The following is a 144,179-nucleotide window of genomic DNA, read 5'->3' on the forward strand; positions in this document are numbered from 1 at the left end:
GTGTTTCTGTCATGTGTAGGGCGGCCTTTTTATGCTTAAAAGTAATTATAATATTTTAAAACTCAGCTAGTTGTATTAGCTTTAACTTCACGAATACCTAGTGGTCCTTATTTAGAAGACATTTGAGAGAATTTTCTAATGAAAAGTGCTAAAAATAATCACAAAACTATTAACAAGATTTTAATTTTTAATTCTAGAGCTACCATAGATGAATAATTTGACTCTGTTAACCTTCATTGCCAAGATAATAAAGGCAGCACTGAGCTGAGGGAAATGCTCTCCACTTTTACCATCCATCTCTCTTTACTCTGAGTTCCAGCCAAGCCAATCTTGATGCTCCTCGAATGTCACACTGTCCTTTCCCTTTCTGCCCATTCTTTTCATCTACCTAAACCCAACTGACTTTTTTAAGTAGAATTTAAACTCCACCTTCTCTGTGAAACCAATACTTTTAATAATCCTCTCCTTTTAAACCATTCTAGCGTTAATTACCTGGCCTCACTATTCTGTTATTTTTTCTGTTCCTCCAGTAAGATTGCTGCCCCAGGGTGGAAATGGCGTTGCTTATGGGTCTGGTGAAGTGCTGTCCTCAGAGCAGGTAGAGAGAGGCCTGGCCGTGATCAGCTCAGAAGTTCTGGCTTTATTTCTCCCATCTTAAAAACAGAACTCCTCTCTACCTCTTGCCTTTCCAAAACTTCTGCCTTATTTATCTTCTTCTAGAGACCTGAACTGCGCCTGTCCAGATCAGCCAGCACCTCCACATTGCTGAACCCAACGACCAGTTCTCGGTCTTCACCTGCCTGACCTATGAGCAGCATTGACACGTTGATGTTCTGCCTCCCTTTTCAACCACCCTCCGCTCTCCTTCCAGACATCACCGTTCCCAGTTTTCTCCCTACCTCAGTAGCCATTTCTTCAACATCTCATTTCCTGGGTCTTTTTCTTGCGCACCCGCAACCTCTCACCTGCAATTCCCCAAAGCTCAGCCTCAGACCGTATCTGTACTCACGCCTCAGGTGATACCACATGGCTTGATGCGCATGTCGACCAAATGTGTACCTTCAGTCTGAACCCCTTCCCTTGAAATTCACGCTCAGGTAACCACCTGCCTACTTCACATCTCCACTTGAATATCTAACAGGCAGCTCACATTGAACACGTCGAAACCAAAACTAAGCTTTCTCCCTACTGGCCAGAACCAAGCACACCCACAATCTCTGCTAGGTTTTGGCAATTCTATTCCTGCAAGTTACTCAGATTTTAAAAATGTGACTCTTATTTTTCTTATACTCAACATCTTACTTACATTTTAGTAGATCTTGTCAGCTTCATCATCAAAATAAATCTGTAATTCAATAATTCAACCACTTCGCATCAGCTCCAGTGTGATCACCCTGTTCCAAAACACTACCTGCTCTTTCCTGGAGTGTTGCTTTTTCTCCATAGTTCTGACATACCTTTTACTTAGCTATTTTTTATTCTTGTTTTTCACCTGCCCTCCATTAGAATGTAATCTTTCTAAGGACAGGGACTTTTCTGTTTTATTTAGTATGGTATCCCCAGCTTCTAAAACAATGCCTCTCAGTTATTTGCTGGGAATGAATGAACGAGTGAATGCTGCAGAAAACGGTGTCAAAGGCCGACTATATTTGAGGCAGCCTGGCAGCCCTGCAAATGACGAGGCATTTGGGAAAATACTTTTTCTTTTCCTTAGCCATTTGGACAATAGGCTAAAGACATACTTTATTTGGTGTTTAGGATGTTGATTTGCATAAAGTTACCAAAAGATTTAACCTACTTATGTAGCCAGGTAAATAACGGCTCTTGAGCAGAGTGAGGGTCTTTCCTCCTGGATGGCCACTACCCGCAGAGCTGAGCCCCAGCCATGCCAGGTAGAGCCTAAGTCTTTCACTCACTGTGGGTCCTATCATCACTTATTGTTCTTTGCAAGAAAGCGTCATTGCATTTACACTATTACTTCTCTTATTGCAGAGAATTCTTTCTTTGACTCATATCACCATCAAAAGTAGGAAAATGAAAATATAAACCAAGAAAACCATGTATATTAAAAGAAAGAGCCCTAGTTGGTTTGGCTCAGGGGTTAGAGTGTTGGCCCTCAGATGGAAGGGTCTCGGGTTCAATTCCAGTCAAGGGCACAGGCTCCTGTTTCAGGCTTGATCCCCGGCCTGATAGGGGCGCATGTGGGAGGCAGCCAATCAATGTGTCTCTCACATCGATGTTTCTCTCCCTCCCTCCCACTCTCTCTGAAAAGCAATGGGAAAAATATCCTTGGGTGAGGATTTAAAAATCTAAATAAATAAAGATTGTGCTTTTAGTGGAAGTCAAAAATACACATCTGTGTTCAACAGGCAAAGTGTGACTAAGTCAAGAAATACTACTTTAAAATAACATTGTGGAATAAACACACAATATTTGCCAGTAAGTACATAGAAATGTATATGTGAGTGCCAGTATATGTAAAATCATATTAATGAATTAAATGAAAGCCTAAAATTTCAACAGGACTTGAATTTAAATGAAATTTTTAAAATCATAATGCTGTGAAAGTCATATATTAAGTGAAAAAAATGCATAAAAACATTTAACAGATGGTAAGTTTTAAAAGCATATCCATTGAATGTAGTAGCAGCAATTACATGCCAAAAAGAAATATGCTTTTGAAAAATAGAAGGCTAACTCAGAAAACATGGAGATATGGCTGAGAACTTATGGAAAAAGTTTATGAAAAGTAACACTTGTGGGAGCCCAGATATCAACAATAACACCCAGTTATTTAAATGTATTTGTGCTTTTAGAATTCTAATGTAACCATGTGACTCAGAAATGCCTATGTCAGGTTCATTATTGATTGGATTGATTGATTGGATTGAGAAAGTCTTAAAGTTTGATATAAGCTAATATTAATAAAGTTAATAACTAGTAGGTATAACAGAAAGTGCTATTGTGATGATCCCCAGACTTACAAAATGAAACTAAAATTAAGTGATTTTTCACAAGAACAAGGAACTTAAGTCTACTCATCTCATTTCCTGGGAATGACTTTATGCTAAAATCTTAAAAATAGAACATTCTGCATATAGTCGTTGATACAAACTGAATGTGTTTACGGCCAGGTCAGTGTTTTGCTTGATTTAGGTGTGCCGCCTGGAAACCTGCTGTGTGATAGGAGCTGAAGTGGCATTGCACCTAGAGATTTTTTGGAACTATTGAGAGAAACTGAATTCTTTCATCACCCAAGGGAAAATGACCTTGTTGGCCTAATTGCAAAGGCTGAAATCAAGACAGCCGATTTTGACTAGAAATTCACCCCATCTTACCAGTTTGAATATTTATGGGCCAACACATTGAAAATGACTGCCTAAATATACCACTTAATGTGTTCTTCATCCTTAGGATAATTGCCATTTGGGGAAATTTATTTGGCAAAGTGTATTCTGGTTCATTTTCTCGTGTGAAAAAATGGCTTCCAGAGAAGAAAGTGATGTCAACTACGTTCCCAAAATTGTGGGGTCGAAAACTGAATTCTAGAAAAGGTTTCCTGGTTTTAAATCTTACCAAGAAATTCACGCTGTTTGTTTTACTTTTTCATATTAATAGTGATAATAAAAATGAGGAGACTCAAGTGGCAGTTACATAACTAACACAGATAATAGTACCAGAGCCTGAATGACAAAATTAGAATACCTGAGTTCTACACAGACATTAGGAGTAGTTGCCTTAAAATAGAAAAGCTATTACTGAGGTATTCTATCCATGTTCAAAGGTAACAATTATGAAGAATTTGGGGGACTCTGAAACAATAAAATCAAATACCTTTGTCTTTAAAGGATTCAAAGACAAATGTACTGAACATCACAATGAAAAATCTGACATTTTACATCTTAGAAAAAAAAAAATGGTATCAAGATTCTTATTGTAAATTTAAGATAAACCAAGAAAAATTGTCATAACTAAATTTATTTTTCCTTGATTTTTTCATTTTCAAATATAATTATCTCCAATAGTATAAATGTTTATATTGTATTAAAGGCTTATGACATCGTACAATAAAAACAAAGTTTGATTCTATATCTAGAACTTTAAAAAAAAAAATTTAGCCCGCCTGGCCAGCAGGGCTCAATGGTTGAGCATCAACCCACAAACCAGGTTGGATTCCCGATCAGGGCACAAGCCCGGGTTGGGGGCCCGATCCCCAGTAGGGGCCGTGTAGGAGGCAGCTGATCAATGACTCTCTCATCTTTGATGTTTCTATCTTTCTCTCTCTCCCTTCCTCTCTCTGAAATTAATAAAAACATATTTTTTTTAAAAATAGCCCTTTTGTTCTACTTTCTATCTAATCACAGTAAGTACTTGATTTTTGACTATGGCTTTTTTCATAAGTAGGCCAGTCTGTTTTTTTGTTTTGTTTGACAATTTATAGGGTCACAGTCCTGCTGATAAAAGAAATAGAGTCTTCTCTGTGACACTAGATGGGTTGAGTGGCAAGATGTTTCTCTCCTGGGTAATTCAGGAGTAAAATAGTGATAGCTTCACTGGTTTTGAGAGCAGGCTAGAGCTAAGAACCCATCTTTCCCTTTCCTTGCCTCCTTCCATGTCATTCCCACATCAAGACACTCATTTGGGAGAGAGAAAGTGGTGGAAAAACATTTTGTTGAAATCTGAGGGGCCCGGTGCTTGGTGCACTTTCTCAGAGACTACAAAATTTAAAATGGAAACTATAAGGAAGTAATACATGGGCAAGACTATCCAAGAAACAATTTAAATAGAGTAATGGGACGAGCTGGACTTGTGCAATTAGATATGTAGAGACATTACTAAGTTACAGTTTTATCAGTGTGGTATAATAGATGCAAGAATATATAGATTAATGGATGGAATAGGAAACAGAAACATTTTAATTCAGAAGATATTAAAATACGGTAATAATTTGATTTCACAATACTAGGGAAAGGTAGAAATATTCTTTTGTCCTGAGACATTTGCTTAACAGTGGGGGGAGCAGTAAATTCCTGTTCTTACTCTACATACCAAAAGACATTTAACATGATTAATGGGTTTAAAGTTGTAAAATACAAAGTAGAAAATATATGTGACTGTCTCAAAATGAGGAAAGACTCATTAGGGATAAAACAAAAGGTAAAACCAGAATTGCTACATTCCATTGCATAAAAATTTAAAACCAATATGCCAAAAGATATAAATCGAAAATATACAAGCTGGAAAATTATAGAGCATGAGTATTTGACAAAAATTTAATATTCTGAGTATATATAGAGCTCTTAAGAGTTTAGAAAAACCAAGATATTTTCCAAATTTCAGTTAGTATCCAATTAATTCTATACAGAAAGTCACTTCATTCAGGTACCTTGACGTTCATTACCCAAATAATTGAACTTGGAAGAACATCAGGAAATCACTGTACTCAGAGCTGAGCTTTCTAAGGATGCTTTTCAGGAGCTGGGGGAGGAGATTTTTTACTGGCCCCTATGTTTAGTTATGCCTGCCTTCCACAGCTTCCAGACTAATATTAATTAAGAGGCTCGGTTACACTGAGCAGAAATTTGGAACTTAAATGGCCCATCTGTCTGTGTAAGAGTGCATATGCAATTTTTTTTATGGCTCGAGAGCATCTTGGCCAAGTTCTAGAGCCTTCCCTCAGAAACGACTGATTATGGGACTCTCCAGCTTCCCCCCAAGATCTCACTCCTACACTAGTTCCATGTCCTATTAAGACCATTTCCCCCCACAGCCCTGGAGTCCTGGCCGCCCCGTGTGGTCCTGCAGCGCCGAGCTCCCAGCTACCCCCGTCTGTCAGCTGGGGGGTTGGCTGCCTATTTATAAAGGAGCCCTAAGGATCCGCTGCTTGCTTGTCATCGTTTCCTCAGATCCTTTAAAATGCACCCCGGGGTTACGCCAGGCTAGCAAAGCACCCGGCAAAGCTCGCCTGTGCATTTACCTGCCTGACGCCCTAGGCTCCCGGCCCGAGCCGCGGGTCAGCGCCGAGGGCGCTCATAAAAGCCCTTTCATGAGGCTCACCGACGTGTCAGCTCTGAGAGTGCCGATTCCGCTGCACAATGGCCTCTTTCTGGGCCGCTCAAGGACAGCTCCCTGCTGGGCTTTTACGGGCACGCTGGGCTTCGCCCGGACAGCTCTCTCCTGTCTCCCGGACGCTGGGCTGATAAAGAGCCGGAGCTGCCACGGCACAGGGAGGGGCACTTGGGTCACTGCTCGCATCAGCCCCTCCTCGGGCCCCTTTCCCTCTCCCCCGCTTCCGACGACCTTACCCGGCCGCATCCCACCGGCCCTGCGGGGTCACACCGTTTGGAAGGAGGCACAGTGGTGGCCTGACTGTCCTCAGCCACAGCGTCCCCGGGGCGGCAGACGCTCCCGGTTCCCACAGCTCTTCCTAAAGACAAGGCTGCGGGTCCTCCCCCTCCTGTGCCCAGCGAGCTGTCGCCTCTCTTCCCAGCCAGCGCTCCTCCCTACCCTCGTTTTTAAGGTTACCGGTCTGGTGGTAGCTGTTTCCTTCCCTAGTGGCCAACTTTTCCACCTTGGAGCTTACGGCCCTGAGGGCCACCTGCCAGGCCACAGACTCGGGATGCGGCTACACATTTGCCCTCGGGACAGGGCAGTGGCCCCTTCGGCGGCTACTTGCTTCTTACTGCAGCATCATCACGCTATTGCCCTGAGGGCACGTGGCCTGGACAGGGGGCTTCCTCTCGGGCCAGGAACCAGATGCAGCCCCCACTCGAATGTAGCCTCGGTGCCCCGTTGTCCCTGGAGGGTGCTGGGGGGCTCAGGGCAATGCCTGTTGCCTGTGGCTGTAGCTTTCCTAGCCCTTCAGAAACAACCTGATACGATGGTGCCTGGAAGGAGAGGAAGGGCTGCCCCATGCCCCCCCCAGCCCTACACACAAGCCTCGGGGGAAGCAGCAGTGCTGCCTTTAGGAGACTAGCCCTGACCCAGCCCGTGACCCACGGCAGCGAGCAGTGGCCTTGGCGGGAGGAGAGCGGCCAGAAGGAACGTGGAACCTGGAGGGGGTCCGCATAGACCACTCAAGATAGATTCTACTACTTCCCTCCTTCCCCCCTTTTCCGTGAACCCTAAAAGAAGGCAATGTTAAAGAGGCCTCCTCAGTGCAAAGGCCAGAAAGGCCTCTCTGAGGAGAGAATAATGGGTGGGGCAAAAGTAGGTTTACAGTTGTTCGAAGGAAAAAATAATACAATAATTAATAATAATACAGGAATAAACTCTGTTTCACATATTCACAACTGTAAACCTACTTTTGCCCAACACTATATATATATTTTTTAAATCTACAAAGCAAAAGCACCGTAAGCAAAGCAAAAGACAGACTAAGAAAGCTGTTTGTATATCTCATATCACAGACAAGGGGCTAATCTCCCAAACACGTAAAGAATTCCTCTAAGTTGATAAGAAAAGAGCAAACAATAGATAAATGGGCAAGCAGTGTAAGCAAACCGCTCGCAGAAATGAAAATATTAATTCCTTTGAAGTACACGGCAAGAAGCAGGCTCATAACATGTCGGGGTTGTGGGGCTGCAGGACACAAGCACTGGTGCGCTGCTGGTTGGAAGCAGACACTGCTAGAGTTCCTGAGGAGCGCGATCTTGCTATAAATATCAAAATTAAAAATGCATTGCCCGGCCGGGCGTGGCTCAGCGGTTGAGCATCGACCTAGGATCCAGGAGATCGCGGTTCGATTCCCAGCCAGGGCACATGCCCGGGTTTTGGGCTTGACCCTCAGTCGGGGGCGTGCAGGAGGCAGCCGATCAATGACTCTCTCATCGCTGATGTTTCTCTCTCTCTCTCCCTCTCCCTTCCTCTCTCTGAAATCAATAAAAACATATATCTTTTTAAAAAGTGTGTATATCCTATGTGCGTATACTCAGTAGTCTCACATCTGGGAATTTACAGATATACTCATATTGGTAGAAAATGACATATAAATAATGCTATTCATTGTAGTAGTATTTGTAATAGTAACTGGTTGTTACTAATTAATAAGGGAATGGTGGATGTCCTTATTAATAAGGAATTGATGGATCAATACAGAAACCAAGAAAAGAATGGTGCATTGATGATGTGGACCTCATGCCACATAACACTATGAAATGGTAACAAAGAATGGGAAAACTACACACTGCTAGGGGAAGTTCTCCAAGGAATATTGTTAAGTTGAAAAAAAAATGTACAGCCCTGGCTGGTGTGGTTCAGTGGTTGGAGCACTGGCCTGTGCACCGAAGGGTCACCGGTTCGATTCCTGGTCAAGGGCACGTACCCGGGTGTGGGTTCACTCCCTGTCCACGGCGAGGGCACATGCAAGAGGCAAGCAGTTGATGTGTCTCTTACATCGATGTTTCTTTCTCTCTCCGCCCCCCTTCCACACTCTCTCTGAAAAGCAATGGAAAAAAAATATCCTCGGGTGAAGATTAATAAAAATAAAATAACAATTTTTAAAAATGTACAGAAACCTGGATAGCATGGTGTATTTTATGTTGAGAGGGGAAATAAGAACATATATTCTTATTTCCTTATACTGTATAAAGGAACTTTGTAAGACTACATTAAAAAGCTAGTAACAGTGGCTACCTGTCGTGGGGAAGAAGTGATCATGAAAATTAAGCTGATGAAGGACCGTGGAAGAAAATAAAACTTTTCACTACCTTCCTTTAATATTTTTTTGGTTTTTGAGTCATCTAAATCTATTCCCTGCTCAAAACTCAATACATAAAAAGAAATAATGAAGGAAGATGACCTTGAGAGAGAAAGCTACAGGACAGGGGCTGGCGCCAGTGTACATTCCTATTTCTGCTATCGCCACATATCTCCCCTGGTATTTTAAAGATGACCAGAATGTTGAGAGAGAGGCTTACCAGCCCTCTGGTGTCTTCTTTCTATCTCCCCTTATAACTCCAATGGCATTTTCAAGGCTAGTACCTCGCCAAAAATGAAGCGTACACATGCTTCATGCGGGAAGTGATGGGCAATTTTAATTTTTGTTCCAATAACGTGCCTGCTCCTTTTGCATGCCCCCTCTCTGATAGTATTAGAATTAGAACTCTGAGGGATGAAATAAAGATAACCACTGGAATGGTGGAAAAAGGGAATAAAGGTTTAAATCTGTGAGAAAAGGGAAAAATAAATCACCACACTAAATAGTCATAAACAAAATAATATCAAAGAGGATGGAAGTGGTAACCGTAAATATTACAGTTGGCAGACTCAACCTGAAAGTGTAAAAGCACTCTGGTGATGTGTGTGAGTTCAGCTATTCTCTGGATGACTGAGTATGCAAATCGAAACATTAACTGACAGGGGACCTACAGGCAGGGGAAACATTTTCTTGGCACGTTGGAAACCAGAGGCCCCGCCGCGCCGCCTGCCACACCACGAGGAGCCGTGGGGTAGAAAAGACCTGGCCAAGGCGCTGCGCAGGAAAAGACTTGGAATTTGCTCTTAATCACAGACAGATGGGCCATTGATGGCCCAGATTTCTACTCCATGTAGCACAGACTCAATCATTTTATTCTACAAAATGTTTAAGGAAGGTGTAACCAAACACCCACCCTGGCACGTTAAAAAAAATGAAAGGAAAAAAGAGAAAATAAGGTTGCTATGGAACGGCCAGCTTTGAGCAGTGTTGCTCCCTAATGCACCCTCCAAGTTAAACTATTTATGTATATAGCCCAAGGTAAGGGCATGAAGTTATGTGCTATATGGAATCATAAACTATAAACCAGCCGTAAGTTGGAGAAAATCTTGTGTGTGTTTTATAAATTAAATAAAATTATGAGTTTTTATATAAGAATATTAAGAGTAGGTTTATTGGTTTTTAAGATTTTTTTTTCAATTTGCCTTATAATTTATGGCATTTCTCTTGACCAAGAGAAATACCTTTTTTAAAATAAATGAGTATTATAATTGTATGCATTTTGCTTTCTCTTTTCAACATATGTCTAAGCAAGCTATTATTTCTGTATCAGCAATTAGATAAAAACCAGATTGTGTTTTTTCTTACTTTCCTTCCTTACAATTCTGTTTATTATATTATCAATTCTCATAAAACTTTATCCTCAGTTTTTTCTTCTGGTCTTTTGATGTAGCACATGAATTTAAGTGGGAATTTCTGGGTTTCTTTGTCATAATTGAGTACAAATACTTTTCTTGTTAGCCTTTGTGGTGGCTAGGGAAGTGTGCTGCTCAGATGTCCCTTCAAAAACCCCACTGTGAGAACCAGCACATAGGAGGGGGTGCATTTGGAAAGGGGTGATGGTCCTGGTCAGCAGTGGGAGGTGGAGCTGCTTCTACTCATGCAGATGAGAAGGTGTGTGTGGACTGAGCGGTGCGCTTGGCCCTGCTCGGCACTCCCTTGCCCTGTGGTACCTGTGAACACACGAGCACCAACCCCAGCTGAAGAAGAGTGTGATGACCAAGGGCTCACACCCCCCTGGAGGGAGAATCTGGGTCCCAACTCCAGGCGAGGCTGCATAGCTAAGGGCAAAGGGGACGCAGAATTCACAGCGGAGGAGGGAGATCTGAGCATCAGTTGTGGCCCAACGTAATGGAACTAACTGCAGAGCTAGGCACCAGAGTTTGTCCCATGAACCTCTCTTTTTAAAACTTACAGAGAAAGTGGCCCATGGAAATCACGGAGGACAAATTCCCTGAAAATGTGTTGAAGTGGGTTTGTACACGACAGCAGGGGTGAACTGTGATGGCTGTGGAGAAGCCCTGTTCGCATGACCCCTCAAGAGATCCTGACATACCCAGCTGGTGTGGCTCAGTGGTTGAGCACCGACCCATGAACCAGGAGGTCATGGTTCGATTCCCAGTCGGGGCACATGCCTGGGTTTGGGGCTCCCTCCCCAGGAGGGGGCGTGCAGGAGGCAGCCAATCGATGATTCTCTCCCTCTTCTTCTTTTCTCTGAAATCAGTAAAAACATATTTAAAAAAGAGAGCGAGGGAGAACCCTACGTAAAGACGTTAAAGCAGACCCGCTGCAGGTCTGCACCTTTACAGGGACCTCCCTGCTCAGGCCGAGGCGTCAGTCTCCTGGGCTGCTCCCAGCCAACAAAGAGCATAGTGGGGGCCACCCACCAGCTTTCCCCCCGAGGCAGGACTCCTCGGGGTGGGCGATCTTTGCTCTGGGCTCCCCAACAGCCGGGCGGCCCTTCTGTTCCATGTGCTCTGACGCTCCTCTGACCCGCATTCCCAGCCCTTCCTCTCTCCTTTCCCAGGGGCCACGGGCGCATCGCGGGGGGAGGGAAAGAGAGTCATCAAAATGGCTAAGAAATTTGGAGCTGAGCTTGACCATTTTTATGTAGAAGATTCTAATCAGTCAAAATAGAAGACACGTGACAACTTGCATTTGCAAAATTAGAAAAAGGCTTATCATCCTTACTATACAAAGAGCACTTACAGGTGACCAAGAAAAACACAAGCTTTTAAGTTGCATATAAAGGAAATAAATTGGCATTTTTTTGAAGAGAGAAATTGAAAACTGGAAATAACGAATTATGGCTTAATCTCCTATTGGCTCAACCATCAAAAAATTACTTTCCCTCAAAGAACCCTTTAGCTATGCATGCGAGTGTCCCAGAGCTTAAATTCATGGTGTGGCAAAATCAGAGTGTGCAAAACATAGAGTTTATTCTTGTATTATTTGTTAATTATTGTATTATTTTCCATATGAACAACTGTAAACCTACTTTTGCTCAGCGCTGTACTTCCCCTCCCCAAACATATATACCTATGATAAAGTTTAATTTATAGATCAGGCACAATAAGATATTAACAACAATAATAGAATAGTTATAACAATATACTGTAATAAAGGTTATATGAATGTGGTCTCTCTCCCAAAATACCTTACTGTACTGAACTCACCTTTTCACAAAGGAAACACTGCACAGCTTCTCTTTGGCATGTCCAAATTGCCAGCATCACTACTCTTGGTCAATTTGGGGCCATTATTAAGTAAAATAAAGACTACTTGACACAAGCACTGTGATACCTCTACAGTCAATCTAATAACCCGGATGGCTAACAGGTTAGTAGTGTAGACAGTGTGGATAGATGAAGGGATGATTCACATCCCGGTGGGAGGAAGCAGGATGGCGCAATATTTCATTATGATTCTCAGAATGCTGTGCATTTAAAAAACTTATGAATTCTTTATTTCTGAAATTGTCCATTTAATATTTTCAGACCATGATCGACCGTGGGTAACTGAAACCCTGGAGAGTGAAACTGCGGATAGGAGGAACTACCATGTTGTAAACAACTATGTAGGGGCTACATGGCAAGGAACAACCTCTAGGAGCTCACATTGTCCTCAACCTGTAGTCACCAAGACAGCAAGTGCTTCAGCACCACAAACACAAGGAATTGGATTCTTCCAACAATCAGTGAGCTTGGAAGAGCATCCTGAGTCTCAAATGAAATCACGGCCCAGACAAACGCCTTGACTTTAGCCTGGTGAAACCCTGAGCAGAGGACTCACCAGATCTACACCTAGATTCCTGGAATCTGTAAGATAATTCATTTGTATTATTCTAAGCCCCTAACCGTGTGATAATTTCTGTATAGCAATTGAAAACAAATCAATGACTGCTACATGTCCCCAAAGCTTCCGTCTTCTTTAAAAAAATAATTTATTATATTTTTCAAGTCCCTGTCCCACCATTCTGTGTTGGCTCGTGGGAGCGGGGAAGGTTACTCACAGTTTTAGTACATGTCTCCATATCAAGAAGAGCCACATCCAAGGAGAAGCATCTGAACCTGATGTAGATAATAAAATCCTGTACTTCATAGGTTGTTGCCATCTCTGGATGAGAATTTGGAGTCCTGAAAGGGATTTAGTGTATTTTGTACGTGGAAGGTCCATAAATAATCAGGGCCAGTGTGCGGACTATGGTAGATTGATTTGAGCAATGGCCTCAGTTAATAGCCACCCCGTATTCACAGTCGACCCTGTAGTTTTATATTCTCCTGCCACCGGATTCAGGGCTCAGCCAGTTTACTTACTTTGACCAATGGGATATTAGCAAATGCGTCACAAAGAGTGGCTTGAGAGAAGATGCTCATTTTCTGCTAATCCTTTGTATGACTGAGTTACACTTGCCCATGTTTCTGCCATGCTATGAGACCATGTCGATGCCAACCTAATTAAATGAGATAAATTAGGAAGAGAGCAAGTTTTCCCACCATCTCCGCTGAAGCCACCCTAGATAAGCCAGTTGTTAGCCAATTCCAGGACATACGAGGAAATCCACCTTAGACTTGAAAGTTCCTATCAAACCTAGCCTAAATAGTTGATTCACAGTGGCCTAAAATAATGCTTATTATGTGGGGGGTGATTTATTATACAGCAGAATTATAGCAGTAAATGACACATTAAAAAATAATATACATAGCATAACCTAGTTGAAGGATACATCTCCCACCCCATTTTTTTATTTTTAGGCACTTGGCTTTTCTCACAAAATAGAGTTTTGCAGGCTTGTGAGCCACTCTGATGCAGAGTTGGTGGACATAATAGATCTGAGCTCTTTTAAGAAAGACCTGAAGTGTCTAATCCATGATTACCATCTATCAAGATGTGGCATTACTGTATATTGCTATGTATCGCTAGGAATTCCATGGACAGTCAATAAAGAATTCTTATGTCTAAATGACTGGCTTCTTGGCTTGGCCTAGGAGCATAGACTCATAAATTCAGATCCCCGAACACAAAGAAGAAGCGATTTAAATGATTCATTTCAATTTTTCAATACTGTTCTCACATGAGGAATAGCCACAGATAAATTAGACCATTACTCCTACTATTTACTTTTGAAATGTGTTTGTTCGGCTTTAGGTTTGTCTAAGATAGCCCCTTGTTACACATTCACCTAAAACGAGACCCCTGGACTTCATTATCTTTGAACACTCTGCACTGATATAGATATTGCCAACCATTTGTATACATTCCTAGTTAACATTTTACTGAGACTATCTGTTGTAGCCAATTACATTTGTTTCAGAGACTTACCACAAACTTATATACACAAACATTTGGCAGATGGCATTGACATTTCTGAGATGGCACGTCTACCTTGCTCTTTACCCTAGTGAAAACTGGCCTTTGTAACTAGGGAAAAAATTTCAAAACTAAACTCTCAATTTTATCCTTGATAACCATTCTTCACTCTCAAAGTCAGTCAATGGATCAAAAATATACCCAGGAACTAAGGCCATAACTCTGGAAGTCAACTCGATTCTTCCTTTCTCCACATTTCTAATCTACCGACGAATCCTATCAATTCTATGTAGAAAATATTTATCCAAGGCAAACACTTCTATCCGTTTCTTATTTCCCATTCTGCTCCTGAACACTTACTCTTCTTCCCTCTGCACTCACGTTTTGCCCTTTTAGACTTTCTTCATATTTTAGAGTGCTATTTTTAAGAACTTTTATTTTGAGATAATTTTCTTTTGAGCTAATTTCAGAGTTGTAAAAAGTTCCTGTTTTTTCCTACGTCATTGCTAAAATATGTTGATAAAGTAGGATCTCAGAGAGGTATTTGTACACCTGTGTTCCCTGCCCCATTATTTACAATAGCCCCCACGCACATCAACAGATGAATGGGTAAAGAAAATGGGATATAGATATACAAAGGGCTATTATGCCACCTAAAAGAGGAAGGAAATTCTGCCTCACGCTTCAACATAGATGAAGCCCAAGCACATTATGCCAAATGAAATAAACTGGACAAATACTTCATTATCTCACTTATATATGGAATCTTAAAAAGTTGAACTTATAAAAGTACGATGATGCTTGCTGAGAGGAACATTGTAGGGAGATACTTTAGGACCATGTAAATATCCTATTATACTACGGAGATGGAAGATGTGTATATACGTATATACATCTATATATTTTCTAGCTTTGTCCATTGGGAAGACTTAGAAGCAATGACACCTTAGAAGTCTAGTGCCAAGACCTTGGTTTCCATGCAATTATGTATTTATCATTCTTGTTTTAAACAGTTATTTCTACAGTGCTTACAAAATTTTGATTTTATAGTTCCATCATATCTTTTACATTACTTGGCATCCTACTATAAGAAAGTACTCATTCATTCATTCATTCATTCATATCAGTATAGATTCAGGAACTCTTAAAATACATTATTTATAATACAGTGCTATATCTATTTTGTTAACCAAATTGTCTCATATTGGCCAGCGTGAGCCCCTTCTAGCCAGCTCCAGTCCTGAAATCAGCCATTTCCTCGTGAAGCCCTGGATCCTAGAAACCAAGGTTTGGCTGCTAGGTGATGCTTCTAGGCTCTCTCAGTGGACAGAGCTAGGAAATACACAGTTGTGTGTATGCACACATGCACACATCTTCCATCTTCTGTTTATTAGAACTAATGGTTCACACTGATAACTCCTGACAAGCATGGCTTCCATTAGCCGCAAAATCTTTTACTTATTTGCACAATCCTAAAAGACAAACTACTTTTCAGAATTGTGAACCCATACCACAGTCAAAAAACAAACTTACTGGAGTACAATATTTATTTATGGTTCTTTTCGTTTTTACCTTCAAGAATCAAAACACTATATTCCAATTACATAAGTGAGTTCTACCCACACCCCTTGGGTATGACTAAGTTATTCATTTTGCGTACAGCTGGATTCGTTTTTTGAATTCTTTTTAATTTTTCATTACAGTTGACATTCAACATATATTAGTTTCAGGCATACAACATAGTAGTTAGACATTTACATAACTTATAAAGTATGGATTAATTTGTTTCATGTGGGGTACTCCCATTAACTGGGATATTTATTTATTATTATTTATTTATTTATTTTTCATTCATCTGTTTTGAGTACGTAAAACATTAATATGTTTCTAAAACTTAGAATCATACCAAAAATACTCAGAGAAGAATCAGTCCTCTGCTCCCATCCCTCTCTCCAACTGTTACCCAGCACCTCTCGCAACTGGGAAGATCATAATTTGCCTCTAATTATTTTCACCGAGTGCCCCAGGTTTTTCCTACTGAGTGAGCTCTGAGTCGGGTAAATCAAAACAGCAGTGCAAGTGGCCATCCTGGGGACCACCAGGCAGGTAACATAACAATGACAACTGTCTTGGAAAGAGGTTTTGAAGGAACCCCAGCCTGGTTCTGTCCCTTTCGCTGGCTGGCAGAAGGCTGGTTTTTATCATGATTTTGGCTGGTTTGGAAGCTACCTTGGAGCTGGAGAGGGGAGGGTGAGACTCGGGCAGTTTAAATGCCAGGCAGCTTGCTGTTGTCACAAGAGGCAACGGTTTTATGGGAGTCAACTCTCCCCAGATGCTGTAAGCCTTTGGTTAACTACCAGAGTTTGGAAAATGTTCATTTTGACCGTTTTGCCAGTTTTCTCCTTTATGGAGAGCATTTTCAGTCTTTACTCAGCCATTTTCGCTGACCCAAAATGATTTTTAAAAGTATAAAAATAAAAGTAGGCCCTGGTGGGGTAGCTCAGTGGCTTAGAGCATTGCCCTGATATGCCAAGGCTGCGGGTTCGACTGCTGGTCAGGGCACATACAAGAATCAACCAACGATGCATAAATAAGTGGGCAGCAAATCTCTTCCTCTCTCTCTCCTTTCCCTTCTCTCTAAAATCAGTAAGTACAACTTAAAAAAAGAAAACTGCAAAAATTAGTAAAAAATAAACATAAGTGGGATCATGTTACTTTTCTACTTCAAACATTTAATTTCCAATGCTTTTAGAAAAAAATCCAAACTCTTTGATAGAAGCCTATAAGACTAAAAGGACCCTGTTTACATCTCCAGAATCATCTTTTTTCTTTTAAAAAAATTTCTTATAAGCTATTAGCTTTTTGTGTGTGTTTTCAATACATTTTAATTTTTCTTAATTGTTACTTTTACTGAGATATAATTTACATTGTGGAAGCTTAAGGTGTACGCTGTGTTCGTTTGAAACATTCGTGCTCGAATTATCTTTTATCTCACTTCCCTCTCACTCAAAATGCTCCAACTACGCAGAGACCCTTCACATTGTTGAGTCAAGTCTCAGAAAACGTAACTCAATTGCCTACAGCACAAAAAGAACTGGTTTCTGACCCTTCTGTTGCTTCCCCTCTTTTGTGCTCTGTTGGCCTTGATTCAAGAACATCAGGAAAGAGCACATTCCTCTCTCTCAGCAGCCTAGTCAAATTGACTTATATCTCGCAGGCTCCAGGGGTCAGAGGCCTGAACCGTGTGAGGGATTCAGTGCTCTGGTTCGCCAGGCCTCGTATCTTGTGATGGGTATGCAGCCAATTCAAGTGGAAGCACCTGGATTGAAAGTACGACAGGGAATGGTTGCCCAGAGAAAATATGGAAGGTTGCCAGGAGAAAGGTAAAGATGCTGAGCAGAGACTACAACCACGGTGTCCCTTTCCATTGCTTTGGGTCCAGGCTCTTGCTCTTTCATCTGAGAAGACTGCTAAGCATGACTGGCTCGTGATCAGTCTCCCAATTTTATCTTCATTTTCTTTTAAAATAGACCTATTTTGATCATTGAGTAAGTAACCGCTTTCCCCACTCTGTATCCCAACACTTCTTTAACCTTCCCAGCCTTTAGTAACTGGCATGAGATCGATTTCCTCAGCAAATATTTATTTAGCACCAACTAGTGCCAGATAGTGCACTAGACCTTGTTTATTCTTTCATAACACATTATGTTTTATTTCCCAAGCAAAATTCAAGGCCTAGAACATAAGTCCTAAATAATATTCAATGAATAAATGAATGAAATGACCTTGATACATAATTCAATAAGATATTTTGATATGTTTGGGGGGAGGGGAAGAAACAGGGATCTATTATTCTGTTAGACAAGTTTATCTAAATCTTTCCTCATTGTTTGACCACTTAATTTGCTTTAGGCACACACATGGACTCCAAATTTAGGTGATAAAAAGAAGCTTATCATATAAAGTCATATAAAAATTAAACATAGTATTTATAAAATTAGCAACATAAGTCCACAATACATTACTGGATACTCTGGAGACCAGGTATATTTTAGTATTCATTGTGTTCAGATTTTATAAATGTAATTAATGTAAGTTATGTTCCTTATATTATATAACATATTCAGTAGGGTAAGGCAGTACTCTGTAATAAAATGTTAACATTTCCATAGCAAGACATTACACCAAGAGGAATGAAGAAAGACAAAATAAGCATCCTCATTTTTGTTTAGGTCAGGTTCTACCATTAAATGGATTTGTTATGAACTTATAAAAAAAACAATTAAGGTCTTTGGGTTTGGGAACTGCAGATAAGGGATTGTGAACTTGCAATCACCTATTTTTTTCTACAATTCAATGCAATATTATTCCAAAATTAGCTTACCTACCTCGATGATTATATCTAGGCAGCTTCTTTGTTGTTGTTGCTTTTATTTCCACTGAATTAAAAGTTCTAACACAATTCAGGTCATTGGGGATGACAGAACTACTTATTCACAAAATTATGTTTTTCATTGTTATATACAGGGTGGGCAAAAGTAGGTTTACACCTGTGAGTATGCAAAACAGAGTTTAATCTTGTATTATTTTTTATTAATCATTGTGTTATTTTCTATACGAATAGCCGTTAACCTACTTTTGGCCCACCCTGTACAGCTGTTAGCCCATAAGCGCTTATCACACGTTTTGTGCGGTCCACATGCTCATGTTTACCACACAATCTCCTGAGTGCACAGAAAGACGACATTTCATGGTATCCATAGCAGTATGTTTGGGGAACATGACTTTAGCAGCTGATGGAGTATGGAGGGAAGTGATAGAAGACATTTTGAAGCCCAGCTCTCACAAACGATCAACATGGCCCTTCAGTTCTCACTTTGTTTGCCATAGAAATCTTGGCTATCCTGCGTTCCAGATGCATAGCAAACAAGATAGAAGCAGCCCGACCTAATTGCACTGGGCTGTGACGTGAGTGACCAGCACACTTTTACTGTGTTAAGCCACTGTGAATTCAAGGGTGTATTTGTCACAGCCACGTGGTGCAAAAATAATTTTATCCACAACGAAAAAACAATCCTCACGGTATGAGGTTTTAGTGATAGAGCGAAAAACTCATCAAGAGATCCTTCTTTCTATAGTAATCTCATGTATGTCACAAGTTGACTTCATCCCACTGCAAAGTGAAATGTCAACTAAGAAGTAGTAGTAACACAGTAATTGCCTTTCAACACTGTATGTCAATGATACTATGGACAAATCCATCCGTGTCCCTTCATCAAGACATTTTGCTAGTAGCTGATTCAACGTTCCTTCCGAGTTCCTCACCTCAAGTTTCCAGAGCACCTCCCAACTTCTCCAGAGCACTGGGATCTTGCTCAGCCTGCTCATAACCAAAGTCCAAAAGTGCAGAGGAGTCAATGCCCCCTGGAGCAACTCAGTGGATGAAAGCCTAATTCTCCTGTTACTTGAGAGGGGAAATTGTGCATTCTACACAATCAGAGGATCTCTAGTAGGACTGAGTTCTGCTTCCTAGACTAAGAGCCAGATGAATGACATACGTTTTGTTGGCTTTCCTTCAGAACCCCCTAACCTCCTCACTCTGCTTCCACACTGGGGCTTCCTGGGGTCACCTCCCAAATGAACAATCTGTTTTGTTGTTTTTTGGGGGGCCAAACTATTTCAATACTTTTGTTGTATTGTGCCTTTTATAAATTTATCTATAAAAGAATCAATTTCATTCCCAACTGGTTTATTAGAAAAGACCTGCATATTGTTTGACAATGGTACAAAACAGACAGCAGACTAGTTCCTAGGGTGGCACCAATGAACAGACTTCTGATCCAATAAAGTCCACTTTTGAGATTGGCATTTTTCTTTCACAGCTACATTCCCAACGTTCATAGCAACCTTTGGCATATCTAAGTACACAATAAATATTTTGAATTAGATAATGGAATTCTGTTCAGCCATAAAGAAGGAAATTCTGCCATTTGCAACAACATGGATGGACTGTGAGGGCATTATGCTAAGTGAAATAAGTTAGACAGAGAAAGACAAATACCTTATGATCTTACTTATACGTGGAATCTAAAAACATCAAACTCTTAGAAAGAGAGATCAGATTTGTGGTTGTCAGAGGCAGGGGTAGGAGGTGGAGGAAATGGGTGAAGGTGGTCGAGAGGTACAAATTTCTAGTTATAAGATTAATCAGTTCTGGGATGTTAAATACAACATGGTGACTATAGTTAATAATACTGTATTGTATATTTGAATGTTGCTAAGAGAGTACATCTTAAATGTTCTCACCACAGGAAAAAAAACTTGGTAACTATGTGAGGTGATGGATGTTATCTAAACTTGTTGTAATCATTCCACAATATGTAAATATATTAAGTCATTATGTTGTACATGTTAAACTAACACAATGTTATATGCAAATTATATTTCAATAAAAGTGGGGGAAATTTTTTTCAAAAAGATTGGCACTTTTCTGCTTTGGCTTCTTCTCTGCAAAATCCTCCCACAGAACCATGTATTCTAGTCTCTCCTGTCTCAGTGGACTGCACCATTTGACCCTCCCTCCCAAAATCAGAATTAGCTCCTTTCTTCTCCTTAACACCATTTCAAAGCATGAGTGTACCAACTGTTTTTCTTTATCTCCATTGCTCTTGAATCTGCCCATTGTTCCATCTCTTCCACCACTATTCTAATCAGAGTTACTATTTCTCCAATTGTGTCTACAATAGCCTCCTAACTGGCCTATCCACACCCACTCTGCCCACCTACTCTATCTCTTTACTATATTAGAACTGGATTGATTTTATTAAAATGCCAACTATGACGCCACCATCCTTCATTCTTAAAAGCTTCAGACTTGTTCTGCCTTTACAATCACGCATGGTTTGGTCCTACCCACCTCTTGGGTCACTGGCTCCACACTTCCCCAATATTCCTCCCCTATACCCCACACTCTGGCTGCACAGGGCTTTCTAACAAAACCCATATTCACTAGGATTTCTTCTCTCAAAAGCACTTATGTTCTCTTTGCCTCAAGCGTCCTTCCTTACTCCACGTTATCTTATGAATTTCTACTCGACCTTTTGATATCGGCACAAACTTCCTCAGGAAATCTCAGGCCTCGCTGACTAGGTCAAATCCCACGGTGACCGGGTTTTATAGCACCAATTATGTTGCCTCACAGCATTCCTTGCAATTGCAATTTGACATGTATTTGTAAGAACCCTTGATTAAACGTCTTGATGTAAACGCCTTGAGGGCAGAGCTTGTGCTTTGTTTGGCTTGTCATGGTATCCTCAGAACATGACCTGACTCCTACTAACATACTGGACGTGCGGTACATAAGCAGCTAGTAGGGTATTCCATGGGAAATTTCAAAATGCAAATTTGTGAAGCAGCTCCATCTTAAAATACTTAAAACTTGCCTGAAAGTTTTTATTCATCCACTCGGTTGGATACAGTGAAGACACAGAAATAGCTCAAATCTTGGACCACCGATCCAGAGGTTATAGACCCCTACTTGCTGTATTTGTACTTGGAAGCTTTGACCTTGGAATTGTTTTTTACTTAATTACCCACTTAGTATTCTCTTAGCCTCAAATTTAGCCTTACATTTTAATCTAATGCTCTTTTCTATCATCAGTGTGGACTTAAAAATGTGAACATCCCCAAAGAGAAGTCATAACATATCGAGTGACTATACCTTAGAGGAAGGAAAAATTACAAACTTTTCAGGGATATCTGGAACCTAGATCTGAGTTTTCTTGAATTCCTGAAAGTGCAGAAAACCACTGCAGTTGGTTTTTTAGGGCAACGCCTTATGGTGGCCAAACTGAAAAAAAATATTCTAATTTAAGTTCACCATTGGGACCCCCTAACTCTCCATGTACTCATTTGCACACTATGAGGATGTTTAGTTGGGATAGAAATCCACAGCATGTGGCAGAATCCTCACATTCTTTTGACCCATAAAGGGCCATTAAGGCTGTTAACAACCAATGAGAAACTATCTGGACTCTTTCTATCAAAATATAAAGTCAGAGGCAAGATTGCTTTTTCAGAGGAAAGTGCAGAGATTAAAGCACTTATCAAAGATTTGTGAGATGCTGGCCAATGATTCCTCTTATCCCAATTCCTCCAAAGAGTCAGTGCAAAAACTGATGCTCACTCCAAGTGCATTTTCTAATCCCCACCGTGGCCTCTCTCCTGGAATAGATGAACCAAATTCCTGATCCCTGATCTGCAGTTCCTGATTTATGGATCATGTATTACTTTGCTCCTGCTCACTTGGACTACCAGGAACAGTTTGCTATCACCTGGCAGGAGCAACAGTACATGAATTCTCTGCCACTGCGCCACCATCTAGTTGTCTGGAGTCATGACGACCTTGGATTCCTCCTAGGACACGAACCTGACCCAATGTATTTACAACCTTAAGATGATCAGTCCCAAAGAACTGCCAGTAGCACTGCCCTCATTGCCTTGGAAAGGAGTAAGAATAGGAGGTACATTTTTAAGAAATCAAATAACCTACATTCTCTGTGAAGTCCCAGGAAGAAGTGGAGTGTGGGCAGGGTTTCCAAGGTCAAGGACATGATGGAGCATTCTCCCTAAGTGGAGGACAAGTAGTTGCATGCAATGCTAATAGGGAATCTTTTGGGATTTTGGAATCAGATTTAGATAGCATCTGTGTGTCCTCTGGCCAATTAACAAATGACACAGAAACCTCCCCAGAGCAGGGTAAGGAAAGGTCTCCTGGCTGGCCCAGTCTGCTTGCTGCAGCCCTGCTAGACGGCCTGCTGGCCCTCTGACCTAACATGCATGAAGCAGACTGACATAGTATGGAGGAAACTCTGCTAAGCCTGGCATGCAGTGTTATCACAGGGGAGCCCAGGGTTTTGGATCTAATTCATGTCACCATCAGCAGGTAACTATTCTCTTTTTTGAGTAATAGCTCCTCTGATTATAGAGTCAAGTAACTATGCAGCCTGGGCTGCCCTTCACGAACTGGATGTCCCCAGATGCACAATCCATAAAACCACGGTTACCGTATAAAACACTCCAAGAAGTGGTATAGAAGACAACAGACTTTATGGGCCACAAGGAGAGGAGTATTATTTCAGTGGGTCGCTCACTTAGAACGCAGAGCATGGACACTTCATTCGCTTATAGGAAACGCTTAACAATATCTTGCTGAATGAAGAATGAACATACGCACCTGTTCCTTAGCAACAAAAGCTTCCTACTCCATAGGAGGCAATCGACTACTGCTCGAAGTAAATTTCACCAGGCGTTAGGCTTCATTAATAATATTTATTTTAAAGATCACTTTTTATTGTAACAAATATAAAGTCATCGATGTTTTACAAAGTGTCAAAAATGCTTTAAGTACAAAAGAAATACATTGGTAAAACGAAAGTTACATTGTATTATTTGGTACATACTTAATATGTTGCCATGCATACCATATGGCAGAAAAGCTCATGCATTATTGGAAGAGAAGAGATAAGCTGTAACGGCTATATTGTCTGATCACAAATTCATTGCCTCGGTCAGTTTTCTTTCTTCAGGGATACCATTTACCTGCAATGTGTAAAACGAATAAGGGCATGCGTTAGGGCATGGGCATTGTAGATTTTGAGCAAAACATATTATGGCAAGGAGTGATTTTCTATCCTCTTACCATAATTTAAAGTAATTTCTCTGCATTTGGTATAAAATTTTTTAAAGAGGAAAAATTCTACCTTAGTCCCTTCCGTCTCGAGCCAGAGCTCTAATGTTCTGTGTCTGTCAAAAGGCAGGGCCTGCAAATGCCTCCCGCAGCGACAAGCAGAACGCGCCGACTGCGGGGTGTATCGCTGAACCTCGGCATCGTGGCTTTTTAGAAACCACCAGGCGGGTTGGAAGAGATGAGAAAATGGGAAAAAAGGGAAGGGGCATCCATCCTAACGGCCTGGGCCTGGTCCAAAAGCGAGTGTTACTTATTGTCAGCTTTTAACTGCTCTATTACCCCAGCCAGTGCTGAAGTCTAGGATTACAACACCGCAGCCAGTTCATTTCTTAAACTTCTGACAGTCATTTAAAAGAAAACAACTAACTCAGTAAAACAAACTTCAAAATATACTCTCCCCTGACAAATTCCATATAGGCAGCTCCAAATAAATCAGTTGGCACCCAAGTGACAGGCTGTGCTTAAATTACCTTCACAAAGAGAACTGTACACTGTTATTTGCCACTGTCACCCCAAAAGTCAAGAGAAGAAAACCGTGACACTTAGCATACTGCTCCGAGGGACTCGGGAAAAGCGAATTATTATTTCCTGATAATCATGCAAAAATCTCGTTCCCTCTCTGTGGTCCTGCGCTCGCGAGGGTGGAGAAACAGAGAGGGTGTTGTGCCCGTGACAATACACATTGGTTCCGTGTGGACAGAACAGAGCGACTTAGAAACTGAGTAACAAACTTTACTTTTTCATTTAAACGAACAGAATGGGAAGAAAGAATGGAACCTTCCCATTTAGCTCTTCTCTCCAGGAGACTTGACTCTATTTGATTTTACATTTATCAGAGGCAGAAACACAACAGTCTATCACAATTATTTTTAAAAATGCTAGAGTAGTCTCTCCCCTCTTAGCATTTAAATACTTTGGAGACTCACCCAAAACAAGATGAAGAAAGAAAACAACCATGGGAAAGTAGAGCACTTTAGTCAATAATATGCTCCAAATTACAGAAAAATAGAAGAAAACAAGAGGGTAAGAGGCTATGGTATTATTAACCTAAAAGGACCAAAGCTTTCCTGATTCAAGCAAAATGCCTGCTCCCCAAAACCTGTTTTAGAAAAATAATTAAAAAAAAATAGGTTGAACAACCTAAAATCCCCCTAGGGAAATTCTCTGGCTCTTATCACATTGACTTAGGTGTAAATTGTTCTTGTATTTGGAAATGCTGCCTATTACTAAAATGAAGCATGCTAACAGAGCTACTTGCTAAAAATCTATAGTGCTATCAAGGAAATTCCCTAATATCATCTACTTAGGTTTCCTTATTTCCCCCAGTGGGAGACTACGTAAAATCTGAACCTTTTTCAAATATTCAAAAAATATTTCTGTTTTGCAAGAAATTGTCTCACTTCTATTCATTCCTTGCCTGAAATAATTAAAAATCAGAGGAAAGACATCTCTGGAGAGATGGAAGTCTATCAGGTTAAAGAAGTTTTAGCATTTCCATTGTAGAACTAGTCTTTAAATTTTTTTCCTCTTTAAAAAACTAAAAGCCATGTAATTAGAAGTAGTGGGAATTCATTTATTTCTTTGCTCTTTAGATAACATATTTATAACAAAGTTTGTCCCTTCATCAATCTCCTGAATGTTTACATCGATATATTGAACAGTCTTGTTGAAACATGTTAGCACTTAATTAAAACAAGTAATCAAAATTGTGGGGGGAAATCCTGATAAATGTTATCTCGTAATTAAAATCTGATGAACAACTTCATTATACTTGCCTCAAATCTTTGAAAAGTTGTCAAACGAAAATCTCCTTAAATTCCCGAAAGCAGTAACAGAGAAGATAATTTTTGAATGAAAATATCCAATACATTTCTATATGTGCCTGATGTTTTTAAGAGACGTACTTAGTAGCTCCCCTACCACAATACCACTATTCAGGCTCGGAATTCCACATCCAACTTACAACATTTTTCAAACTTCTCTTGCTTTTCCAAAAGAGCTAAAAAGGCATTACTGGTTGCCTGGCAATTAGAACTAGGAACCAACCACTAATTAGAAGACAATCATGAATAAGTTATCTACTCGGTACCGAGATGAATGAAATAATTGGCTGTGGAAAATTTTTAGGGACACTTGAAAGAAATACACCGAAAGAAAGCAAGTCTTAGGGAAACAGAATAGTCCAGGGAGGATTGTCCACCATCTTGTCGTCATTGGCCATGTGATGAGGCTTTTAAAAGTGGCATTAGGACGGGCCAACCATTTCTCATTTATCCCCCTGAAGCCTCAGTGATTAGCCACAATGGTTTCCTTTTGTAAGAGTCAGTTTCAAGCTGCTCACTTACTGAGACAAATCCTGGGTGCATCTAAGCTCAGGATCTTTCATACCACGGGGAAGAATAGGGAGCTTGGCTGAAGGAAGGGATTTCATTCCGTCTCCCTTAATTAGACGGGACCTCCATGGACGCTTTTGCTCTAAGATCATTTACCCTGTGTTTATCGCGCTGATGCCAACCTAACCAATAATCCAAGCTATTATTCTGAAGTTCTAACTCTGATTAAGGAACGACACAATTGTTTTGCCTTACTTGCTAAAGCTAAAGCTTCAGAAATTATAGAGTGCTATAATTAGCTTTTAATCTATTAACTTCACTCATAAACATCCATGTATTAGTACATCAGTTTATTTAGTACTCACCTGTAGTCTGCTGCTGGGGAATCTGAGTCTGATGTGGCAAGTTCCTAGAAACGATTAATGTTTTTTAGTAAAACGGTTTGCATACACACATGTAAACAAAGGACAGGCATATTCGAATGAAAGCCTTTAGAGCCAGAAAGGGCCCCAGAAATCATCTAATCCAGCAGACACCCCCACACACACCCATGAGCTTCTAGATGAGGAAACTGAGGTCCAAGGAAGACGAATAAGAACAGTATTGCTAACACTCATGGACTTGCTACTACATGCAATATCCTACCTCACAACAAACCCCAGGAGGCAGGTATTATTTCCCCCAGGTTATGGATGAAAAAACAGGCTTAGAGACTACACAGCTAGGAAGGGGCAGACAAAGATGTGAACACAGGGGCTCCAGGGCTTGTGTCTGTAACCTGTACACTTGCAGATCCAGGTCTAGAACCCATTTACACACTCACACACCCTCACAGGACAACATATATAACCATCTTCATTCACTGTGCTAAACCTATGCTCCTCTCGCCCCAGCCTAGGGAACGACACCTGCCATCCTCCCCGCTGCACTAGTCAGAACACAGAAGTCATCGCTGACCCTTCCCTCTCCTTCAGTCCTCACATCCAGGCACCTGAGAACTCCTGACGATTCTCCTCAGTTTTATTTGAATCTGTCTCCTTTCCCAGCTCCATTGCTAACTTGGCTGAAGCTATCATCACTTCTCGCTGGATCTTTGCAATGGATCGGAACTGTTTCTCTCACTCCCACTCTTGCTTCCTTATAATCCACTGTGCACACTGTCACATGATCTTCCAAGACACAAATCTAATTATGTCATTCAAATATCACACGTTTCATTGTTTTCTTACACCTACCTACAAACTAACTTTCCAGATTTTCAGTGTGCCCTAGAAGGCCATCAATATATCTGGACCCGAGCAGCCGGTGTGGCTCAGTGGTTGAGCATCCTATGATCCAGGAGATCTCGGTTCCATTCCCCATCAGGGCCGCCCAGCAGGAGGCAGCCAATCAATGACTCTCTCATCATTGATGTTTCTCTCTCTCTCCCTCTCCCTTCCTCTCTCTGAAATCAATAAAGACATATTTTAAAAATATATATCTGGACCCTACATGGGGGCCTCCCTGACTGCCTGAAACAGAACCACCACCACCATGGCCCACTACCATTTCTTGCACCCAACCAGCTCCCATCTGTCCTTGTAAATTCAAAATTTGTTACAGTGAACACATAATTACTCTTAGAATTTAAAAATACCCCCAGGAATGCTAACTACATTTTAACTTATTATTTTTAATTAAAAAGATAACCTCTCAAGCATTACCTCTTTTATGCCTCCGCACTCTCTAGGCACCACCCCAGTTTACCATTTAGCACGCTTTACATGCCGACTGTCATTGGGTTTCCCTCACCTTTAACTGCCCCAAAGTGCCTCAACGGTAAGAGCCATCCTGTTTTGTTTAGTATCCCCAGCAATAAGCATGAAATAAATACGGTTTGAATGAATACATGCAAAAAGTGAAGATGCTTACAGAGGTTCACATAACACACGTGTTTATTAACATTCACATACACCCATTTAGTTTCAAATCTGGGGGGTATTAAAATTAGTGTACAAAAAAGTACAATTCAGATTTGAGGTAGAATAAATGCTAGGCGTTAGCCCCTTGCTACAGAGTAGGGTTTGATCCAAGCCAGGGATTTTCAAAGTTTTTTTGTTTCTCTTCAGCAATGGAATTCCTTTTAATTGAAATCCTAAGCAGAACTCCTGACGTACAAAAGAGATAACCGTGAGGTTGCCCCAGTTGAAACCCGGGAGCGAGGAATCCCTCCTGCTTTGTTTCCTATGCCCCACATGCTGGCCCCTAGGGCATTTCTAAGAAACCTCAAGAAGCAAAGTTTGAAAGCCACTGATCTAAAAGCATCTCAGCCAGACAAATATGTTCCAATACAGCAATCTAAAGTGGAAAACAGTACATGCTGGTTAAATGCTGTTTAAACTCTTAGTCTACAGGAATGTTAATGACTGAGTGATTTTATTTTATTTTTTAAATTTCAGTTCCATTTTAATATACTGTTAAGGAAATAACAAAATCAATTCTAATTCGAATCGAGGAAGTTGCTTAAGGATTCATCTCAATAATTACCTTCCTTTTGCTATTACCTATCAGCCCTACTTATCCTTGTGTGGTCTCAGGGAGGTTGGTTTATGTATTTTTTTTGGTTTATTTATTCTTTCCATTTCATACAAGGTGTTTATGGTGGTTTCGGTGATGAAAGTAAAAAGATTAATTTATAAACCACAAGAGGAAATAAGTTCTAGATTTAAAGTTGGGGAAAACAAACATCTTTACTACAAAAGTAAAAATACAATTTCATGGGCGTTTGGAAAGGGGAGAGGAGCTTTGTTTTAGCTTCCTGGGTAAAACTAATTTGGGCCTTTTCCACATTAGGAACTAATGCAGCACATAAACACATACACCCTTCCTCATTTCCTGTCCTCTCCAGCTCTACCTAGCCTATTAATGGGTCAAATCAATATAGTTACACACAATAAAAATACCAAAGAGGAAAAAGAAAGCCCTTCAGAAGCTGTAGATCAAGGATACCAAAATTCAAAATCAACATTTAAATGAAGTCATTGGAGAAGGGGCTGCCATTGGTCAGCCCAACTTACCCTTCTGTGGAACACAACTTGAAAACCACGGATCAAAATCCACCTACATCCCGCCACTCCTCTCTAGCCTCCGCATTCTCCTCTTGGGCTGCACTGCTAAGCTTCCTACGTAGCAAGGGACTTGGCTAGGTTTGAAGAGAAACGGTTGGCTGAGAAAGGGCCATACATACACAAACCAGCAAGGAATCTGAAGATGTATGAGAAAGCAACTATCACGCTGGTTTGCGGGTTTGAAAGTATCGGCAGTATGAGCCCCAACTGGTTAAGCTGGACAATGCACATGAGCTCCTCGAGACTTCAACTGAATCTTCGATGCGTTATAGGAGAGCGCTTCTGTGTGCGAGAATGTGCTCAACGAAAATGTGGAGATTCCACTTCCCCAGAGTCTCCAGGGTGTACACACAGAGCCCTGTTTTCGCAGTTTCCCAAACTTGCGACCACATGTGAACCGGTGAGGGTTAAGAGTGTTAATGTATCTCTGATGGGCACATGTGAAATGTATATTCCATTCGAGAGCTGGAGAGAGATACCCCATAAGAGCACTGCTTCAGGCATCCTGGGGAAAATGCCTATGACAAACTGCTATAGTTAAGGAGCAGACAACTCAGTAAGAAAACAGAGCCATTTCCATCGCTGGTGGAAAAGCAGGCTGCTAAAGGCAATTATACAGGAGAGAGGGGGTTGACTTCAAAGAGAATTCCTATAATCCTTCAAAGAAAGGACCTTTATAAAGGCATAAAACTATTTTAGAATAATTAAGTTATTAATGGACTAACTGAAAGATTATTATGTATAAACGGCATTACATAGAAAAAAAGACTTAAGAAAACTTGTGGTTCTCTAAATTATCAGCGTTAATTATTTTCTAATTTCACTACCATTAATTACATGCATTTAAATAGAAAATTATGTAAATCAGCTAGTGCACAAACTTCATTCTTTAAGAAAGTAAAGGTAATACCTTGCAAATTAATAAATAAATGATTTGGGGAAAGTACACAATTATTTATTATTTGTACAACCATTTTAAGGTAATTTGACATTCTTAGATATCCTGCAGAGTAATTCTATGAGTAAGGTTGATTATTATCAACCCATTATAATATTTCTATTTGCTTGAAGACTCAAAAGCAAAGAAAGGTTAAGTGATTTGTGTAAAAGCCACATAATCTGTGCCAGAGTTGAAAATAAATGACAGTTTAGTTATGTGGAATACAAAACACTTCTCTTTTGAATTAGCATGGAGTCATTTAACAGTAAGATGTAGTAATGTATTTTTGAAATTTCCCAGTTATTTCAGCAAAATTGACATTGTTCAAACTTTGCTGATTTGGACCCTGTAACTTTTACTAAGGGACAAGGCCATTCTGTGGATTAAATGGGGAAGACACAAAGAAACTGGAATCACTATAATTGTTAACTTCAAAACCTAATTGTAACTAAAATCAATGCATAGAGAAAGAAGACACTCATTTACTTCTTTTCATTTCTCCCCTACTTGTATAAAGCCAAAAGCAAGCCTGTCACAGCTTTAAAGTGATGCCGTACAAACCTATAGAAGCAAAATCCATGAAAGAGATACTGCATTTACTGCTTTCAGAGTATACTCATTAAATTAAAAAAAAAAGTTAATGGCTCCAAAATATCCTTGGCTGGTTAACATTTCTTGAAATCATTACCTTGGTCCCCTGAAACATTCTCTTCAACTGATACTTTTATTGAAACCTAATTTCTTACTTATAGAATTTTATCATAAAGTTTGTTTTATTATTACCAAAGGAAAGACAAATGTAACAAATACTTCAGAAAAATGCTCAAATGATTAGGTACAAAATATCTTTAAGTAGAAGACTTAATTCTACTTTTATACTTGTTAATTTGCAAAAGATTAAGCCCAACCTACCTCTTGTTATGAGAGAGGCCCCATTACCCTGGATTAGGCACTGTGTTTTGTATAATGAATAAGAAAAAAAATTGTATAGCCAATTAAGATCTTCTAAAGCCAAGCCAGGAGTGGCTCAGCGGTTGAGCGTCAACCTAGGACCCAGGGGATCGGGGTTCGATTCCCAGTCAGGGCACATACCCGGGTTGAGGGCTCGATCCCCAGTCCGGGGCGTGCAGGAAGCAGCCGATCAATGACTCTCATCATTGATGTTTCTATCTCTCTCTCTCCCCCTCTCCCTTCCTCTCTGAAATCAATAAAGATATATTTTTTTAAAAAATCATCCCAGAACATGTCTGGGAATTTCCCCCTACTCTGCATTGCATTCAATCCTGTATGCAGATGCCTCCCACTCAGGAAAAACTGACAGACACTGATGTTGGTTTAAGAAAACAATAATGAGGCAGATGTACCCCCTAAAAGACCACGTAAAACATTACAAGTTTAAGAATGAGTTATTTTTCAGAAAATTGATTATCTGGCATCCTCCAGTCAATGCCTGCCATAAAACTGCAAAAATGAGTTCAATTTCCCAGTGGTTTTTGGCTTGTCAAGGTCTAGCATCCTTCTGCCCCATCCAGGCACTGTTTTTCTAATCCGCAGGCCCCTCTCACCTCTCCACTCGGGCAGCTTAGGAAGGTGTGAAAAGTCCAGAGGCTGACAAGCCCAAACCCACAAACAGCCCAATGCTCTAGATAACGTGCGGGGCTGCCCACTTTCACACTTTTCTTTTGCACACGGCCCTCAGGGAGAATTAGGAGAAACTTATTCCTCTTAAAACTCCACGTGGTAGAAGAGAGTGAACAACAACCTTCCCCACCTCCACCCTCAACAGAAATACCAGGAATACTAATCTGGCTTTCTGAATCCCCAAACCCGGGTCCTTTAACTGTTTAAATCAGGGATTCTCAACCCCTTTTCCTGCTCCAGCATAACACATGTCCACCAGAGTCCAAATCCCCAGAAGGAGGGTCCTGCACTAATCAGTAAGAGCTCCACATATGAGTGTGACCTTCAACTTGGTTTGAGATAACCACGCTAGACCATCTCTCTTCAGTCCTTTTAAGACTTGGAATTTGATTTTTTAAAATTTAAATAATCACAAAGCTTTATCTTTGAGGTATGTCAGTCAAATCTGTAATGTATATATATATATTAATATATCCTTATTGATTTCAGAGAGAGGAAAGGAGAGGGGGAGAGAGAGATAGAAACATCAATGATGTGAGAGTCACTGGTCGGCTGCCTCCTGCACTCCCCCAACTGGGGATGGAGCCCGCAACCCAGGCATGTGCCCTGACTGGGAATCGAACCCTGATCGCCTGGATCCTAGGTCAAAGCTCAACTGTTGAGCCATGCCCGGCCGGGCTGTAATATATTTTTGATGTTAAATCTTTGGTCAAAAACATAACCCTTAATTACAGAATGATTTTTTGGGGAGACAAATAAAAATTTACTTTTTAAAGAATTATTTCATGATGTGACTTTCCAGCAATGAATTATAATAAGGGGACTGTCTATAGAGGGAAAAATTATTTTTACTCTTAATGGTAATATTTATTCACCAAACTACAAAGAAGAAACCCTAGTTATACTAGGGGTGGGGGGCATTCTACAGAATATGTGGCTAGTGCTCCTCAAGACTGTCAAGGTCAATGGAACAAGGAAGGCGTAAGACACCTTCCAGACCAGACCAGAGAAGACTAAGAGACATGCCAATTATTGTGTCCTAGGCAGAATCCTGGAACAGAAAAAGGACTTTAGAGGGAAAACTAATGAAACCTGGAAAAACAAAAGCACTGGTGCTGGTTTCTTGGTTGTAACAAATATAATAAAATACTGTAAGAGGGGTATCTGGAAATCTCTGTATTATCTTTTCAACTTTTCTGTACCTTGAAAATCATTCCAAAATAATGTTATTAAATAATAACTACATTAGCAAAGATCAAATTACATTTCCCTTACATTTCTACTCTGTGATATTTGAACAGGCTGTCTGCATTGCCTCTGTACTCTGAGAAGGAGAGGACCTCTGCACAAATGAAATCTTTCCTTTCTGAGCATGTGTTGCATTTCCAGTTTCTTCCCACTGTCTGGTCACCTTGCCTGTAACCTGGAGCAGAGAACCTTCTGACCTTCTGAGGTCAATGACCACACACCTATCCCTGACTTGACCAAGACAGGTAAATGATCTCATCTCACTTTTAACCCAACTTAGCTTTGTCTCTTATCCGAGTCAGCTGCAAATAATGAAACATCTGTTACTGTCTAATTTATGGTGCAAGTCAGGAGTCTTATGAAGCATTCTACCAAAAAACAAAACCTCAAAACAATAAAACATAGCTGTGAAATTGATAACTGTGACAGCCTCTCATTACACAACTGTCACGAGTTCTCTATACCTCATGGATTAACTTGTTAAAAAGACCCAAATAAGTTCCTGTGCAGCTTTGAATGTTCTCGAGTCTTGCCTAGAAGCTGCATCCTTATGCTTGGATATTTCTGGTATTGAGTCTGAAGAATAAATGCAAAACCCAGTATCTAGCTGAATTATTTATGAGTGACAAAGTCAGTACAGTTAGTAAGAACAGGTGAAGATGAAATGCATGCCCTTTTAGGAAGGGTTAATTACTATACGCCAGGCAGCATTATCCAAGCATATACTCGATTATCAAGTACTGCAAGTCCTCATCAAATATCTCATTTTAATGTTAAGAATTCAGTTCGATTCAGATGACCAAAATATTTATATATGTGTACTTGGTACCGAAACAGAACTTTAAAGACAAGGCAATGCTTTCAAGGTAAGGAGTAAAAGCTGAATTTGAGTAAAGGACAGCTGTGACAAACCTGATACAATAAATTTCCTATTATCTGGCATGGTTGGAAAATGAGGTTAATCACATATTCTAGCTTATAGGGAGTTACCATAGAGACCGTGCACATTTTATCCATTTACAAGAATATAAGAAAGATAATATACACTCAACACTGAAACTACACCAAATGTAATTTAATTTCCCTCTGATGAGTCAGACACACTTGATGATCTCGCAGTGCCTCAGAATAATCATTGTGAACATCATCAATTATCTATGTACCCTGTTTATATAGAAGTACTAGTTAATGGAGTTTTTCCATTAGCAGAAATCTGAATAACATAAATGTTTTCTGGGTTTAAAAATACATACATGGTCAAATTGTTGCAAGTTCAATAAAATGACCTACTGCATTTACAAAGAAAGATGTGATCAACATAATGACAATTTTGCTGTGGAAAGACCAGGAAGATACATTTGGTGGTAAACTAGATAGATATTTTTATTTTGCTTGTATATAAGTAGCAACATTGCAAAATCCTAACCACAAGAAATCAAAATAATTTTTAAGGACCTATTCTTATACTTAATATATATAATATATATGGTTAGAAAGGATATCTAAAAAAATAGTTCAACCTTTTCCTCTCCCTTAAACTTCACCAGCAATAGTGTTTTACTGATTTACAAACATATTCAAGTTCCTCTACTCATGACGAATGGTTCTCTATTCTAAAATTTGACAATATTGTCGACAGAAGCATTTCCCAAACTGTTTTCTTTAAAGGGTTACATCTTCTGACCTTTCCCCATGGACTCACAAAACATATCAACACACTAAAGGCTCTGAGAACTCTTCTGATTTAAAAAACTAAAAAACAAACCTGTTTCTCAAGTGTATTTGATCATTTCATTTTTGAGCACATATATCAACATTTCACTAGTACTCTTGGGTAAAGAATATAAGACATGGTAGCCTTAAAGAATTCTTTAACTCTTTTCATTCTGAAAGTGAGTGATTAGGCTGTTCATAATTTTCATCTAAAATGGGCAGGAGAGATTGCTCAATTGTGAACTATTACAATCTTATTGAAATTTTCTCATTAGTACCTAATCCTAGTAAAATGGGTTTTATGATGACTCACTAACCATCAGAGAACATAAAAATCCATCCCCTCCATTCAGTATGACTCAACTTTGTCACACTCTAATATTTACATTCCTGATAGAATATTAATGTTACCAAAACTCCAAATTTTAAATTACACAATTTTCCCTACTGTTAATAGGACTTGAATCAGTTGCTCACACACACATGCACATACATACGTTGGCCTATTCAACACTAGGTAAATTATGTTAGAAGAATTCAGGAAAATACTCACAGTACATTTAGATTTCCAGAGTATTTTGGACTCTGACTGAGTCTGTTTATACTACTCATAGTAATTAGTATTTAATTTTCAAATCATCATATGCATTTTACATGGTTACAAAATAAGCACCCCAAAGGGAAAATGTATGCACCCAGTACGGTTGCATACATTTACTAATCTTTAATTAGTAAGAGGTTATTTTTATATCATACCCCAAGGTTCATGTGTATGTGTGTGTGGGGGGGGGGGAGGGGGGTTCTGAATATCTATCGTATTTCCAGAACTGAAAAAGAGCAGGGTCTCAAAATCAAACTTGCAACTTCCTTGGGGAAATTGATTTTTAAAATATGCTTAAAAAAAGAAAAAAGAGCCATGTTCTTAAAAATAAATGACAGCTTTACCTATAATTCATTTACATCAAAATTGATCTAGGCATATCACGTGGCGTTCTAAAGAGCACCTGAGTAGTTTCCTCAACCCCTCTCTCCCATATCTGTCTTTCCAGGCTTTCTGAGCATAATCCTCACACAACAGAGAAGGTTTGCACTAATAAACTGTGTTTTTAGCCAAAATTGAAACTACTCATTTTGATACACAAGCAGAGCACACAAAAAAATTTAGATTAAATCAGTCTGTGGTAATAACATTAAAATTATAGGTTAACAGGAGCAAATAATTCTAATAATAGCACTAAAAATAATCGATTTGTCATGCTTTAGAATATGCTTCTCTTTTCACAATTAACTCATCTCTGAGCAAACATGTTAGTTTATCAGCTGTGTCAACTTCTTTAATATTTAAAGTAAATGTCATCTTGTTTGGATTATTGAAGGGGGAAAAAAAAGCATTTCCTGAAAATAATTCTATTAATTTGGGTCAGCACAGTGGGGTTGGGATCTACACCATCAATGTCCTTTCGGTATTTTCTCTTCATTATAAACAAACAAACATACATATAAACAAAAGCTCCAACACCAAAAAGCTCTGATCTTTATAGACATTAGCTAGACATATTCATGCACGTTAATAATCACTGTTCCAAGTGGATACTTACTGCTGCGTTTGCATCAATGGCATGTTAGTGCTCTCATAATTGTCTGCGTGCAGAGGAGGAATGATTTCCCCTGTTACAGGGTGAAACACAGGAAGCGTTGACAGGGGCCATGCTATCTCTCTATTCTTGGACATGTCACGAAGTTCTTTGGTAGATTTCTGAATAGCACTATGATGCACCAGCTGGATGCTAGGTCAAAAAGAAATAAAATAACATATATTTAAAACCACATTATTATCCCAGTGGGTCATCGATTTGGAAAAAAATTTGAAGTACTATTTTTTTTTTAAATAGGAGGATAATTATTTCACTTTGGGCATTCTACAAGTTATCTCAGAAAAAGATACATTTCAACAAAACTGAAAATTATAAACTAATTTTTAATTAAGTGTGTCTTTCATTAAACTAAGCTACAAAGCATTGTGTTAATATTACAGCCCTAAGTAACAAACTAGCATTCTATTTAATTTCTATGATTAAGATTAAACTACCAGAGCTTTTATGTTGTTGCTTCTGATGGGGCTTATATAAATACTCACAGAAGTTTCATTTTATGGTAGCTTATTACTGTAGATTCAGGAAAACGTGTATGAAAGGCCTTTTCATCTGTTCTCTGGTTTACAGAAATGCAGATTGGGAAATCACATGATATAAATGGCAAGTTAATATTCTGAATCTGAAATATTTTAGGTTTAGTTTTTATCTGTATAATCTTAGTTTTCAAACCCTTTTTTAATTTTTATTTTCTATCCCTCCTAAATATCTCTATTTAGAAAGCAGCGTTCACATTCATGAAATCAACTATGAAAGATGACGAATGAAACAGAAGCGTGACACACACATGAGAAGCCTGATGAGCAACTGAGAAGTGAGAAAAAATGACAAAGAAAATAACAGGAAAGAGGACACTTACTCTGGTGTTTGCATGTTTCTCTTTTCCCTAGAAACAAAACAAAATTTATGAATTAAATAATAGCATTGATATTTAGAACATTAAGACTATATGCTCATGGGCTCTTGCATGACGTGGAAACGCTGACACTGTTACTGTTAAAGGCCACTAGGCAGCATTTGCCACCAGGTTTATGACATGACTTGGATGAGTACACATATGAAGATGGGATACTGATGAGAAACATACAGAAAAATGAAAGAAAAAAAAAATCAAGCTCTAAGAATCAAGCTCTTGGAAATAAATTCTACAACATGATGAAATCAGGCTACATGTGAAAATGGAAAAGTCTGTTACTTGCTGCTTTATTAATTTTTTACCCTTGGCTTTGTTACCCTGACTTCCAAATAATCTCAGGAGATAATTTTAATTGACACAGAAGTCCTGAAAGTACCAACTATTCATGAACTGGATAGTCTTTACTCAAATTATAGCCTTATTTTCATTAGTTTACTTCTAAGTTTATAGATATGGGTCTGTATATTTAAACACTTAGACTGTCATCCTGTCTGACAGCAGAACAATTTCAAGAAGAATTCGGACCATCGCTCCTGATCAAACTAAGACCATTTATTTATTTAAAGGGCAATTACCATGTCTATAGATTCCGAAGCCTCCGCTTACACATGGTGGCTTGAACGGCCAAAATACCCAGCCTCAGTTATTGTCGGGACTGTTTCTGCCAGCGTGAATTTACATCTAGCCTTAAGAATTTTTGAATAAAGCAATTATATCCCCTAATTTGATTTATTAGACTCCAAACGATTTTAACTCACTTTTAAAGGAATAAAGTACTATAGTTTGACTTGAACATAATTTCAATTCATTTATAAAGTGTTTTATGAATTAAATGAAACTTGGCTTTTAAATGGAATCTTATATGTTGTTATCTTAGTAGGCTCTCTAATTTTTCATTAGTGTTTTAAAGTACTCACACGCCTTCCCGTCGGCAGCACATGATATAAGCAAGTATTAGAAAAAGGACCAATGCGACTGCCGAGGGCACAGCCAGGGTAATTAGGAAATCCGTGTAATAGTCTCTGCTTTTCAAGGAATCAGAAGGGGGTTTGTATTCCCCACCATCAGGTAAAATCCCCTCTCCGCGAATCACTTCCTGATAGGTGGACACTTGCTTTGTTTTATCAACCTGATGCAAGAGAAGACAATTACACATTAAATTAATAGTTGCAAATGTTACGAGATTTTAAGATCTAGACATATCAAAACATTCTTTGACAGATTTCTAAGAAGCAATCTTTTCCAACTAGTCTATCACCGTGAACTTGAAATGTTTGAGGGGAGCTAGGAAGGAGTAATGAATAAAGGCAATAAGTAGAAGGCTTTACGTTGGCCTCCTTTCTATGTCATTCTCACTGTACACACACACACATGTATATACACATGATAAACATGTGTATGTCGCCTTGCTTTCCCGGTCTCCTTTCTCCAAAGCAGAAGTCCTTCGCACTACTATTTAAATCTCTTATTTCCCAATGACAAACTTCCAGTGCACATGTTAACAAACCATAAATTTGCTGATAACCAGGTATGTGGGTATGGTTTCCAAGGTTAGCAAAAGAAAAGAAAAAAAAAAAGGTAATTTCTTAATGATTACAACCTTGATCTTTCTGGCATCCAGTTGACAGAAAGAGTTTTTTGGAAATGTAGGCTAAGGAACATGAATCCACCCAATGCTCTCGTTTTCCTAAATTCTGTTCCAGAATAAAAAACGCACTTTGGCACTGTATTAATTGAACTGATTTCATTAGTTGAACTGCTTTCACTGAGTTGCATTCAGTTATGCTAAGCGTTTCTTTAAAACTCTACTACAAAACAGCCATGTGAAATGTGTTGCTACACTGGCTCACCTCCCACACACACAAAAACTTGGGAAGAATTATTTGCAGCATTTTTCAGTATCCTCTCCCAAAAAATTCCAGTTGAGGAATTTGTTAACAATACAGTGCTAGTAAAAACTTTATTTGCTGCCAAGGAATTCATGCTTTGTCTCCTTTCAGAATGAGAATTAAATAACTGATAAATTTCCTTTTTTAATCCTAGACAGTAGCGACTTGCTGTCAAACTTGACCTTAGGCTTCCTTGTTTTTTGGTAAAATTTAGGCTGATTTTCCATCTCTTTTAGATTTCATTTACTGTGCTTAGTCACTGCTTCTTTCACTTAAACCTCCTGAAATCTCTTGTGGGAAGACGTAACACAACCTTTGTATTTATAAGGTCTTACCAAAAAGATTTAAATCTTCAAAGTATGTCATTTTTAAACCTTTAGAAGTTAGATAATATTCCTAAGCATAAACATTTTACAGCACAAGCACACGGTGTTGTCAGGGCCTGCTGTCTACTGATTTGGTTAGAGGCATCTATTTAAATTATGAATGCAGCCACTCATCGACTCTCATACCCTTGTATGATTAGCACCATGACTGAAATACTGGGCTTTGTAAATTCACCATTTATCTATAGCACACAGACCACACCATCTTAATAACTTTACTTGATTTAAGAAGACAAAGAGAGCATCACTTTCCTAAGACACAAGCAACATAAAAAGAAGAGGTCAGGGCCAAGGGCCACAGGTGCTAAGTGCTATAACGTAAGATGTTCTCCCCCCGGATCCAGGAAAGTTGCCTGCAGTTGGTTCTCTAAGACGTGCAGTGACAGTTGTGTTTATGTGTCAATAACTTTGTTCAAATGTCAACTTTAAACTTAGATCTAATTCAGTCACCACCAATCACCAAGAGTTGACAGAAGTTAAATCTAAAGGTCACTAAAGAAGTAAAACAACTTTTCCTATCTCCCAGAAAAAAAAAACCTATATAAATTTTATATAAAATATTCTATATATGTATCTTACATATATATGAAACCTTACCCACCTTTTCCTAAGTCTCTTAGCGTGCTAATCTAAGAAGTTGTTTAGAAAGAAATATTTGATATTTATGGGGCTGTAGATAAGTTTCTAACTTTCCTCACTTGCAATTTTTCTTTATTCCTTGAACTTTCTCTACAATATGAGTTTCTAGGACACTGAATTATATAGCACGATACTGCTTTATTTTCAGATCTATTATTGTACTCTGGTCTCCCCTTCCAGAATGGGGTAGTGGTAGCATATTTGAGACTTTCTATGCATGTCACACTGACTCCACAATTTATCCTGATTTAGCAGCCACCTGGATGTCCAGGGTGAGCACTTGGACCACCTGCCAAGCTAATCCAGCCCAGCAACTAATCCAGGGTAGACTGAGAACAAAAGTGGGGATACTCTTTCCTAAATGGATACACCGTCAATGAGCCTGCCAAACACGTACACTCAAGAGAAGTCAATTTCGGTTAACAAAGTAAACCCAGGTTTTGTTCCTAAGAGCAATTCAGGTTTCAGTCAAATGTTATCTCCTGCCACTTCACTTCTAATTACATTTGCAGAAACAAAACATAATTAAAACTCACCAGTGAAATTTTGCACCAGTCAATGTAAAATTGAGTACGGAATTTTTTATCACATGTGATTACAGGCTCCATTTCTTGACTGCATCTCAACTGATTCTGTGGATTTTCGACTTCTCGTAAACAAGAAGAAAACGGGACATCTGCACCAACCATGACATACACGCTGCAAAAAATTCAAAACTCTCAAGTTACCTTTTAAGAAAATCGAAAACACTGAAAAACAATCGACCCTGAAAGCAGGATTTACCCCTTTGAATTGAGGGATTATCTAGAATCATCCCCAAGGTAGGGACCTGGGTTTTAAATGGAGTGATTCGTGTAGGGGCTTCCTTTCATCTTTTCCTTCATTTGGCCAATATTTACCAAGAGCCTTGGTGCACCAGACACTCTCTCAAGTCTATGTTAACTTCTAAAAACGTTTTCCATCCTACTTATTTTCATTCAAAATAATTGTGCGTCCCATTTTGATTTCTATATTTGGTAGATTACTTACACTTAAAAATTATTCTTAAAAGTAAATTGTTTAGAAAATAATAGGATCGCTAAAATAATAAATAATTATTAGTAATAAATCTTCCCTTGAATCATTTTAATAAGATTGTGAAATTACACCCCTGGAGGTAATGGAGCTTTAGGAAGTATTAGCTATTTACCCAAGAGTTCTGTCAGCCTTTCTACTTCACGGACCCCTACTGCTAGATCTCTCATTATAAGGTCTCAAAGAGTTTTATCTAAGAAGTTCATATAAGGAAAATACTATTATTTGTTAAACACAAATTAGGTAAATGAAATTTATTTTCTTGGCGTGTATCTTAGCAATTAGGGGAAATAATTTCACTTAATTGACCGACAGGTGATTCACAAATAAAAAAGAAGATGACATTAGCATTTAAACAATCTTAGAGCAGCTTGAGAAGATAGAAAGATCATATAGATCTTTCAAAAGAAAAAACTAGGAAATTACTCTAAATTAAATATTTATTTTCCTAATGACAATGCTATAGGTACTTATGAAGTGAAATAAACCAATTAAAATTCAGCTGACTTTCTTGCAGAAACTGACAAACTGATCCTAAAATTCATATGGAAATTCAACGGACCCAAAATAGCCACACACAAAAGAAGAATCTTGAAATAAAAAAGTTGGAAGACTCACGATTACCAATTTCAAAGCTTACTACAAAGCAACATTAATCAAGACTATGTGGGACTAGCATAAGGATAGACATGTAGGATCAATGTAGTATTAAAAATCCAGAAATAAACTCTAACATTCAGTAAGCTGAATTGTGTCACAGGTGCCAAGACAATTCATTGGGGGAAAGAAAAGTCTTTACAAAATATGGTGCTGGGACAACCAGATTTCCACATGTGTAAAAAAAAATGACGTTGGACCCCTACCTCACACCATATAAAAATGAACTCATAATAGATCAAAGACTTAAATGCAAGAGCTAAAATCATTAAACTCTGAAAAAAAACAGGCATAAATTTTCCTGATCTTGGATTAGGCAATGGTTTCTCAGATATGACACCAAAGTTCTAGCAATAACTTAAAAAATAGATAAATTGGACATCAAAATTCAAAACTTTTGCTTCAAAGGACACTTCAAGAAAGTGAAAATGAAACCCATGAAATGGGAAAAAATAGTTGCAAATCATAGATCTAACAAGGTGACTTGTATTTCCAATACATAAAGGATTCTTACAACTCAATAACAGAAGACAAATAATCCAATTTAAAATGGCAAAGAATATGAATAGACATTTCTCCAAAGAAGATATTCAAATGTCCAATAAGAGCATGGAAAGATGCTTGACCTCATTAGCCATCAGCAAAAGAGAAAACAAAACACAATGAAATACCACTTCCATCCATTATAATAAAAAAAGACATAATAGGAAGTGCTGGTGAAGATGTGAAGAAATCGGAACTCTCCTAGTCTGCTGGTGGGAATGTAAAATAGTGCAACTGGTTTGGAAAACGGTCTGGCAATTCCTCTCTCCTTTCCTCTCTCTGAAATCAATAAACACGTACTTAAAATAAAAAGCAATACAAAACATTACATAAAACCTGGGATACAAAAACAGAATTAATATTACTGAGGTAACTATTTTCATTTTCCAATGTACTCTGCAGAATTATTCAAATGCATATTGCAATGGTCTCTAAAATATAACTTTGTATCCCTTTTCACTTAATGCATCATAAACATTTTCCATATTGTACAGTCTTTGTAATTATAGTCGTAAGGCAATAAACTTTTTAAGTGCACATGACTTATTCAGCAATTATTTCAGAGTTGGACATGTAAGCTGTTTCCAATTTTTTGATGTTATAAATAATATTGCAAAGACTATCTCTGTGCATCTTCTTTAATGTTACTATCTTAGAAGAGATGCCTAGAAGTGGAAACATTTTTATGACAGTTGACACATACTGCCAAATTACTTTCATCTGTACTTGGATGATCCATAAGCTTCACAAACTTAATATGTTCCAAACTGAGCTCATCATTACCCCACCCCACCTCCACCTGTTCCTCCTCCTAGCTCCTTCTCTCGGTGACTGGCATGGCCAGATGCTCCAGCACCATCATCTTTGAGTCCTGTCCTTCTTCTCACATATTCAATCCATCATCAGTCTCTGACATTCACCCTGAAAGAACTCTCATACACACCTGTCCACTTTGTCCCATCCCACTGCTACAACCCTACTTCTAGTCACCATCACTTTCCATAGGGAGCGAAGCAACAGTCCCTTAATAGTTCTCCTTGATCCCAGTCTTTTTCACTGTCCTCAGGGAGCCTACTTGCAGAATAAATAAATGAATGAAAAGCATCATACCAGTTTAAAAACACAAGCGATTATGTATTTGAAAGTTGCTAGGAGAGTAAATCTTTAAAATTCTTATCACAAGAAACAAAATGTGTAGCTATGCATGGGGATGGATATTAACTAAACTTATTGTGGTGACCATTTTGCAATTTTTACATATACATAAAATCATTATGTTGTACACTTTAAACTTATACAACATATGTTAATTACATCTCAATCAAGCTGGGAAAATAAGTTAATAAATAAAATGCATATAGATTACAAATGTTATGCTCAAGAAAAGTAGATACTGGAATTGCCTTGTAGGTTAAAAAAAAAAAAAGTGTATATATTGTTTCTTTTGTAGAACTAGTAAGTTTCAACATGTTGGCTTTTTTAAAAATAATTTTGCATGAGGAGAGGTATAACAACTCTGTTATACATGCTAAAATTACAGTTTCATAAGCTCTTATTTTCCTTTCAGCTGGCTTTTTGATATGCAGAAATTAAAATTTTTTTATGAGGATAATCTTTACCTTTATGACTTCAGCCATTTATTTCCAAACTTTCAAATGTGTGTAAACATATGACACAAGAGCACGTTATCAGGTAGCAGGCTCTCAGTCAACGTTAGCAAAACACAGTGTCCAGAATCTTAGGAATTGGTAAACACTAGATAGGACATGTTCCTTATGAAGGTTTTTATCTTCCAATTTGAGCAACACAATTTCCCCTGAGGTAAAATACATTTACTGAGGCCTTTATACATACACTGTGAAGAACTGAGAAACAGGTAAAAAATTTAAGTCAAAACTGCCTTTTTGCCTGGCCGGGCATGACTCAGCATTTGAACACTGACCTAGAATCCAGGTTCCATTCCCGGTCAGGGCACATGCCCGAGTTGCAGGCTTGATCCCCAGTCGGGGGCCTGCTGGAGGCAGCCGATCAATGACTCTCCCATCACTGATGTTTCTATCTCTCTCTCCCCCTTTCCCTTCCTCTCTCTGAAATCAAAGATTTTTTTTTTTAATATATCTTTATTGATTTCAGAGAGAGGAAGGGAGAGGGAGAGAGAGAGAGAGAGAAACATCAATGATGAGAGAACTATTGACCGGCTGCAGCCCGCAACCTGGGCATGTGCCCTGACCAGGAATCAAACCCTGATCGCCCGGATCCTAGGTCGACGCTCAACCGCTGAGCCACGCCTGGCTGGGCAAAGATATATTTTTTTAAAAACCAACCTGCCTTTTTCAGCAATAGCCAGATAAATGGGTCCAATGACTGTATTTTTTTACCTGACTATCCAAGTACTGGATCTAATACAGAACAAAAACAAAATAAAGGACACTTCTAGAGTCTCGTCCTACTGCTCTCTCACTCCTCTCCATTGGAGGAGTGGATTCTCAGGAGGGAGGAGGCACTCGGGCTCCGACCTTTCTGGTTTTCTGGGGGTCTCCTGCTTGCAGAAAGGAGACATTTGGGTTTGCTCTCTTCTTTCATTTGGAAGGCTTGGAGGGCCCACCTGCTAAAATGAAAACTTTGACATAAGCCATTTTCTGCAAAGGTCCCAAACGCCTCAGGAGAAAAACTCCAAACACTTTTACTTGGTGCACAAGGCCTCACGTGGTCTGGGCTCTGCCTCCTACCTTGGTAACTACCGCTTCTGGATCCCTGTCCATTTCCACACGAAGTGGGTTTCCAAACCCACCACGCTTTCGCCTACCTAAGGGCTTCTGCCCAAGCTGTTCCCTCAGCCTAGAATCCCCCTTACTCATTTTTTGAGCAGGCTAATTTATACTCATATTTTAAACTCAGGTCAGGCTTCATTCAATTCACCACCTCTATGAACCCTTTGCAGGCACCCACCTGCTGTGGGGGACGAGCCCTCCTCTCTGTGAACACCTCAACTGTAGAATGTACCACACTGTTTTTCTAATCTTCTGATTACTTGCCTGGCCCCTAACAGACTGTGAACACAGATTGTATATTTTAAATCACTGTACCCCGAGTCTAATATACCATCCTCCACAAAAAAACAATAAATGCTAAACTATGAATGAAAACCATGAATGTATGCATAGAACTTAGATTAGATATTAGGCATCTAGTTGCATTGATTTCATTTACTTAATTTTAGGCTTATAGAAATGGATTTATGCAGGTCTTCTATTTTTATTTTATTAAACACTTTTTTCAAAAATTCCTATCTCCTGTCACCATCATTCCACAGACAAAAGGATATCGAAGGCACGTTATATAAGAATAATGCGCCCAAAATATCGAAGGTACATTATTTAAGATAAGAGACAATCCTGTAAATTGCGGAACATGGGAACAATTCAGCAGAGCACTCGGGCTTGGCCCAGGACCATGACCTTGCATCAGAGTGGCATCTGGCAGCCGCTGACTTACATTATCTTCCTCAAGTGCAACTTCTCGCTGAGGCCTTGGCAGGCCAAAAAGCAGACAATTAATTAAGGGGAGTACTTTGTGAGACTGTCCAGAGAATAAACCAGGATTCTCTCTGGTTGATTGGGGCTAGATCCACAGGCTTTGGTAACCAGAGGAGATAGTGGTAGGTCTGACAATCTCTTATGAAAAATGAGTCTACTCTTTAATCCTCACACCCCATCACTCCCTTCGTGGCCACCATTTACACCACGTCGCTGTCCCCGGGTTGGCAGCCGTGCCATGCCCAGAATGAAACATGACCCTGCTCCTCTCTCCACCAGCTCCATCCAGGCTAAGGGCATCAGCCGAGGCCCTAGCCTCTGGCTCAGCATCAGGAGCAAAAGCGGCACCGAGAGCACACACTCAGAGAGCACAGTCGCCCTGGGGCTGCGGGTTCGGCGAGGGAAAGGGAATCTTTCCAGGAGGCTCAGCCTTCCTTTGCAGGAGCTTACTCACTTTGACATAAATCTTTATAATTGTTTTCTGTTAGATTTAGGGGAAGTTTGAAAGCTGTCAGTGAGTTCTACAGAGATGAAAAATACACGTCAAGGAGGAAGAGGGGCTGGGATGCTGCTGAGTGGGTTCTTGATGACTGACATTTAATGGTGCCTTGGGCTGTGGAAGGGCTGTAGGTTTGCTCCATGGGTCTACTTCAACAGCTTCTCTCACTCATTTGCTGTTTATTTGACTACATAAAGCAAATATGGAAACATGTGCAGTTAGTGGATTATGGATGCCATGAAAAAATAGGAAAACATTTCATGGAGTTGTTTTTTTTTAAGGATCAGAGACTGAGGCTATACTAAGTGTAAAGTAGAACACAAGTTTTAGGTACTTAATACTTCTGAAGTGTATATTTTTATTTCTTTTATTTTTTTAAATATGTCTTTTAGCCCTCCACCATGGATAGAGCCTGCAACCCTGGCATGCACCCTGACTGGGAATCGAACCAGCAACCTTCTGGTGCATGGGACTCAACCAACTGAGCCAGGGCTGTATATTTTTTAATAAATATATTTTAAATAAAAATATTTTAAATATTTTTAAATGAGTATATTTTAGAAAAGGGATGCATTTTTTTTTTTCTATGTCTGGCCCTATCTCTTGATCCTTTCACTATTTTATTTTTCAAAGGAATTTGTAGTCCATGCTATTTTCAAAAGAAAGTACAGAGGCAAAAATTTATTACATGAATTAATAATTATGATACACACTATTAAAAAGAACAGAAAGCACAAGAGATGAGTTAAGTGTTGGATTTATTTCTAAATTTAAGGCAATAGGGGTAAAAAAAAAATGTTGTTACCCTGACATTATATAACAACTAAAGGAAATATGCAAAAGCATTCCCAGAGACAAGTTTTTCTTCAGAATTCTACTCCAGGAGGATATTATTTCATTAGTGCTTATATAGGGATATTGCAGTCATAGAGTTGGCTTTGGGTATAATTTATAGAAATGCTATTTTGAAAGACTTTTGAATACTTTGGAAAGGTTATGGCTTAACATTAAATTAAAACTCATGGAAAGCATTTCAAGTTGGGAAGGGATCTGAGACAACAGGGTCCAAATAAATGCCACGGGACTGGTTCTCTCAAATGTCTGATAGCACATGCTGCCTCCTAGCAGGTGTTGGGGGTCAGGCAGCTAATGACTGAATTCTCTAACAAGTACTTGAAGGACAAAAATTCCGTTCTTAATTTAGAGTCACATGCTCAGGCCCAGCCCTAGACTCAAAGATTCAGGATCTCTAGGGGGAATCAGAGGTTGGAACGTATCTGTATTTTTATCAAAGCACCTACTGGCAATTCTCAGGCTAGACATAGCTGGGAAGCACTGTTTTAGGTCCGAGTTTGGTTTAGAGAGTTATTTAGTTCAATTTAGTGTAGTTGTTTCTGAAAGTGCCTGTATGGGTGGGGTCTGCACTACTGATGAGAGAAAGGTTGAACCTAGAAGAAAGCACCACTATGGAAAACTCTCCCAATGCCTGGTTTTTATGCTGCTCCCTCCAACATCTTTGCTCACCGTTTGAACAATTATCACAGAACACACTACTTTCACAAATGTTGAAAGAGTCCCCATTTGGAGAAGGTTTTCAGGGGAGATACCTCTGTTCTTCTCTTTCCATGGTTCTCCCTTAAAAATTTGAACTCTAGAAGTATGTTTTCATATAAAAGCCACCCAACCGACAGGAGATAAAGCAACTATTTTACTCAAAGCACTTCTAAGTGTGCTTGGCTGACTTCAGAACACATTGCTGTCACATACAAGGTACAGTTTCATTCTGAAATCTGTTAGGTTGGCCTTTATAGCTCCCTGCTTATCCCTTACCCCACTTCTGCTCACTCCTTCATACTTCAGCGACGTCCATTAGTGATATTTTCTCTTATTTCCAACAAAGTTCTCCTTTGCAGCTGCCCTTCAATTTAACTCTTACCAATCTAGGCATTCTAGGTAATTCCAGATATTGCCTGTGTGAAAATGTTACCAGGAATATGGACAAAGGAGGCTTTGGAAAGGGGTATGCTACGCAAAACGTAACTCATTCCGAATCTCACGTTTATAGGATTGGGTAAAAAAGGGGGAGACAGATCTACCCCAACCTACAGATTAGTAATTAAAGATCAAAGTTTGGTTGACACAGACATTCGAGCTTTTCAATCAGAGTGTTCCTTAACTTCTACAAGGGTATGAGTCATACTCTGTATTACTAAGGCTTGAGAACAGACAAGTCTCTTTCAAATGCATTGTTTCACTTAATCACTGTAACAAACTTGAGGGAGAGTGAAGTCCCCACTGGAGCAAATGTGGAAGTTGAGGCACAGGAGGGCGGCATTTTGCCCAATGTCATCCAGCACGTGAGTGACAAGGCCAGGCTTTAGGAATGGGTTTCAAATCCACTTCAGCCATCAGTCACCGACACATGGTGGAAAGAATGTTAAAGGCAAAGAAATAGTTTCCTAGAATAAAGTTACAGCAGTCTGCTTGTCCTTCTGCAGCTGATAACTTCGGCATCAATTTCCTTTGAAATTCCGGGCCCTAAATAATCAGCTTCTCTATGGAAGGTACAAAAGACTTAGCGCTGTAATTTATGATTGCTGATCCTGATCTACAATTAGATTTCACAGGACCTGGAACATCAGATAGGAAGAACCATCAACGTAACCCCTTTGTCCATATACAAAATTGCTAGCATTTTCGTATCTTTACAATACACATTTCTTATTAAAAAGAAAAAATGCAATAGGCCATCTCCCATCTATAATAAGTTTGATAAGATCACCATATTTAAAAATTCATATTTCAGGCAACAAGATAAAGGTCTGCTTACCCTTCCTTCATGTCATTAATAGGGAGCGGGACCCTGCCACCCCTGTCCAGGGCTGACGTGATGTTTATGGCATTCAGACGCTCGGGCTGCCACACGTTTTTCACTGCCCCAAGAAAGTCTCCGAGAACCTCGCTGGCCAGCATTTCTTCTACATTCATATTTTTAACGAAGAATTCTGCTTGATATGGTAACGGGAAGTCTAAATTTGGTGAAAAAGGTTATGCATATCTTTAATGAAGTGGTCTTTTGAAAAAGAAACAAAAGAACAATTCTAGATTTGTTGATTTCTGTCACAGTCCTGGCTTTGGAAAATGACAGTAATACTTGACTTTAAAGACTTTCTGTATAACGGGACGTATCTAAAAACATAACATACATTTGACACAGAATTTGATCTATAATACAATGAAATCCAAGGGCACAGCAGGGCAGTTAATAATTATAAGATATGGTTTTTAAAAATGCCAAGTCAGCCTCCAATTTGCTGGCCTCCTCCCCCTGCCTCACCCAGGATGAATGAGCACTTCTGGAACTTTACATGGGTAGGAATAATATTTTGTGTTTATAGTGTTTTAAAAATTAATTGATCTTTTTCAAATACATTGTCTCATTTAATCATTACAACCCTAAGTAGTGCTATTCCCATTTGAACAGAAGAAGAAGTTGAGGCACAGAGCAATATTCTTTCCAAATAGAGAGAACATTATAAAATATCAGTACCTGCCTGTGGGTTATTGGTATATGGCCTGAAATGTCATATTTTTAATTAGCAGTATAGTCATGTGTTGCTTAACGACAGGGATACGTTCTGAGAAATGCGTTGTTAAGCAATTTTGTGCAAACACCCCCGAGTGCACTCACACGAACCTGGATGGTACAGCCTGCTACACACACCCAGGCTATGGGGTATAGCCTGTTGCTCCTAGGCTACAAGCCTGTACAGCATGTCACTGTACGAGGTGCTGCAGGCAATTATAACACAGTGGTAAGCATCTGTGTATCTAAAATAGAAAAGGTACAGTAAAAATATGATATACTGTCTAACCACTACGCTATACACTTGAAACTAATACAAAATAATACTGAATGTAAACTGAAGTTGAAAAATTAAATTAAAAAATATGGTATAAAAGATAAAAAATTGTTAACACCTGTATAGGGCACTTACCATGAATGGAACCTGCAGGACTGGAAGCTGCTCTGGGTGAGTCACTGAGTGAGGGGTGAGTGCATGTGAAGGCCTAGGACATTATTGTCCACTACTGTAGACTTTCTAAACACTGTACACTTAGGCTACACTCAATTTATTGTAAAAAAAAAAAGAGCTTAGCATTGTGCTACACTCTTATGATGGCTACATCACTAGGTGATAAGAATTTTTTAGCTCCATTATAATCTTACGGGACCATGTCCTATATGCAGTCCAAATTGTGTTTATACAGTACATAACTGTATTACTGGTCTTTCTGGAACATGCTAAAACATTACTTTTCACTAAAATAAATGATATTTTCAATAAGAATTCTGAAATTATAATATCACTATTTTGATCACTCCATAATTAAATATTCTAGAAAAATTCTATTTTAAATTTCTAATGAAATTCCCTATCTCATATAGTTAGAGATTTAGCTTCCCTCCTCCCCAGTGTCTCATCAATATTTCCCTCCAAAGATTTCAAAATTAGCCCTGGCCAGTCTGGCTCAGTGGCTAGAGCATCGGCCTGCAGACTGAAGGGTCCCAGGTTCGATTTCCGCTTAAGGGCACGTGCCTCGCTGCAGGCTCGATCTCCGGCCCCAGCTGGGAGGCAACCAATTAATGTGTCTCTCTCACATCAGTGTTTCTTTCTCTTTCTCTCCCTCCCCCCCTTCCCCTCTCTGAAAAGCAATGGAAAAAATATCCTCAGATGAGGATTTAAAAGAAAAAAAAGTAAAAATAAATAAATAATAAAAGATTTCAAAATTAACATTTTAAACCAACCAAATGTCCAATTCACACTCTCAGTATAAGAAACTCTAAGTAAATATAATTTATTTCAGTTTCTCAAATGTTAATTATAAACCACCATTTCCCATATTCTAATTGTTCTGTTAAGAAAAAAAATAGCTTTCCTTTTTCTTAATAATATTTCTATAATAATAAAGGCTGCTTTTTGGAAAAAAACAAAAAAACAATATGAGGCAAGCCAAGGTAATGGACTGAGGTGAACTGTCGCATTTATTACTCACAACCAGAGGGTGATAGGTACCTGTATGTTTTCCATACTTTCAGAAGGGGAAGCCGACCTTTACCATCGTTTGAATTTACATGATTTTTACCTAAGCTAAAGGACACTGTATACAAAGTGCTCAGTGGAGCTCCCAGCACAGAGGAAGAACTTACAAAATATTAAACTTTAGCAATTACTATAATAATATGAACAGGTTGGTTATCTAAATTCTTCCCTTAAAAGGAAAATGTTTCCAGACTACACACAGATTTCAAGTCCCCAGGAGTAATTATACTATGTAAATACCCTCTGACTTATTTCATTAAAACTCATGTATCTATATAGTACTCTTAATAATAAAATAAAAAATAAAAACTACACAATAAATAACTGACCTCATTTCTTAGGAAGCCTCTTTAACATGAAAGGACATGTGATGCCAGTGGTGACATCAGGATAGATATTCTGGCTTCGCAGTTTTCAAGAGTTTTCTGGAATGTGGTGTCTCTTCCTAAAGACCGAGTTTTTCAAGACCCCAATCACAGAAGGTTCTTCACTCACCTCCTACACTGTCACTTACTCTGCTTATGGTTTTGTTAGATTTGTTTGATGTACAGACCATCTGCAATCTTCTAAAACATGACATATTTACTCTCTTTTATGTAGACAGGTTTCCTGTTTTATATAGATACATTTCTATTTCATGCAGATAAACAGTAGCTTAATCACACTGCATTTATCCCCATACTGAGAAATAGTCGTGCAGAAATATGCCACGAAGAATGGTTTCTTGGCAATAAATAATATTTATAAATAATGCCCAATATAGTTTTTGAGTATGCTAGAAGTCTATCCTCTATTAATTTCATTCAGTGTTTTTACATCCACTTTTCTAAAGAAGTGTGCAAAACTTGTTTCTTATTATCAATGCTACTTTTTAGAGAACTGTTATTTGGCTCTCCTAATCCATGTGACCCCCATTTGTGGTTCTTGTATGAGACCGGCCGCCACCACGCCCCCCAGAGACTCCGGGCTGCGCAGCTGCTCGCTGTCTACCCGGCCAAGCGTGGCTGCCAGGACTCCCAGAGATGAGTCACCCAAGCTTTCTAACTTTGGGGAAATCCCATGCCTACTATATTTGGACATCACAGAGGCCAAGGGAGCAGTAGGCCAACAGATTGGTGGCAGGCCTCCTCTGAGGTACTAAACCTAATTTAGAGATCACTCTGTGTACGCTCCTTGAGCTCCAGGCTGTGTGAGTCTACAGGACTAACTTCCCATCAGGCTTCCTGAAGCAGGAGACAGCTGACCAAGGAGTCAGACTGAGCGTGGCTATCCTGATACTGAACTCTTATTTCTTTTCCTAACTTTATCTGGGAGAAATGTAATGTGTGTAGGTCACGCTCAAAGATGTACATCCTAGAGCCCATATAGATTGTATCCATACCAGCAAGGAGAAATGCATGTCATTTGGTTCCCTGGTTTTCACAGTTTTGGGCCCCTGGACCCTCTGTAAAAGGCAGTAGAGCAGCTTTGCCAAAAGTAAAAACGGAGGCTCCCAAAGCCCATCTACTCTTTCTCCCTCATCAACACATCTTCAAAACCCCTATTTTTAGATAAATAGTCCCTAAAGCCAACCTTCAATTCTACAGTTGTCTAGCAGTCTTCCACTAGTATCTGCTTGAACACAGGTCCTCACACATCAACAACACCTATGAGGATGCCTGTGGACTCTGTATCTATACTCTAATGTAACTATATAACTGTACTGTTGAAGTCCTTAGGAGAAAGGAAACTTTGCAATTATTCTGCTCATTAAGGGCTTTCCAATTCTACAGGGACTGATTAGATTGGATGCAAGCATCCAAATACACTTGGAGCCAAGTACAAGTCTTGCTGATCCAAACGTCAATACCTACCAAAGCCCTGGGGAAGTGAAAATGTGGACAGAAAATCTTCTGTCCAAGCCTACAGAACTGGCATTTGGACTTGCTTTTTATATATGAAGGTTATTTTAAATTTTAAACTAGCAGATTTGTTATCTGCAACTGATATTGCTAAAACCCCTGGGAAAAACTCATGTAAAGGGGCTTAAAGTCTTCAAGCAACCTCCTCAATTATGGATTGCCTTATCAATTCTACAGAAATTGTTTCTTTTGTATAGTGTAAAGGCAATTTTTAACCTAGCCTTTGCTGAATTATCATAAAATCCAAATCCAAATCAGTAGGTCCTGATAAAGTATTTTGTGTTTGCCCATTTGTTCTTAATTGTACTGGTAAACAGAAGAATTCCCCTACTCAGGACACACACAGTTTTCCTGTTTTCAGGAGGAGAAACGCTAGTCCATTCTTTTCCTGCTACCCTCGTAAGTGATATCTGGTGTAGAGAGGAGTATCCCATGACACGTACATTTTATCTACAAAGTTTTTAGTGGTATATATTTTTCCCAATCAAATGCCCAAATGGGGTCAGAATATCTGAGAGTATAATTCTTAGAATGTTCCCTGTGTCCTTCCAAATCCTTGGGAATCACTTATAATTTGAGCATATTAACTCTAAATTGCTGATGGACTCCGGCTATTAATGATGCATAATTAGCTATTAGGAAGGAGACTGGGACCCACATTACAGTTTACTCCTGTCCATCAATAACTCTTTATCGTCACAAAGAACTGGACTATAACCTATGATAAGTTTTCAAGTAAAGTAATGAAACTAGCTAATACTTACTGATTGTGTACTCTGTGCTCAGCCTCATGTGAAGCACATTTCAAGCCTAATTCATGGAATCTGTATCCCAGACTTAGAAGAGCAATTCTATCCTTAGTTTTATTTTATAGATGATGAAAGCATAGGCCCTGGTGAAATAAACTGGCACCATACCACATCATGCTATTTCATAAGAAGTTAAATATTACTTAGTTTTCTTTTCTACATTTTACTATTTCATTAGTTATATTAGGTATCTGGTACTTTAAAATCCTTAACTGTATTTTTACATAGATATAAAGCATACTGAAATACTTCTTGTAAATAAGGAAACAATCAGCAACATATTTTTTCATACCTACCTTCCGCTGACATTATATTAATTATCAAATTATGCCTTGCAGTCTCAAAGGTACGCCTATTGTAGGCAGTTATCTATCGGAAAACAAAAGTCATATTAAAGAAGCGAAATGTTATTTGGAAAATAAAATTCATTAAGGACAAAAATGAAAACAAATTGTCCTTCTTTCCATTTTCATTATTTGTTTACATACTTACAAAATATTCCTTCTCTGGGCAGTAAAAACTCAGAGCTTTTAGCAATATTATGGGGAAATAAATAATTAGTCAGGTCTATTTAACATGCTGAAACAAGTTAAAATCAGAAAGACCCTTTCCCGGAGGACCGTTAAGTGCTCATTGCAATGCAGATGCACCATTAGTAAATGGATTCACCGTTAGGCGTTACTTACTAGTGCCATTCTAAAATTTCAGAAACACCAAAACCATTTATTTTTGTACTTTTAAATGGAACTTAAGGATTACACTGGAAAGTACACTTTAAAACAAGCACATTCTGTGTTGTTTGTGCACCGACCGGTCAAAAAAAATGTCATGAATAACCCTTGGGAAATCATCTCTTATTTATGATGGAAGTAAAGCAGTAAGGGTCATGGTCTGTAAAGCTTATGGCACATGCTCAAAACACCAGATCAATCCCTTTGTACAGTCAAATATTAGTAAACATTTGCAGAGCCAATGAACTCACATCAAAGTCAACTCAGAAACAGCCACTGCAAACAACAAACAAAGCGAAGGCCAAAAACAGGATAATACTTCAGAACTCAAGGAATAATTAACTTTATAACAGATATGAAATCATTCAGACAGATCTGCAGTACCTCAAAAAAACCCAAAAACAAATAGATTGTGCAAAGTATTAGCATCCCAGCACCAGCCTTCTGGCAGTGATAGCAGCTGTGGTTGACACTGAGAAAAAAGAGTAGAACAAACTGACTTAAACTGAAAAAATATCTTGCTCATTTAAAAGTGAATATCAAAGATTTTCATAGCATCACATATGAGCTTTAAGTGAAATAAATTACACAGAAATATTTGCAAAAATAGTAAAAATCAAAATTTGGGAGTAATTCCAAACCTTTAACAAATATTTAAAAGCACATATTCTGAAAAGCATACTGTTACATGAAGTTAAAAATCTCTCCACAATCTGGGAGATTTCTGTTGGGTTTAATGACTTCCGGCTGTATTTATTGGACACATGATTAATTAGATTAACACTGAAGCAAAGACGAGGCATTCAAATAAACTAGGAACTCTTGTTTACAAAGAAGCAAATGACAGAATGTAATAAAGATTTCATTTGGGAATCTTCATGATTTTAAAAGCTCACCCTGAAAAGAACTTAATCATATTCTCAATGAGGAAAAATTACCAATCTTCTACTATTTGTTATAATATCTCAAAGCTAAAGCTCAGAAAGAAATATTAGATATTTTCAAATGAATGGCAATATTTTTATGGCTGGCCTTCCTATAACTATCACAAATGGCATTACTGTAAATTTCACAAATTCTAATATGTGTGTTTTTTTAAAATCACGGCTACTACAGGGAGTGAAGAATATTTCATGAATCAGGTGGAATCATTTTATTACCTGAGTTTATATTTAATGTTTAATTTTAACAGCTATAACAGAATGCAGTCCTTGTATCACTTCTAATGAGATATTTAAATACTATAATAGTCTCAATCAAATTTTACTTATTATGATAATGTGAAACCCTTCGTAGGGGAGAGGTATATACATGTGTACGTGCTTTTTTGATCCTCTATTTCTAGAAGAGTGGCTGGTCTATTTTAGATGTTTAATACATATCTACAGAACAAATTAAGCAGATTTATATGACTAAATATTGGTTTAAAATATGCAAAACTCTTTTGACTATATTATTTTTAAAAATATTATAAATATGTTACTATGTATGGATACAGAAATGAGTTATTTACTACTTGTTCATAGAAGATATGCTAAATTTTCATCATTACATTTTTAGTATATTATTTGATATTCATAACACTGTATCTTAGTTATAAGGTATAAGAACATAATAACCCCTGTGGATCCTCATTCAACACATATATTTCTCTATCCTAGTCTCTTGCCTGTCTCCAACCAGAAACAGCCATTTTGAATTTTGTATTTATTATCCCCTTCATTTTAAACTTTTAAAAAAATATATCTTTATTGATTTCATTTTTTAAAAAATATATCTTTATTGATTTCAGAGAGAGGAAAGGAGAGGGAGAGAGAGAGACAGAAACATCAATGATGAGAGAGTCATTGATCGAGCCCGCAACCCAGGCGTGTGCCCTGACGGGGAATCGAACTGCGATCCCCTGGATCCTAGGTTGATGCTCAGTCGCTGAGCCACGCCCGGCTGGGCCATCCCCTTCATTTTAGATACAGTTTGATTATAAATGCATGTATGCTTAAAATATATTGTTTAATTTGCTTGTTTTTTTTAGCTTTATAAAAATGGTAAACTGTATGTAGTCTTCTGGTACTGGTGTTTTTTATGCAACATTAATATGCTTAAAACCTTTTCCCATGACTGAGGAAGATTAAGTTCATTGCTGCTGTAAACATTCACTGTGTGTCTGACTACTCTACAATTTAGTTATCTGTTCTCTTGCTGATGAACTTCTGAGTCACCAATGCTTGCTGGGGTTTCTGTGTTTTTCTTTACAAACATTGCTCAATGAGCATGATTGTACATGCCTCCGCGTGGACACTGGCAAGTGTTTCTTCAGGTATGTACCCAGAAGTGGGACTACTAGATCACAGGGTACAAGTGCTACTTAGCTATGTGAGACATTCAGTACTGTCTTCCACATCCACTCACAATGAATTTTACTGAGGGAAAATTCTCATTGTGATCTTAATTTGAATATTCCTCATTACTTGAGAATAAGCTTCTTAATTGGTATTTATGTCTCCTCTTTAGTGAAATGTCTATTCATGTGTTTTTCTTATTGGATTGTAGGAATGCTTTTTTATATTTTAGATACTCACCATTAGCTATATATATGTATGTATATACATGTATGTATATATATGTGTGTATACATGTAAATCTTCCTGTTTATGGGTTGTCTTTTTATCATGGCTCCTTTGGGGAACAGAAATTTACAAGTTTAATGTAGTAAAAATTTATCAATCTTTTCTCTTAATAAAAATACTTAGGTATTATTTAAGAAATCCTTCCCTAACCCAAACTCAGAAAGTTCTACATTTTCATGTAATAGCTTAAAATTTTGCTTTTCACATTTAAATCCTCAATCTAGATCTGACTTTTCTATTTCCTGTGAAGTAAGAATCTAATTTAATGTTTGCCACATGGCTAACCAATTCAATAAATAGACATCTTTTCCCCCAATGATCTATGGCACCATCTCTTCAGATATATACCATTGCCCCTTATGAGACAGATGTGATTGTTAATACCTTCAATATGTTGATGGGCTGTCTCTTCTGCCTAAGATAGCCTTCTTTCTATTTTGTGAAGTGAATTCCTATTTACCCTCTTACAGCTCTGCATCAAACAGCACCTTCTTATTATAACAGTTACGTCAGTGTTGGCTAAGTATGTATTTCCATTTCAGTGCTTCAACTCCTCGACTCACCTGTTATTCATCTTTCAATCACCAGCACCTATCATAATGCTTTGTACATGGTAGAGGCTCATAAAATGTCTGCATAATGACTATATTTCAATGAACATGAAATTTGAAATTAAAATATGGAGCAAATAAATTTTCATTTATTTTCTTAAATAGAATTCATACTATAGTAATCTATTTCTTTTAAATGTCTTAATTTTTAAATGTCTCAATTTTTCCACTAATTTGTACTGCTCTTTTTTTAGATAAAAGCTGAAACTGAAAACTGTGAAATGATATACACCAATGGAACAGAATTAAAAGCCCCAACACCACATGCACATGGGCAAATAATTTTTGACAAAGGAGCCAAAAACATACAATAGAGAAAAGAAAGCCTCTTCAATAAATGGTGCTGGGGGGGGGGGGGGGGGAAGCCGCATGCAGAAGAATGAAACTAGACTACAGTTTGTCCCCATGTACAAAAATTAATTTGAAATGGATCAAAGACCTATAAGATATGAAACAGTAAATTACATAGAAGAAAAAACATAGGTACTAAACTTATGGACCTTGGTCTTAGAGAAGATTTTATGAATTTTACCCCAAAGACAAGGGAAGTAAAAGCAAAAATAAATGAATAAATTAATAGGACTACATCAAACTAAAAAGCTTCTGCACAGCAAAAGAAACCACCAACAAAACAAAAAGGCAACCAACTGAATGGGGGAAGATAGTTGCAAACAAGAGCTCTGAAAGGGGGTTAATATCCAAAATACATAAAGAACTCATACAACTCAACACCAAACACACACTCCAATTAAAAAATGGGCAGAGGACCTGAACAGATACTTCTCTCAAGAAGACATACAAATGGACAACAGATACATGAAAAGATGTTCAATCTTACTAGCAATTAGGGAAACGAAAATCAAAACTACAATGAGATACCACCTTACACCTGTCAGAATGGGTATTAGCAACAAGACAGGCAATAACGAGTGTTGGAGAGGTTGTGGGGAAAAAGCAACCCTCATTCATTGCCGGTGGGAATGTAAACTGGTACAGCCACTGTGGAAAACAGCATGGCAGTTCCTCAAAAAATTAAGAATAGAGTTACCATATGACCCAGAAATCACTCCCTCTGGGTATCTACCCAAAAAAATTGAAAACATTTATTTGCAAAGATATATACACCCCTGTGTTCATTGCAGCACTATTCACGGTGGCCCAGACAGGGAGACAACGAATGTGTCCTGCAATAGAGCAGTGGAGAAAGAAGATACGGTTCACATACACAATAAAATATACTGAGCCATAAGAAAAGGCGAGATACTGCCATTTGCAACACCATGGATGGCCCCTGAAAATATTATGCTAAGCAAAATAAGTCCGTCAGGAAAAGCGGAGAACCATATGATTTCACTCATATGTGGGATATAAAACTGAAACTCACAGACACAGACAACAGTGTGGTGGTTGCCAGAGGGAAGGGGGTGGGGGGTGGTACACGGTGACGGAAGATGATTGGACTTTGGGTGGTGAGCACACAATGCGATATACAGATCATGTATCATCGAAATGTACACTTGAAACCTATCTAATCTTATTAACCAATATTACCCCAATAAATTTAATTTGAAAAAACTGTATAAATGAATAGAAAGGAATGGTACATTTCCAAACGTTATCTAATGTGTTTCCATGTATAAAATACTGAAAACCATTGCCATGTAATTTTAATTTCAACATTTGAAACTCGTATTACAAAAAAATATAATTTTGGTCATTCTAAGAAATTACCTCAATGATTGTTGGTTTCCCCACATTTTCGGCTGTTGGAGATCCATATAGGACTCCATCGCTATACGGTGTCCTTTGGATATATCGAAGCCATCCAGGTCGGTCTGGATAACCCATTAAGTTTGTGTTAAATGTTATGGGATCATTACTAATCTCGCCTAGATAAGAAACACAGAGTTAAAATACAAGTCAGTTATTTTCACACATGTTGCTTTGGTAGTTTCAATCAAAATATTTCTGTCTAAATTTTTTTCTTACATTTGTAGCAAACTAAATACACATACACACAAAACCAAATCCATCTGGAAATTCAGATTAGGGCCCCACGAAAAGAAAAAATCCTTTTGGTTGTTTAGTTTGTTTAGAAATCTAATGTAACAAAGAAAGTAGATTCATACAACTTCAGGGGAAATTTTCTTTTCTTTTTCTTTTTTCTTATTTTGGTCACCAAGGAACAGGAAAATTCTACCAGTGAGACAGCTGTCTTTCAGAAAAATGTCCCAATCGTGTTGATGAGTTCATTCTCTTGAGAAGCCTTCCTTTCATGAAACTCTGGATACTATCAAACTAATCTTAGGGAATATCCCAAAATTATACAAGTATCATTAAAATGAAAATAATGTAATTTTAAAACAATGGAGGATGCATTGAGAAAGGTGTTACAAATCCAAAAGAACTGTAATAATGATATTTATTAATGATAATAATAATAGCATCATTTATTAGCACGTGCCTGGCCCTGTTACTGTGCCTGGACTCTACAGGCACTATTTCATCTGATTTTGAAACATACCTATAAAAGTAGTACTATCATTAACCCTAATCTTACTGATGACATATGCAAATTTCCATGTTAAGTAACTTCTTTATGGTCACGTTAAGTGCTAACACTAGAATTTAATCTTGGCTGAATTCAGAAACCATGCTCTTAAGTACATGTTTTCTTCTCAAGCATTACAGTTGCAGCTCAGAAGGTTTAGCTAAATAGTTTTACAAACATAGAATGCCACATTAAAAAAACATTTCTTGCCCGGCCGGGAGTGGCTCAGCGGTTGAGCATTGACCTAGGAGGCAGCCGATCAATGACTCTCTTGTCACTGATGTTTCTCTCTCTCTCTCCCTCTCCTTTCCTCTCTCTGAAATCAATAAAGATATACTTAAGAAAGACACACACAATAAAAGCATTTCTTTACATAATTGATAAAAGACTACCCTTTATTCTAGAATGCTGTTGAGAACATGGTTAACTGTATTTTATGAGTGTTTTCAAGTACGCTTTTCATCATATAATCTACAAAAGTAATATTTATATTAATTCTGATATAATTTTCAGAAAATTCATTTTTGTTACTTAAGAATTATCATAATTTAATATATTTTCTCTTGCTAGCCTTTCTATCTCTTCATTAATTTCATACCATTTGTGACAATTTGACATAACATAATGTAAACCAATAGTGAATTAAATAAGACTTTGCAATTGGTATTACTTTAAGGGAAGCATTAATCTTCATTATATTATTATGAAGTTACAGAAAATGATTTCATATTATAAAAGCTTTCTTGAGAACTCTTTCATACCATATTTCATCCTATTCTACAACATATATATACTTTCCAAACAATCAATGTGCTACGTAAGATTCTAAGTTTTAATATGAAAAATCATAAATGTGCATCTGTAATTATTTCTATGCAAATATAGGTAGATCATTCGTCAGAAGCACAAAACTCAAGATTGGGAAACCAAACGTATGCTTTCTTCAAAATTCAAAAATGAATGATTTCCTTCTGTAAATAGATTTCTAACCTTATGATGGGAAATATCCTACAACCACTAATTTATCACATACCCACACCATTTCAAATAATGTTAAAAATATTTTATCATGTATCATCTAGATTATCCACACTAAACAAAAAGAAAAATTTAGTAAATTAACCACATTTTTTCCCCTACTGAGGACATACCAGGTTTGGGGTAAGGTGGAAATTCTCCCTTAAAAGACTCTCTTTCCAAAACATGAACAAAGAGGACACCAGCAGAGGGGTACACATCGCGATCCGAGTGCACCTTGGAGAAGATGGTGTACACTGAAAATGAAGAGGAAAGATAGGAGACCAAAACAATGAGATCTGCTTTGGACAATCTGCTTGCACTGTAAAGAAGGGTTCCACTATGGAGACATTTCTGGGAAAACTGAAGCAACATGCAAGGTATTGTTAAGAAGTTTGTTTTAAAAGGAAGTGATTTTAGGACAAAACATCAAACAACTCTTTCAACGTGACACGTTTAGAGACTTTTTAAATACTCTAACAAAATTAGGCACATTTTAATATTTTAAATTGTTATTAAATAATTAAGACATTCATAGCATCTTTTTGGTAATTTCTTTTTATTGAAATTACTACCAATGAAATACATTATAAGAACTGACCAACTATATAATTGCTACAGTTTCCCCTTTTTTTCAAAGCAAAGTATAAAGAGTGATTTTTAAATGGTTAGAATCTATGTTCTATTAACTGTTTGCTAGACAACGCACATCAGAGTATATAATACCATCGATTTATGTAAGGTAACTTTCATATATAAAAATGCATCAACACTTTTTCTGAGTGTTATTTCTCATATCTCCTAGAAGCGATTTATTCCATTTTACCTGATCTTGACATTTAGTAATCCACACAATACAATCCTACATCCTAAATAATAATTACATAATAAAATCCAGTGCCAATAATTGCTTTAAGTGAAACAGGGCAGATTTCATGATCTAGTGGTTACTTAAGATATGTGATGGGAGTACATTAAAATGGCCAAATTGGTTTGATTGGTTTTCCGCCTATTGTTTTTCCTCTGATATCAGCATCTCCACCAACACATTACTGCCATTACCCTTGCCACCTCTACAATCTCTCTTGGTTTTCTATCTTCCTGTCTCACTAGTGACTGCAATTTTTAAACAGATAAACCCTATCAGGCCAGTTCTCCCTCTTAATCACTGGTGGGCTTGTAAATGTAGTAATTAACCTTAAGAACCCCAACGCTGCTCACTTGAGGCTCACAACTAAACTAAAAGCCCTGGAGAGCGAGATCAATGACAGTAAATTTTTCAGCATAGAAATAGGAACTCCCACAAAAATGTTTCTTTATCTGTGAAAACATGTCCCTGCAGTTCTGTGGATGGCTGCCAAAAACATAAACTAAACTAAACTATTTGGCTTGTAGCTTCACGTATCCATAGCTTTACTACCAAACACACAACTTCAAAGGCCGTGTAACAGAGGAAGGGAGCTGCAAGCTAGGTTCAGACCAGGTATGCAGGGAGACACGTTCTTTCCTGACTTGGTTCGTGCAGGTATTCCTAAGAGGCCTTCCCACGGCCTCTAGAGGACCCAGCTTCTACCCAGGAACAATTTTACTCACCGGTGGAAATGGTCCCATTCCAAAAAAACCGGGTGTAGGAATCATAGGAATACTGTGAGGGTAAGAATTTGAGATTTTTCAGCAGTTGGACTCCACAACACCTCCTGGGGTACAAGGTGCTGTGGAGAATGCAGAGATGATGGAGACCCAGGCCCTGCCCCCCAGCAGTTCATCACGCGGTTTGGGAGACCAGCGCCCACCTAACTCGGTATGATTCCAGTGGAATAAGCTGCTCTGTCAATGCCTGGGAAGATGAGCAGCAACAGAGGCTAGAAAGATCTGGAAAAGATTTATGTAAGACGTAGGATTCAATATGGCTTTTAAGGTACTAGCACGATCGTGAAACTCAGAGATGGGGAACCGGGCACTGCAGAGGCGAGTGCACGTACAGGATACAATTGTGTGATACCGTCCGTGGGGCTCCTTCAAGGAAGGGGAGTAAGCCAGTGACACTAGATCTTGGGGTGTATTTAAGGAAGGGGGAGAAACACAAAGAAGAGAGTCAAGTTATGGAAAGCTGTGAACTCCTGCTGAGCAGTTATTTCACTCTATGTAAAAAGGAGTTTACAGGAATATTTTGAATAATCTAAAGGAATCTCTTCGGAGCTTATCTAATTTAGTCTTTCTAGAGATGTAAAAACACCTTGAAGTTCAGCACTGAATCTTATTTACCTTATTTTCTCAGCACCTAGAAGGTATCTGGCATATTTGAATAACTTTACCAACGCCTAGTGAATGGATGAACACATTCTAACACAAACCACTGCAGAGGTAAACACAGGTCTCATGTTTATGGACTAAATATATATAATATCCCATTTAAATTTAAATTTTGTCACACATTCTCCTATGTGTGTAGCAGTTTATAGGTTACCTTCTTCCATTTACATTATTAATTACTAACAGTTTCCCTTAGTTTTGGCTGCCATAGGTGGTAAAAACTAGCTTATGGGCAAAAAGAGAGGCCATTCTTATCAAATAATATTGAAATGATTCTATTTTCTGTATAGCCCTTGGCAGGTCCTGCAGTGGAACCGTGAAAGGGTAGCTGCTCCTGTGTAACACCTCACTTCGAGGACATCTACCTGGGTTCCTGCCGCCCTGAAGAGCATTCCTGCGATCTACAAGCCAAGCCGCACTCCAGCGCGGCCCTCCTGGGTCTCACAGTGCCACGCGCATTTCTTTATTCATGTGTACTCCATCGCCTGTCTGCAATCTGCTGCACTGCTTGCCGGTCAGTTACCTTGGCAACTCCACAGTAGAGCCTGCTTCGCTTTAAGTATATAGTATGCCATTTACTCTGAGAAAAACATGATACAGATGTGTGACACATCCATCATTCAGAAATGGAAAATGACTAAGCCACTGTGTTTTGTTTGTGAAAGTAATACTTCCTTTCGGTGGCATCAGTTTAAATGATGAGCACCCTCACAACATTTTAGAGAAGCACGCTTTCCCTTACCCTTTCTGGTTTGTTAACTTGCAAAGCAATAGCTCTTCAACAAAGGCTATCTGGGCAGTAGTTACACCTCACTTCCTTTTGAAAACAACAAGTGACACAGAGAATTGGAAGTTATAAGCTCTTATTCTAAACACGAGCTATATAAATAACACTGATAAGGTCTGCACCAACACCCACTTAGGCTGTTGTTAACAGTCAACATGTTGCACTGTCATATGTCTAGGCACTTACAAACAATAAGCTTGAAGCATATTGTTTTCCTTAACAGCTAGTCTTGGAAATCAAATTTAAATACTCTAAGAATCCACAGTGCTAAAATCTAATAATCTCTGAAATATACATTATACAGTGCCATGCTAATCGAGCTGAGGTCACAGGGTCTGGACTCTTTGTGTATCACATGGCTTTGCAAGGGTCTCCAGCTGCAAATCCATTACCCCTGCAAACACATGCCACTGAACACAAATGAAACTGGAAACCACTGTGTGGCTAAATCTGTGCAAATCTATCACCATTAATGGGAGAAACAATTAAACCAAAAGTCCAACTAACAGGGGGTCAAAAACATCATCTTCAAGCAGCAAGAGTAGCTAGATTTGCCAAGATTAGAAACTGAACACAAGTAGTTATAAATATCAGATTTTTTAAAAGAAAAAATTCATATTTGAGTTGAGAATAGCAAAAGGGTATTGGGGCATGGCTGGGGTAATTATTTCACCTTCCCTAAATGTAGCTTTAATGTCCTTGTTACCATGCAAGCAAGATCTTTTCACAAAACTGTTTTCGCCATATTCGACATAAAGTGTAGAAACTGCGGACTGTATCAACAATATATATTATGTTGCAGCAGAGAGCCAAGAACCAAGTAACTGACAATGATGGCAACAGCAATAAAGTGGGACCTCATCCTAGCTAAAGAGCATCCTGTCTTCTTTTATTAGTCCATTTGACATTTTCTCCCTAAGGGAGCAACATCGTAACGAAAATATGAGTGTGCTTATTTAAATTACTTAAAAACAAAAGAAAATTTGGATGTATTTAGTAATCATTTTGAAAGGATTATGGTAGTTCATTGCTAAGGAATCTATAGCACATAACTTCATAATTATTATAATGATTATTTTTAATGTCACACAGGCATGTGCAAAATCCCTTCTCTACAAAAAGTCCAGAGAACACTTACCTTTTTTCTGTATCACCAAGAACAAGTACATGGCTATAGAGAGAAACTAGCTGCTGAGTCCCAGTTAAATTTAAATCTTAAAGCTGTCTTGCCTCTGAAATCTTTAAGAAAGTCATAAAGATTCACGTTGGGGGGACCTTTATTAGGTACCTATTATGTGTCTCTCTCATTGATACTTTAGCAAAACAAATTAATCACTTCAAAGGGTCCACTTATATCATCAATTACTAATCTGTATGGTTTAAGAGAATATTATAAAATCTTAATTGCCAGGAACCCCAGGAAAGAAACATGTGAGAGGGCCGAGTTTTCTAACGCACTCCGCGGTGGATCCTTTTTCCTGATGGGTGAAGGCCGTCGTTTGGCACCTCAATTACTGCCCTCTGTTCCATTATACAGTGACACCCTTATGGACTCTTTGGTTGCTTTGTCATTTACTGATCACACTAGCGCTGGAGGGTCCCCGGCAGCTAATGCTTTTTACGGCTGCGTGTTTTATAGATTTTCTGTTTTCTCATCTGAGGACAAGTTGTCAGCTGTCATTTCCCATTGCATCAGTATGTGTCCTATATCAGCTTCTTTAGCCTTCTCATTTGCCGCTATTCATCTGCTGCAGGTTCAGAAACCAGGCTTCCAGATGAGGTGGGAACAGCTCTGAACCGCCGCAGCGCGCTCTGCTCAGCGTGAGAAGCGGGAGCCTGTTTGCAGCATCTACTGTGGCCCCCTGAGGCCCTTGGGGGGCATATACCCTGGTTCTTAGCTGACGCAGGATGCTTCTCAACAGATGATCTTACTACAGTTGGGATGTAGGCATTACTTGTGGAGATGGCAGCGTAAGCTCCACGTATTAAATGCATTCAGAAGGAAGTATGCCCTAGGAAGTCTCAATTCAATCCATCTGTTGCGTAAACATGAACTGTCAAATCAAAATGAATGAATTTAATGTGCTGTGTAAAATAACTTCTTACATATTTGATGTGTGGGGAATATAATGCATCATTTAAACAAAGAGATCTATTGATCAAGTGATCTATTACCTTTAGCAATAGCTAAATCAGCCTAAGAATATTATAACACACTATAATTAATAAGTAATGTATTAATAAACTAAAGTCTGTTTTTAAAAGCATTTCAATTTTGTTAATTTCTCTCTCATGTTCCAAGAGGTTTAAGATGTAAGTTAATCATTGGGAAGCAGGACAAGGGTGGTTTATGAGAGCAAATTATTTAAATAACATAGTGGATATGTCCCAAATGTTTACAGTATTGTCTTAATAGTAAGGATTACCTGGGGGGGGGGGAGGACGGAATTCGGAGAAGAATAATGAAGAAGATTATTAAATATGTTTAAAATACAAAGATAATGCTGAATAGCCACTTACCTGGTACAGCTTTTAAAATAAACTTTTGCCTAAGCAAACAGACATCTCAATTTCTCAAAATCCTATTTACAGAAGAGACACCAACCCCAGGCAAAAGTTAAGAATTGGAATATTTTTTAAAAAGAAAGTTATACCCAAAATACAATTGTTAAACTTACTTAACTATACAATCATCCCTGATACTTAAAAATTGTAAGTGCTGACGAGAAATATAAGGCTTGTCTTATATTTTATAGTTTTAACAGTGAAAAGCTCTGTATGTGTCTCAGAGCCCCTGTATACACAGCACTCCAAGAAGCTGCTACTAATTCATCGGAATTGATTATAAGAGATGAATCCATTTGCTATCTCTGCATCAGGACAACTCATTTCAGGGTTTACAGAGGCTGACATGTTTACGGTTTCCTTCCTAATTTATTTTTTAATGTGTTATTTCTGTAGTCAAATTGAAATTTAATTACTACATCAAATAATTACTGTAGAAAAGTATTTTGAGACACATCAATATCCAGCCAGGTACACAACCTGTTTTGCTTTTTTCCCTAAGATTTACCTTGTGTTTTATCAATCCAGCTTTTAAAATTGTGGCTTTGAAACAAAAGCTTTTCCCAGCAGTCAGCTCTTTACCTTGGACTTTACTCAACATCAAAGTGCTGCAGGCCACTCATTGGGGGGGGGGGGGGGGGGGGGGCTGTCAGCTATTGTTTTCTTTTTTGTTGTTGACACTATTACAGATGCCCCTCATTTTTCCCCCTTTACCGACCTCCACACAGCCCCTGACCTTAGTCACAGATAGCCCATGCCTCAGCTGTAAGAATTCATCACAGGGAAGGCATTGAACTGCCTTTAAAATTTTCATTCTTCTAAGAGATATGGTCAGTTTCCTTTACATGAGGCAGAAGAGAAACCACTACTTGGGTCTTTTTCTACAAAAAACAGAGGGTTTCTTGATACCCCCCCCACGCCCATCCCCGACTGAAACCACTTACCGAAACCATTTTTCCAAACTGGAGTTAAATATCTTGATTTTTCATGTAATAATAGCATGTCTGTTTTGCTGTTTTGTTTTTTCTTAAATGTCAGTTGGAAAGTGGTTGCAAATCACTATGAATGGGTGATCAATAAACTTAGTCTCATAGAACGATGCAGTTGAAAAGGGCTTTAGATGTCATCCTGCCTGGCCATGCTTAAATATCTTTCCCTACCAAGAGACAGATCATAGCATTACTTCCTACTGGGGTTTGGCCACAGCAGTCTACTTAACTCAGAATTCCTGACAGATACCACCAATTGGAATTGCCATGCACTTGCTCTCCTGGAGAGTTCAGTCTTTCATTTTATAGATAACAAAATTAAAAGCAGCAAGACGGACAGATTCAAGGCTAGTGGACTAGTAAGAAGAAGAGCCAGGACTTGAATCCAGGTAATCAAGCCTTTTGTTTGAAAACATAAGGTAATACATTTGGTGGCTGTATTATTACAACCCATTACAGTAAGCTAATTATGTTGCATAACACCTTAACTTTTTAAATTATCTCTTTTGTTTTTCTGACGGGTCAGAATTTGACCAGATAATCCAAGTTCATTCTATTATTTCATGAAGTTATCATAATTACACTGAACCACTGAAAAAAGTGAGCTGACAATAACAATTTCAAGAAACAAACCTAAGTTTCTTTTGTTTAAAGAAAAAAATACACGTGGTGTTTAGAAGGAGACATTTCAGCCCTCATAACCAGAGTCTAGGAAAAGAAACTCACATCTCAGGTAGATAGTCTTTTGAAGTCCTGGAAAGTGGTGATCCTTCCTCCTGGCCTTGCCACCTTTCCGAGGCAAAGAAGAATACATCTTAAGCCCTAAGAGCACTTCCTGCTCCTCTCCAACAAAAGAGGGGGGGAAAGTCATCTAGAGAGATATTTCTGTCTGCAAGCCATGCAGTCCCTTGACTGTCAGTAAGCTAAGGAGGAGCCTCATTTAAGATGGCAATAGAGAATTCTACCAAACTATGTGAAGCACATATTACTTCATTCCATGAATGTCCAATTACAGGTTAGCATTTAAGGTGAAAATAATTAGGAAATCAGCACATGATCATTTTGATTTTCTCTGTTTCTTAGGAAGAAAAGCAATGAAAAGTTTATCAGTAAATGTAAGGCTAATCCATTCTGGAACATGAGTTGTCCTACGTAAAAAAGGAGAGTCTGCCCAGCTGAGTGTGGCTCAGCATCGACCTAGGATCCAGGAGATCGGGGTTCGATTCCCGGTCAGGGCACATGCCCGGGTTGCAGGCTCAATCCCCAGTGGGAGGTGTGCAGGAGGGAGTCGATCAATGACTCTCTCATCATTGATGTTTCTATCTCTCTCTCTCCCTCTCCCTTCCTCTCTCTGAAATCATTAAAAGATATATTTTTTAAAAAAAAAAGTTTAAAAAAAAAAGAATCAGAAAGGAGAATTTGAAGATGTTTATCTAAGTGAAGCATACAAATGAGTAATGCAAAGGCTTATTCCTTTTTATTTAAATTTTTCCAAGGGTAAACTGTAAGTTCCTCTACCCCCATCCCAGGAAAACGAAAGGGGACCCATATTTAGAGTATTCTTTCTGATTTTTGTATCTACTTCATGTGTATCAAAGTAGAATGACGCCAAAAGTGTTGGTCTGAGACATTTAAATTCCTCAAAATCCTATTTACTGATAAGGCACCACCCCGATGCTAAAATGAAGAATTGGAACGTTATTTAAAAAGAAAGTTACACAACAAATATGATTGCTAAACTTATTTTCCTATTTACATGCTCTTATAATCTTTTGTGTTCTCTTAAAGTTGTCAAAAACAGATGACTGGGACCCATGGTCAAGAACATATCGCAGAACATCTGATAGATCTGAGAGAGCATTTAAAATGCCCTTGCTGTATAGTACAGGAAACAATTCTGTTGACACAGTTCATGAACCTTATTATTCTCTGTATAAGATATCTGATAATACAAAACCATGATGATATAATTTAAAATGAACAAGGAGACCAGATAGGAAGCAGCAGCTAAAGAGTGAGTTCGAGAGAAACTGAGGAAATAACAGAATGTGGTAACCTGAACTGGTTACCTCCATAGGTTCAAGGTGTGTTGACCATTTCTATTTTGAAAAGCACAGTTCTTGCTCAGGTCCCAAGGAGAAAATCAGTTTGAGGTCCAATGGCAGCATGAAGTTTGAAACAGGAAGAGGCAAGTACCTCTGTACGTAAAGGTCTTGGAATAGTGCATTTTGCTAAGAAGAGCACCAAAGCAGATAACTTGACTGGGTTCAACAGCTGCTTAGAGAGTACCTTTCTGGAAAATCAAACAGGAAATGGAGCGACATGGTCAAAGACGACAGAAGTTCTAGGGATCAATGTACAAAAAGAAGAAGTTGAAGAAAAAAAAATCATAACTGCAATTTAGGATAAAATGGTATCCAGTCCAGAGGAAGAGTCTTTGGGGATCTTGAGTGGGCAAGGGAATCAGGGCAGGTCCCAAGTCCCTGGGAGATGGCAGAGCAGAAGCTCCTTGCAGATGGCAACATTGAGGGCTATCTGATGACCAGGACTAGAAAGTTCAGAAAACAAGAAGAGTGAATGTGCCAAAGAAGCTGAAGACCCTCAGTTTGATTAAGGAATCAGCCAGATAAGGAGAGTCAGGGATGATTTCCTTAAAGAAACGAGGGAGAATTCATGAGAATATCTAAGGAAGGTCTAGCGAACAGACTATGATGTGATGGGTTTAGGTCCTGGGACAAGTGTGACTGTATTTTAAAACAAATTTGTGACCTTTTCATGGGAAGTTACTATTATAAAACTGTATTATCGATATTAGAAATGGAAATTACTTAAAAATGCAAAGGTGTTTGTGGGTTTGTTTCAAAGAAGCAGGGTAGGAGACGTTGGAAACTTTTGTCTTACTATGAAAAAATCTGGGGATAGAAGATTCCAGTGGAGGAATAATTTGGTACTAGCTGGAAAAAAGTTAGTGACCCCAACTTGAGGGATGTATGAAAAAATAAGCCAGGAATCACTCCTCCAAGGTACCCAGGTTTTATTTGGCAGTAAGGCCATTTTAGCTCATAAAATTACTTTTCTTTTCAAAATATTTTTAAATTGTTGTTTTTATAGACACTTTGGTTGCCCCAAAGTTATGACAACCAGGCTGCCATTCTACTAATTTTCATGACCATATGTAGTCAAAATTGTGTGTGTGCGTCCGTGCGTGTGTGTGTGTGTGGTGAGGAGTGCTGTGTAAGAGGGATCATAAAGACAAATAATCAAAAAATACAATATTAACTGAAAACTCAAATAATGATGGATATTTTGAAAACAACTAATATTTTGGTTATTTAGTAAGTCTTTTTTCTCCCTGATGAAATACAATATTTCAAGGTATACTGCTAATGGACACATTTATACATATAAAAGAAAAAATCAGAAGGAACAATAAATCATTCAAGAGTCAGGTCATCGTTCCAATACAAAACAAATGCCATCTAATTATTTAACAGCAAAACATATCAATGAGGTTTTGCACAAAAACCATTTGAAAAATCATCCACAATTAGACAAAACATTTTATGACCATTTTCCTAAGGTTATATAAGTACTGCTTTAAAATGATTTATGTTAAATGTACTTCTTAATGTTTTTCAATATTATAAGTAAATGGTTATAATAACCACACTGGGACAATTTTTATAAGTGGCAAGTCAGTGACTGGATAAGGGGCAACAATAGGTTAAAAACATAAGAATTATTTTTAGTTAAAAAAAAAAAGGCATAACTATAGCAAAGGAAAAACACTTGGAAAATAATGGATTAAGAACATAGGGAATCAGAAGTTTTAGAAGATTAGGAAAACAAATTTTAATTTTTTTCAGATTGACTTAAAAAAAAAATCCACATATGACTGTAAAAGGAAAAGGAACACTGGAAGCAGACACTTAATTGATCCTCAAAGGGGTTTAGATTTACAGCCTAAACTCACCATGATTCTTCCCAGCAGCCATTTTTCTGCTGATAATAAAGCTGTTGGCCTGTTTGGTCTTCCAGTTAACTGTTCCATTTATGCCATCAGCACAGCTTAATAAAAAAGCTTTTCAGAATAAAACAAATGCACAAAAAATGACATTAATGTTAAATTAAAATGACTCTCATAGATCACCTACTATTTATTGGGATCAGATTCTTTCCAGCCCAGCTATCTGTTTAATTCCATTCAATAAATATTTGTTGCATGTCGATACAAGAAATATATGGTGACAACAGGTAAATAAGACACAGTTCCTGCCCCCCAAGGAGCTTACAATCTACAGGGATTTATAATTCATGTACAGAAACATATGCGTAATATATAATATAGTATATATATAATAACTGCACATAAATACACAATGGTAGAAAGCATAGGGCTACGAAAACACTGAGGGGGAAGCAATTATCTTTGGCCAGGAATGTTGCGATAAGTTTAAGTGTCTTCTAAATTCACAGTTGAGTTTTGGAAACATTACTCTGGCAGCAATGAAAAGAACTGGGGTCAGGGGATACTAAATAGGGGGCTATCGCTGGAGTGCCGAGCAGCAGTCAGCCCATAAAGCAGGGCCAGTTACAAGGCATCATGGAGATAATACTGACAATACTTTTCAAACTGCTGGATGTGGGCTAAAAGGAGGATAGGATCAAAGATGACTGAATTTTTGATCGAGAATGAAAGAACAGTAACCTATTAGTAAGAAAAAAGAAGTTGGTTTGAGGATAAAGATAATAAATTTAATTTGAAATACGTTAAATTTGGGGTACCGGTTAGATATCCAGGGGAAACCTTCCACGAGGAAGATGGAAATAGAGCTCCAGTTCACAGGAGAATCTAATGGGGATTCAGATGCAGCTTTGAGGCTCATCCCCAGAGAGATGATTGTTGAAGCCAAAGCCCCAGTGCAGCTCCTTAAAGAGATCGTGCGTTAGGCCCAGGTAACACGCGTTAGGCCCTCGTGTACAAAGTGATCTGGAGAAGATACACATTCATGCCCTTGACCTACCTGTCTATCCCATCATACAAACTACCAATCTTACCGCTGACTTTCCCATTTTTCATCCTTACCTTTCAGACTTGATATTTGGGCACCATTTCCTACCTACAACATTGGGTCTCCCTTCCCCTGGCATCTCAAGCATGTTCCCTCTGGGTTCAGTCCAAGAATCCCTCAGGGCATACCCCATAGTTTGGTCCTAGCTCCTGGACTGAAATACAGCAAGAACAGATGCACAAAAGTGGGAGGTACAGGAAAGGTAGAAGAACATGTTAATAAATGCATTTACACAGCAAAAGCAGAGAATGATTCAGCAAAGAAATAAGAGACAGGCGGCCACAGAGGTTGGACAGCTGAGCTTGAAGTGTCACGTATGTCAAAGGAAGAGATGTCAAGAAGGAAAGTGTGATCAGCATCCTCAAATACTGCAAAAAGGTCAGAGGATGAGAGCTTAGAAAAGACTACATGGAAAATAAGAAGTTACTAGTGACTCCTTTAAAGTGGAGTTCCAATACAGTGGTAAGTGTAAGAAGCCAAACTGCAAAAGGTCAAGATGTAGAGGCAGCAAATACAGTTAATCTCTCAAGAACATTGGCCGGAATAGAGAAGCAAAGAGAGAAAATGCCATGGTTCACTGAAGTGCAGCATGTGGAGAGAAGCGCTGGTTATTTCAGTGTGGGCACACAGATTTTGTCCATAAGGTAGGGAAACGACATAGAGACCGAAGAGACAGAAAGAGACGGAGCATAAAGAAAAGGAGCATAACTGATGAGACACAATCCAAGAAACACTGGAATGGGCGGGACCAAGCATACACAAGCACAGAAAATACTTCAGGAATCAGAGAGAAAGGATGAGTAGAGACAGAAACATTTGCTGGGGTATAGGAATCCTAATGTTGAAAGGGCTCCTTGTCTTAGTAAATCAGAGATGAAATGTGCATTTCTTTTTCAAACTGAATTTTAAGTAAAATTCTGAACTTATACTAAATTATGAGAAATACCAAGTTACCTTCCAAAATGAAAAAGAAAATGCAATTCATAACCCAAGTTATTAATCATAAGCAAGCAAAACCTCAGGTGATCATTTCAGTGATAGCTGGGAGTAGAAATCAAAGGCCCTAGCACCCCAAGCAAATAAACGACTTGGTTGGTATTCAATTTTTAAAATATGTAAACCTAAATGTACTAATTTTACATCTACTAAAAGGTCAATCTTATGGCTGATTTGGCTAATAAATGGTTGACTCACTTAATGACTGAAATTACGTCCTTTTAAATCTACATAAAAATACAGTAATCATTTCCTAAATAATTTAAGCTACAATAGTGTCAGAAATGTTCATAGACTCTTGTGGAAAAAATATCCTACTCCCAGGGTTATGCTGGTTATATAAGAATCACCTGGGCAGCTCTCTAAAAATGCATATTCACACGTACCCCCCAAAAAACATAATAAAAACATTTGAAAACACATATTCATGGCTTTACCATGGAAAGTCTAAGTAGTTGGGTTACACAATTTCATCAGGTGAATCTCACAAATAAATCTGAACTCTAGAAGACAGAGAGAAGAGCTGTAGATCCCAAGGGTTATATAGGATATTCAGCGGAGTCACATCATCTCCCCCAAATGCAGGGCTGACCTTAGAACTGAGAATCTCACCCACTCCTACCTCCAACTGGCCCACAGAGGCAGCCAGTTTGCAAGAACATGTAAGTCACTGCTGGACAGTGGGAAGTCCCAACCTAGGAAGGCAGGAAGCAGCTGGCCAGATTCTTCCCTACAACCTTCCAAAGAGCAATGACAAGCAACAGTTAGATATAAATCTATCACATCACCTGGTCCTGAGCAAGGTGCTTTCATGTATATTGTCTAGTTTAATCCTTGCATTACCAACCGAATGTATTAACATGACTGAAGATTACAGAGGCTTGATCTCAAACGAGCATGGAGTAAATCCTGCAGGCAAGCAGGATTCTTTAGAATTCTCCACTTTTCCATGGATTGGAGAGTTACCATAAAGAAACAATAGTTTGAGTGTCCAGACAGCACTCCTTTTGTTCCTTCCTTTATTCTCTAGCCCAGTGCTTCTCAGACTATGCTGTGCATAAAAATTACTGTTCAGAGCCACACACACAAAATTGCACATATTGTACTTTAAGGGCAATTTAAAGAAATTACTAGAATAACTCCATAAGATGTTTTGTTTTACACTCTGGCTTTTAGAACCTGACTAACCCAGCATAAGACTTAACACTACTCTGCATCCCTGTCTTGCCAGGTGAACCAACGTATTGCTTCATACTTTCCAGGTCCTATATAAGGGCAGTCTAGTTGACTTTTACAGGATTCAAAATACAAATCTGATTGGAGCCTCAACTGTTATAAAATAGAGGCAGGGTGAAATAGTTTAAACACAATGCACAGATTGCTTTGAGTACGTCCATTGTTTAAAAGTTCATATTGATCCATCTAAATTCCTACTTTGACCACAGAAGACCACAGCCCAATAAATCTAAACAAAAAGACAACTTTTCATGGTTCTACTCACCAGGCAATGCCACTAAAGGCAAGACAGAATGCCATGGATGGTGTCTCTGCTTAAACATTCAAGTCCCATAGCTTGAGGGGAAAATCTCAATAACATGAAAATAACTATTTGTTTTTAATGGTGTGGATCCACTCCACTAACTTCTTGTACAAAAAAGTTACTGCAGCCTGCACATTGACAAATGCAGAATACTCACTGGGAAAAGCTAGTACTTTAAAGTTTGATTTTCATTAGAAAAGGACCATAGCTTTTTTTTTTCCTGTGAGGACAAATTTCCTTAGTTAGGATGGGAAAATATGACTTAATTTTTTAAACTATTCTACATATAACTTTTCAAAATTAATTCTAATGTGTGAAAAATAGGCCAACCTGTATAGACTGTTTATTGGACTCTTTTCAAAGATAATGGACCATTCTCAGAAATCTTGAAAGGAAGTCCACTGTGCTCACAAGTTCAGGGTAATCTACGTTACAATTGTACCTGTATGTGAGTTTTGCTCTAATTCATAAACACAAAAGCAAAGAATTACACGCATATTGCGCTTACACAGCCCCAACTAAAAAGACATTCACAAAATTAGCTGGCATATCATTATACAATTTATTCAATTCCTTAATGCTCCCTCTGAAAAATCATCAAAGTCAGAATTAATCCAAAGGTGAATGGCATGCCCTTAAATTCCCTAGAAACCATACAATACTTAAAGTTTGTCTTAAAATTCCATGATTCATTCTGAGTCTTGTAGCAGCACGACTGCATTTCATCTGGCCTGGGGCAAGCACTCTCTCAAGAGACAGTCCTCTTTCCCAAACCTGAATAATTTGCTGACTGGGGGAGGAGGAGTCTGCTACTTAATAAAGGCAATTGAAGAGTGAATAGTGACTGATTGCTGATGAGCTAATCAGAATGTCAAGGGATAGAAATAATAAATAATAACTTACTCCAACATCACTGTCTTGTCCAAGTAAACAGCAGGATATACCAAATGGAATTTAATCTGATTAACACACCTTAGAATCAAGGTGAGTCCCCTGTTTCATCTCTATTCATATTTTACTGGAAGGGGACACAGACTTTGCTTTCATAAACTGCACCTATAGCTCACACCCTATATCCCTTCTTCCCTTCTCTCAAGATTTCGTATGTCACTATGTCCCTCCCTTGCCTCTACATTTTCTCTTCCCTTCCTTTATGCAACTATCAATAACACTTTTTAAATTGTCTCATATTGTTTTTATATTTTTCTCTCCCACAAAACATTAGTTGACATTATGTGCTACCACATTTTGAGTGCTGTGTTGCACTCCACTAAGGGTTCTATACATATTAACTAATTTAACCTTATGTTAGCTTTGTAAAGTAAGCATTTATCAGTTCCACTTTGCAATGAAGATAAGAAGTGTTAGGAAACGATGTAGCTTATCCCAGGCCATGCGTTTAGTAAGTGACACGGTTGGATTTTTGAACCCATTTCTTGACTGACTACAAAGTCCATGTCATCTACTCATCGACACAACCCTCATATGGTTAAATGCAAAAGTTGAAAACTATATATTTTAATGTAATTTGAGATATTATTACTATTATTACTACTACTAGCAGCTCATCTTCAATTTATTTTTCTTTCCAGAAAAAATAAGTTTCCCCTGACTGCTGGATTAGAAATAGCTAGCAAGGAGGTAATGCCCGTGGAGATTAATCCCATGCACTAACACACACCACACCGTACACATACACACACACCTCGTTAAAAGAAGACAGTGAAAACATTAGTTGGAACCTACGGAGAAAAAGGGATATGCTGAGGAGGACTATCCACCCCAATCTCAGAAAGGAGTCAGGAAAAGATGTTCCTCAGAGAAGTGCAATGGCAAGACTTTAAACCCAGAAGGCCAGAGTAAGAAGCCTCCAAACTTTGTTAAAACAGAAAAGCCTGGCAAGGCATGACATAGTAATTATTTAATACAATTAAAAGTTATTAGAATTTTATAATTCTAGCACAAGCTAGGTAAGACACCAGGCTTCAGAGTGAAAAAAGATGGGAGTAGGGAAAAGTAGTGTTTAACACCAGAGTCTCTGGAGACAGAGTGTCTGGGTTCAATCCTAATTTTTGTCCACTGGAAAAGTTATTCAGTGTCTCTGTACCTCAGTTTCCTCACCCGGTAGGGACAGAACAGTGCCCACTTCCTAGAGACATTGTGAGTTTTAAATGAGATAATACATTTAAAACCCTTAAAGGAGTGCTTAACACATAATTATGTTCTCAAAAACTGAATTATCATTTTTAATCTTCAAATACGAAGAAAAGTTTAATTTCTTTCTATGTGATTTTTTTTTTAATAGATGTTCAAATGAAAAATCTTACTGTTACTATAGTTGGTATTATAAAATATAGCACTCTCTTTTTTTTCTCATGGACATAAGACACATGAAAAATGATAATGTTTTTAAGGCAGCTTGTAGTAAACACTCTGAGCACTTACCTTTGCTCAGAGCAAAGCAACAGCTATAGGCTCCTACCCTCCCAAACTCCACATGGCCTCTCGCAAGGCTAAGAAAATGGCATTTTAACAAGTCTTAATTCAGCACTGACTAAGGAATACCGGTTGAGAGCGGCAGTTTAACCCTTCTGAGGAAAGCCAGGAGCAGTAAGAAGCGAGTTATACTGATATCTGTACCTTCTGATTCTCATCAACTCAGGTTTGCTCTGAGAAAATAATGCAACAAAAGCAAAACCGTATGAGCACGATATTCAACTTTGCATTACACATATGAAAACTGAAGGGGGGAAATTAGTCAATTAAAGAAGTAGTGTTGGTTTAATAGAAGAGTTCATGGCAAAACGGGGGTTATCCACTTCTCTTGGTAGTTTTACTCTTTTGCTCAAATAGCTCAGCCAAGGCATATGCAGTGTTGCTGGGTTTCCACTGCCCAGAAACAGCACTATCTGTATTTTATCTCGGAAATATTAGATGAGTAAGGAGCACCAGTAGGATCCATAACAAAAGGGAAACAGAATATATGCGGTCATTATATAAACCATTACTATTTACTGTCTTCCTCTGCAAAATGCTGGACTGTTTTGAAATTAATAAAATTAGTGAAAGGCAGACTACAAAACAGTACGTAGGCTATGTGAGATCTGGTGTAAGACTAAAAGACAAAGTGTCAGAGCTACTGGGTTAGGGAAGTAAAACTGTAGGGGGAAAAAACTGTCCAAAATAAAAAATATAATAATGCTTACAAGATTTTCCAATTAAGAAAACTCTGAAAGAAACATACTCTCATCTTAACTATTTGAAATTGTCATGAATTTTCCTTTCTTTAGAAGCCATATATTCTCATTGTAATTCATTCAAATAGCACAACCGGCAGGGTATAAAACATGAACGTTCCCTTTCGTGTATCTATTGCCATCCCTCCAATGCCACTCTTTGCACCTTTCCACATCCTGCGCATATGCAAACATGTCTGCATACACATAATATAAGTACATGCACTCTTTTTTTTTACATAATGCGATCACACTTTTCACTTAGCCTATCTCCTGAGCATGTTTACATGATATTATCACATTGTAAGGTTGCATGGCTTTACATTGTGTGGCTCAATCATATATATTTTTTTTTACCAGCACCTCAAATTCAGCCTGCCCAAACTAGGACTCCTGATCTTTCCCTTACAGTCTGGTCCTTCCCCGGCATTCCTCATCCTCCCCAATATGAACAGAAATCTAGAAATCATCCCGAACATCTCTTCCTGCCCAAATTCAACCCGTGACCCACTCCTGTGGCTATCTACTCTTTAAAATGTCCTATCTTCATCGCCCCATCACCGCCCGGCCCAGGTCATCGTTTCTAACCTGGATTATGAAAGGAGCCTTCGGGCTGATCTGCTGCCATCTACTCTGACACTTTCAACCCTTTCTGCACAAAACAGCTAGAGTTCTCTTTTTGAAATGTGAATCTGACCATGTCCTGTGTATACTCTCCAAATATTTTCCATAGATTTTAGGAAAAAAGATTACACTCTTTGAAGTGGACTAGCGAGTCCTGCAAAATTTGCCTCCTTTCACGCTGTGCTTCTCCTTCTCGCTCGGCTCCAGCCTCACTGGACTTCATCCAGCACCTTCTATTTGCCATGTCAACCTGCCCCAGGGGCCGCGAGAGCTCTTTTTTTTTTTAATTTTATGTGAAATATACCTTCCTCTTCACCTCACTAACATTTACTCATCCTTGAGCTCTGAGCACGTCCTCAGAGAAGCCTTCCTTAAATCCCCCGCCTGGCTAAATCCACAACTTAGAAATTCTAGTAGTGTTTGTAGTACGTATCACAGTTCTAAGGGCACATTTATATGTGTGATTATTTAATTAATCTCTGTCAACCCCAATAGGGTAAAAATTCCGTAATGCCCGGGACCACATATTCCCCGGCAACAACTCACACAGAGTCTCAAAACCAGTCGGAGTAAAAAACATAAATGAATAAGAGAATTATTACTTAGGAAAGATGACCACTATTTTTTCTAGTTTTTCATTATTACTATCAATGCTACAGTAAACATCCTTATACTTTTATCTTTTTGAGCATTTTCACAAATATATCTGTAAGCTAAACTCTCAAAAGTAAACCGGGTAGACACAAAATAACATACATTTTGCATTTTGACAGACACGTGTAACAACCTGCCCTGTTTCCACTTCTGCAGTACTGGTCTGTGATTAGAATCCACTCTATTAACTACAGAAAATGAAAGATGTTAAAGATGCTACTACACTGATTATTTCATAGGAAAGGAAAGCCATTGTCATTTTACTGCTGAGTGAGAAACACCAATTTCCCAAGGAGAAAAAAAATAAAGCAACCTTGGGCTATTTTTCCCTTTTCTTCTGCATTCTAAGGTAAAAGATCAATTTTACTTCTATTACCTATTGCTGAAGAAATTGGGAACTAAAATATGTCACTTAACTACTATAGGAAAATTAACTGGAATCTCTTCTTTCAAATTCACAGTGAACCCCAAATCTCCATAATAATCAAAGGGGTGACTAGCTGAATGAGTGTAAAGCTAAAGAATGGGAAAGAATTTACACCGGGGCTGCCGAACTCCTAAACATTTTTGAAATGAGTGGCTTCGTTTGTCAGGAGAGAAAAAAATCTGCCTTCCATGTCACAACAGATGCTGTGGCGATTCCCGGAGTACAGAATGCCAAAGATCTATTCTGAAAGTCTGATTAGTCCAAGGCAATTAACCAGAAAGTGAGACATGCTAAAGAATAGTGGTTTCTAAGTAACAAAACACACTGAAACCTCTATTGCATCAATATTGCCCCAAAATTCTTAGATGAAGATACAAAAAAAATAAAAATTCTACCCAAGTGACCCAAGGAGAAAAGAGAGAGGGCTTTAGCTTTTTACTAACAAGTTATTTTTTTGATACTACATCAATGATCATGCCAGCAACTCCTGTTCTGAGGCTTCCTATTAATTTCTGCAATACATTCTCGAATTTTTAGAATTTAAACATTAGGGATGCTCTACCTCCCAAACCCAGGAGCAGGAGCGAGCGGTGCATTCAAGGAATTGCAAGTAGCCGCCTGCGGAGCAGGTGAGCCAGCGGTGACGCGCCAGAGGCTCATCTTGGAGCATTTCTCTCTCGGAAACAGGAGCTCAGCCCAGGACCGCCTGTGGCATCTCCCACAACTGGGAAGCGAGCCATCGGGAGGTGCCCTGCGCCCTATGCCAGTCCCACAAGCACGCACGGCCCTTTTATAAAACAGAGAGGAAATTAGGAGAAACTTGCTCAACATTAAAATCATACTTCACGCAGTGGCCGCGTTTCTGACCTTACAGCTTGGGCAGAGGGTGACCGTCCCGGGTGCGGAGGGCAGAGGCCCGGGCGAGAGGAGGAGGGAAAAGTGGGTTAAAGAGATAACTGGAGAATGTTCTCTTCTTCCTTTCCATCTCTCACTGGCGGCCGCCTTAGTTTTCAAGGCTCCAGGGCATAAAAATTGTCTCTGCGGGGTCAGCTGCCTTACAGGTTCTCACTTCTCAGAAGTGGAGTCCTGTGTGCATGCTCCACAGATTAATCCTGAGCCATCACATTTTCAAAGTTAGCTACGGTAATCAAACGATCAAAAGGCAGATGGAGCGAAGGGGAAAATCTGCCCCAAGACATGTTCGAGACACTAAGAATGTGCCCGAGGCACTCAGAAACCAGGCTAGCTAGGCTGAAATAGAAGTTAAAACAGCACGGTGTCAGAAACTACTTTTGATTGAAAGGTTTTATTTTTCTATTGAAAATAAAGCAAAAAATGGTAAAAGGGGGCTGCAGAAGGAAGAATTGCCCCACATGTCCCCCTGGGTAAGAAGCCCCACCAGCTGAGGGCTAAGCTGTCCCGGACAAGCGGCCAGGAGCAACCTGCTCCCCTTAACCCTGGGCACTCCCAGCATCTGCCGTCACTCTGCCAAGGAGCCTGCTGCTCCCAGGGAGCTAGAAACCCCAAGGAAGGAGTAACTCTAGGAAGCAAGTAAGGCTAGGATACTTTGTAAGGGAGAAAAAAAGAGAAAACTTTCTCTTCTCAGATTTTCATGTTTGAAATGGAAGAAGAGGGGAGGAAGGAATGTACTAAATTGCCCTGTTGCAGCAATTTTCAAGTTGTAGGAGATCAACTTGCAACACAACACATAGGGCTATTCTTTTTAGACACTTTATCAGAAAAAATGTTTCCATCACAAGTATCATTGCTGTCCTACATTAAAGTGTTATCATGGCCTTCAAATTAAATGTTCATTACAAAAAAGGTGAATATTTCTGATATTTTAAAAGGATAGACCAAGTAAAGGTGTTAAGTTGACTCCCTTGCTGAGCTGCACTGTTAGGAAGGTCTCAAGTTGAAATCCTGTCACCCACTGGTACCAGTTCAGCTTTCTCAAGCAAAGAGAAGAGTTTATGGCTACTTTTAGTCTTCAAGCTAAACATTTCCAGACCCTTTGAGGATAGCTCCTACGACAGGACTGCCAGACCCCTCACCATCCCCACGGACTGCTCTGGAAGTTGTCTAATTTGTCAACATCTCTCTTTAAATGTGACAGCCAGAAATGGACACAATACTACAGATGTGGTTAATTAGAGCAGGGCACTATTAATTTCTGTGACATATGGACACTATTCTATTACCAGAATCTAAATTTGATTTTTGATTTTTTGCGGCCACATCATGCCGCTGGTTCATGTTAACCTTTTTCCTCAAAAATCACCACCATGTAAAGTCAACTCCTTCCTCACACTTCAGTGAATTATGAAGCATTCACTACTATAAAATATCTTTTTGCATACCACTGCAACCTATGTTAACTCTAAGTTCTGTTATCTAATTGTAACAGTTAACCCTTTTTAATTCATTTGTGGACTTTAGAGCAAGCTCCCTAGATCTTCATCAAAGTCATTCATAAAAATTTTGAGGAAGAATGTGTGATCCTTCACCAGGGACCACTCCCGGACCCAAACTCAGTAACCCGCACACCTGGCAGGTGCTGGTCCAGCCAGACTCACGCTGTCAAAGCAATCCTGCTAGTTTACACACCACGCCACACACAGAGTATCCTCAAGCCTTGACGAATGCTTTGTTGAAAGCAAAATTCACTTATCTTTCAGAACAAAGTGTAAAAAATCTGCACACCTTAAAATTACAGTCATGTGAAAATATATGTGCACATGCATCAGACCAGAAAAGCAGGAGCATCCATACATATGTTCTAATGTCAGACTGCAGAGATTGTTTCTCATTCAATACTGTCTTTGCTATAGTTACGTTGTTTTAAAAAGTGAAGACACAGGGAATTTTGCTTAGAGGCAGCTCATGTGAAATAGCTTTAAGAGCACTGAGCCTCTATCAGATCCTACCCACCTGAAAACCCCAATCAGGAAGAAAAAAAAAAAAAAGTCATTTGAAAAGACTTGTTGATCCTTAGAAACACCAGCTTCTTTTTTTAATTTTTATTTTGCATTGCTGTGTGTGGTTTAATATTTCTGGAAATCAGGGAGATAGACTGAATCCTGAAGTTTAGGAAAAGACTGGATGTTTTTGCGTCTGTGCGTCTGTCTGTCTGTCATGTCTGTCTCTCTGTCTCTGCTCGTTGGAAAGAATGGGAAAAAGCCCAAAATCATCATGATAATATTTCTGTGAAGCTCCTGTCTGAAACAGAGCTGCAGCCTAAGAATCTCTAACGGACACATACACCCATATCATCTATTCACCGAGAGTCCCTTTTAACACTAAGAGCAGAATCAGCAATAGAATTTGCACTGGTGTTTAGAACTGAGGTAAGAGTGAGTTTAAAGAAAAGGGGCTGGATAGACTAAGTGTGGTCAGTTAGTAAAAAAGAAAAAGGAACAAAGTGACTAGTTATCTTGGAGAAGATGTGATCTATAAATACTGCACATATCAGAATCCCAAGCAATTTGAATATCTGATTGAGAAATTTTAACATGTCAGGGTTCCTTCATTGTTTCAGCATTTTGGTTAGAGCATGGTTTTCATCAGTGGAAAGCCAGTGTTAGAAACTGGATACATGTTATTTTTCTCTCTTTGAGGTTGTCTCTTACCAGTATTTTTTCATTAGAGACACGTGAAAATTCCACTTTGCTTAGAAATACAATTTGTCAACCATACTAGAATTAAAGCTAAATGTATGAGGTAAATCAACAGCTTTTAGATTTATGGCAAACTCTTACAGTAAATGGATAAAATGATCAAATACTAAGTCTAGTTAATGTCTGACCACTGAAAATTTTACTTTGCTTAGAAATAAATTCTCCCACCATACTAAAAGTTAAGCCAAATGTATGAGGTAAATCAGCAGATTCACAGACCCATAGCAAATTATCATTTAAAGTAGATAAAATGTCCAACTAGAAAGTCCACTTATTATTTGACAAATGAAAATTCCACTTTGTTTTGAAATACAATTTCCCTACTAAACTAGAAGTTAAACATAGGTAGTAAATCAACAGCTTCATAGACCCACAGAAAGCTTTCATTAAGATGGATTAAAATGTGCAAATACAATGCCCAGTTATTATTTGATAAAATAGATACTGCACATTAGCAACTCTTTTGCTTTTACATGAACTCTTGTGCAAAACAGGTAAGAAACAGTCAACACTGGGAACAAATACCTGAGAAAATCCAAAATTCACGTATGATTTTAAATGTCAAAAGAATGTTTAAAATTCTTTATTAATTTGGGAGGTAGGGTTTAATGTTGTTTTGTTGTTTTAAATAACAAAAATGTTATCTAAAGTATTGTCTATTAACCTTGTATTTTGTTTTTATTTTTAACATTTTGTTTTAGATAAGAAAGATTAATCAAAACTACTTACCTACTGATGTTGTTTTTTCCCTTGGAAAGTCTGTTTCTAAGGCAAAGTTAAAATTATTTCATATGTAGAGGAATAAACAGTGCAAGGAAATATACAAAAATGATAACTATGTGTATGTTAGCATAGTGAAATCAGAGAAAATTCTCAGTTCTCTGGTTATAAATCTTTATGTACTAATGTTCATTAAAATTTTTAATTAAAAAATGTAATTAATATTATTTCCTTTCTAAAAGTCTCTGAAAATGTAATGCTATTTGACAGTTAAGTCTCTTTGAAAAGAAAATAGAGAAAAATTACTTTGATTCCATTTTTAATTTTAGAAATTATATATATGCACCTCTGCAAAATATGTACTAGTTAAAGAAAGTCTGAAAAAGTAAACTCCATAATGTTTACTGGGGTTATCTTAGAATGAAGAGGTTACAGGTGAGCTTTTTTTGCCAGTTTTCTAGAGTATTTTCCCCTGAATTTTGTACAATAAATAAAAATTACTTATGATAAAAATAATACTAAAGCTTTTAAAATTATTTACAAAAAGAAAATACTGGTTAACATTTTGAAATAAAAAAATCAATTGGTTCAAACTTGTTCAATAGTCTTGGGATAATTTATAAACTTGAAATTTCCCTACCATCTATACTGATTTTCAATCTTACTTTTTGGAAAAGGTGAAGTAACTTTTCTGGAGTAAAATAAAGCTAAGAATTTGACAGTTCAGTGGTCACAACAACAGTACTCTAGGAAACATAAGAAATCCTGATATTAGTCTATCTTGAAGAAAAGGGTGCACATCCTAAAATATAATTGTGTTCCCCCAAGTTCCTAGAAAAATATTTTTCATTGTTGGAAATCTGCAGTTCATTCATTCATGTATCTAATGGTCAATATTTTATTTCTGATAAAAAAGTAAAATCTCAATGTGCTCCAATTTTGTTTATTTGTAGGAATAAACACAGTAGGATCCCTGCCACCCTGTCATCTATGAGCCAAATTTTTACTTATTCTCTCTGTATAAAATAACCTGTAGCAATGTTACTAAACTATACTGAATGTTAGCCTTCAAATACAAATGTGTCTCGTTCGTTTAAGGAACGTTACTCAGCTGTAGACAATGTGCTTTCCCATTTTAACTTAAACTTCTCTCGCTCTGATTATCAACAGATTGTCCGTTTTCTCAGCGCCTAACACTTTGGGGCGCTTAAAAAGAAATCCGCGCTAAGGCTTTTTTAAAAAAGCATCCCTCCTCATCATTTTATGAGTCTTTTAGCTCCCTGCAGTTTTCTCTAACGTAAAATATGTATGTTTACATGTAGAGATGCACACAAATATTTGCGGCTGGATCTCGGCAAAGCGCTTGAAAGGATTAACCTGAGACTGCCGTGACTAAATGTATTTATTCTTCCTACAAGATTTACAAAAATGCAACCTTGCAGGAAGACCTAGGTCTCGGTGAAAATCTCATAATCGCCACCAAAAGGCCGTGGCCGCGAGTCTCCGGAGCCCGCCGGGCGCGCTCGGGGCGCCCACAGCTGCTTTTAATTGTCTCTGCTTCCTCGAAACTGCACTTGGAGGGGCAAGCGGGGCCGTCGGCGGCGTCTCCAGCCCCTGCAGCCCCCGCAGCCCCCGCAGCCCCGCAGCCCCGCAGCCCCGCAGCCCCGCAGCCCCGCAGCCCCCAGCCGGTTAACCCTGACCGGAGCGCCCGCCTAGCTCCAGCCTTTCGGGATTCCGCTTCCCTGCCAGGAAAGCCCAAGAAAAACGAGGTAGCCGCCGCCGAGAAACGAGCTCAGTAAGGGGGGAATCAGATGTTCCAAACGCACATTTTTCTGTTCTCTCCGGATCGGATTCGAGAAAAGGGAACAATGTGTTTATGTGGAGGGGGACGCCGCTTGACAACCCATTTCCTTTAGCTCGCCTCTGGGCCGCAGATCCCAATTCGCGGGGTAACGAGCCCCCCCAGAAAATATGGGCAACGACTCCCAGCTCTTTGTTTCAGGGATAGGGAGAGGTCCACCACCGGAGTTGGAGATGGGGTTGGGGGTGGGGGGGTAGGGTTGGGAATGGAAACTGGAGATGAAATTTCTGCGATTTCTGGGCAGGGAGGGGCCCGCGGAGGGGGGGGGGGGCAGAAAAGGCCCGAGGTAAACCGGGGAAGGGACACACAAGGCCCGGAAGTGGGGTGGGGGGCGTCCTGGAGGAGGGGTGCAGTAAGGACCCAGGCAGTAAGTGGGGCTGATGGCTAGAAAATGCACCCGGGTACCCAAAACCTGGGCGGGGGATGGGGAGGTTGTAGGCCTGTTTGCCTCGGTACCTCCTGTCGCGCGCGGGCCACTAACCTGTCAGCAAGAAGGTGCCAGTGGTCCAGGGGCTCATCCTGCGTGTCCCCCGACCCTGTCCTGTCCAAGCACAAGGGTCTCCCAGCTCCCACCACCGGGGCAATTGCATTCTTGGCCTGCCTAGGCCGGCCGTCCTCGATCCTCCCCACCCCTCCCTTTCTTCTTTCCTCCCAGCTTGGCCAGTTCAGCATCAGCATCCTGCACCCCCTCCTTAATCTCGTACTCCCTCTAGCGGCGAGCCAGGGTAGCGAGGCATCGCCCCCACCCCCATCCTTCCCGCCCCCGCATCCCCTCCGCCCCCCTAACTCGCGGAGCACGCTGGGATTTGGCGCCCCCCTCCTCTGTTCAGCCTATATAAGGCTCCCAGTCTGCGCTCTGGGTACACGCGCTTCAACTTCGGTTGGTGTGTGTCGAAGAAACCTGACTGCGACCTGGGAGCACAGCGAACCGCGGAGAGGGTCCACCGAGCCTCGCGAAAGGTCCGCTGAGCGGGCCCGCAACCGGAGCCACTCCGGTTTGCGGAGCACCCAGCGGAGCCCTCGCCTGGCACAGGTGTGGGACCCCGTCCTTCCTGCCTTCGCAGAGGAGTCCTCGCGTGGTGAGTATGCGGTGAGGACTTTTTTTTTCAAGATCAGATTCAATCCCCATTCTTATCGGGAGATGGAGTAGCTCCCCTGAATATCTCCACACCTTGTCACGCCTTCACTGGCTGTACCCCAAAACAGAGTGGAGAAACCAAGCCTTCAGGGCTATGATTTCCAGAACCTAAGTCCAGATATGGGCTGTAGACAGACATGAGCTGCGGACAGACATGAGCTGCAGACGGACATGAGCTACAGGCCAATTTGGAATTTGCTCTTCAAATGAGCTACAAAGTGATACGCGCTGCAAACTAATTGGCGCTTCATGCGCTACAGACTGATAAGCGCTTCAATTGCGCTACAGACTGATGGGCGCTTCAGAGCGCTACAAACCAGTAGAAACGGCAACGATCTATGAGCTGCAGACCGATTTGCGCTTTAAGTGCGCTATAAAATCTAAGCTGCAGAAGATTAGCGCTACAAAAATGATACGATTGCACTACAACAGCGCTTCATTGAGCTACACGCTACAAGGCACAGGAACTGCAGAGGTACATGAGCTGCAGAACAATTTATACCCTCAAACGCTCTACAAAGTAATAACAGCTGCAGAGATATCCAAGCTGCACTGTTTGGCGCTACAAAGAAACCAGCTGTAGAGGGATGTAAGCTTCAGAGTCAAATTACTCAGTGTTCTTAGAGGGGGGAACCCCACCCTTTGTCTCTAACATACCTTTTGGAATGGCTCCCACTACGTTTTTCTGCAGGTCGGTTCTCTGCGTGCTGGTGGTGGTAGACAAAATGGAGCCCCAGGCAAAAATTAGCGTTTAACATTCTGCCTACACCATTCCTGCTATAGCAGTGGAGTGGAGGGGCCCTGCCTTGAGTGTAAAAGGGAATATTTTGGTGGTGGCAGAGCGGGCTGCCCTGCCTAGTTGGGCTTGACTGAAGTCGCGGTATAGTTGTAGCGGTGGCGCGATTCGGCGTCCAGCAACAGTTTGTGGAAACTGTTGGTTTGCTTAGTATTGGGGAGGGTTTGGGTCTGGAGGGGATTGCTCTTGTTGCATGAAATGAATCTGGCTTTTGGAGGCTGGTGGGAGGGCTTTGGGAGGGGGGATCCTGCGAGAGGCATGCAGCCAGTCTCAGACCTGCCCCGCCCATTCTAGCGCGCCTTCGTTGCGGTATCTGCTCAGAGCCGGTTTAGCGCCTCCCAGCGCCTACTTGGAGCGCGCCTCCTCCGCAGCGCGCCTCCCCAGCGCGCGCCTCCCCAGCGCGCGCCTCCCCAGCGCGCGCCTCCCCGAGCGCGCCTCCCCGAGCGCGCCTCCCCGAGCGCGCCTTCTAGACCCCGCTTCCCCAGACCCCGCCTCCCTCGGAGCCCGCCTCCTTTGAGGGGGCTCCCCTAGACCCCGCCTATCCAGAGCTCGGCCCCTCCCTAAGCCAGCCTCCTGAGTTGGCCTACAGCCCCGCCTCCACCAGAGCCGCCTGCGCCTGCGCAGTGTGAGCTATCCCCCACCCCATCGGGCCCAACTCTGCGCCTGCGCGCCTTCTCTACTTGAGCTTGGCTGCATAGCCCCGCCCTCCTGCGGTTTCTCTGCTGCACGGATTTTGCTTTTTATCCACAAGTGTCTAATAAATATAAGAATAATAGAGAACAATTAACAATCACAATTATACCTAGAATGCATAAGCACTTTTTATAAGTGCTTTGCATATGTTAAGTAACATAATCCCACAATTTAAATTTCTGATAGTGGGTTATAAAGGGTGCTTCTAGAAGCTTACATGACTGGCGCCTTTAAAGGCAATCCAACTAATTTTTACTACAAATGAAAAGTAAAAGAAAATGTTTTAAAAACTTTAATATTTAAGGGGGGGAGGTTGGCGGGATTTTGGTTTTTGGTTTTTGGGGTTTTTTGCGACACTACTGGACCTTTGTGGTGGTACATATTGGAATCCCATGCGTTGGTGGATACAAAATAAGGAACAACTTGAACTATTTCATAGGAGGTTTAAGTGGCTTTTTGGTGGTGTGCTGGCTTGGCCTCTGAGTGGGAATGAGGCGTATATCTATGTGCCTATGAAGCTAGATTTTTTTCTTGGAACTCTAGGGTATTAGCCCTGGCTAATTTTCTACATATTTATTAATTGTGCCTGGCATATGGTAGGCACTCATTAAATATGTGTTAAGTGACTAGAGTAAATTGTTTTATTCGGTGTTTTCCTTGGTGTTTGCAGGTTTTTTCTGGTGCCTTGCTCCTGGCTCTTTCCTATAGTGCATTGCTTGCCTTATCTCTTACATTTAACAGGATCTTTTAAAAAAGTACGGATTTTTTTAAACTCCAATGTAAGCTGTAATTATAATACAACACAACTAAATTAATTTAAAGTATTCAAAATAATTAGCTTTTTAAAAAATAAAAAAGCAAAAGCTAATTATTTAAATTTGGGGCAAGTGGACTATTTAATGGTACATAATTGTCATATTTAAAATTTGTGTAATGTAACATAAAGTGGTTGCATTACAAAATATAGATTGAGGGTTTTAACTGGCATTATGAAACATCTTTATAAAACAAAGTCATACTTTATTGCCAGTCAGATGTACCATGTTTCTGTTTCTAACTAAATGAAGAAATTAAAAAACCTGGTTCCATATATTATAAACCATGTGCCAGGACTTTGTTATGAGGGAGATTTGGGGGGCTTTGGCTCTCCAAATTCTGTCAACCCCACCCCTAACAAGTATACAAACGTGCTTATCATAATTACAGCTTTCATAAGTCCCCAGGTCCCTTTTACCGACCTTGACACCCTGACATCCCTCTTCTTGAAAATTTTGTATCTGCATTTTAAAGAGTTCAAACCAATGGTAAAAGTATGTGCATGTTAATGAACTTGCATTTTACAAATAGTACACATAGTACTCAAAAAGAAATTTGGACATTTGAAAATGTAAAGCAATTAAGAGTTGCTTAATGAAGTGTCATTTCCTAACAGAATGTTTAATGTACAGCAGTTTTTGGCTACAGCTGTTCTTTGGTGTGTTTGTGGAACAGAAATTTTTAGACGTCATCCTAAAGAGTCAAAGATTGAACAAATGTATGTATTTAATTCCTAAAAAGACTAACACCAAACTCTTTTTCATATATAAAAATGGCATCTGTCCCAGGTAACTTGGCTTTATACTGAATGTCATTTCAGGTTTTAGAAATGGGGACTCTTGACCCCTCCATCCCCCCAGCCTCCCAATCCTGCCCCAGTTAAGGGGGCATTTAAGGAGCTATAGTTTTGTAATTCAAATCCAGTCACAATGCTCCTGTTCCCTTGTTAACCTGTACTCCAGTTGCTGTTAAACATTTCAAAACTTTCTTTACACTGATAGTTAACCTGCCTGCCCACTGCCCTATCACTTTTAATGGTTAAAGTACTCTGGTCTGGGCATTTGTCTTTTTTAGGACTTAGAGTCCCACACCAAAATTACAATTCCTGGTGGTGGAGGCGTGAGACCTGATAGTAGTAAAGGTCAGGGGTCTGAAACTGGTGACCTTGCACGCCAAATGAGGCCCTAAATTGTTTGACCAGCACTGGATTTAAATGTTTTTAAAGAATTAAAAGAATTGAATGTATTTGGGAGGGGAGGTGTGCATCCTCAGGTTGCATAGTTGCAGCCCCTCCCTATTGTCTGAACTTCATTCTCTTCTGACTTTTATATTACCTTCCTGTCTACCAAAAGCATTTGAATTTTAAACTCTTATTGATCTTCTGTTTCCCTAAACAATTCAGTGATTGTTTGCTTAATTTCCTAATGTGTTGTTATGTTTGACCTATTATTGTGTTTTGCAGATGTTAAAACCATCAGACCTGGGCCTCAATAAAGCCCACCCATCCCAGTGACTGTGACTGACACGTAGGTTAACCTTTCTGACCTGGTTCAGTCTGCACCAGGCCTTTTCAGAAATCTGTGTTTTGAAAGCATTAATTTCTACAGGACAGAAATGGCACCTGAGTCACCTGACCTGTGCTTATTAGTTTTTCAATAGGACAATAAAATTCTTTATTAATTAAATTTAATAAATAAAAATTGTATTATTTTGTGACCTTATATTCTGAGTGTCACCAATACAATTGTCTTTAAGGAGTTGGAAATGAAACCAAATGTCAAACTATGATGTGTTAATTGCATCTTCTAATTTTTTTAAACATGAATATTTTATCTTGAATGTCAACTCATTTTTTGTATCCTAAGGTATTAAAGTAATTAAATAGAAAGTTAAAACTATTTAAATGGCACAGTAAATCTGTCCAGTAAGGACTCTGCTGTATAGCCACTCTTTGGAGAGGCCACAAAAACAGCACAGGGCACAGGGCATAGGGTGTCAGGGTTGGGGCAAGGGAGGGGCCTAAAGGATTAGGAGGGGTCTTAGGAAAGAAGGAGGAAGGGGTATTTCTCTACAGCCAGGGACAGAGCTGAAGCTTACAGGTATATTTTATTACCACCACCGTTTTTGCTTTTCAATTGTACCCTCCTATTGGTTGAAATCGTAGTTATTTTTCACCTAACTTCTCTGAATAACACGTTTATCTTTGCATTTTTATTTTATGTAATTAATTTGGTATACATTTTCATTCGTATGGGTCAGAGAGGAACAGTATTGACAAGTTAGAATTTAGTGCATAGGCAGTCTGCCTACTTTATACATTATATTTCTAAACTTTTGAGCACTTTCCTAGAGTTTTCCAAAAATGAAAATTTGATGCTCATTAAAAAATCATTGAAAAGTTAAAATAATTTAATCTAAATACATTTAACCCTATGTTTAGAAAGTATGCAGACTCTGTGATGATTTATTGTATGTGTGATTTGTCACCATACATATAGTTAGGGACGTGTAGTCTCTCCCATATCCACAACCCCCACACCACTATCCTACACTAAATTAGCCCTAGGAGTTTAGCCCTATCCCACACTAAATCACAAACTTTCACGTAGGGCAGCACTGGCAAATTTTGTTTAAAAAGCAGGGATTACAAACTTGTGGCCTGCAAGTCAAACGAGGCCCTGGGTTTGTTTGATCCACACAGTATTTTAAAAAATACTATCTTTAGGTGGGAAATGCATGCCCAGGTTGCCATAGTTGCAGCCCCTCCCTGTTTTAATACCAACTTCTTTACACAGAAAGTAACCTTTTTTGTTTTCTTATTAGTAATTTTATTAATATCAGCTAACAGTTATTGAAAACTCACTATATGCTTTACCTGAATTATTTAATTAAATCCTTATTATAAGTTTGAGGTGTACTATTATTGGGCTTCTTCCAGTGTCCCATTTTATATATAAAGCCCAGCTCCTCCTAGGAGGTAGCAACTGATGTTTGTTGATGCCTACATAAAAGGAAGGAAAAACTGACATACACATGTTGCTGCTCAGTGCCACTTCTGTCCCGTAGGGCATTCAATGTGGGAAATCAAATTATGGCTTGAAAATTAATTTAGACAACGCATACTGTTGATAGTTATATATTGTCGAATCATAATGAACAGGTGACTTTGGAGGAGAAAAGTCACTTGGAAATCAAAAAGAGGGGTTTTTCCCCATTATCGATTGTTTCTTTGTAGAGGTTTTGTTTGTTTATTAACTATTAATCTAAGCAAGTAAAGAGATACTTTACTCACATATTTAAAGTACTTAGTGGATACTTTAAACGCTAAATTGTTCTTTGTGTTGTGCTGCTTTGACCGTATATGTTGAATTATGCTTCTATCATTTACAGAAACAGAAAACTCTTGAAAACCAAAAGAAGAAAGGGTGGAAGAGGAGGCCAGGATCCAGGCCTCCGCCCGCACAGGAGCGAAGCTACGCCCGGGAGGTTCCCTCCCACCCCGGCTTTCACCCTGGGGCCCGACTGCCCACCTCCTCCCCCTCCTCCCCCCCCTAACGACCCCTCCTCCCCACGCAGCTGCCAAGGCGGCCAGTACCTGCCCAACCTGGCCGAGCGCCGGCGGGAGGATCTCTCCGAGGAGATCAACAACCTCCGGGAGAAGGTCATGAGGCAGTCGGAGGAGAACAACAACCTGCAGAACCAGGTGCAGAAGCTCACCGAGGAGAACTCGAACCTGCGCGAGCAAGTGGAGCCCGCGCCGCCCGAGGAGGAAGACGAGCTGGAGCTGCGCGGCGCGGCGGCGGCGGCGGCCCCGCCCCCCCCGGAGGAGGAGGAGTCCCCCGAGGACCTGCCCGAGAAGTTCGACGGCAACCCCGACACGCTGGTTCCTTTCATGTCCCAGTGCCAGCTCTTCATGGAAAAGAGCACCCGCGATTTCTCCGTCGACCGCATCCGCGTCTGCTTCGTGACCAGCATGATGACCGGCCGCGCCGCCCGCTGGGCCTCCGCCAAGCTGGAGCGAGCCCACTACCTGATGCACAACTACCCGGCCTTCATGACCGAGATGAAGCACGTCTTTGAAGACCCGCAGCGGCGAGAGGCGGCCAAGCGCAAGATCAGACGGCTGCGCCAAGGCATGGGGTCGGTCGTGGACTATTCCAATGCTTTCCAGATGATTGCCCAGGACCTGGATTGGAACGAGCCCGCGCTCATCGACCAGTACCACGAGGGCCTCAGCGACCACATCCAGGCGGAGCTCTCGCGCCTCGAGGTGGCCAGGTCGCTGCCCGGGCTCATCAGCCAGTGCATCCACATCGAGCGGAGGCTGGCCAGGGCGGCCGCCGCGCGCAAGCCGCGCTCGCCGCCGCGCGCGCTCGTCTTCCCGCGCATCTCCGCCCACCACCAGGCGGACCCCACGGAGCCCGTGGGCGGCGCGCGCATGCGCCTGACCCAAGAAGAGAAGGAGCGACGCCGGAAGCTCAACCTGTGCCTCTACTGTGGGAACGGGGGCCACTACGCCGACAACTGTCCTGCCAAGGCCTCGAAGGCTTCGCCGGCGGGAAACTCCCCGGCCCCGCTGTAGAGGGACCTTCAGCGACCGGGCCGGAAATAATAAGGTCCCCACCAGATGATGCTTCATCTCACCTGCAAGTGATGCTCCAGATTCACATTCCGGGCAGACACACCCTGTTCGTCCGAGCCATGATCGATTCTGGTGCTTCTGGCAACTTCATTGATTACGAATACGTTGCCCAGAATGCGATTCCTCTGAGGATCAAGGACTGGCCAATCCTTGTGGAAGCGATTGATGGACGCCCCATAGCCTCGGGCCCCGTTGTCCACGAAACGCATGACCTGATCGTCGACTTGGGAGATCACCGTGAAGTGCTGTCCTTCGATGTGACGCAGTCCCCGTTCTTCCCCGTCGTCCTGGGGGTGCGCTGGCTGAGCACACACGACCCTAACATCACCTGGAGCACCCGATCGATCGTCTTTGATTCCGAATACTGCCGATACCACTGCCGGATGTATTCTCCAATACCACCCCTTCTGCCGCCGCCAGCGCAGCCGTCCTTTTACTACCCGGTGCGGTACTACTACGTGCAGAACGTGTACACCCCGGTGGACGAGCACGTCTACCCCGAGCACCGCCTGGTGGACCCCGCCATAGAGATGATTCCCGGGGCGCACAGCATCCCCAGCGGACACGTGTACTCGCTGTCCGAGTCCGAAATGGCAGCTCTGCGCGATTTCGTGGCCAGGAACGTGAAGGATGGGCTGATCACCCCAACCATCGCGCCCAACGGGGCCCAGGTCCTGCAAGTGAAACGAGGGTGGAAGCTGCAAGTCTCTTACGACTGCCGAGCTCCCAACAACTTCACCATCCAGAATCAGTACCCTCGGCTCTCCATCCCAAACCTGGATGACCAAGCCCACCTGGCTTCGTACACCGAATACATACCTCAGATACCCGGATACCCGTCGTACCCGGCCTATGGCTCGTACCCGACCTACCCCGTCGGATTCGCCTGGTACCCCGTGGGACGAGATGGACACGGGCGCCCGCTCTATGTCCCCGTGATGATCACCTGGAATCCGCACTGGTACCGCCAGCCTCCGGTGCCCCAGTACCCGCCGCCGCAGCCGCCGCCCCCGCCGCCGCCGCCGCCGCCGCCGCCGTCCTACAGCAGCCTGTGAATGCCGCCGTGTCCCTCGGGACCTCCGCCCTCAGAAGGCGTCCCTGCTCAGCTTCTCTGTCAGTGACTGTGTGCCGCAGTGGACTGCTGTAGCTCCGGGCCAGCCTGAGCTGCCGTCCTCTCTGCAACGGCCGCAGGAGGTCAGGGCCGCCGCCCTGGACTGGCACACACCCTAAAAGCACCAAAAGAGCTCCAGCATTTTCTGGGAGCCACAGAATATGGACCAACAAATTCTCTCTCCGTTTCCCACCTTTAACTGCCAATGCTAACCTAAAATTCCTAACGCGTTTACGGCCCAGCGGATCTTGGAAACCTTGGATGAGCCTTTACAGAGAAGCTGATGCCAACACAGGAAATGCTGTTTTCTTTCTGGAGGGGGAGAGCTTGAGGAGGACATGACTTTCCTTGCAGTTTCGGTACCCTCTCTGCATCGCCGGAGGACCGACGCCTTATTAAGGAAGCCACAATTATTGGTGCAGTGCGAAACGGCTTCCGTGATCTTTGCTGCACCCTTAGGAACTTCACCATCTGCAAACTTCTCTTTCACGGTTCTGTTAATTCTCAAGGAGCAGCAACTTGACCGGTTCTCCCAGGAGCAGGCAAAAACCCCTGCAACAGAAACACCTCAAGCTTGAGAAGGAAGCGCCCTTTCAGACAGACTCTTGCATGTTGAGTGTGCCTTCACATCCTGGTGCAAACCACACGTACCCAAGAACTCTGGCTTTGTCACAACACCTCACCATTGTCATGCCAGCAGTGGCTTCCACAGAATGATAAGCCTGGCAACCAGAAACTGTTGGTGGCTCCAAGCCTGTTGGTATTTGTGAAACGTGACCACCTGTCCATCATGTCTGAGGGCTGATGAGTGGCAAATGAATCACTGGAAGTCTTGGGAGCATGTGTCCACATCTCTGCCTCCTTACACATCTGGGCATTTCATCGTCACTAAACTGTAGCATCAGGATGCTTAGAGAAGGAGAATGATTTTAGCGCCCAGGCACACTCTTATGCCTGGGAGGGGTGTCTTTGAAGAAGAGAAAAATGGGGCACTGGACACTGTCTTGAGGATGTGGACTACTTTAGTGAGCTACAAATCCAGCTGCCGATGAATGAAAGGTCTCTGAAAGCAACTCGGATGACTCGAAGCAACAGACAACACGAGTGTTGTCTTCGATCCAGTGACATCATCTGGTGTCTCCTGGATGCTTTGTGCTAACCTGGGAATGCCTGACTTCCTTTAGCCTGGTCCCTTGCTACTGCCTTGAAGTGTTTGTCTAACCTCTCTTTCTGTTTAATTCTTTACTACTGCCATTAACCCTGCTGCAGGATTTGTGTCGCCCTTCCTGCCTGGTTGCCGAGACTCCATTTCGCTGCCGTGCGTGGGGAAGAAGATGATGATTGAAGGGGTGTGTGTTTCAACACACAGTCGCCAGTTGCCAAAACACAGTTTAAGCAGCAGAGAACAACATGGTATATATTTCAAATTGTCTATCAGGAAGAGGAGTCTAATGGTGAAGTTTCACTTGTCATCAACATCTTTTAACATATTCATCATCCACCCTTATTCTTGCATGTTTAAATACTTAAATGTTTTAGCTGTAGATTAGTGGTGTCCTTTAACAGTGTTTTAAAGTGGTGACTGCTCAAATATTATTTCCATTGAATTACAAAGTACTATTCAGTTCTTATTGTGTTAGAGTTAAGCTAATTAAAACCGATGAGTAATGTAGTGTAAAATACTTAACTGTGAACTCTTACAAACACTGTGAATGGAGGCTCCTCGGAACTGGAGTTTTGTATAATAGTTCATCTTGTTCATCTTCAATCTTTTATTTTAACATCATATATAATTTCAATTTAATCAATTAGGCCTTTAAAAATCTGATGAAAAATATACAAATTCAATTGGCTATTTAATCCAGAATAACTTTCTTTTACTTTTTCAATGGAATCAGAAAACTTGTCAGTCACTCGTGTGTTTTAGAGTACGTGATTATTTTTAAATGGTGCATTTGTGCTTCTGGACTCATTTGAAGCGTCGCTTCAGTTTACCTCAGATACCAATCCATCCTCCATATATTTGAATTCAAGTTGTGTTGTGTCAAATTTACAGTTGTCAATTGATCTTCAAGCTGCAGGGGGCCTAGAAATGGGTCTTCGTCTGCAGCTGCAGCATGTGCACACGGACATTTGCCATCACTGCAAGCGAAAGTCTGGAGATGTTGGCCGGCGACGACAACAGTCAGGGAGAGTGTGGTGGTATGGGTGTCCATCCAACGCAAGGATGAAGTCCCTGACACACACGGCTGTTTAGTAAAGCTTGTGAAAAACTTTTGGCAGTGTGTACTATGTTCTCTTGCTATATATGCTATCTATAAATGTAGGTGTTAAGGATAAGTAATTTCAAATTTATTGTTCTGTAGCATCAGAATTTTACTAAGTTTCCTTTCAATCAAATGATTTATCTTGTTGCTATTGATCAAATTTGTGTTAATTGGATACTTTAAAATTTTGGGGCATTTTCCAACAAAGATGCCTTTATTCTTAAGAAAGGAAAGAGTAAAATAATTAAATCTCTAAAGAAGTTAGAAAGGGAGCAAACTAAAAACAAAGGAGATAAATAAATCAATATCAATTATTAAACAAAGCCAACAGTCAACCCTTTGAAACAAATTGGCAAAATTGATTGACTTTTGGCCCAAATTTGCAGTTAATTAAAAAATCGAGGAAGAAGAAGATATGAGCTCCCATTTTTAGGCAAACTCGGAGAGAGCTAGCTAGCTGAGGTCATCGTGCTGGGATATAGAAGAAGTTTACATTTCTGAAGGGTCAGTTTAGTTTGAGCTATGAGGTATTTGTATTAGATGCTGGAAAATGAAGAATTAGTTTGATTAAATCATGTGAGGTAGCACAGTGAACTAGCAGGTGCACAGAATAAGAGGGGCACATCTATATAGTGCAGTCTGGATTTCTGTTTAAGTTTGCAGGTACCTCTTAGACTTCTGAATTGATCCAGTTGTCATCTACCACAGACAGCTAACATCAGATTGAATTCCAAGATTGGCAACAAAGAACACTGCTGGGAAAGACCTGGGCAGAAAGGAAGGACCACCTGCAGAGATGAAAAGCCGGGTGGGAACCACACTACATTTTCATCTAAAGAAAGAAAGCACATCTTGTGGGAATGAAAGTTCTTTGTTGTTTCAGATTGTAGAATGCTATTGAATTGGTCTGTGGAAAATTGTATTGTTTTTATTTCTTTGTGTAATCAGTTTAAGTAATAGGGGATATATATAATCATAAGTAATTTTAGGGTGGGAGGGATTATTAAGTAATCTTAAGTGGGTGGGATTAGTTAAACAGCATGATTATTATTAGATATCTCTATAAGTAGACATGTGTACTTGTGATCCTTTACCCTGTGATTGCTACCCTTAATCATTTCAAATAAATTCGGAGGGAACTGCAGGGAGATTAAACCTATTTAGGGTGACTTGAACATGGAAAAAACCCTAGTGGGATAAAGTTCAAAGGTGATCGCATAGATCATTAAATAGATCATTTAATGCCCTGGGTGTTAACTCCAGGGACTGAGATTGTGAGCAGAGCCTTTAGAGAGTTACAGGGTGGATAGATACCCTTTGAGAAATTGTTGCTGAAATGACATTGATAAAGATGAATGTTGAATATTCATGGAAGTTATACAAAAATGATTAATAAGAAATGAAAGCGATGAATAAAAAACGTTGCTCCCATCAGTCGCCCTCCTCTTTACCTCTTCTCCCTACCCCTACACCTTCTACCTACTCTTGTCCCACATCTCTACCCTTCCCCATTATTATCACTGTATTCTCTTTACTCTTTCTTTCTCTCTAATTACTAATATTGTATTGATGTTATAATAAATTCAATTAATAAAGATTTAGTGGTTAAGTGCAAATTGTGTCCTGATCATTTCAGCGTCCACCAGCAACAAGGGAATAGGGTGGGGGAGTGGAGGGTAAGGGAGTGAACAGGGTGGGGGAGTTGGGGGTGGGGAGTGGAGGGGTGAGGGAGTGGACAGGGTGGGGGAGTGGAGGGTAAGGGAGTGAACAGGGTGGGGGAGTTGGGGGTGGGGAGTGGAGGGATGAGGGAGTGGACAGGGTGGGGGAGTGGAGGGTAAGGGAGTGAACAGGGTGGGGGAGTTGGGGGTGGGGAGTGGAGGGGTGAGGGAGTGGACAGGGTGGGGGAGTGGAGGGTAAGGGAGTGAACAGGGTGGGGGAGTTGGGGGTGGGGAGTGGAGGGGTGAGGGAGTGGACAGGGTGGGGGAGTTGGGGGTGGGGAAATGGGCAGGGTGGGGGAGTGGACAGGGTGTGGTGTGGTGGGAGAAGGGCAAAGGAAGATGGAGGAAGGAGGAGGGTGGGGCAGTAGGGGGTGAGGTGGGCTATGGGAAGAAGGGGTGTGGAGTTGGTAAGTTTGGAAGTCGGGGGTGGGGAGTGGAATAAAGAATACATTAAGCAAGCCTGTATCAATTATCCAGAACATTCCAGGAAATCAACTAAATTGTTACAGCTGCAAAACTTGTGTAAAATAAAGTCACATTAATAGTAACTATTGACATAATATAAAAAAGTTAAAGCTGCAAAGCTTTAACACAAAACAAAGATTCTGTTGACACTATTGACTATTACATTATATATTGACAATATATAAAAATTTATTTTTAATACCAATTTTACTTGGAATACTTGAAATTTATTAATTGAAAATTATAAAAAACATTTGTGAGGACAAAAAGGAAGACATACCAAATGAAGGCAGGTAGTGATGTGTGGGAAGTTAACAAACATGTTTTTAATACCAATTAACACAATATCAAAATGATTGTGTAAGTCATTTATAGAAAAATGACAAATGAAGTTTGTGAGGCACTCAATCCTATCAGATACTCAAAACAATGACGTCAGAGTTGAATAATAATAGATTACATATAGAAAACCTGAACTAAATAGCTGTAATTATGTCAATACATTATGCTGTATACTATAAACTTATATAATGATGTATGGCAATTAGGTCTCAATAAAACTGGAAAGAAAGCCAGATTGCCAGCTCATCCCAACCCCACCTCCACCAAAACAAAACAAAAACACCATCTGAAAAGGGGACTCCATGTATCAGTTTTGAAGAGCTACTGGGTTCCTATGACATGCTGGTCACTTAGAGAGGTTTATTGAGAAGGACACATGGATTACGGTGACTAAATGGGAAGACCTGGGGTAATATGAAATCACAACTAAAAGCTCTCCTGGGAAGCAGGGTGCCCTGCGTAGTTGTCCATCTAGCCCGGAGTTCACAGACTTCCACAGAGTGCAGCCCGGTGGGTAGAGCTGGAGAACTGGGCCCGCGATCAAATGACTATCAAATGCCTGTTGGGGGCTTACTTACTTAAACAACGTGGTGTAAAATACTAGTAATTAAATCACTCTGAAAGGAAATTGAAATATCCTATTCACCCCTGTTTTTTATACTTAGACTCCCCATCCGGGCCCCCACCGCTCCCCATAAATCACACGATTAGACAAAACTGAAGGGAAACAATAAAAGTTGCTGAGCCTCAAGACTGTATTACATTTTATTATGCAGCCGGATCACAAGGCTAGTCCAGAAAATTAAACTCACCATACACGGCAATTGTAACATTTGTTAAAAGCCATACCAAGTGGCTTCCCAGAGAGATATCAACAAATCTATTTATAGCTACAGAAATTGCTTAAAGAAGCCCTCTTATCCAGTGTAGTCCATGCCAGTCATTAATCAAAAACAATTGTTTAAAATGAGGACTTAACCATATTAACGTAAAACACATAAATGTTCATTCATTGGTCGGTCTTGATAGAGGCCAGTTTCACTGATTGGAGCTCTGAGTTACCTTCTTGAATAAATTACATCAGTAACACAAAATAAGTAACACAACATTGAGAAATACAAAACGTTTAAAAACATATAAAAGAAATTAAATATTAGTGTGGAAGAGAATCACTTTTGATCATTACCTCAAAAAATACACTAATGAATTCCAAATAAATCAAAAAGAAAGAAGAGCTTAATGGTGGGGAGGGTAAACAAATTATTCAGGGAACAATAATAGCAATCAAAACTAAGATGAATGGTTTTTAATTCATAGAGAACATACACAACAAGAATGAGGAAATATTTGGTGCATACCTAAAAAATATGTGGTCACTAACTTATTACCCAAACACCTAATATTTTCCTGAAGCAATTAAATACCCAACCCCCACCCTTTACTTTTTTCTGGCTTCTTTGAGTACATCTAGAGAAATTTAGATGGATAATTAATTAATTAAATGAATGAATGAGTAAATGGATAGATGAATGGACAAACGGATGGATAGGTAAATGAATAAATGTGTCTGTGTGTGTTAAATAATCATTGATTTCTTTTAATGTGCCAGGCACTAGGTTAGCTATTGGGGGACACAATGCACAGAACTTACACTGAGATACCTAATGCAGTTGAAGGATGAGCACCCAATGACTCTCCAGCCAGATACTCCAACTTTCCTAGGCATCATGGTTGCCCAAGTCATTTGGGAAAAGGCACTATTACATCATCATCATTTAGTGCTGACAAAGAATTGTTTCTAATTTTGGGCATTTGAGTTTTTTTCTAGAATATACTCAGTTTCTTAAATGTTTCCTTATTTTTATTAGTGTTTGAGAATTCAGAAGGATCAACAAGAGAGAGACTAGATAGTTCTTTCCTCCCAAATTAACCTCCCAAGAAGCCCTTTTAGCGCACAACAAAACTCCCTAATTCCATTCCCAGATAATCCCTAGAGATAGTTGACACATTACATTAGGAATCCTGCTTCCTGGTAACTCAAAATAATTTATAGAATGACATTTGACCCAAGACAATAACTCTAAAGAGAGAGAAAGTGAACCTCTGAAAGATCATTAATTACTGTTTTATATCTGGCTTTCTAGTCCTTACATAAGAAAATCACTGAATTAAAATTAATTATCACCTACATAACTTGTATCATTGGCTACTTCTTCTCAAGGGGCCCATGTCATAAACCAAGAAAGAAATAGGTAGATACTGTATCCTGACACAGCCCCTCATGAAAATTCATTATAGATAAAATTCTCTTTAAAATTAATAAAAACACATTCTTTCTATTGTATTTTTAAGAGTTTTCATCATTTGCAGCTTAGCTCTGTTTTCCTCCATCCTACAAATTTTGATGTTATATTTTTATTTTCATTAAGTTTAAACTTTTTATAATTTTTTGTGGTTTCCTTTTTGACCCATGTGTTATTTAGATGTATGTTTTTTAATCTCCAAATATTTGGGAAATTTTCAGATCTAGCTTTTCTTAATCTGGTTTAATTCCATTGTGGTCTTATAGCACACTTCGTATGATTTCTATTTTTTTAATTTATGTCCTAGATTGTAGGCTACTTTTGTAAATGTTGTATAAGGGCTAGAGAAGAATATGTATTCAGTTGTTATTATATAGAGTATTGCATAAATGTCAATTAGATAAAGTTGATAGATAGTGCTGTTCCAGTCAATTGTATTATTCTTGATTTTCTTCCTGTTTGATCTATGCATTACCTAAGAAAGGGGATTTGAAGTCTTCACATATAATAGTAGATTTATCTATTTCTCCTAACAGTTTTATCAGGTTTTTTTTCTTTTTTACTTTAGTGTGGTGGTGGTGGTGGTGGTGGTGGTGGTTGTGGTGGGTGGGGGCAGTTTTATCAGTTTTGCCTCATATATTTTGAAGGCCTGCTGCTGTCTTCCTGGAGAATTAACAACTTTAACATTATATAATGTATGTTTTTATCCTTAATAATTTTCTTTTCTAAAGCCTACTTTTTAAAAAAATTCATATAGCTACTCTAGCTTTCTTATTGATGTTAGCATAATATTTCTTTCTCCATCCCTTTACTTTTAATCTATTTATGTCTTTACAGTTACAGTAGCTTTTTTTGTAAATAACGCACTGTATAGTTCGGTTTGATTTTTAACCACGCTGACAATCTCTGTCTTTTAACTATTATATTTAGACTACTCACATTTAAAGTGAATATTGATATAGTTTGATTAATATATTCCTTGTTTATAACTTTTCTATTCATTGTACTTTTTGGGGGGATTGTTTGTTTCTTTTTTCTCTTTTTCTGTTTTCTGTGCTTCAATGGAATGTTTCATGATTCCACTACCTCATCTTTAAGCATACTAATTATACTTTTTTTTAAGGTAGAAATTATCAAATTGCATTTATTTTTTTTATTTTTATTATTATTATTTTTTAAATTTATCTTTATTGTTGAGAGTATTACAGGTGTCCCATTTTTTCTCCCCAATTGACCCCCTACTTTGCTCCCACCCCCTCCCCAGGCCTTCACCCCGTTCTTAACTGTGTCCATGGGTTATGCATATATGCATATAACTTCTTTGTTAATCTCTTCCCACCCTCCACCCCCCTTCCCTCTTTCCTCTGAAATATGATCGTCTGTTGCATGTGTCACTGTCTCTGGATCTATTTAGTTCCTCAGATTCTTTTGTTCATTAGCTTCTTCTTAAAGAAGACCCTTCTACTTTTCCTGTAGTGCTGGTCCGGTGATGATGAACTCCTTTAGCTTTTTCTTATCCGTGAAGCTCTTTATTTGACCTTCAATTCTAAATGATAGCTTTGCTGGGTAGAGTAATCTTGGTTGTAGTTCCATGTTTTTCATCACTTTGAAAATTTCTTGCCACTCCCTTCTGGCCTGCAAAGTTTCTGTTGAGAAATCAGCTGACAGTTGTATGGGTGCTCCCTTGTAGGTAACTAATTGCTTTTCTTTTGCTATTTTTAAGATTCTCTCTTTGTCTTTAACCTCTGGCATTTTAATTATGATGTGTTTTGCTGTGGGCCTCTTTGGGTTCCTCTTGTTTGGGACCCTCTGTGCTTCCTGGACTTGTAAGTCGATTTCTTTCCCCAGGTAGGGGAAGTTTCCTGTAATTATTTTTTCAAATAGGTTTTCAATTCCTTGGTCTCTTTCTTCCCCTTCTGGCATCCCAATAATATGAATGTTGGCCACTTGAAATTGTCCCAGAGGCTCCTTATACTATTTTCATATTTCTGGATTCTTTTTTTTTTTTTTTCCTCTTCTGGTTGGGTGTTTTTTGTTTCCTCATGTTCCAAATTGCTGATTTGATTCTCAGTGTCCTCTACTCTACTGTTGATTCCATGTAAATTATTCTTCATTTCAGTTCCTGTAGCTTTCATTTCAAATTGGTACTTTATTATGTTATCGATTTTCTCAGTTATTTCCCTAATAGTCTGCTTAAATATCCTTATAAAAAAAATTTTGAACTCTGTATCTGTTAGCTTGCTTGATCTATTTCATTTAGTTCCTCTTCTAGAGATTTCTTCTGTTCTTTCCTTTGTGACATGTTTCTTTGCCTCCACATTTTGGCTGCTTCCAGGTGTTTGTTTCTATGTATTAGGTAGAACTGCTATGTCTCCTGGAATTTGTAGAGTGGTTTTGTGTAGTAGGTGTCCTGTAGGATCCAGTGGCTCAGCCTCCCCAGTCACCAGAGCTGGGCCTTCTAGGTGCTCCCCTGTGTGGGCTGTGTGCACTGTCCTGCTGTAGTGGAGCCTTGGTTGCTGTTGGGATCCCTGGGAAGAACTGACCCCCAGGCCAATCAGCTGTGAGGACCAGCTGCAACTACAGCCAGAGAGCTGCTGTGCTGGAGACACCCCTATGGGTCAGGATTTACTTCAGTGGGGCTTTGGTGTTCACCAAGTGCGACCCTTGAGTGTCACTTGTGGGTGTGGTAGGGTTGTAATCCAGCGTGGTCGAGTCTGGGGCCTCCTGGGAGGTGCAAAGTCAGCCTCTGCCAGTGCCTTGCCCAGGGCCACCCAGCATGAGCTACTCAGCAAACAGTAGTTGGCTGCTACTTGTGCTGGGCTTGGAGGTGCCCAGGAGAGGCCAAGCTATGAGCCAATGCAGCTGCACTGGGGCCAGGCCTGGGGCCGCTTATCAAGCCATATGGGGCCCGCTGCTGCTTGTTTGAGAGATTTTAGGAAAGTCCTAAGCATGAGGCTCAAGAGGCCACTTGCACAGAAAAGCCCCTGGAAATGGCCTGGATGAGCTGCAGGTGGGGAGGGCGGGGCCTCCGGGAATCACGGGGCGGGGCCAAAGGTGAGTCAGGTGCTGGCGATTCAAATATGGCGCCTGCCTGCGGGCTGTGTGCGGAGAGGACCCGCCAAAGGAGCCATGGCCTCCGCCAGCCCTTCTGCCTGGGAGGAAGCCGCCCTCCGCCTCTCGCCCAGATCTCAGGCAGGTTAGTTCCTCCCCGAGTGTCCCAGGTCCTTTCAGGCTGCTGCCCGGCGCTGGGCTCAGAGGGAGCGTCCGAGTGAGTCCGTGCCGGGCCCTTTAGGAGGAGCTGCTGGGGCTCCCGCAGCCTCCGCGACCCTCAGGGATAGTCCCTGCTGGTTTCACAGCCCGGAGTTGTGGGGACATCTCTTCCTGGCCCTGGAGCCCTGGGCTGGGGGCCTGCTGTGGGGCTGGGACCCCTCACTCCTCTGGGAAACCCCCACCGCCGAGATTCCCTCCCGGGTTTAACCCGGGGCATCGGGTGTGGGTCCAGGGCCTTGTGGCGGCGATTCAGCCCTGAACCACCCACGTCTCCGCCCCTCCTCCCGGCCTCGGTGCTTCTTCAGCTCCCTGGTTGTGGGGCTTCTGTGCAGCCAGATCTCAGGAGGCTCTGAGTGATGGTGGTTCTGTGTTTTAGTTATGATTTTGATGTGATTGTGGGAGGCGGCGGGTGCAGCTGTTACCTACGCCACCATCTTGTTTCTCTCTGTTCTTTTAAAAAAATAAGTTAGAAGGGGTTGCCCTGGAGTTTGTGATATTTATTTTTAACTAATAGAATTTTACCCTTAAATAAGAAGGGAGGCTAGGAAAGCAAGTGTCTGGTTTCTACCTCGGCAATGCTCATAAGGTGGGAAATTCTGCAAATATTGGAAAGATATTCAAAATTGCTGAGCAGCTAGAAAGAATGACAAGTGTCTATTATATACTTAATTAACTATTTTTTTATATGTTCTACCTCGTTGCTTAGTGCCTAAAACAGCAAATTCCTTTCTACTTTATCTTCTAGTCATTAGGTTGTTCTACAAATATTTTATTACTTTTCAATCGTACAATTTTCTGTCATGCTTTTAATTTCTAAGAATCCACTTGTTCTGATGATAGTTTCATTCTTTGTATACAATAAACTTGCAAATCTATCTGAAGAAATGAATTTTAAATATTTAGAAAGTTATCTTTTTTCTCCATATTTGTGGATTCACTTTGGTTTCTCTTTTTCTTGCTATTTGTCTTCCTCAAAATGTCTGGTAAGTCTTTTTTTTTTTTTTTAATTTATATTTATAAATGGAGGATTTGGTTCATCAGTTGAGGTGTCATGAAGTTCCTTGGCCATTTTCAAGCTTTCTTTCTTAGCAATAACTGTCCCCCAAAAGCATGAGTAACTTTAGGGTTCCATCAGTGTGGTGGGGAAATTTTTAAGAAATGCTTCTTGCTAGAGAATAAAGGATGGCTTTTCTGAAGCAGAAAAATAAAAAGCAGACCAACAACCTACTGACCTTCCTGACATGGTGAGATAAGGAAAGGACCACTGTGATCCAACTCCTTTCACCCTGAAACTACATGTCCTTGTTTTTTCATGTCCATTCATGTTCATTTGAGGGTCAGATTTTAGTTTTTTATCTTAGTCCAGCCCAGGAGTTAATAGTGGATCTTCATTCTACATGAATCTCCATTTCCACCTTGTTTAACTCTTCTAACCTATAGATTAAAGACTATTCAGGTTGGTACTGTCCAACTACTGCACAATTGTGTAATGAATTGTTTCAATGATGGGCCTGTGACCAGATCCCATTACCAACTCTACTGACTCAATGCTTTGCATTCCTCTGAGGTTTCTAGCACTCATCCTGCTATCTAATGTATATTTTATAGAATTCTTCAAATTTTCAGTATGATGATGACACACCCTGCTTTGTCTCCAGTGCTGTTATGATTTGTTCCTTTTCTTTCACTTCTGTTCTTCTAGGTGACTTTTACAAACAAAAGCAAGTAATATCTGTTATCTTGGTGCGGTGACCATATTTGTTTTTTACACCTCACAATGGGTAACCAAATCACTGGGTAGAATCAGAATGAACAGGTTCGCTGAGACTAGATATGCATTGGTCTGATTGAAAATTCAAACTTTTCATCTGCATATTTGGCATTTGTGCTTTGGCCAAGATTCTTGGACATGGGTATCTTTATTATATTACTTTTAAAATGCAAAATGTTATTTGATGTTTGTACAAGTTATTTCTGTACTTCTGAGAGAAATGTTTTCTTAGCTTATCTGAACCACATATGCAGTCATTAACATAAAAACATATGTTAACGTACTTATATTTTTCATATAAAGATGAAAATGTTTGTGATGGCTATTCTGGAAGGTGGAATTTTGAGTGATGGTTTTGCTTTTAGATCATATTTTCTAAGGTTTCTACAATAAATGTGTGTAATTAAAAAGGGAGCATTTAGCCCGGTTGGGTGTGGCTCAGCGGTTGAGCATCGACCTAGGGTCCAGGTGATCAGGGTTCGATTCCCAGTCAGGGCACATGCCCAGGTTGCAGGCTCAATCAATGACTCTCTCATCATTGATGTTTCTATCTCTCTCTCCCTCGCCTTTCCTCTCTCTGAAATTAATAAAGATATATTTTAAAAAAAAAAAGGGGAGCAGTTAGCCCTGGTTGGTGTGGCTCAGTTGGTTGAGCATCTTCGCATGCACTGAGAGGTCAGCAATTCAATTTCCAGTCAGGGCACATGCCTGGGTTTCGGGCTTGATCCCTGGTAGGGGAGCATGCAGGAGGCAGCCGGTTGATGGTTCTCTCTCATCAATGCTTCTCTCTCTCTCCCTCTCCCTTTATCTTTCTCTCTAAAATCAATAAAAACATATATTTTTAGAAGGGAGTATTTAAAAATAAGTGTACTTAATTGGTTTTCTTTTAGTTTGCTATACAAATGTTATACCACGCCCATAATTACATAGAGAAGTAATCACGTTTTTGAGCAGTAAATTTAAGGTACAGAAAATCTAAAAGCATAAACAGCCTTATATGTACTGGTTGCATAGAGATTTCTGTGTGTGCACTATGCACTTTAAAACTACATGCATTACGTCTTCTCTGCTTTTTCTTGCCAGCTGCTGACCTTCAAAAACATATTATTGAGAATGACTCACAAGAATCAGTGTGAAATAAAACGCGTTCCTGCTGGAAGTTTTTCCTCCTTAGACTGCTTAGTTCTATTTGGCAGAATTGTATAAAGGAAGGACAGGTTATAAAAACCAAGATTAGAAATTAGTCCTGTCAGCACACCTTAAAAGAACTATAATTTTGTTAGGAATGTGCAATAAAAGAATCAATGTTAACGATTCATTAAACAATAACATGTATTATGCAGAAGAAATAATGCATTACCAGCATTGTAAGACGGACCTCTTCTAAACATGGCAACTACAGAGCTTTGTAGGCCCCATTGTAAGTTGACTAACAACCCACATCTCTCAAATTTCTCCACAAATTACATAAAATTATATGCACAAACATTATTTATTAAAATGTTATAACATTAGCATTAAATTTTTCTAAAATTTAATATTTGAGAATCATCTGATAAAAGTGCTAAGGAATCAGAGATAAAAAATGGCTCTAAATGTGGAAGCGACATTGGGAGGCCTTTTCAAAATCTAGGAAAAATTAGAGTACAAAGTGTTAACTGTGTATTTGCTGTGAAAGTATTTGCTGTGAAAAGTTGGGTACGATGTCCCTTCAATAACATACTGGGGTGATAGCCACATAAGGATTATCTAGGAACATGGTTCTTGAACTGCACTGTGTATTCAGGTCACCTGAAGGACTTAACTAACTCACAGATTTGGTGTAAACTCCACCCAGAGCTTCTGATTCTCTGGATCGGGCATTGGGCCTGAGGATTTTTATTTCTAACAAATTCTAGGTCATGCAGATGCTCCTGATCCAGGGACTGCAATTTCAGAAGTGCCTGCTTATACCTACTGTACACCATCAATTAAAGTTTTCAGACATTACTTTATAGACTGTTAAATTAATTAAACCAGGAGGCCATTACACTGATGTGTCTCTAATGCCTGTGTAAGCAAACCAAAATCTAGGCCTGCAAATGCTTCAAGGTTACAAAATCAAAACCTGAGGACAACCAATCACAAACCACCTACTAGGTTTTAAACTATAGCCAAGCAAATAATTTCCTTTCTTGGCTGCTGTTGGCTGAGCCTTACCACTTCTTATTTGGTGCTGTCCAATTTGAATTGATTTTTTATTTTTTCTCCAAGTAACTCTTAAAATTTCTCATATGCCTCAGTTCATCTTTTAACAAGACCTTTGTTCAATAGAAATTGAAACAGTCTTTGTCCAGTGAGAGTAAGAAAACAAAATATTATTGCCCCATAAGACATTATCTATTTTATATCTTATCTAGTCATCTTATCTAAACATTTCTGTGTGTGTGTGTGTGTGTGTGTGTGTATGTACACTCATATGTGTGTATAATAGCTTCTCAAATGCTCCTTGGTTTGAACAGTTTATTGGTTTCTTCACGAATGAGTTCAATAACATTTTGTATGAAAGTCATGATTTTACTTTTATAAAATTATTCATTAAAACATATAAATGAATCAATTTTAACAGAATTTTGATGTTCTTCTGGACTTTATTATATGATTTTAACCAAGTACTGTACATGAAAAGTTAAAGTCGGTGGTGCGCCGTGGGCAGGCTAAATAGCCGTCTCACATGGTAAAGAAAGAAAAATTGAATTTATTTAAGGAAAAGGGGGTGGGGGATGGGGAAGCCCAAAGGGATGGGCTACACAGCACTGAGCCAAAGGGTATTGGGCCCATGATGGCAGCAAAAATATACTTAGGATGGTGAACAAGGAAGGTGCATGTAAGAAGCAACAGGAGGGCCTAAGCTGGGCTGCTTTGGCTCACTGAGAAGTCAGAGAGGGAAGGGGGCTTGGAGACAGGTTCAGGGGATAAGCCTGGGATGAACTGCTGTTGCCCATTGCTCCCCTCGTTGCAAGTCTCATGGGGTCCCTTCGGAAGAAAGAAGGGGGGAGGAGATGGGGCTGGAGTGCTCCCCTGGTAGGGAGCATTCACTGGGTCCTTTGTCCTGAGTGTAGTTATCTCTTTCTTTCCTGTGGAAATCTTAGGGGAGGTCTCAGGGGAGTGTCTCAACAGAATATTTATCAGCTTTCCTGGTGTGCTCTTTCAGAGTCGTGGTCTCTTCTGATTGGTGGGTGCCAGAGCAGGGGGTCATTAGTCAATGTAGCTGGTCCTGAGGCAGCCACGGTGCCACGTGTCTGGATTTGCTGCTTTTTTGGGCCTGGAGCTAAAATACAACTGAGGCCTCGATGTTATCTTTAGGGAGGAAAAGCTCAAGGGGTCTAAACAGCATGACCAGCAATATGCTGGGGGAGGACAGGTTACCCTGGGGACAAGGTTCTTGTTTTTCCAGTTTTGCCCCTTGCTAAGCATCCAGGGCTTTCTGCCCTGGTGAGTCTCTGTCATCCTTGTTCTGCACATGTCTGTCTAACATTACACAAATCATCAAAAGTAACATTTTTAAATTGAAAATTACATGTTTTTTAAAACATTAAATTACTTTGATATTTCTTGTTATTTTCACAGACTTTCTTTTCTTGCCTCAGATTCATGTGCCTTTGCATTTTCTTAAAGCTGTATCAGAAAGTTGTATTATATTATGATTATCAATCAGAAATCATTTTCATTTAAGTAGCTTATGAAGAGTTTTAAAAATGTTAACATGTGGAAATATACAATATGGCTCTATGTATGTTTTTCATAAAAATTTGGTGGCATCCATATTAGGTAGTAAAAAATACATATTTTAGCATAGAAAAATAATAACAGAACATTGAAGCCAGAAGTTTATGTGTGCTTCTAGGAATTAAGTAAATAGCTGGGAAAGTCACAGCTACAAATTCAACTGCCAATTTATCATTAATTTCCTGTGAGTCCCAGGAAATCACTAAGCTTTTAAAATCTTTTGTATTATTATTTGCCAAGTATTGTAGTATGTGCAGGTATATGATATGGTAATTAATGAAGTTATAGGCAAGGTTTATAAATTGGATGGTCTAGTGCAAAAAAAATTGTATCAAAAATATAAATCTTCAGCCCAGCCAGGCGTGGCTCAGAGGTTGAGCGTCGACCTAGGATCCAGGAGATCGGGGTTCGATTCCCGGTCAGGGCACATGCTTGGGTTGCGGGCTGCAGTCGATCAATGACTCTCTCATCATTGATGTTTCTCTCCGTCTCTTCCTCTCCCTTCTTCTTTCTGAAATCAATAAAGATATATTTTATGTGTGTGTGTGTGTGTGTGTGTGTGTGTGTGTGTATCTTCAAAACCACCGTGAGATAGTGTTTCACATCCATTAAAATGGCTAATATGGAAAAAAAAAGTGTTGGCAAAGATGTGCAGAAGTTGGAGCCCTTGTGCTGTGTTGGTGGAAATGCAAAATAGTGAATTTGCTATAGAAAACAGTATGGAGGTTCCTCAAAATATTAAAAATAGAATTAGCATATGATCCAGCAATACCACTGCTGGGCATATATGCAAAAGAATTGAAAGCAGGCTCTCAAAGAGATATTTTACACCCATGTTCACAATAGCCAGAGGTGGAAACAACCCAAACATATGTGGTATATACATACAATGGAAATCATGTCACATACTATATAACATGGATGAGCCTTGAGGACATTGTGTTAAGTGAAATAAGCGATCTCAAAGGGACAAACACTGTATGATTCCACTTCCCTGAGGTATCTAAAGTAATCAATTCATAGAATAGTAGAGGAGTGATTGCCAGAGGTTACAGCAAAGGAAAAATGGGGAGTTGTTTAATGGTCATAGAGTTTTGCAACATGAAAAAGCTCTGAAGATGCACTACACAAATGATGGGCATATACTTAACCCGCAGGAACCGACTTAAAAAAGTTTAAGATGGTAAACTTTGTTTTTTTAAGCAAAATTAACAATAGGAAAAAAATATAAATCTCTCTGGACAGAACTAACTTTATGGCTGTATACGAAGGCAGTTAGAGGAGTGTAATTTAAGGCTTACCATAGGATTCTCCTCTCTCTAACCTGTTTTTATGTCTTAAATGTCACCCGTAGAGCGTCATACCTGTGGTTATGAGCATATTCTCTGTTGTGAGTAAATACCTAGCCTAATGACCTATAATCAAGTATTCCCATTTTAAGAACGTTACGTCAGGCGTTAAGAGGAAGCTTTGATGGAATAAGGGAAGGAAAAGAGCAGCAGGGCAATGTGTCCTTGGTGAAGGGAGAGTCAAGAGTCTGGTGAAGCCTGATTGTTTATCCAAAAATTCACCTTTTTCACTCCACCTTCGACCTGCAGAAATATTTTCCCTTCCTACTTCCTGTTGCCCTGGGGAAAGGAGCTGTTACCATAGAAAAGGGGCTCTATGTGTGTAACCTATGCATTCCTTTCTAGGGGCAGACAAAAGAAACATTGTGAGGGAATTACTTTCACAGCTCCTCACCTCCAGTCCATTAGCATGCTCAGTTTTAAGCAGCGTTTTTCCTGATTTCAAAGTTAAATCACTTATTGATTGTTTCGTCTCCTTGCCATATCTTCTTTAAGTTCAGCTGAGGAAAATTATTTTATGCTCTTTACAAAGGAACCAAAAGTGTCCATCTATTTTAAGGTCGATTCAGACACAGACCACTCACCTATCAGCTTTGTGCTGTGCAACTTACTTCTGGGAAAAAAACTCCTTTTTTAAATTTTGTGATTTTTACACATATACTGAAAAGTGGTTACCAGTGTGGTGAATTGAAGGGCAGGGGAGGGGGAAGTGGTTAACAGTGTGGTGAAGGGCAGGGGAGGGAGGTGGTGGAGCCTGGGTGGAGGTGCACAAAGGCAGTAAAATTGGGGACAGCTGTAATAGTGTCAACAATAAAAAAAAAGGAGAAATGGTTACCATGGAAACCAGAGAGTAAGTGACTTGGTAACTTTAACAGAAGTGCGTACTTGCTATTGCCAAAGCTGGAATAACAATCCTGTGTTTACCAGGGGAATACAGAACTTTCTATCATAAAGTTGGCTACATTTTTTTGCCAGGTGTTCCATAACTCTTCAAGTGTATTCCCAATATAGAAACAATATTTTCTTTATTAAAGACAAAGAAAAAAATTTTGACATAGCAGTATGGTGGTTAGTGAAAAAAAGTAAATGAAGACTTGATTTATATTACCTCACGTGTCTACATCTTTCCCTTCTGTCTGAGGATTTAAAAGAGCATTCATGAAGGTTTTGTGGGTTTTGGTTCTCTTTATTTTTAATTAAACATTGAGGTGATTCATTATACGAAACTTGGAGAACAGAATAAAATGTAAAGAATGCAAAAAAGGCCATAAACTCATTATTATCCTGACTCAATTTTAGTTAATAATTTGATCAGTGTTCTTGCAGAATTTTTTCTTAAGCATTTTTTTTAGCAGAGCTGACATTATTAAAGACTGGAATTGTGATTGTAAAAGGAATTGCAGGCTCCTTGCTTAAGTGGCCTGGGAATATGCATAAAACGGCTTTGTTAAGCATTTCTTTACCTTTATTCTTCAGCAGTGGGATTTATCCAAGCCATCTATCATGCAGCATTTCTTACTCATATGCTCTCAATTTTGCTATAAAATGTTTGTTCCCTATTTGTTAAGTAGGGTTTATGTAATTTTGAGTTTTTTTATTTGATTAAAAAATTCTCCTTTGGTTGATAAATACCATCTATGGGGAAGAAACCAAGCAATACTTCTGGTGCCAGAGTGTCAAAATCTGGACTTATCTGGAAAATACTCACTGCTGACAGGTGAGTGTTATGGGATTGACGATGCCAAGAGGGCACAGGAGCCCCCCATGGCTGATGATGGGCACTGGTTGTTCCTTCCATCTCTTAAGATAATGTCCCTCGCTGTGTCTTACAGAGTTGACTTATGAGGTTGTGGCTTATGAGGTGATGGGCCTGAGAACGTGTGCAACTGAAAATTGTGAGGAACTAGAAAATATTGTAATTACAAAAAGGTTCTGGGACTAATATAGGCTTCCATCAAAATGTATTCTTTATATGAAGGCTAGCAATAGTAATAGCCTTTCTCTCAGGATACTAACAGCATTTACTGAGTGCTCACAGTATGTCAGGCGCACACATTTATTATCTTATCAAATCCTCTCAACAGTCCTCTAAATTAAAATAGTGTTATTTTCCCCATTTTAGCAATGAAGAAACTGAGTTATAGAGAAAGTAAATAACTTGTGCAAAGTCAATAGCTAGTTCGTAATGAAGTCAGATTTTGAACACTGGCAATCTGACTTGAGAATCCATTTTGTTAACAGTGTTTTACTGCCTCCCATCTGGAAGATTCAGTTCAAAAAACCTTAAGACACTATGAGCCTGTTATCAGTCTTTTCTGAAAAAGTAACACAATTTACCACATGCCAAATATAAGGTGCTTTTGTCAGTATTTATGTTTAAATCTCAGACAAAACATAAACTGAAAAATTTTTTAAATTGAACTCATTACCTTCTTTCTTTTGAAATGAACCATAAAGATTACTGGATGTCTTCAATGGGAAATCAAGCAGTTGTAGAAGCACACCATAACCAGTCTCGGATTTCTCATGTTCTCCGTACATTTTCTTGTCTTTGAGCTATTTTACAGTTCTTATAAATTGTAGGTAACTGAGAGCAATCACAGATGATTGCTGTCCAAAATCATGCAAATGGATGTTGTCTGGCATTAGTGCAACTAATTTCTACCTCCCACGGAATAAGCCAGTTTTGCAACTATTTATAAATTAACTTCAGCATGCTTACCCTTCATATATATATGATTCTTTATCTTGCACTTGAATCAATTGTAACATCTATGATTTAATTAACGAGTTAATTAATGAGTTAAATAAAGTTTTTGGCAGGTGCCCCTTTGATGGTTGTATGGGGTCGTGAGTATACCCTCTTTCAAAACCTCAAACTTCCCTTTCTTCTCTTATTCCATTTAGTCTCCATATCCTGGACATCCCACCTCACATATGTTTTAAGCCTGCCTTTTCTGTTACATTAGCCTTATCTGGGCCTCATCACCTCATGGATACACTGTAAAAGAAGACCAATTGATGTATAAATATTTGCTGAATAAATGCATGAGCTCCCAAGTTTGGGGTTGGGATGATGATAGTTCTTGTCAATAATGGGAACAGCTGGATTGCAAATAGCAACAGATACTAGGGCTCTTTCAAAAATGCATCTCTAGTATGGTTTCATGGATACTTTTTTCTGAGAAAATATTTTAGTGCAATATGCAGATTCCTTACTTCAACAATAATATAACTGCTTTTGCATCCCAAATTAAACTGGTTTTGCAGCGGTTTGCTGCCTGGTTACGTTTCTTCGGCCTTCTCTTGCATTTCTCCAGGCATGGCTAGGTGACACCAAATAGTTTGTTCATCACATAGAGCTTATACTATTGGGATATTCAAATTAACAGTAATCCATTCAGCTGGAGGAATGTTCAACAATTACCTAAAATGATACTGAAAGCATCCTCAAACAGCCCTGTTTTCTGAGTTTGATTGCACACACAAATGATTGAAATAATATTCTTTGAAATGTTCAGAAGCTATCCCAGTACCTGCCTGAGTGTCATAAAAAATAGGAAGCTTTAACGTTCTTGAAAGCCCCAGGTATACTGAATTCACCATTAGCAAAATATTTGAATTTATGACAACTAGAGGCTGGAGTAAAAGAAAGGGGCTTATCCTGCCCCTATTTCAGGTCAAACTACAAATGCTATATATGTTGTGTCTGTATCAGGTGTCACATTGTTATTATGTAAATATTGCTAAGAATGTTCATTTTATCTGGGGGCCTTATAAAATGGAGATGTCAAAATACTCTTCTAAAACAAAGAACTTTAAAATTCAGTAAAATTTTAAAATTGAGCTGCTTCACTTCAGTATTTATTAAAAACATCCGCTTTCCACAGATATGAATCTTATGAATGCCTAGACACAATTTGAATTTATATATGTATCTATTAGAAAATTTCCCCTTTTTATTAAGGATTATTTTATTATAAAATTATGGTGTTTTTTTTTACTAACATAGACCTATTATTAGTTTTAATTAATAAAATTATTTATAAACTAGTACATAAATACACAGCCTATCATTTTCTAACCTTTTTTTTTTTACCAACACTCCAAGTTTTAAATATCATTTTATCCATTTTTGTATATTATACAATAAAAAAGTGAAGTTGAGTAAAATGTTTTTATATTAGCATTTCAACAAAGAACATAATATTATAATTTTAACATAAAATATTTAAAATTTTAATGTCTAATAATTTTTAAAATATATAAGGATAAATTTATATTCCTTCCTATTCAGTAAAAAATGTGTTTAATTTCCTTGAATTAATGATGTAAACCAAAGCTTACTTTGTAAAAATAATTTTTAAAAGGAAATGTTTTATTTGGGGACTGAATATATATTTGAAATCTATATTAATGTATAATTAAACATTATGCACCAACAAAAGCAGAAATGCCTTTCATGACCTTGCAATTTTAGCATATTCTTGAGAAACTCCACTAGTTTGTTTAACTAAATTTTTATTCACTGATGAAGCAAAATCGGTGTTTGGAGGCTCTTTCTGAAGCTATTTCAACAAATAATTGCTTTGTAGTATAGTAATTATTTTACAATACAAGATTACACGTTTTCTTGTTTTTTAACATAAGTTTTTAAAGTCCTTCTCTTGAAGAACTATTTAAGAATATAGCTTCTGATCTGGTGAGGAATAGTTTTTATATTGTAACCTCCAAAGAAGCAGAACTGCCTGATTCATAGTGTGACTAATTGATGAGAGTGACTGATGACAGTAACTAACAATATTGAAATTGAGGAGAGTAATTTCCTCCATTTGGGTATTACATGACTCTTTCATAAAACAATTTAATCTATATTTTACCACGGATTAGATTGTGTTATGGACAATGAAGAGATTAACAAATCACTTGAGCCTGTCAATTTATTTTGTATGATGTATAATCTCAGAAAATTTTATATGAACAACATTTTACCTGTAGAAAAGTATCCTCTTATTTGACAATTTTCCCCATGCATTTCTTACAATAGTGATGAGCTAATTCAGAAATATAAATTATATCAAGGCAACCTAAAATATTTCTGGCCTCTCTCTTTTTTATAAGATAAATAAATGTACAAATAGTTGTGATTTTCTAAGGCAGTCTTTGAGAAATCTTGAAGATTATTTTAATTTTAATCTTAAAAGACATCTATCTAGTGCTCATTTTGGCAACACATATACTAAAATTGGAATTCTATAGAAAATATTAGCATGGCTCCTGCACAAGTATGACGCGCAAATTGTAAAGAGTTCTTTGTTTTTTTCAGCAAATGATACTACAAACATTGAATATTCACATGCGAAAGAATAAAGTTGGATTTTTACTTTATACCATAGACAAAAGATTAACTTAAAGTGAATTAGAGACCTAAACATAAGAGCTAAAATTATAAAACTCTTAATAGAAAACATATAAAAAAGCTTTGTAACATTGGATTTGACAATGATTTCTTGACTATGACACCAAAAGCACAGGGAACAAAAGAAGAAAAAAAAGATAAATTGGACTACATCAAAATTTTAAACTTTTGTGTCTCAAAGGACACTATCAATAGAATGAATAGGAAACCCATGAAATGAGAGAAAATATTTGCAAACCATATATCTGATGAGGGATTAATATTCAGAACATGTGAAGAATTTCTACTACTCAACAAAAAATATACAACCAGATTTGAAATGGGCAAAGACTTGAACAAACAATTCTCCAAAGAAGATAAACAAATGGGCAATAAGAACATGAAAAAAATGTTCAAATCACTAATCATTAGAGAAATATAAATCAAAACCACAATAAGATGTCATTTCACAACTATTAGGATAGCTATTATAAAAAAAACAGAAACTAACAAGTATTGGCAAGAATGTAGAGAAGCGAATCCTTACCATTGCTGGTACAAATCTAAAATGGTACAGCCACTATGGAAACCGGTATGGCAGTTTTTTAAAAGAAATTAAACACAGAACTACCGTATGACCCAGCAATTCCACTTCTGGGTATACACAGACCAAAGATTTGAAAGCAGGATCTCAAAGAGATATTTGTACACCTGTATTCATAGCAGCATTATTCACGATAGCCAAAGGGTGAAAGCAATCCAAGTGCCCATCGAAGGATAAGGGTCTAAACAAAATGAGTATATACAGACAATGAAATATATTATTCAGCCTTTAAAAGAAGACATTTCTGACATATGCCAAAATGTGGGTGAAACTCGAAGACCTTCTAGGTGAGAGAAACCAGTCCCGATAGGATAACTACTCTATGATTCCACTTACATGAGGTACCTAATATAGTCAAATTATAGAGACAGAAAATGGAATGGTGGTTTCCAGTGACCAGGGAGGGGGAGGAATGGGGAGCTATAGTTTAATGGAGTTTTAGTTGGAGAAGATGAAAAGTTCAGGAGATGTGTGGTCATGATGTCTGCACAATAATGTGAATGTACTTATTGTATTTAATGCGACAGAACTGTACACTTTAAAATAGTTAAAATGGTAAATTATATGTTATGTATATCTTACCACAATAAAAAATGAAGACGACATCCTAAAAATTTTACTTTTCTGAACTTAGGATCTGATGTTGAGGAAGCAAAATAAAGAATTATCAGGAAAGATTTGGTCATTTGAGTGAGACAGGAGCACAAGTCCCTGGGAACAGTGATGAGTTATAGCCTAACATAAATCCAAGTGACAACATATTTTACAATAAAAATAGAAGAAGATAACAAAATTGGAAGGAACCTTAGCTGTTCAGAAGAGTGAACTTAACAAATAATCAAGAACATAATACAGACAGCAGAGGGAGTTTCCAAGACAACGTCAGATTGAGTGGATGCTACACTGACACTCTCCCAGGACCAAACAGGAATTAAAACTAAAATATAGAAACACCACCCTGAATAATCAACTGAAGATGAGCTGGAGAGCACCCTCATGACCAAGGACATAAAGTGGAGACAGCATAGAGACTGGTAGGAAGTGTGGAAGTGTGAGAGGGCTGGCTGGGCTCCCACAGGCAGCAGCTGAAGGTCCCGAGAGATATCTCAGCTGTGGGGGTTCCCACTGAGAACTCTGGGGTCTAAACCCCAAGCTGGGCTTCCCAGCCCAGAGCACCAGAACTGAGAACAGGTGCTCACATAACAACTGGCTGTGAAAAGCAGCAGGGTTTCTGTCTGCCAGGGAGAAACAACTGGAAATGCAGGCACCCTCTTAAAGGGCCAATGCACAAAGTTTTGTGTGTAGCCACTCACCTTGGGCTCCGGTGGAGGGAGGGCAGAGTGGACTAGAGCTGTTTGAAGAGGATCCAGAGGTGCTGGATTGGGGGATGGAGCTCAGAGGGCAACCATCTGGATTCCTGTTCTGAGTCATCCCCCCAAACAGCAGAGGACATCTTTCTCAGGCAGACATTTACTGTCCAAGCAGCTTTTGCCTGGGGGGAAAGCAATTGCCCCACCCTGTTCGAAAACCTCTCCCCCCACTCTGTGGAGTTTCTACAGTCTGAGGCTCATTAAGAGACTGAATAACAATTAGCCTCTGGGTGCCTTGAGTCTTTGCCTGATTTGCTTCTGGACCCAGGGCTTGGAAAAGCAGAACTTGATGCACAACTTGCTCTTTCTAAACGCACCAAGCCCTAAAAAAGGGAACCACAAGCTGTGGAGTGTGGAAAGCTTCAAGCGGTACTCAAGGCCAATCACAAACAATGTCTGACATTGGCCTGCACCAGAGGCCCCCCAAAAGCCTGGGGGTCCTAGCAGATCTACCTAATACATGGAAACAAATCCAAAAAGGAAGCCAAAATGGGGAGACAAAGAATCAAGCCCCAAATGAAAGAACAAAAGAATTCTAGACAAGAAGACCTAAATGAAATGGAGATGAACAATCTATCAGATCTAGAGTTCAGAATACTGATCATAAGAATCCTCAAAGGCATGAGAGAAGAAATGGAAACTATGAAGGACATTAAAAATGACATAGTAGAAATTAAAAAAACATTGGAAGGAATAAACAGCAGATTAGGGAAAGCTGAGGATCGGATAAGCCAATTAGAAGATGGTAGAAGAAATCATTCAATCAGAAAGCATAAAAGAAAAAACAATTAAAAAACAGGAGGACAGTTGAAGGGAGCTGTGGGACAACATGAAACATAACAATATTTGCATCATAGGAGTACTAGAGGATATAGAAAGTAAGCAAGGGTTAGAAAACCTGTTTGTGGAAATAATAGCAATAAAGGATATTAACAAATCTTCATAAATAAGCCCATCAAAATTAAGCAAATTTAGCCAAAATTTTAACATATTTCATCTTTTCTCTTTCACATTCAGATATTATAAAGTATGGCAAGTAAAATTCACTTTCCTTAAATCTCCTACAACTTGCTATATACACTCAAGTTTTGCCCTTTCCTATGTTCTTTAAAATTCTGGAACAAACTGAGCTTTACTCTAGAAGAAATCTATTCTTATTTTTTTCCTTGAAAAACATGCCAGGCTATTTCTCATGATTGTCAAGGGCTGTATTTCTCTTCTCATTTTGTGTGATTTCATTTTTTTCTTAATTAGATGAAATAAGATTTGTTATGTGACCCATTGTATGGTCTATTTCGAGATGTTCCATGATCAACATATATCTATTTTTATCCCAGGTAATATTTCCTTGCTTTGAGGTCTACATTATATGATATTAAAGTAGACATGCCAGGTTTCTTTTTATTAATGTGTATGTGTACCTTTTTAATCATTTTAACCTATCAAAGATAGAGTAATGAATTGCAAAGCAGCATGGGGAAATGTATCTTGATTGGCAATGATATCATAAGAGATATATATCTATTAAAACTCATCAAATTGTACCCTTGAATTGCATCCAGTTTTTGGTACGAAAATTATACCTCAATAAGGCTGAGTAAAGACAGAATATAATAATAAAAAAAGATCTAGTAACTCTCCAATATTTGGAAATAAACACACATCTAAATAAACGATGGGTTAAAAAAGAAATCATATTGAAAACCTAAAATATTTCAACTGAATAATAATGAAAATACTTCATTTAAAAGTATGCAGGGTGCAACTAGAGCAAAGTTTAGAGAGGAATTTATAGTTATAAATGTTTATATTAGACATAAAGAAACATTTAACAATATTGATCTAAGGTTCTACCACAGGAACCTAAAAACAAAAACTAAGTCCAAAGTAAGTCAAAAGAAAGAAACAATAAAGATCAGAGGAGAAATCAATAAAATTGAAAATGATCAACTAATAGAGAAAATTAACAAAGCAAAAATTTGTTCTTTAAAATATTAATACAATTGAAAAATCCCTGATAGGAGTCATGCTGTTTGTTCTCTTCTGGAACATGTGCACACTTACCAAAGAAATTTAGATACCTCCATGTTCTAGATAATAATATTTTTTGCCCTGAATATTATCAAAACAACTATGGATATTAGTCTTTACTAATATTAGGTAAGATTTTGAAATGTAAACAGTGAAGGGAAGGGAAGGACATTCTTAGTTATCCATGCAAAGACATCAAATTATGAACAAGCATGTTATGTTCACAGTTTATGAAAAAATATCCAAAACTTGGAAATAAAGCCAAGAGAGTACAGTATATATTTTCAATGTGATACTGGATGATTATTTAATAAAAACATCTAAGGATTATTTAATTCTGTAAGAAAATTAAACTGGCACTTTTACCTGTGCCTTACCATTCTCTTTAGTATTTGATTAGCGCCCAGACTCTGTGAAATTCATGTTATCTTGTGTGACAGAAAATTAACTCCCAGAGTTATGTTGGGTTTTTGTTTGTTTTTTACTGTGAAGTAACCAGTTTTGTATCTAAACTAGCAATCTTATTCGAACATCACTCAAGTGCCTGTAAATAAATAGTTCCTCAAAATGTCTTTTAAATTAGCTTTATCTTACTTGCTAATGTTAGGAGACAATTTTCCATGGGTCTCTCACATTTCTGTGTGTCTTGTGAGCAGAGATCCTAACCGCCTTTGTTTCGAATTATCTTGTCAGGAATGTTTGTGTAGCAGAGCCTTGGAGGATAGAGTATTTGCTTCTACAGCAAAGCTCAGGTTTGCTTAGAGCCTTGGAAGATAAAGATGGGTCTGCCTCCTGAGGATGGGGAGGGTGGAGGTCAGGCATGCTTAGAGTGTATTACGTAAGCTCAGAGTTCCTTACCTAGAACACAACCCACTGCATGTACAGGTGTCGCCTGTCCTCCTTTATATTACTGTGTGCAAACTGTGGTTTGAAGAACTGGCCCAAAATATGCTTGTGCTCCTGCTGCTGGCTGTGCCATGAGTGATGCATTTCTTTTTGTCTCTGACACAGGCACCTTGTGTCTTTTGCCAGCATCCATGAGTCTGTGGCAGGTAATTTTTTAGCTTGCAAGTAGGGTAAAACCTTAGATCCTTCCCAAGAATCCTTGGCAGATTCTTCATTATTTAAAAAGATGGACAAAATGTTTGAGTTGTGTTCGTTCTATATGTATATGAGAGCTGTTTCAATTCTTTGAAAATTGTATTTTAACATGTTGATAGGTCATTCCCTGAGATACTCCAGTGGATTTATTTGCTGCATTCAATAGAACAGCATAGGGCAAGAAGTGAAATTTAATGAGCTGCTAAGCTGAGCTTGACTTTTGTTGGTTCATGCAGTGATTTCCAATCAACTGGAAATTTACCTTTGCTGACTGTTTCCCTAGTTTTCTCCCTTTCTTTTTTTCTCCCTCCTGCTTTTTGTTTTCTTTCTCGAACCTTCGTCAGGTCTGTTAGTCTATGTTTTGTCTGAGTGTATGGACTAAGTCGTTTTCTACAATCAAGAGCAAGGATGAATGGTCTAGGAGGGTGGTCTTGACAGCATGATCAGTTGAGCACCTTGTGTGTATAAGAAGTCTATGTGTGTGTGGCTAATTGATTGCAATAATGATTGGTAATCTATTTGTATGGTTTTGCCATTTAGGGATCTCTGTAAGGGTGATGGGGATCTGTTCTTTGTCATGTAAGACACAACAGAGAATCTGGCTTGTTTTTCCTGTTTGACTATTTGTGAACTATCAATTAAGAAAATATTTGTCCATAGGAAAGGAGAATAGCCCTTTGATATCTGAACTGTGGAGTTCTGTGTTCTGTGTTTACTTTTAGTTGTGGCTGAGGCTATAGAACTAAAGCTGCAAGCTCTCTGTGTGTTTTTTTGTGATTGAGAAAAGTTTTTAGCTCTTTTTGGGTGATTTCAAATATTTTCCATCTCCAGAGGAACTTTTCAAGACAGCTCTCATTACATATTCATTTAGACACATCTTTTTTTTTTTAATTTTTAAAATTTGGGGGAACAGAGATAACTTACTGGATCCATGGAACTAATGTAGTAAATCTTAAACATTTAAAATATAAATGTTTAGTATTTAGTATTTACTAAATTAGACTGTAAAGTCTTACAGAAGAAAAGAACTCTGTTCTGACTGGTTTATATAACTTAGATTATTACATAAACTAAAATTCCCAGAATTTCTAGAGATTAAAGAAACTAAATTTGAACTAAGTTTCTTAAAACTTAGTTCAGAAGCATTTCTATATAAAAATCCAAATTCACATTTTCAAAGATGAAAATCTTAGACAAATCAAACTGGATTCATAATTTTGGTTTAAACCAGAGTTTCTCTACTTTAACACTGCTGACATTTTGGGCCAAAAATTCAGACTTTAAAAGATTAAACTTTTTCAAGACAGCTCTCATTATATACTCATTTAAACACTTTTTAAAAAATTTTTTTAAATTTGGGGGAACAGAGGTAACTTACTGGATCCATGGAACTAACATAGTAAATCTTAAACATTTAAAATATAAAAAATTAAACTCATTTTGTACTAACAAAAATATTTTGATAAAATTTTTTACACGTTAATAAAATTAGTAAAAAGTGTTGATTTTAAGCTACAATTAAATTACTCTAATTTGCCAGAGTATTGTCTATTTAAGAAAAATATTTTTTCCTAATTTTCAAATATAAATAAATCTCTGTAATAAAATATCAAAAATTCTAAAGACTGGAATTTTGCCAAAAGTTCTCTGTATTGAGTTTTTCTTTCAAGTAGGAACCATGTCCATTACTTAAACTCACAGTTAACTTTTCTTCCAAGTTTCACTCTTGGCAAGAAAAAATGTACAAAAGAAGCACAAACAATGTAATATTTCCTCCCTTCCTTTTTTTATCTTGGGAATCCTTGACTTTATATCTGCACTAGATATTCCTGGAATTTACACATAATGACAGAGAAATGTTCATGAACAAATTAATTTCCAAAGAGAAGGGAACAAAAGTGGAAAGAAAAAAGGAAAGAAAAAGCAACAAGAAGCCAGTTTAAGACAGATATAAAATTATCACTGTAAAAGGCTAATTGCCTAAATTCTAAAGGAGGAGAAGAGTTAGATGAAAGAAACCCTATTTTTACACATACACATACTGGAGGAAAAACATTACAGTTTATTTAAACAACATTTAGGGCCTTTAACAATTCCATCAAACCTTATGATTAAAAAATTAGTACTTCATACTCACCGAAGAAGGAAAATTTGAGGGGTTAGCTTATGTTAAAAAGTAATTTCTCATTTGGACATACAAGTCTGAGAATCTCCTCCCAAGGTTTTCTTCCCATTTGTTCTCATTTGTCCCTCAAGTAAAATGGCATATCTTGTTCATTTCAGAAATAGCCCAGAGTGGTCAGTCACTCTAAATTCTCCTTGAGAAGAAGGTACATGAAGGAAAGCATGAAGGCACACATGTGTGGCCCAGAGTGTCAGCGAAGACCCAGTGAGAACTGAAACACTGGGAAAGAATCTGCCCAATCAGCAAGTCTCACAGCCTTGAGACTTTCAGCTCCAAGCAAAAGAAGCTAAATGAAGCAATTATCAAAGAAACAAAGGCAAGGCTGAGTAAGGTCTTACTGGGTGTGGATACATGGCCCAAGGCAGAATTGGTGCTGCTAAGCATGCAGGTCTGATGAGACCCGAATTTGTCAGTCCCAATAAGAATTGCTTATCCAAATGAGCAAAGTATTTACCTGGATAAAATTGGTTTGCAGAACAAATAGTAAAATTTACAGATTTATAGTCATATTCCTGGGCCACAGTTCTCTGGAATAAGCAGTTGTGTCACGATGGCACAGGTGGTCTGAGTTCTTAGAACCTTTCTAGTCTCTGACCTCTACTACAGCTTGTCCGGTGTTGTACCTGGAAGGCGTGATTGTCTTAGGATCATTTCCCAGGTGAAAATCAATATTTTTTAGAGGAAAAATTTCCTTCTGTTTCCTTAGAATATACTCTTTCTTTAGAATATTATCCTTTTATTGATTTGGTAAATTTCTGTTTTCATTTTCTTGCAAATAATAGTTTAGAGTTAAAGGAGGTTTTACCAGGGTTTGGCTCTTAGATTCTTTCAGGCTTTCTGGGTTCACTTCTTTAACTTGTTCCCACTCGCATCTAGCAAGGCTTCATCAAACTTCTAAGGCTAATAATCTCTTTTGACTTTAATATTTTACAGCTATTTCCATTTTGACCCTTTTGTAAAGCAAACAATGTGGACATTTTCCTTCTTCCATGACTAGTCAAATAAAAAATAAGATTATAAATGACAGAATGACTGGTCATTTGGTAATACCAGGTATTTTGTTATTTTAGACTAGAGCAAAAATGTCCATGTCAATCAATGGTAATGCAGTAAAGCAGTGTGAATGGAAGCCTGAAATACATATTTTACAGCTCGCATTTACTGAAACAGAAAAACTAAAAGCTAAATTTGACTCACTAAATTTTAGAAACATTTCTATAACCCACCCCAAAGAGCTTTTTAACTTGACAAGCCGGCAGACATACAGGCAATACAAATACATAAAGCCAATGATCATACTGCATGTACAAGTGTCAACAGAAAGATCTTAAAAGTCAAGAGTGCAAAAACCAGACAAAGTCATGGGGATGCCTGGAATTTAATTAGGTATCTTCTAATAGTTATAAAAGTTATAGTCCTAGGAGATAGAAAGAAAGAACATGAATAGAATGTAAGATTTGGTCAAGTCCAAAGATTTTTGAAGGTAGACAAGAAGGTACTAAAATACCTTAGGAGACAAAGAAATGAAAATCCAACTGAGATAATGAAGGAAGTAGCAATAATCTTGGTGTGGGCTGGACACTTCTTTCAAATGACAAAGGCAGGCATATCCTGATTAATGTCAATAAACTGTTCCTGACCATCAGCACTTACGCAAACAATTGTTAACAGAAGCCTGTGTCAATTATTTTAACTAACAAAACTTTTAATAGTTACCCATTGTTGGGGCTGAAAAAGGTACTTTTACTCCCACCTTCTAAATTCTTCTAGCTGGGTTAATAATGGAATTAACAGAGAAAGATTAACAAGAGAAAATCAAGTTTTAATATGTGTCTATGGGGAATTTACATAAGCAATGAAAAATTCCCAACACAGTGAAGTAAAATTTGGACAAAGGAGAAAAGGGGGATAAGGGTCTGAGATTGCGAAGGAAGTAGGCAATTTACAGGTAGTTGAGGAAGAGCGGAATATACACGGCAGGTGAATTTCTGCTGGGCAACCCAGAAACCCACGATAATGTGTGAACAGGTCCCTGCCTGACACCCTCCCACCCACCATACTCAATTCAAAGGAGACTGCTAAGACGAACGTCCTAAGATTTCCTTCCTGGAGTAGGTCTTTCCTCTGAATCTCTTAGGAAGGAAAGGGGAGAGGATCAAAGGTTCTTTCTGGGTCTTTGGTTTCTAATAACCAGCTTAAAGTCAATATCTTAACAGGCAGCTTTAAGGTGGCACAACGTTGGTTCCCTTTGCCATCAATTCGATGCCTCCAACCAATTTCTTAAAATATAGAAAACAATTGGATCTGAGAAACAGACCAATGTTGGGATGTGATATTATTATTACTGCATACAATATTCCTGCATACATAGTGTAATGCTGCAATGCCTCTCTGTACACTATGGACATCATAAAGTCACCTCTCCTTTATTGAAATGATAGTATGCTTGCCAAGGCTTCTCACTGATTCTGTCATTCTGTCAATTATATTTGGATCACAACTTGAGGAAATTACCTTTTCATCACTCTGGTAAAAAATATTGCATTGAGCTTTGGGGACATAAATATACATTTCCGCCATATAAACACCAACCTAAAATCTTGTTTTGAGAAATAAATATGTTTTATGAAGTTAGGAGTATTAAAATCCAAGAGGCATCCTAGTGGGAAAATCTTCACTGAGGAGAGGATCAGCAGTTTATGCCTATACTAGAAAATTTGTAACTTATTTGTGACTTGAATTCATGAACATGAACCTTGTGAAACGCTTCTCCATCCCCTCTTTAAAAGTATAGTGATTATAGCAATGACTTAGTTTGAGACCCTCACTATTGTCATCAAGAGTCATTCTAGAATTCTGCCTTAACAAAGAACAAAATTCTGATTCACTACAACATGAATGGACCTTTAGGACACTATGCTAAGTGAAATAAGCAATCACATAAAGACAAACACTGGATGAAGCCACTTACATGAGGAATCTAGAGTAGTCAAATTCATAGAAAGAGAAATTAGAATGGTGGTTGTCAGGGGTTGGTGGGGAGGGGGAAATAGGGAATTGTTATTTAATGGATATTAGAAAATTTTTTTGTATGACATAATTATTTATTTAATGATTAAGCATCTTTTCACCCAGGAAAGATTAGGAGTATGTATAAAAATATTAAGAAAATAAAATACCTAATGTTAATATTTTGCGTTAAGGAATCTTGCGTATTTGCTACTATATTTTCCTATAATGCTTATTTGTCTTATTAGCCTTGCAGTTCCATTTTGTGAAGTATACTTGTGTAAATGTTTTAGGTTTGTGATATTAAATTCAATTCTTACAAATTTATGCACATTCTTGAAGACTTTAAGATAATTTGAGGTATTTCTAAGTTTCATCTATGAGATTAGTAAGAGTAGTCAGAAAGACTGTTTAAGTTATTCAATTGTACTGCTGAAAAGAAAAATTAAAAATTTAACATAAAATGTTAAATGGAAAAGGAAATTTAATAAGCTGAGATTTTAAAGGAATTTAATAAGGTTCTAAAATCCCCCTTAAAAGCAACTGTAAAAACTTCCTAGACTTTTTAGAGAATTCAAAGACTATAAGGTAAATTAAAAGTTTAAGAAAGTATCAAGCACATAAAATTTTCATTTATAAAGCAACCTAAGGAAACCTCTAAATGGTCATTTCTACACATAAAAGAAGAAAAGCTGTCCTTGAGGGCATCAAAAAACTCCGTTTCACACTGGCAATAATATTGAATGCAAGGAAGAAAATCAGAGCTAACTGCCACTAATATGGCATGAGCATGTCAGGTATCTCACAGAACAGAAATAGAACTAAATTCAGGGACTGTAGAAACCACAGCTGCAGCTGCAGATGTGAAGTCTTTTCCTTCCTATTTAAATTATCGAACCCTTCTTGGTAATTTTTAACCTCAAAGTCTTTACTCAGTTCTTTTATTCATTAACTGCCTCACCAGCTGGCAATTTGTGAGTTCCAGGGTTGGCCTGAACCTGTGGGGCCAAGACTACCAGGAGCCTTGGTAATGAGCAGCTTAATTCTCTCTTCCTCTCCGGGACAGAGTAACTTATAATTCTGCTCAGGTGCGAAAACAGTTTGAAACTGACGATGTCTCCAGTTCTCAAAGATTTTTCTCACAATCAAAAATAGATTTTCTTTTCTCTTTAAGTCATCGGCTAAGCACCCTGCTCGGTGACATGTACATTGAATAATTTGAGGGGAAGATAGTAAGGATGACCTGTGTGATACCATTTTAATGAGCCAGTCTCTGTCTAAGAAAGCTCTGGGCTGGGGGGAACCTAAGGTATATTTTCAAATGAGTCAATCAATTATTGATTACCCTCTATGTGTAAATGACTGTGTTAGTATTACCAACAATTTAAAAGGATAACAAAAGGAAGAGCCTTGGACTTCAAAGTGTTTCTGACAGCCTTTTTGGAATATGGAACACTTCTGGGCAGGCAAGGCCAGGGCAACCTGCTGCAGACATATGTCAGCTTCAGGGCACCAGGTCACACAGCAGGAGATCAGGAAAGGAAATGAAAACCAGAAGTTGGCTATAAAAATGAAATTGCCTCTAAAGAAATCCTCAGACCAGTGGTCCAATGGAACATGTCTAGCAGAGACTAGAGAAACCTATCCAAAATTATACTCCTTACTATCCACAAAGCTTGGTCTAACTATCAACTCAATGAAGACTTTCAAATTTAAAAAAGTCGCTGCCCTCCTAGAAAGATTAAAAATACAAACAGACAATGCCAGAGCATATAGGGTGTCCCAAAAATGTATACACACACTTTGAATAATTGTAAAGGCGGTGTTTATTAGAATACGTTTCATTTTCAAAACTGGGCTATCAGCTGTTAAAGTGTGTGTGTGTGTGTGTATATATATATATATATATATATATATATATATATATATATATGTTTTGGGGGGGCAACACCCTGTCTATGATGATACAGCTCAGTCCCACAACCCTTGCAGCCCAGAACCATCAGGACTTGGTCAATGATTGCCAGCTTCTTCTAATTTTTACCCCAGCTTCCAGCTCAGGACCAACCAGAGAAAGGCAAATATTTGATAGCTGGCCAACCTCCAGCCTCCCCATGCCAAGAACCTCCAATCAGACCATACATGAGGCTTACTTCCCCTCACCCTCCTCCACAACCACCACTATAAAACTTCCATGCTAGTCTTGGAGTCTCTGCCAAAAGCCATTGGTAGTGGCTGCCTTTTAAAAGTCTCATTTGGGTGGTACTCATTGATTTCCACAGTTTTACTGAAGGCCTCACCTAGGCAGGTCTGCGCTGCCTGTTGCATGGACCCCAGGCTTCAACCAGTTGCAGTAGCCACGGACGCTCGCGGTGTCTAGTGCATGTGGCCTGTGGAGTGCTCTCTGGAGGGGTAAGTCAGCAGGAGGTCTGCACTTTGCTGTCTCCTCATTGAGTTCCTTGGCTTTTTATCTCTAGTTTGATAAGCAGACTTTGGGATCGATTCCCATTTGTTTGACATTCTTGGTGGAATCGGTTCATCTTTTCACCTCCTTTGCTGTGTTTTGCGCTTCTGTTTTTGGTTGTGCTGTCTGAAAGTGTTGTTTATTAAAAGGAGAATCACAGGTGAAAGCCCAGGCCTGGGCCTTGTAAGCCTGTTCCAGCCAACCTCACACACTCCCGAATCTTTGTTTTTACCAGAAAGATGTACATTTGGACAAACTCCTCTGAGAGTCACCAAAAACCATATGAGTTTCTCCTTCTGTCTTGACTTTTCGTCTTAAGAGCTTGACTTTGATCCAGAGAGACTGTTTGCTCTGGTTTTCCACCTGTAGGGTGGGAAGTTGGGAGGTGGGGGTTGCAGATTATTGGGTCTGCATTTGGAGGCCAACCTCCAGTTAGAGGCCCAAAATATGAGGTGCACAATCATCACGTTTCTACTGACCATTGCCAGCCCTCATGGAGTCATCTAGGCCTAAATACTTTCCTCCCTAGGAAAAGTTCCTTCTTATATATACTCTCATTACAATTCTAATTCATGCAGCTATCTTTCTAAATGGCATAACTTCACCAAGGATGATTTGGGCTTGAGAGACCACTCTGGAGAACATTTTACTTGAACAAAAGTGTTCATTTGAGAGGCAGGCCAGAAAAGAAAGGGGATAAGATTTCTTGGTCCTAATGGGTAGCATTTTTTGGTTAGTGTGCAGAGACCTCTAAATGAAATTCTGAATAAAAAGTTGTTTCACTAAAAGAGTCTTCAACCAGCCCTGGGCCCAGTGGCTCAGTTAGTTGAAATGTCGTCTCATGCACCAAAAGGTTGGGGTTCGATTTCCGGTCAGGGTACATACCCAGGTTGCCAGTTCCATCCTTGGTAGGGGTGGGTATGGGAGGCAATCAATTTCTGTTTCTCTCATATCAATGTTTCTCTCTCTCTTTCTCCCTCTTCCTCTCTCTTTAAAAAACAACATCAAAAAAATAAAACCAATAAAAACATATCCTTGACCCAGGATTTAAAATATGTCTTCAACCAAAACCAAACTTACGCTAAAACAAACAAGGCTCATTTCCATCAGTCTTCCCCCTTTTTTCCCTCTACTTTCCTGCTTACACCCGGCACCTTTTTCTTCCCTGACCCTCTGATCTCACTTCTTCTGCATCCCTATGGACTCTCCCTCTTTCCCTGTTCAGTTACTCTTGCTTTTGCCAATGACTCTCCAAAGACCTGGAAATACCACTTCCCTCTAAAGATCCATTTCTCCCATGAGCCAGGTATTCAGGCAACTGTAGAATTTAAACCTTTGACTCTAGGTTAATTAAAAACTGTAATTAAAGATTTCCCTAAACCCAGGCAAGACCAGCAGCTATTCATAAATGAATTTAGAATTCTGGGTATATAGTTACCTAGCGTTACCTGGCTTATATCATTTTGTACACATGTTGGTCAGATCCTCAGACACCAAATCCTGGATGGCAAGAGTTGATTGGATCAACTCAGAAAGAAACCTACAAGATCCCTATGTTGACAGTAAATCTGAAAAAGGCTCAAAAAAGAGGCCAAAGTCTCCTAAAAGTCATGCTCGAAACATTTTCAATAAGAATTGATTGGACCATAATTAAATTACAGTAACAGAAAAGATGAAACTATATGAATAAGTCCTCAATCAAGATTTAAAACATCTAATTTCTCTTGTGATTCAGTTCTGATATAATGTGTAGATGATGCCACGCTTTGTTCAGAGAACAAAGAAGTCTGTAGAAAAGATTTCATTTATTTGTTCTCAGCCACAGCAAAATGAGACATAAAGTTTCAAAAGATGTTACAGTTTTGCCCAAATACTGCCCATTATTTAGTGCATGACCTAATTCAGAAGAGAAAAACACTCTCTCCTATAGGCCAAGGACGATCCAAATTTATCCTACTCCAGTTGTAAAATGATGATTGAGAGGATTTCTGAGTTTAACTGGATATTGCAGACATTCGGGGCCCAGTCTTTCCAAGCTTATAAATTATAAATTGAAGATCTTACAGTGCAGTTGACTATAGAGATGACTGAACAATTCTCAACTGGTGAAGATCTGGATCCCTAGCCTTCCCTGAATTGCTCAACCTCTCACAAGTGAGAGAACGACCCAAGGGGTGGGGGTGGGGGACTAGAGACTAAATATATAAACTCTCAATGGCCAGACCATATGTACAGTCCAGCTCTGATGCACAACAGCTGCTGTAACCAGCCAGAAGGATCCGAACTTGGTCAGTGACTTCCAGTTTCCCTAAGTTTTGCCCTGGCTTCCAACTCCAGATGAACCAGAAAAAGCTAAATAATCTCCCCCAAACCAATCACATAGGATGCCCTATTTCTAGTTATCCCTTTTTTCCCCACTGCAGAGCCTGTGCACTCCCCTCTCTGACTTTGAGTCTCTGCCAAAGGCTAGTGATGGAGGCTGACTGGCTTGCTATAGCAAGCTCTGAATAAATGAGCCCTGTCTGGTCTCACTTAGGTTGTCTTTGTTTATTTCTACATCTTCCACTTAGCATTTTCCCATTTGAGAAATTTTGATTTCTATTTATAAGTTCCTAGCACCATTAATCATACCCAGAGCCAGTATAAAGATTATGTTACTTCATTCTGAATTACGGAGTCAACACATCTGAGTAAAAATGCCATTTTGTCTTATTCTAAAGAAATATATAGACATATCATTCATCTATGCCCAAAGCTACATGGTAACTGTCAGTTTATCCCAAATGATGGAAGTGTCAATTCAAAGGTTTTTGGAGTCAAGCTGACCCATCCATGCTTGACTATCTCTTTAATAAAACCAGATTATGTTCATCTCACTCCCCAAACAGACCTCTGAAAATTAACCCTATAACCATATATATGGATCCTGAGTAGTAAATTTCCAGTGACTTCAGTTCTCTCCACTGGCAGAGATTAGGAGGGCTGCTGGTAAGAAGATACGTTTGGGGAACACATTTTTTTAGTCATGTAGTTTTATAGAATTGTCAAAATTATACTCAGTAAAATACCAGCCAACCCTGCAGAAAGCTAACATATTATCTGCACCAATGTCGTAGAAAAATTATCAAAAAATCAGAAATAGACAAAAGTGAGTACTAGGTATTCTTTAAGCACAGTGCTGGGCTTGGAGCTTTGATTAACTTCCTGTTCCCTACATTGTTTTATAACTCAGTAGGGACAGAAGTTAACATGCAGATTTTTGTTCAGTTGAGAGGCAAATAACTTCTACCCTGTATCCTTCATAGACCTGTACAATATGAACCAGTTTAGTATCTACCCCAGAAATCTAATGCTAAGGTTCTTTTATTAAATTACCTACAGATTCCTGGCTCCTCAAATGCTCCCTGGACTAGTTTTAACATTTTACTAATTCCCTCATTAGTTAAGGAGTTGAATAAAATCTTTGACATATGTTCATTTGATAATTTCATGAGAGACATGGTTTTACCTTTTTGAAAATGATACTTTAACCATTAAAATTTTAATCTCTTAACAAAAGATAGCATATGACTAATTTCCTTAAGTATTTTAATATGATAATACGTACCCTAATATTGAATCAGCCTTGCATTCCTGGGATATAATATATATATGTGATACTGTGGTGCCAAATTTGATTTGTTAATATGTGTATTTAGGATATTTGAATTTATAATTATTAACAAATAATTTTCAGGAAAAGGGAAAATCATGACATTTATACAAATATAAAAATAAACACATGTTATGAAGCCAGTGTGGCTCCATGGTTGAGAGTCGACCCATGAACCAGGAGGTCATGGTTCCATTCTCAGTCAGGGCACATGCCTGGGTTTCGGGCTCCATCCCCAGTAGGGGGTTTGCAGGAGGCAGCCCATTGATGATTCTCTCTAATCATTGATGTTTCTATCTCTCTCTCTCTCTCCTTCTCCCTTCTTCTCTCTGAAATCAATAAAATCATATTTAAAATAAATAAATAAATGTTAAAGAATTTATTTTCTTATCATATGAGAGAACCAAACAAATGTTATACCCAGTTCACTATAAAAGTTAAAATAGAAAAAATTATATGGGTTAAGGGAATATTGTGAGGAGCTGCAAACAGGTACAAAGCTGTTTTTTTCCCCAAAGGGAAGGAAATAAATTAAAATCATTACCAGACAAGACAGCATTTACATATTTATCAGTTCTCTAAATATAAAGAGAGATGTAAAATACCTCAAAGACAATGAACTGAGCTACAATATGATAAGCTGGAAGATACATGGTTTCTATTGAAACACAAAAATTTTTTAATGATATTCATCTGTAATTCAAATTATTAATGCAATCTTCATTGTATTTTAGTGTTGCAAAGGAAAGAATATACTTCTCCAACCCTTCCATCAAAGAAGAATTTCAAGACACACGAATGTCAGTGGAAATGGTGGAGTTCAAACATTCAGCAGCCTGCTTCTCCCAAGAAACATAAACAACAACAACTACAAAAACCTTGCAAGAACTTTCAGAATTGACCTTATAGGAACTCTGGAAAATAGTCAAAGGTTTGCAGCCACCAGGAAAAAGGCCTCAGATAGAAGGTAACATAGTTTTGTGACAGTTAATTGGCCTTGCCCTGCCCCTTTCCCCAGTACAGCAGCAGTCTTGAAGATAGTAACCTGTGTTCCTGGGAATTGTGTTTTTCTCATTTGACCTGTCCTTCGGTTCCTTGAGGGACTGAGGCAAGGGGCCTGCCTTTGTTTCACCTCACTTGGAATTCTCTCAAGGTGCAGAAATAGCTACATGGAGGATGTTCTTCTAAAACATCAAAAGTCAAAACAATGAGCTTCTGACACCTGGAGCAAAAATAACTGTTGGGACAAAGGATAGACATATAGAAAGCTGGGAATAAAAATTTGGAAAGTGAGAATATTTGGAGAATAAGAGCTTTGAAAAGCTCCCGCCTACAGTGGGGAACCTAGAAAGTCACACACATGCCCAGGGCAGGATGCCTGCTCAGAAAAGACCTGAGAAGAACATAACCTTTCACTTCTGGCTGATCTTTAGGTTCAATGAAAGCAGGAAGTGAAGGCTAAGTGAGAGTTGCGGAGAGACTGGCTAAGGAGTACCAATCTTCAAAGACCTGGAGCATATTGTTTTTCTCGTTTTTCTTTCCTCTTCTTTTATTATTATTATCATCATCATCGTTGTTATTATTTAGGGGGCTGAGAGAGGGCTCCAGGAGTTTAAGGAAATTTCTGTCAAGTATTTAACAAACAACTAAAGGAACAGAGACCTCATAAACACACATGACAAAGAATATAGTTTAATAGTTTACAAAAATAGTTCCGAAAAATCACTAAAACAAAACATTACAACCAACCCACAGCGAGCAAAAACAAAAAATCCTGGAGAGAGGGGAGAATTTAATTTTCTGAGTTACCACATCATAATTTTCAAAATGTAGTTTTTAACAAAATGTACAGTTGTCTTTTTTCCACAGGGGAGAAAAAAGAAATAAACAAAATCTGTCCCTGAGTAAACACAAACATCATACTGAAGTAGATAAAGATCTTAATGAATTGTCTTTCATATGCTCAAAGAGCTAAAGGAAACCATAGATTCAGAAATAAAATCAGGAAAATGCTATTTTGATAAATAGAAAATATCAACATAGATAGAAATTATAAATAGGGATCAAATAGCATATTTATAGCCAAAAAATACAATAACTGAATTGAAAGATTCACTGGAGGTATTCAATCAATACCAGATCTGACCAAGCAAAAGAAAGAATCAGAGAACTTAAAGATAAAATGAAATTATGTTGATAAGTATGAGGAACAGAAAGAAAAAAGAATAAAGAAAAATGAACAGACCTTTAGAGACTTGTGGGGCACCAGTAAGCTTATCAGCAAACATGTAATGGAATTTCCAGAAGATTTAGGTAAGAGAGAAAGGGACAGAAAGACTTTTGGAAGACTATTCAATACTTCAAGAAATAGTGGCAGAAAAATTTTCAGTTTAATAAAGACATGAATCTATAGATCCAAGGAAATTTTAAAAATGCTGTGATTGAGCAGCTTTTTAACTTTTAGTAGTCACTTGTGTTTTCTGTTAACTGCCTGCTCATTTTGTTCATTTTTCTAATATTTTTGTATATATGGTGATTTCTAAAAGACTATTAATTTTTATATATTTATTGTTAACCATTTATTAAATTCTCAAACTATCTGTAATAGTTTTCAAAGTTGAGTCTCTTGGGTTTTCTAGGTACAGATTCATAGAAACTATAAATAATAATGTTCTTGTTTCAATAATTGTGCTTATTCCTTGTACTTATTGCATTAGCTAGAATGTTTAGGAAAAATGGTGATGATAACAGATATTCCTGTTTTTTCTCTGGTTTTCATGGCAATGACTTTGGTGTTTTTCTATTTTGTATGATTTTTGTTTTTAGTGGTGTTTTCTTATAAAACCTCTTTTCATCTTTAAGGAATTTCTGTTCCTTTTTGCTTAGGGTTGTAATCAAGAAAGGCTGGTGAATTTTCCTAAAATTTCTAAAAGTCATCAGTTGATATCATCACATAACTTTGCTTTTTGTAATTGTAAATATTACATTGATAGATCACCTAACAATAATTGCCTTTCTAGTGTAAATCTTACTGCTCTTTGAGTAGAATCCAGACTTCTTCCCATGCTCTGCAGGATCTGGTTCTGACCTACCTCCAACATCTTTTGCATTTTCCCCCATGGCCCTTACTTACTACTATTTCTCCCCGCTGTCCTACCTTTTTACTCCCCAAGACCATTCAGCCATTTTTACCTACTGTTATATTTGCCAGGAATGCTCTCTCCCTGGTTCTTCGCATGTGAGGCCCAGTCGCAACCTGCAGACCTTGGTATCTCCCCAGACTAGATTTCCCTGACCAATCGATCTAAAGATGACTCTTCTGGGTATTCTCCTTCTCATAAATCAATTTCTTTTCTTTCCATCAGCTTTCTAAAACTATAATTATTATGTTATTTCTTTATGGTCTTTTCCAAGTTCAGTGAATTTTTTCCATAAAGAGCCAGGTAGTGAATATTTTAGACTTTGTGGTCCTTATGGTCTCTGTTACAACTACCAGATTCTGCCACTGTTGTGCAAAAGCAGTCATAGATAACACATAAAGGAATAGATGTGGCTGTGTTTCAATAAAACTTTACAAAACAGTCAGCAAGCTGGATTTGGCACCTAGGCTAGAGTTTGCCGATTCCTGGTCTATTATACCCCCTACCTCTCTAGCCTATGAGATGAAGAGATCCTGTAAATAGCATCCAGTGTTATATTCCTAATGCCTAGCAAATTACCTGGTCTAATGGTGTTCAATACTTCCTAAATAAATAAACATTTACATTACTGTAGTCCAGTTAGCTACCTTTAGTTAACTAATTCAATGGACTACCTTTCTTAGAAAACAATTTGAGCATCTAGTTTCATAAACGATGGCAGTTGTTTGTTTTCCTCTGAGTGCCATTGCTAGCAATTTGTGGTGTTACAAATATTTTGTGAACTTTTACTTACTTTCCTGTCGTCTGATTAGCTCATATAACGTAGGGTTTCTATTCCTGGGAAGTTAGAACTCAGATATAAAACTATACTGGACTATCATCTTTTTTATTCTAGATTTTTAACAAATGTTTCTTTATTTGTTCTGAATTTTCCAATTCTTCTTGTGTAATAATTAAAATTTATGTTTTAATAAAAAAGCTCCTATTTTTGCCAGATTTTCAATTATTTCTAGAAAGTGCCATATAATGCATTTATGAGAGATTGCAAAAATGGCCCTAACTCTTTGGAACTTTTCCCATCACCAAGAAATGGAATCGACTTCCTTATATTTTGAATTGGAGATGGCCTTATAATTTGCCTCAGCCAGTAGAACGTGACAGAAGTGATACTGTGAATTCCGAGCGTGTACCTCAAGAGCATATGTGTGCGTCTGCCCTTGCTCTAAAACTCATGACACCCATTTGAACAAGCCCAGATAAACTGATGGAGGATGAGAGACCAAGTGGAGAATGGCCCCAGTCATTTCATGCATCTCAGCTGAGGTCTTGAAAACCAGCCAGTCTCAACTGGCCAACCAGCTAATGGCAGGTACCTGAGGCCAGCAGAGATCAGCAGACCCCAGGCCACAGCAGAAAAATCACCCAGCTGAGTCCTAACCCAACCCACACTGCCAAACTGCTGAATTGTAGCTAAATAACTGTTTTGGCTTTCAGTAACTAAATTTGAGGAGGCTTTGTCATACAACAAAAGGTAACTAATGCACATTTTAATTAATTTCATATTTTACCTCTAATAATTTTCTTCTTTTTCAGTTCACTTGTTTGTGACTTTTTGTTGTTTCTTTCCCTCAGTTTACCAAACTGAATACTGAGACTCTACTTGAAGCATTTCTCTAAGCAGAGGTTTAGCTGTTGTTCCTTTAGGTTTTTATCTAATATCTTTTCTTTTCCATTACTCTCTTGGTGAATTTGTTTCATTTTAGAATTCATATTTCTTATAGAGACCATATTAAAGTGTTTTCAATTATGAAGAAACTAAGTTTAGATATATTTTTTGTTGTGATTTTAGTTTTTCCACATTTTAGTGAAAGAACATTACTTATTAACTCTTGATTTTTTTTCAAGTTTTTTATCTGCTCAATTCCAGATTATTTTTTATAATTGTTCATGAGTGTAATAAAATAAGAAACATGTATAGTGATAGAGATAGATAGACACAAAATATCATATGCATATATATGCTGGTGACTGTTCTGTTCAAAATCTCTATATTCTTAGTTATTTGGTAAATAAATATTAGTGATTGTCATATCAATTTTATTGTATTTTTAATCATTACAAATATCCCTCTTTTTGTTAAGTTCTTTTAAATCCTGCTACATCTGATATTAATAATACCATCCTCTAATTTTTTTATTTGTATTTACATAACGTAACTTTTCTCCATCCCTTTATTTTCATCTTTTATTTGTTCTAGTCAGCATATGGCGAGATTTCATTTCTTAAACCAATCTGAAAGTCTATCTTTAATGGAAGAATTTAAATCAATTAGTTTAATTTTGTTTTATTCAGCATCTTTTATATTTGCTCTTTTGTATATTTTGCTATAGTCTTTTTTCTATTCCCATATGTTTCTGCATTGCTATTTTTAAAAATTCTTTTTTTTCTTTTAGTAATTTAATCTGTTATGTGGCTCTATTTTAATCAATTGTGTTTAAGCCTCTAAATACCTCTACTGATATGCCAAAATGAAATAATAATTATTATATTGCTCTGCCCCAACTCTCTTTCCTGTCATTCCTTGCTGTTTCTGAGGCGGGGGACTGCTGGTCTCTTGACTACAAAGCAAAGCCGTGGAGGCAAAATACCGGCTCAGATGGCTCTCAAGGTCTCAGATATTCTAATTGAACGTAGAAAGAATGAGCTAATGAGGAGGGGAGGAGAATTTCCTCCCTCCGAAAGTATCTGCAGAGAGAAGGTGCTGTCTGGCCAATTTCCGTGTTGTTGACCCTCTTCCTGTCCGAGGGCTGTGTCCCTTCCCTGTTGCATTGTTCCAGGGCAAAAGGTCAAACATTCATTGGCTATGATTTAAACTTGTTTAAGCCTTAACATCTGCTTGTAATTAACATGAATCTTTCCAAGATTCTGATATATGATGAACTCTAATCCTTAGTTTCCAGAGCCATTGCACATGTTTTTCTAATGTGTGTTTTCATACATATTACATTAAATTTTTGAGGATTTTTTGTAGCTATTGCAAAAGTAACACACAAGATTGCCTTACATTTGGAAGATGCAGAAAAGTCCCCCAAAAGAAAACACCCATAATCCATTTATACAGATATAATATGTTATCAGATTGTTTTATGTATAATAATCCTGATTTTGTATCTATTTTTCTAATGTAAGAGTCAATACATTTGCAAACTGGTCTATATTTATAAATTTAGGTAGTGTGAACATTTTTTATTTCATCTAGTTTCCTTTGACAGCATAATTTTTGTTGTTACTTAGTATTCCAGCTATAATTTCCAGAGAATTATTTTCAAATTTATTAGTAAAATTGTCTAGTATTTTCTTTTTACTTTTAGTACCCCCTAGACTGCATATATCCACTTTCTCATTCTTAAATTTATTTATTTGTGTTTAGCTGCTATCATTTTTATTAGATTATAAGAGGTTATTATATTTATCTCTCTCTTTTTTAAATCAACATTAAAAAACTCTTTGGTAAAATTTTATTTTAATATTTCAAACTTCTGCAAAAGTTGAATGAATAGAATAGGAAACTCTCATATGTCCATTATTTACATTTTGTCAATTTGCTGTATTATTTTATATATGTATGCTTCATATAAAATGTATATCATATATGTATTTCTACTACTATTCTTCATTATACTGTTTTTCTGAACACTTTGGGAGTAGGTTGAAAGTATCCCTTTTTTTCCCCTGAATACTTCCATGTGTATTTCCTAAGAACAAGGATTTTTCTTACTTAAGCACAGTATAGTTGTCAAAATTAGGAAATTACATATTTACACAATTGTTGAATAGTCCATGTTCAAATTTATCTATGCCTCAATACTTTCCCTTATGGCATTGCCTTAATTATCACATCTCTTTAGGTTTTTTTTAGTCTGGAAGAATAATTATCACATCTCTTTAGGTTTTTTTTAGTCTGGAAGAATTCCTCAGTTTTTATCTTCCCTGAACTTGATATTTTGAAGCAGGCAGGACAGCAACTTTGCAGAATGTTCCTCAATGTGCCTTTGTCTGATATTTCCTCATGATAAGATTTAGGTGATGGATGTTGGTGGAAATATCACAGAAGTGATGTTGTGTCATTCTCAGCACATCATACAAGGAGTAAAGTGATGTTAGTTTTGATCACTTGGTCAAGGTGGTACGTGCAGGTTGCTCCCCTTTAGAGTAATTGTTCATCTTTGTCATGAAAAGTAATTTGTGGGGAGATAATTTGAGGCTATGAAAATGTCTTGATGCTTTTCATTCACTAACTTTAACATCTCTTGATGATTTTTAACTCAGTCATTCCTTTCGTATTCATTGATGTTCTACTGTAAGAAAGGCAGTTCTCTTCTCTTTGCCTATGTCTGTAGGGGTTTATGTATTCTTATGTTATCGTATTGGCTATAATCCACTGCTAATTCATTTTGATTGACAGCTCCTCCTAGGGCTGCCCAGCCTGAGCCCCTTGAACTTGTCTTCTTTATTGTTTTTTTGGAAACTTCCAATTGTATTGCTTTTTCATTAGCTCTATCAATGATTTCCTGTTGTTAAATTTGTTTCCATGTGTACTCGTTAATTAATATATTGAATTGCGATGTGTCAGAGATGCCTTATGAAATTTCAAACTTTACTCAAAGTCCTCCAATCTGAATAATCTTGTCTTGTTGGAAAACTTCCTGAATTAGAAAATAATTTACAGGTAAAACAGAACATGGCATCAGATATCAAACACACTAACCTTCTCTCTTTCTTTTCTCACCATTTTAGATTTTCATACGGTAACTCATGGAAAAGCACCTGTTGTCTTTGTGTGTAGGATAACCGTCTTCTTGATATGACACGATAGGAGGGCCTCACTGGATTTGTTAATGTTCTAATATCACTTCAGTGTTTGGACCATGAATCTATCTAATCCATGACAAACTTTTGAGTTTCAGTAACCATTTTACTCTCGCTCATTGTAAGAGCTTGTAGATCTTCACTCTCAAGGCATTCCAGGCTTTCATTTTTAAAATGTTATCAAAATGTACAAAGATGATGTAATTTCCTCTGAGATTTTTCTGCCAGGTAAATGAGAAAAGAGAGACAAGTCCAGACCTGCTTTTATAAGTTTGTGAAGAGAAATTCTCTGTTATTTATTCTCTTTGTCTTAAAATTTTATAACCCTCTTTGCAGGCATGTTGGAATTCTTTCTTCCTTGGTCTCTGGTCTTGACTTACCACGGTGGATTTTTTTTTACTTGTTACTTAAATGTCATTCTGAATGAGCCTGTTAAAAATGCCAAAAAGCCAGTAGATATTTGTTAGAGACTTTGCTGCCTACGGTGTTGTTCCTAACGAATGCTCCA

At 38.7% G+C, this 144,179-nt stretch overlaps 2 protein-coding genes and 1 non-coding gene across 4 annotated transcripts; 2 read left to right on the forward strand and 1 right to left on the reverse strand.

The window, feature by feature from the left end:
• Positions 1-23,381: 23,381 nt before the first annotated feature.
• On the reverse strand, positions 23,382-88,039 carry SGCE (sarcoglycan epsilon). 2 transcript variants are annotated; one of them, XM_016218833.2, is made up of 11 exons: positions 87,881-88,039; positions 62,073-62,195; positions 60,102-60,259; positions 54,698-54,770; positions 49,417-49,615; positions 40,814-40,976; positions 38,281-38,492; positions 37,307-37,333; positions 36,394-36,582; positions 26,512-26,555; positions 23,382-23,665 (listed from the first exon to the last, which is right to left on the reverse strand). In XM_016218833.2, the coding sequence occupies exons 1-11, from the start codon at positions 87,987-87,989 to the stop codon at positions 23,649-23,651; spliced, it is 1,314 nt and encodes a 437-aa protein (XP_016074319.1). In that variant the 5' UTR covers positions 87,990-88,039; the 3' UTR covers positions 23,382-23,648. The 2 variants fall into 2 exon arrangements, with proteins under 2 accessions (XP_016074319.1, XP_016074321.1); XM_016218835.2 differs by lacking the exon at positions 37,307-37,333.
• Positions 88,040-94,234: 6,195 nt separating this feature from the next.
• PEG10 (paternally expressed 10) lies at positions 94,235-100,478 on the forward strand. The gene is given in 2 exon segments (XM_087821162.1): positions 94,235-95,395; positions 95,398-100,478. Coding segments are annotated over 2 exon segments (2,031 nt in total). The 5' UTR covers positions 94,235-94,506; the 3' UTR covers positions 96,540-100,478.
• Positions 100,479-119,063: 18,585 nt separating this feature from the next.
• On the forward strand, positions 119,064-119,169 carry LOC148092276 (U6 spliceosomal RNA). Its single transcript, XR_015715245.1, has one exon. It is a non-coding gene; the product is annotated as a U6 spliceosomal RNA (small nuclear RNA).
• Positions 119,170-144,179: the final 25,010 nt, after the last annotated feature.

This window comes from Miniopterus natalensis, chromosome 10, assembly GCF_054644295.1.
Source record: "Miniopterus natalensis isolate mMinNat1 chromosome 10, mMinNat1.hap1, whole genome shotgun sequence".
Taxonomy (NCBI): domain Eukaryota; kingdom Metazoa; phylum Chordata; class Mammalia; order Chiroptera; family Miniopteridae; genus Miniopterus; species Miniopterus natalensis.

Bases quoted from the DNA above. Each gene is read 5' to 3' on its own strand.
- SGCE (XM_016218833.2), bottom strand. From the start codon at position 87,989: ATGCAATTGCCCCGGTGGTGGGAGCTGGGAGACCCTTGTGCTTGGACA. The intron at 49,616-54,697 runs GTAGGTATGAAA...CACCAAATTTAG, and splicing joins TAATATAATGTCAGCGGAAG to ACTTCCCGTTACCATATCAA. The intron at 36,583-37,306 runs GTAAGTGTCCTC...TTTTTGACCTAG, and splicing joins AGAAACATGCAAACACCAGA to CATCCAGCTGGTGCATCATA.